The following is a 140,825-nucleotide window of genomic DNA, read 5'->3' on the forward strand; positions in this document are numbered from 1 at the left end:
CGTATATTTTACAATTTCACAGCCAAATCACTCTAAAATACTAAAGCAAAAAGCTCTTTAAAAACGAAGTGAGTTGTGCAGATTTCAAAGTAAAAAGTTAAGAAGTTGATAGATAAAGAATGGGAAACTACACGCAAAAAAATAAGTGCGTTACTAAAATTAACTAGAGACAGTATTAAAGTATAGTTATAACTATAATAACTATTAATTCATTACTTAATAATATAACCCATATACTTTTTATTTTCAGTTCTTTAACGAAGAGTTCAAAGCTGTAGTCTTATTTTTTAATTTTATTTAATATTATATTTGATGTTTTATTTTAACGCTACAAGCGTGTACTTATACAATAATTAAAAAACACAATCATTATAAAATGCACATTCAATATAAACATCATTGTCTTAAGACTAACATCTATATACTATAGATGAATTGAAGAATTTGTATCTATTATTTTTTTCCTATGATTTTGTAATATAATATATATAATGATTTTTTAAATTGGTTTTTAAATAGAGTTGCGCTTCTAATTGTTTTGATGTTTTGAGGTTCTGTGTTAGACTGTCTAATAATCGAATATCATTGACGTATAACTGCCTTTTCGAGCAGAGTGATAGACTGCGAGGTCATACATATATAGTTCTTGGTACATTGAGATATGGCAGGAATGAGTTTGCTGTTTAAATGCATTGGTTCGTGGCTGGTCACAATTTCATAGTTTTATAAATAATCCATTATTTTAAATTAAAATGATGCCTGGCCAAATATATTTAAATTAGACACATAGCGAACTATTGAGATAAATGCTTATGTAAATTTACTTAAATCTCGCGACCAAGTATTTAAACACCATAGAATAGTGTAAAAACGATTAGCTGGAATAATTTAGTATCGGAAAGTTTATCCTTTGTTTTTGATACTTTCTTGGTGTTAACTTAATACTCATCTTATTGAAAGTACAATAATTTAAAATTCATGCCAGAATAGTTTAGTTTCTAAAGCAAATGGAAAATAAGTGAGCGCATATGTAACTCCTTGCTCCACAGTTCATCCCCGATTGGTGGACATCAGAGGACCATTACTGAAGCATTATCCACCAAACGACGGCCATTATTATGGCAACTCTAGGGGGAACCCAGCTGGAGAATCCATTTCATCGATGGCCCTGTGGCGTTCGCTTCGCCTGGGCAACCGCTACATCAGTCGGCACGTGCTCCTGCTGCGCTTTTACCTGGCGCAGTTCTACTACCTGGGCCTGATGCACCTCCGCTACGAGGAGTCCCACAACGAGGTGCACTTGGCCTCTGGTTCGGCTTCTTCTTCACGCTGGCCCTCCGGGATCCCAATGCCCTGATGCTGCACCTCCAACTGGTGGGCTTCACCTGCTGCCTGCTCATCCAGCCCAGAGGAGTGCTCGAGGAGCGGGAGCGACTGGCGAACCGAATGCTGCGGATAATGCCGCAACTGTGTCGCCTCTGCAGGCGGAAGCTGCACTTGTCCTGGATCCTGGTGCTCCAGTTGCTCCTTAAACTGCTCACCCTTCGCATGTTCTACGAGGAACTGCTGGGTCCAATAGCCACCAGCTGGAAGGTGCTCTTCATTGTGCTCTTCGTGGTGCCCGTTTCGCTGGCCATTTGGGTGATGGACATCACCTCACACCTGATCATCATCGTCCTCTCGCTGCTGCTCAAGTCCTTTGAGATGGTGAACGCCGAGATGGCAGCCATCGACGAAGCGCTTTGTTTGGAGATCCTGCCATCGGACTTTCCAGCGGTACGGAGGTTACAGAGGCGTCTGTCTTCCCTGCAGCGCCTGCATCGATCTTATGAGAGGATCACCCGCGAATTGATCGATTGCCTGAGTCCCCAGTTGCTGTTGATTGTCCTCTACTACCTGAGCACCATCTACACCTTTTCGAGTGGCAGGTGGGGGCGTGTTTTCCAGTTTGCCATCATCGTCAACAGTCTGCGATCGCTGCTGTGCATCCTCGACGAGCTGGTGGCCACCATTGCTGCTCCGCAGGACAGAACCTTCAGTTCGAGCAGGTCCTGGCCACCCATGGATGGTTGGAGCACAAGAGATTGCGATGGGGACTCCAGCAGGCCGACTCCTTTGGCCAGAGCTCGAGGCGCTGTTGCCTCCAAAGGACGCCACTCGTTCTCGGATTGGTCACGCCCAACAGACGACTCTTGTTCCGCATTCTCTTCGCCTTTTGGAGCCTTCTGCATCTGCACTACATGTGGAAAAAAACTGCTTTGGTGGCCGAAAAGGAAATCTTTATCGGTTCGGAACTTAGTTTAAAACCCAAGCATTAAGGATAAAGTGAACACTAAGAGGATTATTTAAACGAAAACAGCTTAATAATGATTTATGTTTGTTAAAAGCATTGAATACAAAATTCTACAAATAAATACAAACAGTAGGTAGTTGAAAAACATTTATTTATTATAAAAATAAACAATTATTAATAGAATTCTTTTAAAAGCAAGAAGGGAAGCAAACTTTGGCAAGCCGAAGTTTATGCACCCTTGCAGCTGTGGCAAAAATGAGATATTCTTTAAATCATCTCAATTTCGATTTGTATGCGTATATGCTTAAAAACATTAAAGCCATGATAGTTTTCTGCTCAATTATTCGATCGTTCCTATGGCAGCTACGTATTTCTCAATTATTAAGCCATTGGTATTTCCAAAACAACTAAAAAAAAATTAAAAATTGGTAAAGTTACAATTCGTTTTACTTATTTTTTTTTAATATTCCCATGGGAGCTTTATTATAAACTCGTCTGATTTTAATCAAATTTAAACTGTAATACTGAAATAATAAACAATAACTACACCTCGAAGAACTAAAAAAAATTAAAAACAGCAAAGTAATAATTTGTTACCCTTATTTTCTATTGTTCCTATGGAAGCTATATGCTATAGTCTTCCGATTCGGCTCGTTTCCACTTATGCCGGAATATGTCTGCTTGAAAACTGTGTGACTATATAGACTAACAGGGAATGTGCCATTGAAAATACACAGAAACTCGTTAAGTCTAGAAGTGAAGGGAAATATTTGCTGTAATGATTAATGAACACCAAAGCCTTTTGTTTATTAAACGCTTACAAAAGTTGCTCCCTGCAAGACAGTAAACCCTTCCAACTATGCAGTTCCTCTGCCAGGATATGCCCATTTCTCAAACGCTTTGATTAACTTTCTCCAGGAACTCTTGGGTCGGCTAAAAGACATTTATCATCTATTTATTGCACTCCAAATATTATTTGTTCAATGTAACACGCACTTTACAAGCTTGAGTTTGCCTCCACGGGAACTGAAGAGTCTTCTACTGGTGTGCCGGGTAATTTTAAATAATTTATGCATTCGCCCCTGCTGTAACATGCACAAAAATAACAACGGAAGCTTCCTTATTTTGCGGGCCACCCCGCAGTGAGTTCCCGTTCCCATTCGCTGATATATGTAATTGCATGGCTGGTCGAGCACTTGAGGTGCCGGGTCCTGAGCTCCCCGAGCGCCCCTCCGATCCTCACACATGGCCGTCCTTCCTTCCATCCGCTCTGTTTTCGCCTGCTGCCTTGCGAGATGGGGGGTGCGGATCCATAAATCATTTTTAAAACATTACCTCAACGAATGCGAATCCGTAGAAGTATTTTATGTATACAATTTTGCACCTCCTAAAGCGGCACAAGATTTATAGGAAAGTGGCTCCAGGGAGCCGCCTCCAAAAATACTCTCCAAGATTGTCACAGTAAGGTTGATTAAATTTTTGAACTGAATCTGGCACAGTCATGCCCCTCCGATTTATGGCCACTGTTTGCTCTTGTTTTTACCCATTGCCATTGGTTTCTTTATGTGCCATTGCTAAACAAACATGGAAAATCAATTAAACTTTTATGCGCGCAAGGACAAAGAGATAGTACAACAAAGGAATAATAAAGCCATTTTAATTGAATTGAGTGGGGTGATAAAATGAAACAATTTATTGGAGCATTGACTTTGGTTTAAGTTTAAAGATTCGGTTGTTCAGGAAAAACCTTAAACTTCTTATCCGATAGCTTTTATCTGCTCTGCGTTTCGTGGGTTCATTCGCAACAAAAGACAATGGGGTGTGACAAGTGGCAGGGAAAAGCGGAAAAGTTTTCCCTATCGCAATTGTTGTTATTCAAAGAATTTACACTCTGCTGAAAACCCGATAATTTGCCTTCGTCCAGCCTAAACATAATGTAAGTTATGCCAACCACGAAATAAGGTGCTGGCCGGGAAGGGAAGCGGATAAATATATTTTAGGGGGGGGCTGCAGAGCCATGGGCAAAAAGCTTTTGTATAAATCTCTCTAATTTATTGGATTTCATTAGACATTTTGGCGTTGAGTCTGGCCGCGGGCGGTGCCAGAATTCGGTGGTTCCACCGCAATTTTTATATTAACAAGCCCGAAACATGACTTTCCCTTGTGCCGTCATAAAAAGTAATAATGTGGCCGTAAAATCGTTAGCCAGGGGGCAAGAAAATGGCGAAGATAAAAAGGACAACGTAATAAAGGTGGAAAGCACCGACAAATGTAGCATACTTTTCTGGGCTTGTCCCTTTTGGTTTTTGCGGTCTTATTAAATCAAAGTCTTTTGAATAACAAAATGCAAAATTCATTTATTTTGCTATGTGATTTATATTTACCAAATCAATTAACTAATATTATTTTTATTTAAATTTAATTTGATTGAATAATATTCTTTTTAAGAGTTAACTTTTGTTTAAATCTGGAGTTTTTTAAATAAAAAATGTCAAATCAGGTCAAGTTGCCTCCAAATATGAACCCAAACTTTAATTACAATTTAAAGACAGCCAGAGCCATATCCTTGCAGTTACGCCACGCACATGCATGTATAATTCAGGATCACTCCAAATAAATTACACACTCAACGATGTCATGCCCACACAGAAAGGGAAAGGAGAAAGGAGAAAGGCAACAACGTTGTAATCAACAAAATTACACTAAAATACAAAGCAAAAAAAAAGAGGGGGAGAAGAAATAAATTTGACACGAATGCGTCGACGAGGATGACACAAAGGCGACACCTACCCAAAAACCCCCCCTTTTACCCGTTCTCACCTACCCCCATGTCTCCATGAAAGCCAAAGTAAAAATGGCACAACGCTCGAAGCCAAACAATGTAAAAGTTGCTGCCAGGACATGACGAGGCGAGCAAGTGGCAGGCTCCCGTAGGTGTGCAACTGAGTCAGTGCACGGAAAAAAACAAATAACAAAACCACAATTTAAAAAAAACTGTAAAGTTCCTAAACTTTGTATAGTTTATTTAATGTCCTTTTTTGACAACAGAAAATCATATTTCGGACAAAGTTATGAACTTTCTGCAACAGGAAATGAAGAAAGAACTAGGCAATAACTTGTTTCTGTTTATTTACTAATTTGTATTTAAAAACATAAAATCTAGTCGGTATTATTTTTAAAATGTTTTTACCTAAATAATTTGAAGTTCGTGCTTATCTAAACATATCTCTTTTGATGTATTTTATTTTCGGCCAAACAATTATAATGGTATATTTTTGGGCTAATAAAATTGAATCGGATATTTTGGGAGGGATTTAATTTAAAATGACACAGTTTCTATTTATTTTCTACATGTTAGTCTATTTAAATATTTTTAAAAGTATTCATGTATATTATTAAATAAGCAAACACTTGATAATTTTTTTACACAAAACTTTTTTTAAAACAAAACAAGAAAGCCGAAGTTTATATTCCCTTGCAGTTATAACAATTATTTAATTATTTATTTTCTCAAAGAATTTGTACTTAATGCAGACTTACCAAATCAATTGTAGAATAAATCACTTAATTACTTCCACGCTCTTATGGCGATAATTTGCTTACTGTTTCTATACTCACAATAAAAGTAATACTGTTTTTATACTAACAAAATAAATATATAGAAACAAATTTTTGGTTGGTATATATAATATTTATTTGTTCAACATCTGTCCATCAAAAATGACAGATTTTTGAGGAGTTAAAATTAATATTTTTAATATTCCGGTTTTTGTGCGTGGGAGCTATATGACATAGTCGTCCGATTTAAATCTAAGCGGTAATTCTTAAAAAAAAAACTTACTAAAAAATTGTAAAAACAGCTAAGTTATATTTTTTTTCTTTTTTTTCCGATTGTTTCTATGGGAGTTATATATAGTCGTCCAAACCGGCTCGTTCCGACTTATGTACTACCTGCAAAAGAAAGACAACTTTTGGAAAAGCTTTATTCAGATAGCTTGAAAACTGAGAGACTAGTTTGCGTAGAAACGGACGGATAGACAGACGGACGGGCAGACGGACGGACAGACATACTGACGGACATGGCTAGATAGACTCTCCTAGTGATGCTGATCAAGAAAATATATACTTTATGTGGTCGGAAATGTCTCCTTCACTGCGTTGCAAACTTCCGACTAAAATTAAAATACCCTCTGCAAGGGTATAAAAAACAAGGACTTTGCATATGGACGAGAGTGTTTGCGTGTGTGGGTGCGAGTGAGTGTGTGTCATGTGCGACACTTTGTAACATATTTTTTCTCATTTGTTTTCACGTGCGTCTGCCTGCGTGCGAGTGTTTGCCTCTTTTTCGGCGTCACTCGTCAGTGTCACCCATTCCCTTTCCCCTCGCGTCCCCTTAATGGTGCTTCACGTGTGTGTGTGTGTGTGTGTGCCACACAAACCCAACACAAACACTTGCAGGCCCACTTATATGACCTCCAACCCCCACCCCTCGAGTATCAATCAGTTAAAAATATTTTACGCTGCCAGAGGTTGCAAGCCAACCTCCGGAGTGGGTTGGCCCCATTCTTGTTGTAATTTTTATGGCTACATTTATAACATTTATTTTGTATTTTTACGACCTGAATTGTCTTTTGTTGCTTTATTATTATGTCTCACTTCAGCTTTTTATGGAAGTTTTCCCGCCCCTAACCAACACAAAAAGAGACAAAAAGGAAACCTTTCCCAACCGTAAGCGAAAACCAAATTGCCAGGCAGGGTAACGACATTTTAAGTGTGGCCCCGCGGGGAAAAGGGGTCTTGAGCATCAGGAAGACCCTTCATAAAGGCCAAACCATAATTTGGTAATAACTTGTTTCACCTGCCTCAGCAAAGATTTTTTAGGAAATTTTATATGCAAAATTCGATATAAATTTAAAATGCGTTAATGATTCGCAAATTTTTAGATAGTTTTCTTGTTGAAAAAATGTATATGATCCACCAACACAAGTAAAAAAACATTCTAAGGTTTCAAGTTTATAAAAAAATTACATTTAAGGAAATGTAAATTATTTAAAAAATTTGTTTGTTAAAAATATAAGTTTAATTTATTAACTACCTGAACATAGTCATAACAGTACTTCTTAAAGATAATTCGGTTTTAAGTAGAGCAATTTTTTTTCGGAAGTTTACTTATGCATAAGTAGTGTTCACTTCAAAAAGTATTTTTTATGTCAACGCTGCCATTTCTCACGGCAGTACCCTATTTCCGGCTATAACTGCTTTATTCAAGCCCGCTTAGACAATAGTTGTCAGCAGTTAGAGCTCCTCAATTACCCTGCTCTATTTTTTTTCGCACCCCCCGAGGTACTTTAGAAAATGAACCAAGCCAAGAAAAAATCCCTTACAAAGCAAAGCATTTTATAATAACTTTTCAACAATGGAATGCTTTGTTTTCACTTTGATTAAAATATTTTTTTTACTTTGCTCGTGTATAGTATGCACAATATATAGGATAGATAAAATGACGACGGGGGAAGCCGAACCTAGTTATAAAACAAATTATGCATTATTAAAAACACAAGAGTCCCAGGAAGGGAATGGACAAGGAATGTAGTGCAATGGCAGTGGGAAGAAATGGAGAAGGAGCAGGAGCAGGACATGGAAGGACTGACAATGAAGCCGCAAAAACTTGGCACAGCCAAGAGCAAAAAAAGAATATATAAAATATAAAAAAAGCACAGGCAACCAAGAACGGAATGTTAAATTTTATAAATAGAGCTTTGAACAACACAGTGAAGGGAAAAGAAGGCACAAGAGATTGAAGTGCCAGCAAATTTATGGAATACGAACATTTCCCATTTTTCCTATTTTCCTCTTCATTTTTGTTGATTTACTTTTGCTCTGCGCAAATTGAATCAAATGCAATGCAAAAGGGGCGACCAAAGGAAGGGGTGAGGGGCTGGCGCAAGCCTGTCAAGGATTTGGTTGCCGAGTTGAAAGGCAAACGAAGTTTTGTTCCTGCGACAATTTGTCGTCTAGTTCCTGCAGTCAAAGCTAAAGCTAAAGCTAAAGCTGAACCTGAATCTGAACCTGACAAGCTGCGAAATATTTTATTATATATAGGTGAGACACAACCCAGCTGACAATGAACAAAGCAAATACAAACAGAGCTGAGAATCCGAATCAGAATCAGTGAATGTCAAGCATACTTTAATAAGTTTAGTTAACAGAAAGTCAACTGAAAAAAGGAAGAGCAAGAACAGAGTGAACACTGAACAGGAACAGGAACAGGAAACGGATGAGGGGGTTAGGTGGATAACTAAATCAACTAGAAAGAGGACATAACAATAATACAGGTAATGTGCATTAAAGTGATTACAGATTTAAAAGATATCAGAAATGAATTTATAGTTTCGTGTTTATCATAACAGTTATTATAACTAGTCGAATAATATTTTTAAAAACCATTTTTTTTTACCCAAGTTTATCATGTTTAATTATCCAAAAACATCCATATATTTCGTTTGATATTATAAAAAAAACAAATATTCCAGTGCTTTTCTGTTCTGATTTAATAATCAATATTTCTTGTGAATTGAGAGAACAAACAATTGCTTACAACGAAAAGATAAATAATTAAATATACAAACACATGCTTTGTTTATTCTTTGTGTTTCATGAATTTTTGAATGCATGAAATCAAAATAGCCCCTGTTTATGCGATTTAGACGAATGCCCGAAATATTAGCATGTCTGGCAGCTGTGCTAGTTTTATTATTTTATCTGATTATTAGTACTTTTACCCTCGTCAAACCGAACAGAAAAACTAAAAACTATAAAGCGGAGTGAAGACAAAAATATTAATTGACTCAAAGGTCGAGAAGAATTCAATTTCAATTTGCATTTATTCTGATTTCATATACAGTGTTTATGCTATGAATTTCATGAATTCTAGAATACATGAAATCAAAGTAGCCCCTGTTTAAACGATATAGACGATTGAATGAAATAATAATTGCAGAGATACCAGACATTTCAAATTAAGCCCCAACTTTATTTTTATGTCTGGCGCTCTGCTGGTTTATTATTTTAGCTGATAATTAGTACTTTTACCATCGCCAAAGCGAGCATAAAAACTAATTAACAATAAAGCCGAGTGAAGGCAAAAAGGTCGATAAATATTTAATTTCAATTGTTTTCTTTAACGTCCGGCGGTGCCACCTTCATTTACCGAGTTAAGTTAGTTGGTCTGAATTCATAGTCAATTTTCCCATTTCATGAAATGATTGCATGAATTGGCCATCGTATAAACACAGTAACGAATGTTAAGCCTTTTGTTCTCAAGCCCCAAAACGATTCACTCGGAGTCCCTTTAATTATTCCATATTTATTTATGTTGTGTGCTGTTGCTAATTTTCCACAGTTGTTTCGCTGCGGTGCAGCCCGTATAAAACCTGTAAATTTTGCCACGAACACAAACTTTTATATTACAATTCCCTGTCTTTTCTATTGGGCAAACAAAAACCTGTAACGATATAGATGCGGCATTTAAATGTTAATTCTCGTTTAGCGTTGAATGTGTCGTATACGTAATATTGCACAAACTGATTTTTACTTTTGTCCTGTTGCAGTTGATGCACCACACACCATACACCCACGCACATACACATGTACAAATGTACATATATATATATATATATATATATAAACACACTGCTGAGCGACCACATTTTGAAGCGAGTTGATTTTGCAGTTCATTCAGCATGTTGACCAAAATTGGCGCGGTTTTAATGTCCTCCCCCACCCTCAGTTTCCCTCATTCAACACACTTTGATATGAAATAAGTTTTAGCTGCTATTTTGGTTTTTTTCTTTCTTCTTCAGTTGGCAATTTTCGTTTTAGTCCATAGTCCACAGCTCGAAACAATGCGCGGACTATTAGCCAAAATGTTAAATGACACGTGGAATGGTATGGATGTGGGTGGTTGGGTGGTTGAATTGGTGGTGAACTAGTTTAGTTTTCGGGGTTTTGTTAGTACATGATTGGGGTTTTAACTGTTTTAGTGGATTGCTGTGGGTGCTTAACTGGTAAATAAAACAGGGTACAGTTGTGCCTGGCAAAACAGTCAATTAATTTTAAAGGTTTGTGGACAATGAAGAGAGAGAGAGAGAGGGAGAGATTGAGACCCAGAAATATCCTTCACATGCCCCCAAATCATTCGCTTTCCCAATCAAATCCGAAATCCGCCTGGAATTCCTTTTCAATCTCTCGCCCAGAAATTAAATACAATTTATCATCGCGTTGCCGGGAAGCGTCGTCGAGGAGATGCAGCTGCTGTAGGTCCTGGCTGCAGGACATCGCCTGCAACCGGGCCAAATGGATTATTAAATTTTCATGCTTCAGCTTGGCTGATAATCCGGCGAAACAAACGAAAATTGAAGTGCAACTGGCATCAGCAGAAGCAGGAGAATAGAAAGATTTCGGCGAAGAAAAAGGGTCGATTCCCCAGCCAATCTCCAGCACATGTCCTCAGGGACAACAGATTTTCTGCTGCTTATAATGATCTGTATCTGTGTGTTACTTTGAACGTACACTGAAAATACAAAACAGTAATGGTAAAGAAAATGTTACAAAGACAAAATTTATACAGAAATAAAAATGTTATACTTATTATTGACTGATTACAATTCTGCTACAACCTTGCTGTTATTTTTTAGAATTTTTGAGAAAATATGTTTGTTTCAAGGAGATCTTCTAGAGTTTCTCAAAATTGGCGTTGTTAATTAACAGAATTAAGTTTGTGGCTCTATATTAAAAATAAAATTTTATAAATACTTCAGAAGAAACATTGAGCTTATGTTTGAAATTGAAAAACTATCATTGAGCTTTTTCGCCCACAACTTTTTCCGAGTGAAAATACACACATTTAGTTGTGTGTGAGGCGACAAACCCTGCAAGGATTGCAACTCATTTGAGCCCAGCTCACGGGGCATGTTGCCAAGGATCTGGTGTAAATTTCAATTTGACTGCCGTGGCGAGACTCGCCGCATAAATCATACTTAGTGTCCTAGCTGCTGCTGGTGTTTCTCTGGCTGTTGCTATTTATCCCTTAGCCCTGGCTGCTAGCTCATTTGTTGGCAACAGTTTTTGGCCCTTTTGCATTGTGTTCATTGCATTTCTCGTTTAGTCACGCGCCAAAGTCAAAGTTTTCCCATTTCACCCCATGAATTATGCAGCCCGTGCTGTAGGTGTTGCTCTGCTCATAAGCTCGGCGTTTTATTTTCATCTCCGCCGTTAAACGATGATTGATGACGATGGCAATTGCGATTGCCTGGCGAGAAGTACACGGAGATAAGTTAATTGCTTCAAACGGAACGTAACCAAATCACCGAAGGTTGGGGACCTGCCATTTTCATATCCGTACACTCGTATCGGTGACCCGAGTAACAGAGCGGTCACAGGTCGCAGGTCACAGGACACACGGCACCACTTCCCCCTCGCATTCTAAGCTGGAATTGAAGTGTCTCTGACTGAGTTCTGGTTATGGGAGCCAGGGTTTTGACCATGGCCATTAACAGCAGCCAAATGATGTTGCCAGGGCAATTGGCCATTAGCTGGGGCAATTTTTCCTATCTCTGCAGCATATGGCAATTAAAGAATGAGCACTTGAGGGGGAAAACTGTGTGAAAGGTTATCCACAGCTTATAAAATGTAGTGCTGGAATTACGCAGATTCTTTGGTTAACATATATTCAACATTGCCACATGTGCCAAAAGAAAACTTTCTTGTATCTTTAGTAAACTTTAAAACTGTTTTCCAAATTGTATGACTTTTAACTTACAAAAATGTTTAAAAATATTTTTTATTTTTCTGATTAAAAAATCTTGAAAGCAGTTGCTAAGATACTAAGAAGAACATTTCCGTAAGCTCAGTATTGTTAAGGAATCCTCTTTTTGAAAAAAGGTCTAAAAATCCATGGTGATTCATTACATTTAACTGAGTACTTTCATTAAAGCCTCCCAGTGAAGACACCAAAATTGAAAATATCTCTTAGCCATTTGGTCAAAACAAGCATGTTTTCATCTTCACAAGTAAGTAGACTTACAACACAGCTGTTTCCCTGTGCCAGTATGCGTATCTCTTTTTTTCGCTGGGTAAATTAAGTAAGTGAGACAATAGAAAAGCCGCTTATGTAATATATGTGGACGTGGGTACTGGGTTTTCATTCCATGCCTTTATTTTTTTTCGCGCTGCGACTAGAACAGCTGGTAGCTGTTACTAAGGCTATTTAAGCGGTGTAATGTATTTGTGACTCGTGCTCCGTCTCTTTCTAACGCACTCTCCTTGTCTTCTTCTAAGCTTTCTTCTCACACTTTCTTTGTCTGGAGTGGTGAATTATACTAGCGTTTTTAGCAAACGTTTAGATGCTTTTAATAGCCTCCACACACATTATAGAGCATAAAGAGCCAGGGGAGACCTCCTGTTTGTTTCTGTCCCTTTCTTGTCTTCTCTCTCTCTCGCTGTCTTAATTTCGCTGTCTGTCTCTTTCGCCCTGCCCCTGTCTTTATCGTTTTTTTCTCTCTCTTTCCGCTTTGTGGCCCAGACATTTCTTTAATTATCCAATTACAATGGCACAAACGAGATAGGCTAAAACAAAAGTAAGGATGCTGTCAACCTCCTAGTTTTTCTCTATTTCTCACACCCCCACCACCCCACATTTTCCTTCCCTTTGCCCACATTTTTACTTAAGTTTCCACTTTGTGTTATCCTCTTGGATTTTTATAAGCTTATTTAGTCTGGCTATTTGCGCTACTTGCACCTCAAGTGCTTTCAATTTCTTGGCCTCCATTCCGCGGCTTCTGCTACTTATTATCAGCTAACGTTAAGTTAAGACACTTTCAATAACTGTTAAGTCCGGGGAGTTTTCCCGGGGGAAATTCAGAACTCGGCCACCGCCTGCCAGTGTTTTCAGGCTAATCAAAATCGAATTAGTTTTGTAAAATCATCATCATCAACGGGCTTAGATGGGGCCTGGTCCGGGTATTCTGGGTATCCTGGGTATCCCGACAGCTCGTTAAATCCTTACGCCATTGCCATGCTCCGGAGCAGAGTAGATCCGGCCAGACGAGAATTTAATGCCGTAAATTGACTGCGTGAAATGAGGTTAATGCTCAATAATGCATGCGAGTAAATGCAGAAAGCCGACGGAGCTCGTTTTCCGACTCCGGCTGCAGTCGCTTCTCCCCTCAAGCCCTCCACCCATCCTGATGTTCCCGCATCCTGCCGCCCTCGGATCCTTTGACGACCCCTGGTGTTGCTGTTGTTTTCGTACTTGTTCTCGGGTTATCGATGCATTGACACAAATGCTTGCCCGGACATATATACACCCGTATATACTTGTATACGTACGCAAAAAAGCTCTAGCGCTCAGGATTTTTGCACCAGTAACTTTTGCTTTATGACAAGCCCCACCAGCACACTGGTTAAAGATTTATTGGCCAGGATAATAGTTGAATTACAAATACTTTAATTTGAACTAAATTACATATTCACATTACAACATTGGTCCTTATTAATTATTGCTTAATTAAAATTCGACTGCACCACAATGATTCGACTCACACTATGAGTGATGATCCTTATACAAATACATTATTTTTTACTCCCCTTGCCCATCCTAATTTAGAATAATGCGCATTTGGTAGTAGTTCACAATATTGATCGTATTTAGCGGTACAAAAAAAAAAATATTTTTTTTGCCCTTAGTGGTTTGAAAGCGAAGGTTACCTCCTTACTTTAGTAGACTACTATTGTTTAAAATCATGTACTTCTATCCACAATCTTGTCTTTTAATCAAATATAATTTAATTTTGTACTTCAACCTTTATCCCAGTTTTGAAGACTTCAATTTGAACATAATTGCAAAATGATTAGTTATATCTCTATATTAAGTTATTTGTGTTTTTCTAGCGGACTAGATTAATTGCTCGTGCTTGTTTTCTTTAGGCCACTTGTTTTTACTGTTAATAGTACATCAACGTTCAACAATAATATTAATATTAATAGTTTCTTAATTGCATATATCTTAGTTGCATATGTATATTGCATATATTGCAAGGGAAGTTATGATAAAATCAATAAAAAAATTTGTAAAAGTTGTAATGTAAAGATAACCTTAAACCGCATATTGCATAAATAACGTGGTTCTTTGCTATGTGGTTATATCAGATACTAATTTATATATTTGATAAATATATTTTGACAATGATATCGGCAGTTGTTTACGTGTTCTATCCAACTGTACCACTGCAGCAATCGGAAGTGAAAGCTGAAAGGTAAACCAAAGAGAAAATCATTAATAAAGCAGCTTAAAATTGCATTAACACTGCAAATTTATACATTTACACATCCGTATAGATTGAGCTCGTTCGAACCAAAAAAGATTTAAAAGTCGAAAAGTTAAACAATTTGTAGGGTCGGAAAGAGACAGGAAGGGGGACATGGACCGCTTGGACTACTTTTCGAAGGGCATGCATTAGTCCCGGACATAATGTCCTGCAAATTGTAGACATTTATCAGTTTAATGAGGTGCTTTACTCCGAATTTTTCACATGCATAAGGCACAAAAAGGAGTGGTGGTAAAGAGGACAGCCAGCGAAGGCTGGGCTAAGTGCATCAGCAATGGCCTGCCCGCTGGTTCGTCCGTCTGCCAAGGCCATTAAAATGGTAAATTGTGGCCTGAAAATTGCATCATTCTTTCTGGCAAAAAAAACGGAGAGATTTTGCTTTCGCATAGCCTGCCAAGTAGCCAAGCAGCCAAGCAGCCAACCTAACTAACTAACTAACATGGCACATTACTCATACGCCGCGTGCTCAATGACTGTCGACTGTCAGTGGACTGCAGCTCCAGTACATCATTATCCGCTCGCTTATCGCTCCCAGCCCGAAATCATCCTCCTCAACTGACACTCAGCCCACTCCACGTTTTCCCTGAGCTTGGGGCATCTTATCCACAGGCTCGTCAACGTCAAGTGCCTGGCACTCGGTGTCTTTAATGCCTTCGCTCCGTTTCGTTTTTGCCGGCTAAAAGAGGATATCACACGGAGGACTCACTGTCTATGTTGCCTGGTGTGTCTGTTACTGTTTGTGTGTGTGTGTGTGTGTCTTTGCATGTGTCAGGCAACTGCTAAATGTCAGCCACAACGAGCGAGGCCGAAAAGTAGGCAAGACTTTTCGAAGGGAAACTACAGGCGAAATTCTATTAGTTGAAACAGAAACTACATATTCGAAGAACCTAATTAAATCTAAGGAAAAATTGTATTTTGTGTGGTGTTTAACTAAATAGTTTTTAGGAATTACTTGTTCAATATTTTCAATGCATGGCTTTAAATATCGATTTTAATTTTCCATGCAGATCCCACGGCTACGCCGTCAATTGATATATTCATTTTGGCTTTTTATTGGCATGAAAATAAGATTCTGGAATCCATGATCAAAAGGAAGTCTGCAGGTTTTGCAAGTATTATGGTCTCGACATGGTATACCCTTGCAGAGGGTACTTTAATTTCAGTCATAAGTTTACAACGCAGTGAAGGAAACATTTCCAACCCTTTAAAGTATATATATTCTTCATCAGAATTTAAAGCTATCTGCATGAAACTTTTTCAAAACTTGTCTACCTTTTGTAGGTAGTGTATAAGTCGGAACGAGCCGGATCGGACGACTATATCAAATAGCTCCCATAGAAAAAATCGGGGGAAAAAATGAAAAAGAAATAACTTTGCTGTTTTTAAATTTTTTGTTTAATTCATTCAGTTTTTCGATATTTAGTAATGGTTTATTATTATGGAATTACGGTTTAAATTTGATCAAAATAGAGTTTTTTTTTTTAGTTTTAACTTCTTTAATTTTTTGTACTTATAAATGACTGACGTTGATGTTACAGAAAAAAAGTCACTGTTGTTAGACTATATATCATCTGATCGGAATTCGGGATGGAGTAGAGTGTATTTTATGGCACAGCAACAGACATCGGACAGTGAAGCATTAAAGATCGACTTAAGTATTAATATTATCATGTTTTATTATCAATTCAATACTTCAATTCAATATTTAATTGTCAAATGTAAATCAACGTTTATGCCTTTTGCTAACTATAAATTTTAGTCTTTGGATCACTTTGCTGAGGTCGACCTGTAGTTTTAGGCAGCAGGCGCAAAGTGTAAGAAAAGTGATAGAGGGAAAAATGGTGAAGGGACTATAGCTATGTCTTACTTAATCTTTGTGGAATTTATTTTGCCAGCTATTTTCAGTGATTTACTCTTTGCACACACTCACACACACACTGCTTTCCCTGGCGGTTTGAGCTCATCTTTTACGCCGTATTCTCCACTCCAAACAAACTTGAAGTTGGGGCCACACCACTCGACAAAGTGTTAATGAGCACCCACACACACACAGACACCCAAACCCGAAAACACACACGCAGACACTTCAATATATTGCGCCCTGTTTGCTTTAATTATACGTGTTATTTCGCAGCCGGGCCACAGTGCCCATGCGTAATTCTTGTCACTTATGAAGTTTGCAGTTTGACAACGAAACCCCTCGACTCCACCCAAGTGTCAAGTGTTTGCTGCAGATTTTAATTTCGGCTGATGTCTGGCTGGCCCTCGCCACGTTCCCCATCGCGTTTGATGTGTGCGAAATAAAAAGCGGAAGGAATTAAATTAAAATTTTAATTAAAACAAGCTCCTGTCTCCTCCGAAGTCTTATGCGCGTTCAGAGCACTCTGTATAAGCAGCTTAAAGTTTCGGGGCTACTTAATGAGTGTCCGAGTGCGGCTCGCAGGTATTTCACTGGGGCTGTCAGCGAGCTGCTGGAATGCGGCTCAATCGACAGCTTTACGAGATCTTCTTAATGTTTACCGAAGTTAAAAGTCGTTATTCCTCAAGTGCTAGTCATCTGTTTTATGGTGATCAGACCAGATCATATTGTGCAAGTGCTTAAAAATGCTAATTATATTGAAACTCAATTAACATTGAAATTACAAATAATAATGAAAAACTATAGGGCTGCACATTTGCAGCTTAAATTATCATAAATTTAAAATAATTAAATAAATTTAAATTAATATAAAAATGGTTATTTTGTTTTTACAAATCCAATTACTGCTGTGTGCCACAGAAATAAGCATGGCTTTGAAATAATTTACAATAATTTATAAGCGTTTAATAGAAGGGTCGTCTTTTGAAGTCCACCTATCAGACTTAAAAATTTAAAATCTATTGATAATACTTTTAAAACTCAACTGCTTTTAATATTTTCCCAACAGTTCAAATGTTCCATTTTAGAGTATAAGCTTAGAATGAACATGATATAAATTAGCTGGTCGCTGAAGAGTTTTCATTATAAAATAGTCTTTATATTGTAAAATTGTTCAAAAAACCAATTTCGTTGCGATGTGTGAGACTCAGCTGGAGATGCCACCTCTAAGGTCTTTGATGCGCACATAGCCAAAAGTTGTCGGCTCCAGCATCGCCATCATCATTGCCGTCAGCTAATGACCCTGGAAATTGGCCAAAACAAACGCTAACCGAAGCAATCCCAGCAGGGGCCTTGACTGGTAAGTAACGAGGATTAAAGGCGGCTTCCAGCAATTTTCAACGTCATAAATAATATTTCAATAAATTTATATATTTGCCCTGGCTCCCGTTGAGCGCTTAATTGTGTTAAGATGACAATGGCTGCCCTGGTCAGCTTAACTTTTGTGTCTGTATTGTGGCTGCAACTGGGCTTAGTTGTATTGCTGGAAGTCATGCTGCACGTTTCATCAGGATTACGTTGCCCTGACAGCAACTTCGCAAAGCACCTTCATAATTCCGTACAATACAATCCGGGGAAAAAGGGGAAATGTCTAAAAAACGACATTATTGATTTGATTTCATTCCTTCTGCATTGTTTTTGCTTTTCCCCCTCCGTATGCGCTTAGCAGATTTTCTCGCTCTGCTCTCCGTTCACGTCCTTTGTTTTCGCTTGCCAATTTTTGCTGGCCAGCGAAATGAAAATTGAAAATTGAATATTTCCGGCGACACAATGGGATGGCCGCAACAAAAGCAGCGACAGCAGCAGCAGCAGCAGCAGCAGCTGAAAAGTAGTTTTGCTGACCTAACCACACAGCTCTCCCCCCAAAATTCCCCTCCAAAATCTAACGTGCGATTTTTGCTCCACTTCTTTTTTCGAACCGAAAATTGCATTGCTGAGGTAAAAATGGTGAGCTGCTTTGCTGGGGAGTCTGAAAATATGGCAGCCAGCGGAAACGGAAATAAGCCAAGCGCCTTTAGCTGCTTCAGATTTCGAGAGACGGTTGAAAGCTGTTCGACTCTGCGTCCCCAGTGAGGCGATTGAGTGCGATTCCATGAAAATTGGTATTTAGAGTAGGTCGGAAAAACAGTTCTTGGGGGAAAGAAGAAGAAATCGATACAATATTTATTATAACATTTATATTTTAGGTATTGTTAATGTGCATTGAAAATAAAGAAATTTGCATATCAGAGAAATTTGAATGGAAATCAAATGGAATTAATCAATAATAATAATAATAGTTAATTTTTATTTATTTTTTAGTTGTTTTTTGCTGAAAAGGCTTAAGCATTTTATTATAATATCTTTAAAACTTTGTTAAAATACAATAAATACGTAATGCAAACAATAGCTATGTCCAATTTTGCCCTAATTTGAACCTTTTGCATGGCCCGTACAATAAATAATCAACCAATTAAATTACGCATATCTCCAACCCATTTTTTTAAGCATTCCGTTTATATTTTTTGATCACATCCACTTTGATACCACTTCGACAACTGACAATGAAAATTTAAATCAGCTTTGTTAAAAAAAATATTTATTGTATTAATAGCTGATTAATGTGTGTGAGGGTAAGCTTTTTATAAAAAAAGCTTAAAAATTTTTAATACAATGTTTTTTTTTTTGATTGAACTTACCAACTTAGGACAGTGAATTTTGCATTGCGGAAATTTTATCCCTGCCCGAGCACATATGTCCTAAGTACCGATATCGAAAAGAACGAAGGGGATTATCCCACTCTGGCCACAATTTAATTACATTTGCCGCACAAGGGAACCCCTCTAAGCTCCCACAGCGCATTAGAGAACCGCTGGGGCATTGAATTAAACTGACATTAAAATAGATTCCGAATGGAAGTCGGGAAAAAAAATGCAAACAACCTCCAAAGTGGGTGGAGATGGGTTTTGGCCAGGGTCGTGCATTAAATCCACCGCAGAAAACAATGCACAAATCCTATTTGAGCGCCGCTTGCAATTAAATACATTGTGGGCGGGGCAAATGGGCGGGGGGCTTCAAAGTTGCCAGTGGTTTTGGTTGCAAGAGTGGTAAAACACACATGAGTCCCGGGCAGAGCCACTACAGCCGGAAGTACACAAATCGCATAAAACCCGAGGGGGCGCAGGCACAAGAAGCTGGGCCCAAAGTGAGTTGGGTCCCAAAAAGGGTGACATAAAAAGTAAACAGCGTCGACACTGATTCAAAAATGTATTCAAAATGCGCTCCAAAATCCGGAGCGAGACGGGCTGTTGGGGATAAAGGATTTTTTCGAGTGAGAATATAAAACCCTAGATGGCCCAGAATGGTATCATAAAAGCCTGCCCCCTCGCTCACTCTTTTAAGCCGCATTACAAGTGCAGGAAGCTCTCTGAATCGGGATTACGAGTAGCCAAAATGCAGCTGGGTTCGCCATTCGTGACCAACAAAAAAAAATATGCGATGTGGGGGTGGTTCCCCCAGCGCGGTTCAAGGGTCAACAGCGAGTAAACAAGCGACTTTGCGGCGCTTTTTCCCTGTTATCGAGAGCGTCCATTTGAATGCTTTTTGTTTTTGCCAAATTTATGCCAAGTGTCTGATAATTGAAATGGTCAAGGGGCCAGAGATAATGCCAAAAGGGAAACGAAGGGACCAAGAAAGAAATGTTGCAGCAAACGGAGTAAAAAGTCTTAGCAATTGAGGGTTGAAGTGCACATTAAAACCAAGTGAACCGCAGTCATCCAAGTTAACTACTTAAGCTCATCAATGAAATGATAATCAAAACATTGCTTGATTTTTAAATGCTTAAGTGAAAACTAGAAGCCCAAGCTTGAATACACATTTTTATGGCTTAAGTTTCACAAAACTCTACATTCAGCAACTTATGTCCACGTGAAGATTAGTCAAGGTATCAGGATGTGGGTAGAGGGTAAATACTTCTTAGACTTCGATGTTGGTTAACTACATAGTTAGGTATTGCAAGAAAATAATCGTTCCGTTTATATTTTTTTTTGAATATTTTTTTTTTCTATTTCCTATACGTCTGGCCAAAGTACACCGTTAAACAATTTTTATTCTTTTTGATCGCCTGATCATGACAATTAATGTTTATTCCAGTGAGTTTTGTTTAAAATTTCAATAAGAAACCCTATTAAGTCGTAGTCATTACAGATATTATTACACATCGGACTTATATTTTTTTGTGGTTTAAAAAGACCAATAAAAATAGCCGTAATTAATGCTTATTCCACTGAATTTGGTTTTGAATTTTAAAATTTCAGTAAGAAACCCTATTAAGGCGTAGTTATTACAGATATTGTTAGACATCGGATTTATATTTTTTTAAATATACCAACAAAAATTCCAGTACTAAGAAAACCCCGGGGTATCAGAAATATATTTATTTAAGTTGAACAAATTTATCAAAGTTTAGTATATATTATTTGCTTTAGTTTTTTTTTTTTATTTTCTTTTCAATATACTGGGGTCTTTTATCACCAGAATACAAAGAGGTCGAATACGCATAAAAATAAGCGGCGCTTAAAATAATCTACTTTATAGAAATACAATTATGTACAAATCCAATATAATCATGGCTCATTTTAAAACAGCTTTTACCTAGAATTCATGTTCAAACACAAGATTGTTAGGTAATTGGGTATGTCTTGACTTTTAAGTTGCTTAACGAAAGCAAACATTTTTTTTCTTTTACAGAGATGAACATTTTTAAACTCCACACTCCACAAATAATTTAAAAGTAAGGAATCGATGTCCCGCCGCGCGGCAAGCGTGGATTCCGCCAAGAGCAGTGCGGACAAGGACGAAAAGAATCGACTGGCCCACCTGGACGCGATCATCAATCAGCTGAAGAACCAGACCCTTGGGAATCGCAGAGCCGGAAATCTTTCGGAGTCCACCTTGGTGTATATATGCAGTACGTGTCGGGAGTTGTTCCTGAACCAGCCGATGCTCCTGGAACTGAGTGCTCCGGTGAAGATCTGCGGCGACCTGCACGGGCAGTTCAAGGACCTCCTCAGGATTTTCCAGCAGTGCGGTGTTCCTCCGGTCTCCAACTACCTCTTCCTCGGGGACTACGTGGATCGGGGTCAGTACTCCCTGGAAACATTGACACTGCTGCTGACCTACAAGCTGCGCTATCCGGAGACTTTCTTCCTGCTGCGCGGAAATCACGAGTCGTCGGATGTGAATCGGGTGTACGGATTCTTCGATGAATGCAAACGGCGGTACAGTGTGAAATTGTGGCGCTCCTTTGTGGACTGCTATGACTGCATGCCAGTGGCTGCCATCGTGGCGGACCGCATTTTCTGCGTTCACGGCGGTCTGAGTCCGGATCTGAAGCAGCTGGACGACATTCGGCGGCTGCATCGGCCCACCGAGGTGCCCGCCGACGGTCTGCTCTGCGACCTGCTCTGGTCGGATCCGGACGAGACGACCGGAACGTGGGCGGCCAACGATCGCGGTGTCAGCTTCACCTTCGGCACCGGCGTGGTGGAAGGCTTCCTGCTGCAGTACAAGTTCAACCTGATTGTGCGTGCCCATCAGGTGGTCGAGGATGGCTACGAGTTCTTCGCCGATCGCCAGTTGGTCACCATCTTCTCGGCTCCGAACTACTGCAACATCTTCGACAATAGCGGAGCGGTTCTGGTGGTCGACCCCAATCTCGTCTGCCACTTCATCATCATCCGTCCCAAGCCTTCGATCCGGCCGTTGCCCTTTGAGTCGGACAGTGGATCGCCAACTCCGTCCGCTGCAGCAGGACCACCGCCTTCGGCCAAGGAGAAGAAAGTGTTTTAAAACGTATTTGCCCAATATAATTTTAATTACACTGTGACATTACTTTAAAGCTTATTTACTGGGGATATATGTATTATTTTCTGGGGAGTATAGGAAATATCGAATAATTTTGGATCAGTTTAAAAATGTTACTGCACATAAAAAAAAAAAAGTATAAGTATTAATTCTTCTTAATACTTTTTAGTTTCATTGCAACAACAAAGAGTTTAAGACTGAAGTCCATTTTCTAAGCTACATAAGTTTTATTTTAACAGTTTCGTGGTATAAATTTAATAATACCCAAAATTTAAAAATTCATGTAACAATAGTCTAGTTTCTATTACAATTTTATTTTCGGTGTGTAAATGAATTATTTTTTACAGCTTAGTTACATTAAATAAACTCATAATATTTATCTCTGCATAGAAGTTAAAATGGAAAAAACTTTTAGACATCTAAATATTAAAAAAAGAAATATTTGCTTATCTAGTAAAGTGAAAGTAGACCAAAATATGAAAAATATGCATGTACCGTCACTTCAATTACAGAATTTCAATTTCTTTTTATACGTTTACAAAATTATGCAATTCAAACGGTACTATGCAGATACATAGAGCGGCTGGTTAAAGCATAACCACTTTTAAATAAAATAAAAATGTTATTCTCTATATATAATCATTAAAACCATTTCCCTCTGTTTCCCTTGGAATCGATATAATTGCTTTCAATTGTGGTTTAATCGGAGGACAATTGAAGGTCACCGGAACCGGGCAGCCAGTAATGAAATATGTAATAAATCTTCATTTAAATTTAATTAAAATTCCCAATGCCCGAGTGGGAGGGGAAACGAAAGTCAACCGTAGGAAGGGGAAAGGCGGGGTGCTAGAAATGGGGACAGAAAACAAGCGCCCATCCACAAGGCCAGGTATACGAAGAGGGGGTCAGAGGTTAACGGCTTGGCAGGTGACTGAGGTGGCGGTGGCAGCTTTTGTTTGACTTTGTAAAATGTCTACCTGGCCACACTTTATGCCAGGGAAAATAATTCCATGCGCAAATATTTAAATGTGGCCGAGGAGAAGGAGCTTGCCCAAAGGCGGAGGTTTCGAGGGCTGTGTGGGCAGAATCGGGATGCCGGCCCGCAGGCAAACTCATTTTGTTTACAAAAACCAAGCATCGTAATTTATACATTCATGTGTGTAAACAAAAACAAAAGGTTCCAAGGCAAGGCAAAACGCCACCAGGTGAGGGGGTGTGGGAAGACCAAAGAAAATAACTTTAATAATCTGGGCAAACACAAATGCCGCCCAAGTGTGGCTGCGTTCCTGTAATTACACTGTGTGTGTAGAAAAACAAGCAACTGTCTGCGTAAATATTTATTATGTGTTCAATTGCAGTGGCCAAAGGCATTGGTAAAAGGGTGGCGAGAGTATACGTGATTTCTGATGCACAGCGGGCACATAAATCACACATTTGCGGCTGCCCGCGCCATTTTGAATTGTAATTAATTTGTAATTTTTTGTACATACTTATCGAACAATTTTATCCCATTTAAATCAATTGTGTAACGATTTTGTTTAACATTTTAGGGCAGGGGTAAATTATGAATTACATATGCAACCCGAAAGTATGCAACACAGTCGATGGAATTCCTTTGATATTGATTCCTTTGATGTTGATTAAATATTGATCAAAGTGTGGACCATCTCTTCACACTTTCCAGATTTGTCTTCAACACTACCCGCGCTTATATGATACCAATAAAAATAAAAACGAAAGCCGAACGAATCCAAGACACTTGCCTTTATGGGCAACAAAAACTTTATGGCGGCATTCAGCACAACAAAAAAAGTCTGAAATTAAATATAAATGTAAGAAGCCCCGAAATGATATGGGGGCACTTAAAGGTGCCACACGTCGCAGGGCAGGAGGGCGAAATAGCTTGCAACAGGACAGATGATGTATAAAGATGTCAACGGCAACAAGAGGCAAACTTGTAAGTGTCAGGACGAGATGTTGAAAACTTTACCAAACGGTGTCAAAACATAAAACGAAAATTAAGCAAAAGAAAAAAGGCACACTCGGGTTTTTTAGTGGCCTTACCTCTGGTCCTGACACCTGCGCACATCCTTGAGGATGGCCAGGAAATGAGAAAATAAAGAGAGTAGCGGCATGAGAAGGCAGCACTACTGCAGCTGAATCTGATGGTTGATAGCTATAAAAAATACCTCCATTTTCCTTCGCGCCATCTTAAAACTCGGCCGTTACCGTAATACTTAAAGGTTATAGTGACGTGGTAGTGGGGTGGCAGTGGGGTGGCAGTTGGGTGGTATTGAGGTTCAAATCCGCAGTGGAGCGCAGCGTTCCGTGTCCCAGTTGCTCATTTTTCGGCGATCCCCAACCTAATTGGCATGCAGAGGTCGTCGCCAGCTGTCCACGCAAAGAGTCGCCCTTGATGATGACCACTTTTGGGTTGGAGTGGGCGGTAGTCAGGTAGTCGTTGTGAGGCGCATATTACAATACTTTTTTTAAGCAATTTTAAGTATTTAAATTAAAATTAAAATGAGATTTAGACTACAACGACTTTGTATAGTAAACAAAATTAGCTAAACTGGTTAAGAGATGTTTGATAATTATATTAATTTAATAACAAACCTTTAATTATTTTCTTAAATCTGCTATTTAAAACAGTAAAATTGTATTTACATAAATACTCGTTAAAGTCCCATAAATCTCGAACCCAACTTAAAAATCGATTGATTGAAACAAATTTTCGAGGTATATGAATTTTTCTGCAACAGATTATTAAATGGTATTAATAAAATGTAAACTTATGTTTAAAGTAATATTTAATTAAACAAGAAAGAAAGCAAACTTCGGCAAGCCGAAGTTCATATACCCTTGCAGCTATTGCATGAATTAAATACTTTTGAAAACATTTAAATTATGATTTACTTCAGTATATACTGAAAAACAGTGAAGCTATGATGATTTGCAGCTCAATTATTAGATAGTTATTTTATATATTTTTATTAGTTCTATGGGAGCTATATGATATAGACGTCCGATTTTGATAAAATTTAAACCATAATTCTGAAATAATTAAACATTGCCATATGTCGAAGAACTAAACAAAAAATTAAAAAACAGAAAAGTTATAATTTTTTTCATTTATTTTTCCGATTGTTCCTATGGGAGCTATATGATATAGTCGTCCGACTTTGATGAAATTTAAACCGTAAATCGAAAATATTTAACCATTACTAAATGTCGAAGAACTAAACAAAAAATTAAAAAACAGAAAAGTTATAATTTTTTTCATTTATTTTTCCGATTGTTCCTATGGGAGCTATATGCTATAGTCGTCCGATTTTGATGAAATTTAAACCGTAAATCGGAAATATTTAACCATTACTAAATGTCGAAGAACTAAACAAAAAATTAAAAAACAGCAAAGTTATAATTTTTTTTCCTTTATTTTTCCGATTGTTCCTATGGGAGCTATATGCTATAGTCGTCCGATCCGGCTCGTTCCGACTTATATACTACCTGCAATAGAAAGACAACTTTTGGGAAAGTTTCATGCAGATAGCTTTAAAACTGAGAGACTAGTTTGCATATAAACGGACGGACAGACGGACAGACGGACAGACGGACGGACAGACGGACATGGCTAGATCGACTCGCCTAGTGATGCTGATCAAGAATATATATACTTTATAGGGTCGGAGATGTCTCCTTCACTGCGTTGCAAACTTCTGACTGAAATTATAATACCCTCTGCAAGGGTATAATAAATATTAAATTTTTTTTTTAATTGGGTCTAAATAGGATTTTAAAATATAGCAATTCAAAGTATTGGATGCCAATTAATTAGTCATGAAAACATATTATGCCTTTATATAACTTATTGATTGTTTTATTTTACCCTGCACCTCAAATACCCTTAACGCCATTTTTCCGCTAACCGATTCAGTGACTTACGTAATGCAGTATCAAAATACTGCCGTTGTTTTTGTTGTTGTCTCGGCCACGTGCGAGCCAAAGTGAAAACAGCTGTTTAGGCGTAAACAAAAGTCAGATGATTGGGGAGAGCCGGAAAATACAGGGGAGCGTAACGCAAAAATCAGAGCTTTCACGCTCCCCCGAAAAAGGGCTTAACCGATTCGCTCACTTGGTGTCGGAAAATCAGCTTCACTTTCATTCGGAGCTTCGTTTGGTTCGACTCGGTTCGTTGTTGCCAGAAATCTCTGAAAAATCGCCAGTTTGCCGTGGCAAGCCGAAGCCTGAGGTTGTGTCGTCGTGGTGGCTTAAGCTTTGATTTATCTTCACATTTATTCATCGGGTTTGTCTACAGCAGCTCCGTAATTTCGCGCTCAGTTCGTCTGCAGAAGTCAGCAGAAGCGGTTCAGAATCGCAGTTTCTGTTTCGGCCTGAAAAGTGCTGTGCCTGTGGTGCGTGATGTTCAATAGTGTAGTTGTTTGTAATGGATGTCCTTCGTTAAGATAAAATATTAAATTTTCAATGCTTGGTGGGTGGTGGCACCGCTCACCGCTTTATCCGTCCCTGACTCCATGGCGGCTACGTGATTTTTTATAAAGTGCCTCCGCAAATATAAAATAAGAATAAAACAAATATAAAAGGAGGAACGCGTGCCACATCCGTCAATGGCCATCAGGATGCTTCCCTCTCCATTTATTTTTGTGTGCGTTTCACTCGGTTGCCTTTTGTTTTTGTCCTTGTGTTGTTTTCTTTCCAGTTTCTGTTCCTTTTTCGCCATATGCCACAACTGAGTTTGCCCCGATTTTGATTTTTATTGCCACCGCCTTTCGCCTTTTTGTTGCTCCCTTTTGAAGCGTTTGCATAAATAATTGAATGCGCCTAGAGGTGCAATAAAAACCCGTGCGACCCATTGAAATATTGAACCAGCTGAACCCACAAAAAGAACCCGCCAGGAATGCTTGGGATGTGCGCCCGAATTGGCCAAGCAAGCATTCATCATTCATCATTGAAATAACAGCGGAAAGGATTTATATATGTATTTTCAATGAAATATAAAACTCGATTGCCCGCGACACAGAGAAATCTATCAAGCAATTAAAAAAGGACACATAAAAGTTAAATTGTCATTGTTTTGCTGTAGATAAATTGCATCGTAAATCATTTCATTTGATAGGAGAAAATAACATTATAAATATTAATGACCGATGACGACAGTCATTGACATAAATGCAATAATTAAACAATGCTTGCAAAACACTAGTACTGAAAACAAAGACCAAACAATGAAATCTTCAACTGCCATTTTGTGCTTAATCCCAAATCTTTGTCACCAATTCGCCACAAGTTTTATTTCAATCTCTCGAAAAGGTCCCACTTTAAAGGTCCCATTTCAAAGCAAAACGAAACAAAAAACGCAACCAAAATATTTCAGCCACATATTTCTTGGCTGGCTCACGTCGCCAGGTTGCATGAACAGATCCTGGCCGTGTGCTGGTGTGGGACCGTGTCCTTTTTGGCTCGTTGGTTGGTTGACCTCCAGGCACCACTAATTGCTGCAATTTTTCAAGCTCCACAGAGCGTCGCCAGCCCCTTAGTTGGCTGTTGGAAAAAATATTTTTGCTTTGCATTTGCTTTTTTGCCTCTGCCAATTTCCATGGAAATGCAACTGTGAATTTTTGATATTTATCAACCAAAAAATGTAAAAAAAACATAGGGTCGAGGAGACGGTGGAGAAAACTGCGCAATTTCTGCGGTCGTCCTCGAAAAGTCCTTGACATGTTGGCCCCATCTAATGAAGAATGATTGCCAGCAACTCGCCTCCTGGGATTTTCCTCACTGTTCAGGTCCCCTCTGGATTTCCACGTGACTAATGATGACCAAACAATGGACCATTAAATAATGGCAAAACAATATTGTACCAAAAAAATCAATTATTGAGTAAATCAGTTTTTAATTAATAGCAAATGGGGCCCACTATAAAATGCGCAAAATTTAAAGCGAGATTAAAATGCAAATATTTGCAGACATGAAACACAGAAAAGCTTAACGATAATTTTTCAAACAATTTCTTATACAAATATTTTTTTAACAGGAGCATATGAAATGAACGAGTCAAAAAAATAAGTGCAAAAAGATATATAAACGGGAATTGTGAAAGTGAAGTGCGAAAATCGAAATGCGCCAAAGCAAACGCTCCAACGAATTGTGGAATCAATACCAGTACCAGTACCAGAACCGAAACCGAAACCAAAACCGAGACCAAAGTCAAGGATCCAGCGAAGCAGTCCGTCGTGCGACGATGGGGCGGAACAAAGGAGTCGCCGCCGGATCAGGAGCAGTCAACTGTGGCCTGTTGATGCTCCTGCTCCTCCTCCAGCTGGTGGGTGAGCGCCTGGCGACGCCATCGCCGTCCTCCATGCAGGCGCCACAGAAACGAGGTAAGTGCTGCTGCATCTCTCTATTTACACGGAGAACAAAATCAAGAGATCCAAATTCTTGATTCCTGTTTAAATACAATACATATTGATATTTATTTAAGGTGTAACTTAATTCATATTATATAATAAAGGACAAACATTTGTGTGTATAAATTATTATAGTTATGCTAAGAAATCCATTCAAGTGAGCCAAATTAAAAATACATTCGACAACAAAAATCAATTTATTTAAAAAAAAAAATATCCCTGGGCATAAAATTCAAAAAACCTTAGTTATGGCATTACCAGTCAAATAAAAGGAATTGATTTAAAGTAATAATCATTAGGTCGAAGTATGTTTTCAAATGATAAATTTTTTCGGCGCAACCACCGTGGTTCAAGGCAGGGCAGAGCGGCTAGTGCAGGGAAATGGCAAATAAATGTCAAATAACATAGCTCTAACCGCCTGAGTTGCCCCTCTCATATGGCTTGTGTGTTTGCTGTGTTGCGGGTAAATACTCGTAGGCAGGACAAAAGGCGCACCACGTTGCGTATACGCTATGTTGCCATGGCAGCCGAGCCGCGTCTAAGGCTGCCATTGTTGCTCTAGTCCTGATGCCGCAGCCGAGACCGAGGCTGGGGCTGGTGGAAGTATTTTATTAACATTACATTGCTTTCAACTCGGCCTGACATAATAGAAAATTGAATTGCCACGCTGGCAGTGGGAGAACGAAGTTGGTAAAATGAAAGTGGGAGGACATTTGAACCCAGAGCCGTCACAACTCAAAGGAACACAAGGCTAACCACTGCCTTCAACCCCTGGCAGCTCTGCAAGTGATGCAATTAAGTGAACAGCTCTGAAGGATGCAAAACATAATTGAAGCCAGAGTGCCATGAGGTTCTGGCATGCGATAATGATGAGAGATGATGGGTCATCGGAATGTTGAGTGGATATTGGTGGATAAATCGAAATGGGAAATAGGGAGGGACCTTCTGCAGATAGTGTTTAGTGTTTATGCCATATAGTTTTAGATAAAATTGTAAACTAACAAACAGTTTAAGCTTCAATATTTTTACTGTATTTCTTCATTAACTTCAAGTTGAATAATGATAAAACTTTTAACGTACTTTCCATCAAAACAGAATCCACGAGCAAAGAAACCGTAGAATGTAAATTCGAAATAAAATTCTTGGAAAATATCCATCAGGGAGCTGAATTTTCCCCCGGCCAGCCAGCTTTTTGCTAGCCTCCACTGCCTTTCCTGTTTTGTCTTGTGAACTTTATTTGTGCGCTGCTCCATTGGCTGCTGGTATACTTGGACCACATTGCCCCCGTCTCATTCCGTTCCCTGAACTTTTGCTTTCATTTGACGCTGGGGAACAATATTGTACCAAGTCGGGTGTCCTTTATTCATTCTCCTTGCGCTGCCAGATGCCGCGACTGGAGAGCTCCTACAACATGCTTCATTTTATTATGTAACAACCAACGCAAAAAATAGGGAAAACTTGCTACTTTATAGGCAATACATATACCCATGGCACGAGCATAGAAAAATAAAAACAGGAGCGGGAAAAAAACTTGACGCGACATTGTCGTAAATAAGAGGCAAAAACTTTGGCATTGTTTCGCCAAGGAGCGGAGAAAGCAGTGGGAGAAAGTTGTGAATGAATATGATAAGTTTCCGCCACGACTGGTGTATTGGCCATGTGTGGACAGACGTCATAAATTTCCAGTGCTAATCCAATGTGGGGCCACACTTTATATAGGTGAAGTGAACTTTATGGATACTTGAACCAGTCCCCCGAACGTGGAAAAGTTTTATGGTTTGTGAAGCGTGAAATATGAAGCAAATTGAGGGGAAAGAAATGCCACAAGGATGGGCCAACCAGGAAAAGATCGTTCTTTTCAAGCAACACAATAAAACACAAACCAATCAGGAGAAAAGCTATTCAGTTAATTTAGGCAATTTAAAATAAATTTCTTTATTCTTTCAAATACTTTATGATTTTATTACTTTTGCATTGAATACATTACTACCACCTTTTATAAATTTATTGTTTTATAATACTCAGAAAAAAATAAACTGAAATAAAATCTAATCTAACCATATTCATATTTCAAATAATGAAAGGTGAAGGATAGCTTAAATATTTTATTTCAGGAAATGTAGTCTATAGTTCCTTATAGACTCATTTCCATGAGTTGGAAGCTTAGTCTATTTTTGAAATGTACAATACGTGATAAAAAATCAAGCGTTAAGTTCCAAAAGTTATATCTTTGAACATGCAGTAAATCACTTATTAGGTCCAAATCAGTCTTAGAAATAGTATTCCGAGGAGCCAGCGGTTAAACCACTTGCTTGACCTCAAAGAACTGCTTCAAGTAGTACACCTCCAGGATGGCCATAATGAGAAGCATCATGGGTCCAAATACAGACCAGGCCGTGACCCGAAAGTGCACCATGTCACTGACATCCAAGTGCCCGCGATAGCGAAAGTGCATGTATTCCTGTTCCATCTTCACGGCTCCCAGTTTGGCGGACAGTGCGTTGATCATGGACTGAACTCTGGCCTGCTCGACGACATCGTCCCTCCTTTTCGAGGGATCCGAGTAGTATCCGAGGGCCCTGGCCACATGGAACTGGAACATTATGACCTTGGGAGTCAGCGTGGAGATTTTGTTGTCGAAGCACAGCATGTACTGGCCATCTTTCATGGCCGTGAAGGTGAAACTGCCCGTGGTGTCCTGCTCCGAATGGTGCAGAGGGTCGTCCCCGGGGCCCCAGATCTCCACGCCCACGTCCTTGAAGCCACCATCCATGACCTCAAAGGACAGGGTGACCTTATCGCTGACATGGGCGTGATCATAGAAGCACATCGCCTCATGGGCGTCCACTGTGATGATAAAGCCCCAAGTCGACTCCAAAAACAGCAGGATAATCACAATCACAGACAGCATTTTCGAACGGCTTCGATTTTGTTCGGGCTGCGTTATAAGCTAATGTGTGTTTGTTTTGCGATGGGAGAAGTGGGGAGCTGACGTTATTCCCCCGGCCACTCCCATCGGAGATGAATAATTGAATGCCGTGCTAATTTAACCAGCTTCTCTTCATTATCGAACTGCTTTTCCACCTCCGTCCGGCCCCATTTGACTGCCTCTGCAAACACCCTTCAAATCAAATCAAATTAAGATGATAAAAGCAAATTGCAAATTGTCAGACGCCGGCCCCAAAGCCGCCCCCTTGGCAATGCATATTTGATGTTATCGATTCCTTGGCCCATCAATTGTCAAAATGTCATGCATTTTTAATGCCATCTGGGCGGGCGGACACACATTTGGATTTTCCGCAAATCATTCTTCTTGCTCAGCCATTCTGCCAATCTCCCATCGAATTGCGATTTATAACTTTTTGTGCAATAAATTAAAATGCAAAATGCTGCAAATATTTCAATTGTTCTTTTTGCTTTAAAAATGGATAAATTTATATAGTTATAATTATTTTCGTTTGTAATTCGAGGACTTTGTCTGTGTGCATAATGCTGAAGTGAACAAATTCGAGTAATAATTTCCGAAAATTGTTTGCATCAGTAAAATCAAAACTTTTGTTAATATAATTCCGCTAATTGCTGCGTAATTTCCCAGCAAATATTTTGCCCTAGCCGCTGTAATAACTGTTATTAAAAGTTATTTGTGAAGCTTTTGGTAATGTTTTTTGCAGTTTTATGACGCGGAATTAAATTGCCTGGAAATTCATTCTATTTTCAGCTGTGTGCGGTCATGTGAAGCCACAAAAATTATCGCCGCTTCAGGAAGAAGCCAGCAAACTGAATCAATTGCGATAAAAATGTACTCCCCTTAACAATTTGTTTGTCGCTTGAAAACGCCATCCCTTCGCCCATCTCCCACAGTTTATGTCGCACCTTAAAACAAATTTACGAGTCAATTCAACAGCAACGGAGCTCCTTCAACTCCAAACGGACCCTCAACTATTTGCAAAATGTTCGCACACCCTCCAACACTCTCGCCCTCTCTTTCTCGCTCCGCATTCCTATCTCGCTCTATAGAAACATTTTACAACTATTTGCTGTTTGTTCTACTTAAACAATTTTTTTCGCTCTGCTTCGCTTGTTCTTCAGTTGGTTTTTCTTTATTTTTTCCCGAGTTCGTTTGCAGCCCGCTTTTTTGCATATCCTTTATGATATTCAATTTCAAATTCTAATGCTTTAAGCGATTAAGTACACGCTTTACGCCACTTAACTCCATGTCGCCCGCTCTAGACGGTGTCAGCTGCCCTGCTGTCCTTCGCTCCTCCCATCCTCACATCCTCACATCCTCCCATCCTCCAGATCCTATCCAGTTTCGTCCCTTGCCATCCGTTTCGCGGTATTTGCCGACTTCAGTTACTTTAGGCGCCTTGAACACTTGATGCCTGCCTATCCTACACTGAAAAAAATACTATTTCCCCAGACACTTGGATCATTCATTGTCATTTCATATATTTGTGTCTGGTTTATGGTTTCTACCTACCTACGGAAAATAAAAAGCGGTCAATCTGTTGTCCTTTGACTTGCCTTTTGAATGTAATTTATACGTTGAAAATACAATAACATTTGTTCGCCCAAAAGTTACAAGAAATGCTTTGCTTATTTCTTTAAAAAGCAATCACTGAGATTCTGAAATAAAGAGGCAAGCCCAATAAGGCATTTGTCCTCTGCTTTTAGTTTTTAAAGGTTTTGACTTGGAGCTCAAGCTGTACAAATAGTAGTAGTAAAAACCAATTTATAAGCCTCAACATAGTTTGCTTTACTTCCTTAATTTTAACTCTGTATTGCACAGTAACTGATATTTAAATAAATCAATTTTATATTATAACATTAATTATCATTTTATATATTTACTTTCCAATGTAAAATATAGAATAATTTCTTGATACAATATGCCATTTTTGTTGCCAGTGTGTTTCTGCTCCTCTCCCAGTTTTTTTTTCTATCCCACCCGCCGTGTCGACATGACATCGACGCTCTTAAGTGCCAGTTCGAGTTGGCCCCGCCACTGAATTTGCCTTTCTTTTATTTTTTGTGTGCCGTGCTCAAGGACTTTTTGCTGGATGTTTCATGTGCGTGCAGCAGCTTAGGAGCAGATGTGCGTGTAGGTGTGGCTCTGGGTGGAGTTTGTTCTGATCCCCGCTAGGAATGGATGAGGGGACAGATTTCGCTACGGGTCTCCGTTGCCAACGATTCTGCCCGACTTAAAGCGGCTTAAATTACGTATACGCCCAGTCGGTCAGTCAGCCGACAGCCTGTGGATAATAGCCAGGCGATTCTCGCCGCCATTCCTTTCCGATTCGCAGTGATGCTCCCTTTGTCACGCTCTGTCCCCTTACTTTGCATTTTCTGCAACTATTTTTTGTATACCTTTTCGGAGTAGTTTCGGCATCTACTCAATTATAATGCCGCTTGGGGGAAAAGTTGCCATAGCCCCACGTGCCTCTGGCTTTGATCTCCTTGTCTATTTTTTTGTTTTGTACCCACTTCCTCTATCCCTATTTTCCTTCATCAAATCACTTTTGTGGCCAGGCCATTCGTGCGTGCTCTAATTTGTTTGCAACTCTACGTGTGTGTCTCTTGTTGATTGCCACTCATGACCGCTCCATTCCAGCCCCCAAAGTCACATATTCGCCTCCGCCTCTAGTCCACTTTTAATGCCCTTTTAAAGGTGCAAATGATTTTATTTCAGTGCTTTACTTTTTTATATCTCTGCCACATTAGCCTAATTTTTTACATCGTTAAACGTGACGAAATTGACTTATTTTGGGCATGGCATTCGGTAATTAAAGCAATTAAAAACGTATGCAGGGTATACATTCAGCTCTAATAAAACACTAATTGCGAAAATTGTATTTGTTCCCTAAAACGCATTTACGCATTGTTAGTTTAAGAAACACCAAATTTTATCGTGAGCAAAAATTAAAATGTTAAAATAGTTTGTACACGTTGACCAAAAGATAAAAGCAAACATTTTAGATTTTATCTTAAGTTATAAAATGCTCTAGCATATTTTATTTATTTTGTGCTTATATACATTTCTTTGGCATCAAATCTTTAATTTAGCTTTGTGCATTTAATTTAGTTTATTTTTGTGTCCCACTTCCTTTGAATATTGTGTACGAAACACCATTTCCTGCCTTATTGTGAACGGATCAAATCTTTATTTGGCAAACAACTCAAAGAAATCGGGGCAAAAGGAAAACAGTTGAACAAGCAAATCAATCGAACTGATAAAAGGGGGCCGCATCCTTGCCATAAGCTGCACAGGAATCGTGCTAATCTCCACTTGAAAAACACTTGACGGAGGGGGGATAGGTAAGGAAAATCCAAGGGAAATGGAAAAGCCATGAGAAATGAGCCGAAGGCAGCCTGTGAATGAGCTGTAAAAAGGCTCAAGTATTGACAATGCCTTTGGTCTGCCATGAGCTATCTCATCCCGCCCACTTGCTGGTCCCCCGTTTCCCCCGTATGTGTATATAATGGGCTAATGGGCGTGGCAAAAGTGGGACATGACAACAAATTGGCAAATTTCGTATTTTTTCAGCTCCTTTTCTGAATGTGTGTGCGTGAGCCAGTGAGGATTTATTTCAATTGAAAGTGCCGCCATGAGCTGTCAACATGAATCCCTTAGCCAGACTCTAGCAATAAGTCAGCTAACGAGCTTCAATGAGGCATGCCAAGTATTTCCGGTACACATACACACACTCACAGACACACACACACACACACACACAGAGGGATGGAGAAGGGTGGAGAGATCAAATAGCTTGGCTGCTGCATTTTCTTGTCTCCAAATTTTTGCTATGTGTTGGCATGAAATTTACATTAGAATTTCCTTAGCTTTCTGGCTACAATTTTCATGCACAAACAAGAAAGTTGGAAAGAGATGCCTGCTCTAAGGACATTTTGCATAATTTTGTACAATTTTCTGAGCCGTAATTTCAACAACGTTTCGCAGCCAAATTAAATTGCCTGCCAAAACGTTTCTGTTAATGTCTGCATTGCTATTTGCATTTGACATTTGTCAGTTAATTTAATGTTTGTTTTTACTGCGAGAAAGTGTATGTCAAATATCTCCCTTTGCTAATTGGCATTGGTTTTCTCCGGTTAAGCCCACTCAATTAGTCCAAGTTTTTGGGCAAAGAAGTTTCTGACGGTTGTGGCTTTTCCTGGGAATCCAAAACGCTTTTTCCCCCGCTCCAATCAAGCGAACGCAGAATATCAGTGAAAGATTTAGCAAGACAAGGTTAATTTAAAAATTTTTCTTACTAATTTTATAGATCACTAAAAGAATATGTAAGTTTTCATTATTTTTATTAACATAACATAACATAACATATCCCACCGAAAAAGTATTACATTTTAATGTTGTTAAACGTTTTGAGCCCTAAAAGGAAAGCATTGTATTCAAAATCGACCAATATAATAAATTAAACTATTTAAGATGGATCGATAATATCTCAAGACAAATGAACCAAACATTGTTTCCGGTGCACCCACATTCTGGCGACTAACCGTATCCTTGCGAAGCATTTGACATTTGCAATTTTGCGTCACGCTTGGCCGACAGGCAAAAAGGTTTCTGTGGCTTTTGTGGCTGTCACTTGGCGACCGATTCAATGGCACTTGTACACTGGACGTTGGCGTCCATATTGAACGGCTTTTGGCTTTGATTGAACTTAAATGAAGCTTGATGCGGTTAATGGGGAAGAAATGCCATAGGGAGTGTGCGTGTATCAATTATGTAAAGTGCGGTGCCAAAGAATTAATGGAATCAAAAGGAGATTGGTTTCGCCCCAGCATAGTCCCCCATAAATCTTAAATTCCTTAGCATTATACTTGATTTGAATTGCTTCACACACACCACGCTTAACTTAAAGCATCTCGTCGTTTGGTGTAGCAATTTTATGCCCTACAGTCATCACATAAATCAAATGACAAACTCAATGATAATCACTTTTGCAACGGCGCATTCAATTAACAAATGTCGCCTGGCAACAATAACAACAGCCGGGCGAAATTTAATTAAATATTCCTTAAACAGCAAACAGCAGCAGCTTGACGAGGAGCAAAGGGAGGATATGCAGATTGAATTAAGTTTTATTCTTCACGCCCTTTTCTGGGCGTCGAAGGGGGGAGCGAAGGGTGCTGGAAATGTTTAGCACAAAATCGCATACGTGTATGTGATTCATACAGACACACACACACACGGACGGGGAACGCATACATACGCAGACAGACCGACACTTTTGTGGGAGCCACGAAAAATTTAATTTTCTCACATTACTTGTGCATACTTGGAAAAGCCGGAGGCGAAAAACCGAAACCAAAAACCGAACAGAGAGCACCGACAAACCGAAACGAGCACCTACCCCATAAGCCACCGCACCCACACTTCAACGTATGCGTGATATTGAAACAATGTGAAAATTGCGCATACGCACAGTTGTGCCACTTCGCACGCAATGTTCTCTGGCTGGGCAAGGAAAACCCTTAACCCCTGAAAGCAGCAGGACAGGTGGCCGACCCCAACAAATACTTTATTTGATAAGCAAGTCATTTGCATATGGCAAGTTGACAACCTCACTGCGGGGAGATCCGGGCGAAAGGATGCCAAGTTGTCAGGAGGGCGTGAAATTAGAAACTTTCGCTGAAATCAGCGTCGTGTCAAATATGTTACTCTTGCAGAGCCAACAATAAGGTGAATTGACTGCTCCCAGCATGTACAGTTGCGCACCTCAATGTGCTTTGCTTAAAAGTTTGCGAAGCTAAGAATCATTTTGACAGGATTAATCCTGCAAGCAATTAAATTGAATTTGTACATGACAGAAACACACCTTTTAGTGGGCGCCACAAAAATCACTCTGGTGACGTAAAATCTAAATGAAACGCACGGACTTGTTGACTAAAAATAAGTCAGTACTACTTACTTTTAATCGACATTAATATATATCTTATATATGCAATCTTTTTTAAAAAATTATAAATTTGAGTCATCCAACTTAACAATATTTAATATTTTCATGTAATATTTAAATTAACCATTAAATATAAAATTGTATATTCGGTTGTCATTTGTTCAGTGTATTGGCAGGCGATACACAGGAAGAACAAGCTATTTGAGAAAAATCGTTCAGACACTTCTTGTTAACATTTCCCAAAAAAGTTATCGTATCTAAAATACTTTAAATAGGTGGGTCGAATCGAATATAAATAGAAATAAAAGCAGCTCCAATTTATTGCTTAGTCTCTGACTACAAACGTATTATCCGAGGTTTGTCATTTATTTGGAATTTAGCCCTGAACCAGAAATTATTTATTGAGGATATTCTATAAAGTGTTTTCGCATTTATCAATAACTTATCGATTACGGCAGCTTAGACGTACATACATACGTCTAAAATGCCATTTATCTACTTCTTTCAAGGGCCCATTGTTGCAGCAAACGCATTTTTTACGAGCATTGTTCGATAAAACAAAGCTTCAATAAACTGATTTCCATCATCAAGCAACCATGCTGCTATTTCTTCTACCAAAAAAAACACATTCATATTTTTCCAAACAATTTCTCGAAAGATTCACTGTCAACACAGGGTCTAAAACCAACAAGGACGTACATCATCGGCCATTATATAGTTCCCAGTTAGCCAGGCCAAGCAGGCAGCTTAACCAGATATTCCCCGAACTCCACCACCCCTCACCCACACCACACCACCTGAACGCTCCGTTTTCAGTCCAGAATTTTTGGTAGAGGCGACAATATTTTTGCACAATTTCCATTTTATTATTGCACATAACCCAAAATGCCATTTATTTTTACAAGTGCTTGTTGAAGTTTTCTCCATTTCTCTACACTTGCTGGCAGTAACAGTAAGTGGGAAAGAGCGAGATGGGGGAAGGGCGAAAAGGGTAACAACAACAATTGCGATGCCAAACACAGAAATTTATGGTCATTTGGGGAATTTTACGCTTTTTCAGCTTTGGAGCGCCGCATTAAATGCTTACATGTTGATTTAACATCCTGAAGCATGCACAGTTCCCTGGCCCAGCCCATGGATTTCTTGGGAAAGCCCACCCCTTTCCGCCCTTTCCGCCTTTTCCGCCTTTTTCGCTTTTCCGGGCAACTTAAAATGCTACTTTGCATGCACTCGTACTGGCCTCGTTCCTGCTTCCACATCCTTTAGCCTCCCAATTCCTTCTGTTTTGTTTTAGCGCGCTCAGACTTCGTTTTCGGCGCTGCAAATCTTTGTTTATTTGCAGCTAAAATGCAAGGATTTATTGTAATTTTATACACAAGCCAGGCCATGGCAAGCCCTCGGCCCGAGCTCAACAAATTGTTGGAAATTATGGCTCAAAAGCCAAGCGCTTTCATAAACATATGGTGGCAACGACCAGATTTGTTTAAAGTTTGCCCGTAAAGTACGGTAGCTTATTCAAAACGAAGAATGCTGAGACTGTTTTAAGTTTCCACGGTTCACTTCATTTATAAATGCTTAAAATGGAGTGCTGGCGCTGATTGCAGGGGTTTTAATTAAAAGCAGAATTTTAGTTACATTTTCAAAGTTCTTTGTATTGGGCTTGCGAGAAAAAGTTATAATTTCAAGAAATGTTTTGTTTTATATATATGTTGAACTTTGATTAACTTTTTAACTTGCAATTGTAAAAATATTTCATCAAATGTTTGTTTAAAAACTCAACTACCATACACATTTTAGCTAACCATTCCTATAAGTCTTTACCTAATTGAGCATAGTCAGTACATTGAACCAGTTTCGATATGGTTTCCATTAAGCATTCTCCACAAAACACACTCTCTGCCGAAGGCTTCACTAAGTCCTTTGTTCTGCCTTCCATTCCTGGCAATCCATCTTCATTGGAGGGCCACAAATCAAAGTTCTCACCGAAATGGTTTACACTGTATGGCTAGTACAGAGTTAGGGAAACCGAGAGGTATTGAATGGGAAGAGGGTACAAAGAGGCAGCGGAGATTTCAAGAGGAAATTGCGCTTTTACCACTCGCACTTTTACTTGGCTGCGTATTTGAATGTTGATTTTTTGAAAGGAATTTCTGCTCTCAAAAGAAATGCCAATGCAGCTAGGAAGTGTGGGAGCGAGTGCATGCACTAAAAAAAAATATGGGGGGAAACAAAAAATACAAAGTATAATTTTATAATTTTATAAAGGAAAAGTTCATAAATATTGTTCATATTTATTTATTTTATTAGCTACAACGAATTTTATTGTTTAATTTAAACGGACACTTCAATGACACTTTAATAAAATAAATTAAATTATTAATAAATATTGAGTCGACCCAAACCTTAAGTTAGCAATTAAATATAGCGCTCGAAACACTGCAAAGGCGTAATCTGTAAATGGGCTAAGTTTAGTTTTGCGAAATACATAAGTATTTTATTTTACGATTACTATCATTTTGTCAACGAAAGAAAGTATAGAATATATAGAATAGCAACGTGTTTTTCCAGTGCACGCGCTGCAAAAGCCAAAGTGAGCGTGCAATGAGAACCGCGATTCTCCTATGTGTGTGAGCAAAAGTTTGTTGTGTGTTTAGTTGCGCGTACTGCAGCCATTTTTTGTGGTTAAAAAGCGAACACACCCCGGAGAGAGACAAATAAAAATGGAAAACTGTATTGGAGGGGGGAATGGAAAAATGGGGTTATACAAAAGAAGGCGGGCCCATATGCATTTCGAGTGCCCGACGGCGGTCAAAGTAAAAAGCATCAGGCTTTCGCTTTGCTTTTGTGTCTCGTTTTGAATATTCACATGGGTGTATGCGAGTTTGTGATATGTCAAAGAAAAAGTTTGCCCCAAACCTTCGGGCGCTAGACTGTAATCTCTGTTCGCTGTTCGCTGCTTGCCGTTTTCCATTTTCATGACGCTCGCGTCCGTTTTGGGGCTCCAAGCCATATTGTTGGCCAGCCCAGAAGTCACCGAACCCGCCCCCGCCCACACCCATACCCACATGAATATATAAATATTTACATACATTACTCGTATATTTGTCCCAAAAGTGCGCTGTTTTTTTGGTTAACAAAAAATTAAAAGCGGGCTGGCGAGGCAATCTCGTATATTTTTGATGAGTCTCGCGGGGACGAGTAAGTCCATGCGATATGCAATATGCTTTGTGTTTTTTTAACCTCACTATTTAGTTTGGTGTTTTTTTTGTAGTTGTTTATGGATTTTAAACTGGTAAAGAATGTATGGTTAAGAACATTAAAGTTCTCTTTGTATTTAAATGTATCGAAAAACAAACTCAAACTTATTAAAATTACACATTTACACTACTTCCGCATTTAATCTGAGAAGTTTGAAAGACGGCATTAATGTAAATAAATAAAATAATATTATATTTGTCTTCAAAGTGTGATTTTGAAATAAACTAATTTGAGAAGAACATAAACGTCGCTTAAGCCCTTTAATTCCAAAAGCTTATTTTAAATGTTTATCAGCCCGAATAAAGCTGGACTCATCTTCACACAAGATCTGCATTAATAATCCACAAAATATCCACCTGCTAAAATGAAGCTAAAAACTATCAAGATAATTTGCTACATTTTGCGGCTGCCACAGGCACCTGAAAAACCCAAAAACTCATGTACGAGCAAAACAAACTTCAAGCATTTTGGCAGCAGCACCTGGTTATGGGAAAACTTTAAGCAAATTATGACGTTTATTAAAAAGCTTTAAAGCGGCTGCCAAGCTGGAAGCTGGTAATGGCTGACACACGTTTTAGCTAGAATTTTTGGCCAGTGAAAGGCGAAACTTTAATGGCACACGCATGCAGACAGACAAAAGTTTGCTCGAGCAAGAAGAGCTTGAAGTAATTTGCACTGTAATTGGGTATTAACCTAGCCCAGGACGGCGAATAAATGGACGTAGTTTAAGACACGTTCTCCAGCTCTGTTCGTTTAAGTGCCGGCCACTCACATTGCTCATACGCCATGTGAGACGGGCTGCGGTCAGTTTGATGGATTTCTTCGCCCTCAGGGGCTTTTTGCGATCCGTAGTCAGTCTTTTATTCAAAACTTGGTTATCCATTTTCAGTTCAGTTTCAATTCCATCGCTGGCGGCAGTTTTTGCACCATTCTGGGGCTTTTATTTGATATTAAATATTAACAAAATGGCCTCAATGTACAGCACAATGTTCAGCAGGGGCGCGCCATAGGGGAAATCGGACCATGAATTGGGGGGTCCCTTTACCGCGATCCTTTTAATTTTTGCTACCTACGCCCCTGTTTGCTTTCTGTGTGTCGGTAAACTTTGCGCTTTATCCTTAAACACATACCCACGTTGCTGCATGTGTTTCGTTTATAAATTTATATAGACGTTGGCTGCTGTTTGCTCGGCAAATTTTGCTATCCATTTTTCCCCTCGCCTCAGCCCCCTTCGAGCCCAGTTGGTGTTGTTTATTTGCCCAACTGACGCATTGCTGTTGTTGGCCGAGTTGGTGGTGCAATTGCAGCACGCGAGGTTGGCAATCTTCTGGCGGCTACTTTGCATGTGTGCAGGCAATTTCCAGGCATCTGTAAAAGGCTTTTCCCGTATATTCTGCCGCGAGTTGTTTAACTTGATTTCGCCTGTGAGCGAGTGATAAAAGCAGCGGAAAATTCATGCATGGGTGTAGCTTCATACGCGCCAATTGGATAGTCATCAACTTTGAAAGCAATGAGCAGTTTATGTATGTTAGAAAATTTTATTCAAGCTGAATAAAGGCCTATTAGAGATTACAATATATAAGAACAAGAATTTAAATTTTATAAACTGCCAGATGGATAATATTACTCCGATGTTATAAAAATAGTTTTTAGCATACAATTTGGATACAAAATTTGTAAAAAGAAAAAAATTCTTAAAGCATAACTGATTAAAATAAGGTTGATAAATTTTAAATTATATACTGGTTACTATTTTCCTCATTTACACTCACTTTTTAGTGACTGCATAGTTTGGAGGTTCTCGACTTAAACTTGGCTTACTCGCGCACCAAAATCGCCACCGCACTGATGCGTTTGCCCAAGTTAAAGAAGCTCCGACTGCATCAGTTCAGGCATTTGGAGGATCTGCTGATGGAAATTGGGATAATCAAATATTCCGACGAGGACAATGTTCTCACAAGTGCCCATAAATGCATTAAATATAGAGCTGATATTGTTACTCAACTAGTGATAACTGCCACATTATTGATTTTAAATTGTACGCTGCTCTTAAAGGTGGCACTTTTAAAGCTCGTATTTCCAAAATAAAACACCCAACGGTATTAAATAATTTTTATTAACTCGTTGGCTCTTATTGCATTGCTTTTGCTTTTTTTTATGTACATTTCGAGTACACACATGGCAAGCCATTGTCCTGTGGAAACTCTGGTATTTTGAAACTCCCCCAAATTTCCACCCACGCTGTATACAGTCGGCTGTATTAAGCAGCTGTTGGCAGCTGTTGGCCCAGCACTGATAATCACATTTCGCGAAAGCTTTTTGTTTCGGCCCCAACTCTTCTCTCTGGCCTCGTACATATGGAAATTAAGTTAATGTTTGCTTATGAATAAGCAAATAAGCGTCTGCAGTTGACTGGCTTTGGGGACGGGGATGGAATGGGGGAGCAGCCTGCCCGTGATGGACTCGCTGACGTTTACATTTTTGAAATGGCCAACACGTGTTCCTCCCTCCAGTCACTTTGCACAGCCCACCCACTTCCACCCCTTTCGAGTCCTTGAGGGCCCCGCTCATTTCAATTTGCTTGCATTTCAATGCAAAACTTTTTCCATTTCGGCCTCGGCTTTCACTCCTCCGAGTTCTCGCTCACGTTTTGTGTGCAAAATACTTTGTGTTTTGCTTTCTCCTTTCCCCGGCGAGAGTGTGAGTGCGTGTGTATCTGTGTGCCGGCATAATTAGCATTCTCCATGCATTAATATTAATTAGTTAGTTATGCTGCGGAGCCTGGATCCGGATCAGTACCGGTTCCGTGGATGGTCAAACAATGTTGGATATACATATATATGTGCATGCTAATAAGAGTGGAGCATTTTCTGAGGCAGCTCTGTGAACTATTCTCATTGTTATATGGTGGTATATTCCGCTGGATTTTTTACAAATATTATCTTTAAAAAATAATTAATAAGAGCTAAAATGAAAGCCAATAAATATTCAACATGTCGGATTAATGCAAAGGCTTTTTGTATTAATCTGCTTATTACATGTAATAGAGAGTTATTATAAAACAAAAACCATTCAATAGCTTAACGAGTTTAAAAACAGAAAGCTCAAAGTGCTTTACATTTATCCTTTTTTTCCTTTTCTCTTTTTTTAAATAAGGCAGTCAGATTTTAATCCACTTTATGATTTTAAACTCTTATATATTGGTAGCATAATAAACTATGTTAACTTATCAAGCCTATTTACCAGTGTGTATAAATAAGACTTTGCTGTATAAGCTTGTAGCAAGCAAAAGTTTCATTTTAAAGACAGCCCTCCACACACCTTCCAACCTGTGCATCTGCCTCAGTCTCTCACAAAAACCAAGATAATTTAGTGCCCATGTGCAAATCCTGTAGTCTAAAGATACCGAACTGCAGTCGGTAAAGTGCAGCAGGTCATTAGGCTCCGGCTCCACCTCTAGCTCCCCTTTCGGCCCGTAAAGTCTGGGCAGGCGAAACTTGGACCAGCCAGAAGACAAAACTTAAAGCAACCAAAGCCGCTTTGGCATGTACACAGCTTCCGGTGCCTGAAAAAGTTCGGAGCTCGTTGCTATTGCTCGAAAATCCCGTTGATGCCCTGGATACTATGACAAACAAATAGAAATGTGAATGTAAATTTTATGGCTTCGCAAATAAAATCATTTGCTGCGACAATTTTCACAAATGAGAGAGGAAGGGAAAGCATTTAAATAAATAACAAGAAAAAGTATAAATAATAATGGCAAAGTGGAAAGCAAACCGAGTGGACTGGCGGACGGATGGGAGAGTCGGGCAAACAGGATACACAAATAAGTGGACAAACAAACCAAACCAACAAGGTGCCATGCCAAATGGTCTCCGGCTCACGCTGCGTATGAGTGATATGCCTTGGGGGCGTTAAGCTTTGGGCCTGGGTCTGGGCCTGGTTTTTGGGATCGGAATTGGATTCGGAATCGGTACGCTTTTAATTTATGCCATTGTTGGCTGAATTGAATCCAGGCCAATCAAGTGCAATTTATATAGACATTTGCCAATGAAACGGCTTCATAGTTACAGTTTGCAGATGTCAATTTATTATTTACACGCACATGGAGATGGAGTGGGGAAATGGATGATGTTGGTAGTCCGAGGTTCGTTTACTAACAGACAGATAATCTTGCTCATTACAATTAAGTAAATTACTTAAAAAGCGAGAAATCTTTGTAAATTTTCGTATTCTGTTTTCTTTAATTCTGGTAAATTTGATCTCTGATAAAACACTTTAAAAAGGGGAATTTTTCAACTTAATTTCATTATAAGAATGTTGCTTAATTGCTTTCTGTTCACATGTCAATTTGCCATGTTATTAAGTGGAAACCGTAACATTCCTTATCGAGGGAGTTTTTCCATCTTCTTTCGCTCAGACTCATCTCAGCTCCGAATGTCCTTCTATCTGTCTGCTTTTAATGCATTCCGACATGAAGCTGCCAAACAAATATGCAAATTCTGGCAAACATCTGCAGTGCCTTTGAATGTATTTGAAGCTGCTGCTGTCGATGAACATTCAATGGCATATTGTACCGACAAGCAGGCTAATGGCAACTTTGTCCGTTTTTGGCTTTAGTATCTTCTAAAAGGAATTGATGCACTGTGAAAAAAATGTAATAAACAATAAATAAATTTGAATACATTTTAATATTTCTAACATAAGGTATCTAGTTCTTTATGTTATTATGATATTATTTACCTTATTTACAAAATTTAATTTATTAAACTTTTTTTTTTGCAAAATAATGATTTACAAAATATTAATTTGCCCTAATTTTGAAAGAAAATGAATTTGTTTTTTCCAGTATTTCAAGATGATAGTCAAAATCATTAAATTAATTGTCTTAACTGTAGCCTTAGTGGCTTACTCTTTAAAGAAATACAATTTACATTCGATTTTGATTTTATGTTTAAAATGGGTATTTTAGTGGCTTACCGAATAGTACATTCAATTTAGCTAGACGACTTTGGCCTAAAATTGACAACTTTTTTTTCTGATTTTTTCTCTTGTGTACCAATCACATTTGAGAAGCCAACAATCCGAGTACCAGACAGCAGCTAGAGCAACAATATCTAATCAAGTTGCCAAGTTTGAATGGGCAGCGTGGCAGATACGCTCCTCCACAGTTATTCCAGGGAAACTAGTTGTGTTTGCAGTGACATTTGGTTGTCGGAGGCCATTGGCACGTTGCCTTTGCATTCAAATTAACAGGTATTTTCGGCACCCTGGTCGAAGCTGTGTTTCTCTCCACTTGGCTTTATCCAACTCTTCTGAGTGGCGGTGATTTCTACTCTGCTGCTTTTGGCTCCAGCTAATCGCAGCACATTGCAATTTGGCCAGGAATGCTCAATGCTGATTGCAATTGCCCAGGATTTGAGAGAAAGGTAAAGCAGAAAAGATATCGCCTAAAACAATCATTTAGTGAACACTTTTGGGCAAACATTGATTCCGTAGCCACACAAGCAATATCCATAAACTCTTGCCTTGAAAAGAATTTCATGTTTGTAGACAAACTACACAGAAAACATGGGTCGATTTTATTATTCTGGGTAATATTTGTAGACTTTGTAGTATTATAGAAGAAGAAGAAATAAAAAGCCTTAAAATGTTCTAGATAAATTTGTTAACATTATTGTACTAGTAATATATTTTCGGTGCAAGACCAAAATTCTATTTCACAAACACAAGTATAAAATAACCTGATCTGATGAGCTCAGGAATAACAAACATATCGAGTACTAAAATCAAATTCAGACAACCAGGGTATAGGATGGAAAAACGATTTCAACAAAATTTTAATTAACTAACCAATTAGTTTTGTGTTATTTCGAATAAAAAATTGGGATAGGAGAAAGGCAAACTCAACTCGTTGCCAAAGTTATAAAAACAAGACAGCAAAGGAAAACAATGGCAAACAAACAGCATTGACCCAAATCAACTTGAAAAGGAAGCATGTAAAAAGCAAATACGTAACGAAGGCGTAGATACTGATTCAGATACGGATACGTATACGTATACGTATGTATATAGATGGAAGATGAGGAGCTCGGGAGAAGTTCAAGCTTAACCGCAGGCCACAAGCTTTGGATCCGTTTTCCACATTGCAGCAGTCTATACGGCAATTTAGATAAACTTGTTCTTGCCGTATTTGCTGTTTTTGTCGTTGTTGTTGTCGTTGTTGTTATCCCGGCATTGACCAGGCCAAGAGCAGCAGCAGATGCTCACCGCAAAAAGGCAAAAGTCAAGCCCCGAATGCAGGTCCTTGCGAGTTCATAAAACGACAATCTACTCGCATGGCAAAATAAAAGAAAAACTCGGCAAATTTGAGCAGTAATCGACAGAGGTTGAGAAAGAGGAGGGGTTAGCCAAAGGGATCGGGATTGCAGGTTAGACCACAGGACTTTGATTAGACCTTTGACCTGTGCTCGGGTTTTGCTTGCTTCTGGCAAAAATTGAAAGTGAGTTTTTGTTGAGTTTTCTCAACTATGTGGAATTTTATTTCGGTTTTAAAATAAAATTGATTTTATGTAATTGAGAAGGTTGTTGAATCAATTATAAAATGGAACAGGCTTACCAAGAACTACCATTTAAAATACTTTAGCTAAGTTATTAATTAAATTCAAAATTATTAAGAATTTTATTTGTAACATTTAACGTTTTAACATTTTCATTAGAGTATTACCTACAGAAATCCATTTACTAAATGTAAAAACGTATTCTTTATCTTTTGCAGGTAAATTTCTTTCTGGAAAATTAATCAATCCTGATGAAATTATTAAAAGCTGACGAAACTGCCTCATCACGGGCTAATGAGACTGCCAGCCCAGCTCCTCGCCCCACCGTTCACATCATCAACGGCCTGAAATCACCGTCTTTTCCCCTGGTTTTCCCCTTCACCGCAAGCCACCACTGATTGCACGTGAAATTCGCAAATTATGCAATTAACCCATTTCCAGCGAAATGGCCACATAAAAGGTAACTGCAAGGCAGTTCCAAGGCAAATGAAGTGTGCTCGTGTGTGTGGCGCGGGTATTGTGCGCCTTTTTACTTTAAATAGCCGCAGGCAGGCAAATCTTTTTCATAAATTCGCACGGCAACTTTTGGCCAAGGCCCAGGAAAAAACCACCGCAGAAACAATGGAGGCGGAAGCCGAAAGCCAAAGGAGAGGGAATCTCGGTTAAATTCAAACTGACGCTGCAATTAAGCATAATGTCCTTGCAGGGATAACGTTAAGTGGCGCGTGAAATTACATTAATCATTGAAGGGATTTTTACATGCAACGACGAAGGAGCCAACCGCAAAGGCTGTTGCACTTGAAGGTCCTTTCTCGCTCCCCTCCCCGCACTCCCTGCACCTTTATCCTACTTTTTTATTCCTTTCTGTTCGAGCGGTGGGCGGTTCGGGTGGCTGTGAGTCCTGGTCAAACAGAAGCTTATTTTGTGGGCATTTCTCCGTCCTTTTTCTCGTGTTTGTTTTTGGCAACCAGGGAAAGCAATGAGTTGGCAACGGAAAAAAGGTAATTTTTAAGGACTACAAAGGTCGGAGGTGGTGTGTAAAGCTGACCAAAACGAATGTGTTCGAAATGTTACTTAAACTAATGAAATTAAATTTTTTCCTGCCAATAGATGGGTCAATAAAAAGGAAAATATTGGCAATTACTCGTTTAATTTGATTGTACTTAAAAGTACAAACAACGAATAAGCTGACAAAACTAACTAGCTAAATAACAATCACTAAAGATTTAAGAATAAACGTAATTCTCTAAATTAAAGAACAAAAATACGAGAAACCCCATGCAGGTTACGGGAATTTTCTGGCTCTGAATTTCAACAAAATGTTCCCTTGTGTTTGAACTGTTTGCTTTGCATGCGGATATGGAGTTATTGATGTTTGCAATTTGGATTTCGTGCATTCAAAAACACATTTCCACAGTTGAGATTCCAATTGTAAACATTTTTGCAATCATTCATTCTTCAATTTCACAAATTGGCCCTCAAAATGTAGGCAGAAAATTTCACTCCCCGTCGCCGTTTTCCACAGACATGCTGCACACACACACTACTCTGGCGGCATAATCAAATTTTGCAGGCAAGCAACAATTTCATTTTTTGGGCCACGCCTTTTCACGACCCTCCATTTCGTTCAGCTGGCCTTACTTCATATTTTTTGCGAGGCCTTTTCGGGCCATGAATCCGGGTAATAGAGAGCTGGGCGGCGGTGGGAAAAATGGCAAACGGGTGGGCGTCACTCTAGCTCCCAAACTCAGTTAGGAACGAAGCCCTTGAACTATGCAAATTTCTGAAATGAAACTGGGGAGAAATTGGTGGGTGGCCGTGGAACACAACGCATGATGCAAACTTTAATTGCCGCGAATTCTGCTGCGGGAATGGATTTTTTGGCGGCTGTAACTTGATAATTGATTGCTCAAAGTAAGCCAAGACACGAGGGGTGGCTCACCCCAAAGGGTTCAAAAGGGGGAGGGGCCTTTGATAAAAGCATCTCGTTCTGCCCGTCAAGCAGAATTTCATTTTGCACTTCGCTCCAAAGGAAAGGCAAACACATTTCAATTAGCGCTTTCCCCACTCTAATGAAAGTGCAACCCCAAAACAAATGCGCGGGGGCTTTTTCTGTTTTGCCACCAGATTTGCTGGCATTTGCAGGTTTTAAGCTGTGGAAATCTGCATTTTTCGGAATTACATGAGCGGATAAAAAACTGACAACTGATACTGAAGGAAGCAAAGAAACCCCTACAAATATTAAATAAATATTAACGTTTCAACAAAGCCATGTACCAGAGTTATTATTGATATCACTGACAGTCAACACCTGTACAAGTTATTAAAAAAAAACTTTAGATATAGGGGAGCGGAATTCCCGAAATTATTTTAGTTTACAACTTGGATTTTATCAATCGGATTATGAAACATTTTTACCCTGTTTGTCGATTAATAAAATTTCTTAAATTAAACGTTAAATGCAACTAAATACTGGTATAAAGTTAAGCAAGTTCCTATACCAAAACATTGTTATTAAAAAATGCAAGCAATGATTAAGCCAAACTTTTACACAAGTTTACTTATTAAAGTATTAAAAATGTTAATATTCAATATATTTTTTGTTGTATTATATTTTTTCAGAAAAAACTTTTCCTTTAAGTGAATTAAAATTTATTACTTTGAAAAAGCTAATGTTATTTGATTAGTTGCTTTTTAGTCAATTTATATTATTTTTTGTAGTTAAATTGTTTTTACTGAAAAAACATTCAAAAGCAATTTATACTGTTTTTAATCAAATTCCAACTTTTTTTGAAGCGAATCGAAATGCAAGTGCATCCACTACAGGCTGAAATTCCATCCATTCGCTGAAGGGGCTTTTAAATGCAGTTTACCTCTTTTTTTACCCATTTCTCTGCTCTTGGGAGGCCTCTGGAATATATGTACTTATACCCATATGTGAACTTCATTTGTAGTTGCTGCTGACTTTGGCTTAGGAAAGAAAACATTTGCGGGGTTCGCTTGATGATGACGTTGATGTCGTTGCTGTTGTTGTTGACAAAGCATAACGTGCAGCATGTTATAGAAAGGACCACCTGGTCCACACACATAAAAAAGCATAGAGTTTTTATTATGCCACACAAGTGCTTCCTATGACACACAACTTCCTGGTTAAGGTGCAGTACGAAAACACAAAAAAGAGTGCAGTAAAAGCAAAGCTGAAACAAGGACATCTCCTAGTTTGTTTGCCAGCGTGAAAGTGCACTGAACATAAAGTCTACTTGTTAAGAAACTATTTTATTAATGTTAACAAGAAAGCTTTAAAATAAAGCAATGAAACATATCGCAAAAAATATTACTTATTATAAGAATTTAATGAGTCCAATATCTAATACTTTATTTTAATAAAATTATAAACTTTAAATGTCAAAAATGTTATGTTAAATCTGCAATCAAATATGAATTTAGTTTATTTTACACTTTTATACTTCCATGGAATTGAAAGAAATGTTTTGTTGCTTGTCTGAACAACTGCCTGGAAATAAAAGAGTCTATTATGAGAGGTACGCCTTCTGGGCTACAAAGTTTTTGGCTCCCTTCGCCCTTTGGGAACTCAAAGCTGATATGAATTTTGCGGCTGAGTCCGGGGGAAAGTTGCTAGAAAACTTGAAATTTCTTGCCGGCAAGTTATCAATTGCCAACGCACGAGCTCTTGAGGCGGGCTCGAGCCGTTCCGCATGGCGTATACTTAATGCTCGACTCGGGCGAGTACAAGAAGCTTTTCCACACTCACTTAACCCATTCCCCACCGAACCGCTCCCCCAATCAGCGACCACACGAAATTCGAAACATTCTCAACTGCTACTTACATAATTGCCAAGGCCCCAAAATCCTTTCGTCCTTCTTCGACCTAAACTGTTGCCAAATTCCCGCCGAACTTCATCAAAATTCCAATTAGCGCTTACACTCAATTACAAGGCGCAAGGCAGCTGCCACGCCCACTCGCCAGGGCAGGCGAAAGCAAATACAAAATACAAATACATAAAACACAGCACAGCACCACAAAACACAGTGCGAGTACATTAAAAACTTTTCCACGAAAATTGCCAAAGATTTTCGGGTGGAAAGAGTTTTGGCAAATAGAAATAGGAAATGGAAAGTTATTTGGTGGCTGGGCAATGGCTTGGGGGAACCAAATGGGAAACCTCCTTTGTTGCGCCTTGTCAAAATCGTTTGGCAACCTTTTAAAGTCAAGCCAAATATAGCAAATGTCATTAAGCTGGGGAAGTAGCGGCGGGCAAATATTGACAGCGAGCGAAAGGATGTGGTAAAGGGCTTTTCAAGAGGAAAGCCAAGGCAGCCGCAGGATATTGAAATTCATGTGTAATTATGAGCACAAGCCCACGCACTCGCACAAGGGCTCTTCCCTGTCCTTTTGTAATTGTCGAGCCTGCCGCACAATATTAAACAATTCTAGCAGCAAATGTGACTTACACACAGCCCGCCCACCAAAGTCTGCGCAGCGCGCACATATAGATTCAGCAGCCAATTGGGAAATTAAGCGAAACGGCGACGGAGCCTGCTGCTGCCTCTTGTAAGACATTTGCCACAACCTCTTCATGTCATTTCATCAACGTAATACGATAAATTTCATAATGAAACGATGTGTAATTGCCCCAAAGCACTTGGCTGGTTATATGTGAATGTTGGTGGGCGTTCACATACGGGGTGTTTTGGGGAAGTTTAATTGGGTTTGGAGTTCCTACGAAACAATAAATTAAAACAAAACATTTGAAAGGTTGTTTTGGGTTCTATATCTACATCGGTTCTACCATTCAGTTATTTGTTGTATCAAATTTTTTATTTAACTCGCACTTGCAATCCAATTACCTACTCTTTAGAGCCACGTTTCCTTTCCGTTTATGTCAGAGGGAAAGAGCTTAGCAAATTTGAGCATTTGTAATTTGTGTAATGATTTTTTGTGTCCATATAAAATTGCTGCTTTGTACTTGAAACATTTACACTTAAAAAGAGATGCAATTTACCAACTTCCAATTTCTGGAATGTTTACAAGCAATCTAGTTTTCAAGATTTGAACCATTTTATTTGAACTATTTTATATTAGCTAATGTCGGTTGCAAAATGTTTTTCGATCTGAGGTCCGGCTTTATCGTAGTTGGTCAAACTATTTTTAATGCTCATTACTCGCAGAATAAAAGGATATTTTGTATCCGTTCAAAAGTAAAAATGTGAGTGGTGACAATCTAGATAGGTTTGTGTGCTTGTTCGATTAAAATAATATATGTGTACAATTTATTTGGATAATATGTTGTATTGGTTAAATAAACTACAGAGTTGCGGCAATCGGAAATAGCGTTAGCTTGGCTTTTTTACTACATTCTTATAAAAACTATAAAAGACACGTTCATACTTAACCATTTCGGTTACAATTTACATTTTAAAAACACAATTTGCATTGACATTGAAGATGTTTCTTATTAAAGGTTTACTCACTCAAGGTATAAATATTCATTAAATATCGATTTTCAATTTTAATTCGTTGTATTTTCCATAAGCAAAAAGTTATTTAAATATGATCAGCACATCTGTTCTCACCTATTTAAAAAGTATTCAACGTTTGGTCTGCCTATATTAAGATTTATTTTTGTTGATTGCATTTTCGCTCCATTAAAAACAATTCAATTAAGCTTCATACCGTTTTTTCTCACCCGCCAGTTTTTTTTTGTTTTTAAATTCCTTGAACAAACTTTCAAATAATTCAAATAAACCGATGAAAAATATATGAAACACCTTGAGCACTTTTAATACATTTGCATGCACAATATGCAGAATGTGTATATATTTTTAAAATTTTCCAGGTGAAAAAATGTCCAGCGGCTTTTTGTGGAACAAACTTTACAAACCATATTTTGTTTTTATTTTGCTTTTCGGCGTGTTACATTTTTTATGCGTTCGCGTAAAATTTGTTTTCGTTTCATTTACAATAAAAATATTTTGTTGTTCCCATTTTGTTGGTGCCTCTGTAATTGTTTTATGCTCGCTCAACGAAAACGGGGGACAAATTCAAATGCAATAAATTTTTATTAATTTCTTTGTGTGCTTGCGTGTGTGCGGTGAGTTTGTTTGCTCTGTGATTTTGAGCAATTTGTTAAAGCAAATATTGAAATAAATTTGTATCCGTGTCAGCTTTGTGCAGCTCTCACAATGTTTATTTGCTCTTGCGATTATGCAGCCTTTGATTTGATTTATTTATATGCACGAATAGCTTTGATTTATGGAAATTTCTGTCACTCGTATTTTCCCGTGACGTGGATTATGTGCCAAATAATGTCGTTAGTTTTTTTTTTGTTTCAAAGGTAATTGCAGACAAAGATATGTATAATATCAACATTATATTTGGTTTTGGACAATCCAAGGATTTGAAGTCTTTATTAAGTATTCGAGTTAACCGGGTCGCTATGGTGTGCGATTTTCGCGAGCTAAAAAAGCTTTACGAAAACACTCGCAACTTTGCCATACAGTAATTTCCTGTCAAACTTTCTGCATTGTAATTGAGTGTAAAAGCAAAACTTTGCCTATTGCAGGAAAGGGGGAAAAATGGAGGAAAACCATCCTGTCTTGGCTCTTGTATCTTAACTATGTTGCCAAAGCCAAAAGCCGCAATTGAGGAAGCTACTCAAAAAAAAAAATAAACAAAAATAAGGAAAAACTTCCATAAACTGTAGCCAACTCCACAATGGTTTGAAGAAGGGGTGTGGGCCACATATGCTGCGGCTTCAATTTATGAAGCTTTTGTTTTCTTGTTTACTTGCAGCCAGGGAAAAAAAATAAACCAAATTATGGTTAGAGTTTTAACTTGTTTATTACACGAAGCTCCCTTCTCCACCCTCCCTTTTTTCACCCTCCTCTTATTTCACTGCCACTTGAAACAAGTTTTTTAATTTAATTTTCATGAAAATTTATGAACGCTTCTTTCGCACGTATCAGAAATCTTTTATTAGTCTCAAAAGTTTTCTTTCGGCAATCAAGTCTGAGTTAAGCTTTCAGTCAACACATCTGCGGAGAGTCTGTGCAAAATTTGCAATTAAAATGCAGGAAAAGAAGTGGGAACTCAAAGTTAAACGTGGGAGTGGGAAGTGGATAGGTCTGTGATGCCCTTAATTGTCGGCTTGGTTTATGGTGTATGAATACGAAATATTTATCGAATAATTAATGGTTTCGAATTCGTAAAATTTACTGAGATGCTTGATGAGATTAGGTGATTAATTAGTAATTTATACCTTGTCGTTATTATATTCCTAAGGATTAAGTAGGTAGCTACTTTAAACATTTACAAGCTGGAATTACTTTAAGCAGAATGTGAACAATAATGAAATTCGCAAAACGTGTTGAGTTCATTTTGGCCATTGTTCAAGTAAACACATAATTCAAATTTGTGTTCAGCTAATTTAATGTTCTAAGGCATCATAACAAAGTCAGGTTTCTCATTTAAGTTTTTTACAAATTAATCAGTATTGATTGTACATAGATAACTCAAAAGCCAACTTAATTGTCTGTAAAGCCAAACAAATTAAACAGATGCTCACATCAAATGGCAACTAAGATTTTAAACTGAGGAGGTATTTTACTTTTTGAAACAAAGTACCTATCCGTTTTGGTTGTAATAGTACAAAAAAACTAAATTTAATATTCGGTTACTTACGGTTACTTATCAATAAGTAATTGTCGCATAAAGACAAACTCAAATTGTTCACCCCTTAAACATACAGTTCGCATTAAACTTATAGTTTATGTTATAATTGAGGAAAGTTGGAGCGATTTTGAACGTATGCCTTCAAGATTTTGTGTTTCACCGAAGCCACAGACAAGCTAAAGTCAAACTGGCAGGCTATTTAGCTCGCAGCGCGATAGATGGCGAGCCAAATCAACATCAACATTGCTCATACGCCCCATTGTTCCGTCCGCAAATTAAACGCCTCGCACTAATCGGCTGCGGCTGCTATAGCTGTCTGCTTTCGGAGAGCCGTATAAATATTAATAACCTTTCGCATGGCAAACTCTGGCCTCCGCCTCCCTGGAGAGCTTGTCAAACACATCAAAGATGGCAGACTGCTCGGCCGCCTGAAGGGTTTTTGGATTTCGAGGGGTAGTGCGCTGTACAATTGCTACAAATTGCATTCGCTTGGCTTTGCTTTGTCCGCGGAAAGTGGAATTCATGTGAAGTGGGTTGGGCAAACGGGGACGTCTATGCCAAAACATCAGCCTAAACAACATTACTACATGCGTCATCAACATAATCAGCAACAAGCGCGCCAACAACAACGAATGAATGAGGATGAGGATGAGTCGCTTGTTCGGGGGGTGGTGGGAAAATGGAGCTAAGCATCGCTATATGTCGTGTCATTCAACCGATATCGCTCGATCTGCGGGCGCGCTGGAGATGTGGGGCTACCTAGTTTGTGGATAAATTTAGTCATGTGCGTGCCGTGCTCGACTTCATCATGCGCCTTAGTTCTCTTAGCTTCCTCTACTGCAACACTGACAGAAAGGGCTATCAATTTATTTAAATGTTCCCAAGAGGCACAGAAATGCACCAAAATAGGTGTCTTACATAAGAAGTAAATTACAAAAAGTGATGTCCTATTTTTGGATACTTTCTAACCTCTAGGGATTTGTAAATATATAAAAAAGTTTAAATAGATATTCTATAAAAAAATTAGATAATTTTTCATTTAATCAGCGATTTTTCCCAGTGAGTGTTTCCCACTCCCCCACTTGACTGTTTTCTTTGTGTGTGTTTATCTGCGTATTAAATTGCAAGCTCGTGCCTTTCCTTGTATTTGTTCTTCGCATCCATTGTTGTTGCTCTCTGCTTTCTCCCTCTCAACTTTCCACTTTCTATCTCTCCATTTCTCCACGTGGCTTCTCATGCTGCCTTTGTCATTTTCCTGCCGTTATTTTTATCTGCACGTGAGTCTTGCGAGTCCATTTCAGTTTACTTAGCCCCCGCTTTTGCCGTTGCTCCCATTTTTTTCGCCTGAGCCTTAAATTGTCTGCTATAAGTTTTATTATCTCAGCATGTCCCGATGGAGGGAAGATAGCTGAAATACCCGTAAAAATAGTCTATCCATGCCGGGGCGATTGATGGGCGGGAATAAAGTTGATTTATAAAAGATATCAACTTGAAAACATCGTCCATGTGCGTGAGAATTAGGTGCATCCATCTTTATAAATCAATCCTATCGACGTCAATTAATCGGAAGTTTAACATTAGGCTTAAAGCATAGACATATAAATCGCGTTGATGTTAAGTACAATATTTATTTTTTGCGTTTTTGAGGAAAAATAAGTTTCCAGCCAAAACAACCAACCCATAATAAATTACCACTCGATTTACTTTCAAGTCTTACAATTTAGCTACAAAATATGAATATATCAAAAAAATTTAATGGTTAATTTATCTTCGACCTTAAATAAATATGTATTTAATTTAAGTTTAGTTAACTGTGCGTTTATACAGGAAAATTCATATAAAACAAAGTTTTTAATTACAATATATTCATAATTTCATTAAAGAAAATATTTATTTTAAACACCTAAGACTCTTTATTGCGTTTTGGGATACCTCTTTCCGGCTAGAAATCCACTCTGTTTCGACATGAAGACAACTCAATCTTGCCGCCTGGCTACATCTTCACCCAAGTGATCTGAACCCAGTGTTTTCCTGCTTGAGTTCGTGTGTCAGGAATAGGGCCAACAACAGGATGTGGCCAGGACACCGACGCACACACGCACACACATAAAGGAGCAAATGCCACGAACAGAGGAGCAAATGTGTGTGTGTCGCCTGCGACTGACTTGATTGTCTTTTGCCATTCGGACTCGAGGCCTAGAAATTTGTTGCTCCTCCAGTTTCCATTTTACTGGGGAGTCGAGTCGAGTTGAGTCGAGTTGTTCATGCCATGCATGACAATTTTCCGGGGGTTATCCGGGGGGCTTCCCCCACATGTACACACACACAGACACACTTGCGCACACACGTAAATTTCATGCAATTTGTTATGTTTTATGTGAGGGGCTGTGATGTTACGCCTGGGAATCTCAAAATGACAGACTTCAATTTATACAATTTATTTTATTAAGTCAAACGTTTGTCTCTGCCTCTGTCCCACATTTATCTGTTTCTTTTACTCTTTTCCTCTTTGGCCGCCCGTATGTGCGTTTTATTAACAAATTGATGAAACAATTTCCGCAGCGTTTAATATACGGAGCCAATTTTTATCGCTCTTTTTGTGCTTTATCCATCAACTTTTTGGATTTCCGGTCTGAAAAGTCCACAAAAAAAAAAATGGGTAGGCATGGAAAAATGGGGGCCATTTTCATTGTGAAGAGGATGGAGTTTAATTTTAAATTCGATGAAATATATATAATTCTACAACAAAACTTAAAGTTATAAATTAACACATTGTTAAGTAATATACTCTATTTAGGCAAATTAAAGACATTTCGAGAAAAACAAAAAGACATCATAACATAAAAGACAAGTAATTCCCTAAAGTATGCAAAGTGCTGTTTTATATGTTGCTAAAAGAAACTATTTATAATCATTACTCAAAATACTTTCATTGTCCTTTTAAATTAAAAGTAATGAAATGAAAAAGACAAAGAAAACTAACGGAACTGCCTGTTACTCATTTTCAAAAGTATCGATTTTTTGTTCAAGCAAACGAAGTTTCGTCGAAATAGTATACCCTCATCAAAGATAATTACAGAGCACACCAATAGACATAACATTTCGTCCCTTAATAGGCACGTTAAATTTTCACTTTTAGTGCATGCACATAAAAATCTACGAAATTGGCAAATTTCAATTGCTCCAGGACCATGAGCGATATCAGGATGAGGGCCAAGACCGGCGAGAAGGGCCATGGACCAGGCCATGATGGCCACCTAAGCGCCCATATAAATCTCAATTTATGTTGGCTATTTAGAAATTTTGGGCACGCAGCAGCCATTCCGACTTAGGGCTCTCCGGATAGCCGGGCTGTGCGGCATTTCTATGCTTTAGGCCTCAAAATTATTGAATCTAATTAACTTAAATGAAATGAATGAAGAGCGGTAGGAGCCAGGACTCGTTTAATTTATGGATGTGTATATAAATTCATTTGAAGCTCTTTAATTGCTGCCAAATGGGAAAACGTTTTCATGCCTGACTAAGTTCGGTATAGAGTATGTATGGCAGGGGTTTTGTGTATGTGTAAGCCATTCTGGGTTGAAGGTCAACAGATTGATTGGGGGGATTAGGCTACGACTTTGGCTGGAAGCAAGATGCGGTTTTTGTTCTCCGTTGTTGCTGCTTATTGAAAATTGTTCGTTACTTTTCTGGGAAAGAGGGAGCCTCGGAAAGGGCAGGGTTTTTGCGGGAAAACGTTGCCAAAGTTGCCTGAAATTGATGGGATAACAAAATTGTACTGATACCTTGTAATTAATCATGGCAAATGGGTCTGGCACAAACGAAAGGGGGAAGGGAATGTTTTTAATATTTATAATGCGATTTAAGGCAGATTAGGGAATTGTGTACAGAGTTGAAGGCAGGGAGCTTGCCAACACAGGAGGATTCGCACCCTTTGCTTACAGATTTGTGTAGATAGCTAAGGGAAGCGGCTTACAGCTTGTTTTTAGGGTTGTAAATATTTCAAGAGGAAAGTTTAAAAGATTTTCATTAAAAATCTATATGATAAATGGTCTTTCAGGTTACAAGCTTATTATTTTACAACAGCCTTTTTTGTTAAAACACTAAGGATGATGTGTTGCCTACATTTTGTGTTCTTTGTCCTTGATTTAAGCATTACAGACATTTGTTCTACCTTGAATTTCATTTTATTTCGAATTACTTCCTGCATTAGCAACCAGTTCTGATCAACTTGTCAAGGGGAACTTAAGTTCCGTCGTCACTTTTCACCCCCAATTCCAACCAGAATTGTGAAGTTTCCTGCTTCTGACTCTTTTCCATAAGATTGACGTTCGGGTTGTTCTGCTCTTGACACATTCGATACAATGAATGAATTCGTACAAATTCGCCTCAGGTACAATTTTTGTGTGCTCACTCTGATGAGAGTTTGCCAACCTTTCCTGTATTCAAAATTTAAATCAATGCTGAAAATTCCAACTGAACCCTTCATTGGCCCAGAAAGTTGAATAAATAGCCCCCGGCAGTCTGTTGGCCTAGACCATGGCTATTTAACTAATGAAGGAAAACACCAAGTCTCAATCTGAGATTTTTTTTCCCAGTTGTCACCCACCAAAAAAACGTACAAAAATCATGAAATGTCAAAAAATGGTTTCCCCGCCCAAGGAGAAAAACAGGGAAATTCTGCAGAAATCAGCATAAAAAGTGTAAAAGGTCGTCGCACAAATATGGCCCTCAAGTCTGGCAAATAAAATCTGTATAAAAAACGGAGAGAAACTTTTACGCATCGCAGCACAAAGTGACCCCGGCAAGGAAGTCTTTGGGCAAAGGACACCCAAAAAAAAAAAAGAAACGGAAGAGAAACGATGGAAAGAGGATCTAAAGAGCAAAGTAAGCCGATACACAGACTTTGCCTGCGAAAATATTTCAACCAAAAACTGCCCAAAAACTGAAATGCGAACGAGAAAACTTTTTAATGGATTTTCATGTTGATAAAATTATCACAAAACAGATGAAAAGCGTGCTAGTAGAAAACGTACTTAGACGAAATAAATACTCCTAAAAAGGACTATAGACATTTTTTTGTCAAGATTTTCAAAATATATATTTGAATTTAAAGGTTTTTTTCACAAAAAAGTTATGTAGTAATTGTCAGACAAACAATTTAATTAAAAAAGTTTCAAAAAAAGGGAGAATGTTTTCATATTTTTATCATATTGTTGTTTATATATAAAAGACAATAAATTAAACAAATTCAATAAGTTAAGAAATACAATAACTTTCGCAATTATTTACAAATTCATTTCTTTTGTTTTTTACTAAGCTTTAACCAATTTTATTTTAAGGCTGGGATACAACCTCTTTACCCCTTTTCAAAAGAGTATAGTGACATTGAGCTCTCGAAAAGTATTTTCGGCTATATTTTATTTTGTTATCGCTTGAGTTCGAGTTTTGTTTTTGCAGTTATTTGGTTCTGACAGATTTGCTCGGCTTAGGATGCGAATTTACCTCAAAGTGTGCCCTTTTTCCCCCCTGAAATTCCCTGCTCCCGTCAACCCATCATTGGGCATTCAATCAGTCTGTCAGCGTGTCTGTGAATCATTCACCGACTGGTGTAGGGAATAACTTTACTCTCCATTTGGGTGTGAAATTTGAGTAGGCAATTTTAATAATTTAAGTAAATGATCCATCACCGTTACAGTTAATCTATCAACGACAGTCGGAGCATCCGCAGGGGATCTGGGGAGTTTTTTCCTTAGCTTTTCTTTTTAACAAATTGTCTTGTTCAAAAGTTTTTTCTTTGCCCACAAAAGAATGCAAAAAAAAGAACAAGAACATCCATTGAGATAAAAAGTGACGGGAAAAATGTTGAGAAATGTTTTTGCTCTGATAAGAGAGAATTTGCTGGCTATTAGTATTTAAAGCGTCAGGTCATTTATATTCATTTGACTGCAAAAATTTAAGGAGCCAAGGGAAGGAGGCATTGTAGCTAAGTGTTGATGGATAATCGTATATCCTTGAAGTGGACAAGCCAACAAAAAGAACCAAAGAACAGATAAATGCTTCAAAAGAATTTTGTTTAACTTTCATAAAAAGGAAAATCGGTCAAGGCAATAGAAACGGATTCAATATTAATATATGTATCTTTTCTGTGAGCATGAAGTAAAGATTTACTTTATATATAAACCTTAAGGGTCCTTACCAGTGTTACTTTTGTGTTTAATCAAATTTTTGTTGCCTTATCGATGGCTTACCGGACCGGAGTCATGTCATTAGTTTGTCTTGTTACTTCTCAATGTTTTTGCAAAACCAAAACCTTAAATTGAAGTTGAAAACTTACCTTGCTATGCACAAAAAATTTAAAAACATTCTATTATGCAACTTTATTAGAAAAAAATCAAAAAATTAGCTAAACTTCTCACATATCCCATGAAATCAAATGTAATACATTTCTAGATATTTTATTTAAGCCAAACATTGTAAGAAAACAACAATATTTTAAAGCATAATATTAATTTAATTAATATTTTAATATTATTAAAAATATAAGCCAGTCAGCAATTTTAATTTAAGGCAAGAACTACTTTCTCTAAACATATTTCATCTTTTGAGTGATGAAGGTCAATCGGTTATTACCCGAATAGGATTCCACGTGACCCTTGACCCTTAAACATTCGTATTAATTTAATATGTCAATAGATAGATTTCCCCACACATTTCGTCCAATCAAACCTTGGCATTTATTTCCCTGAGAAGACCCACTTCAATTTTTGATGGCCAAAACGTAAGCTTCCGAACCATTTTTGAGTGCTGCTGTTTGGCAGTTCCTTTTCCAATTTAATGCAAATTCCTTGTTGTTGCCGTATTTTACGAGTTTTTGGGTTCCTCGTTGTCGTCAAGTGGTAAATCACTTATTTGAATAAGTCAATTTCATTTCATTCCTTTCGTCCCTTTTTTCAGGTCCCCGCATTAAACATCAATCTTTATGACCGACAGGGGATGGGTGGGAGTAGTCTCAGCTGCAAAATAGTGAAAGCCGCTTTAGGAACGAAAATTCTATTAAAATATTTATGCAAATGCAAAAATGAGAAATCTACGAGGCGGCAGCGACAACTGAAAAGCTCTCGATCTGTCCGCCGCACTTTCCCCATTTTTCCCATCCGCTTTTCTCCTTTGCTGCTGCGTATCTGCGTGAAAAATGTTGAACAAACGATTTTCATAATCGATTTTCATGTCTGCCACGGCACGGCCTCAATGGCGGTGGAAGGAGGGACTGTGACTGTGACTGGGACTACGACTGGGTGTAGCGCTTGTCAACCTTTATCAAAAAAGGGCATACAGGAGTCGGGGGCGAGCCAGGCCGGGCCCCACCCACATAGGAAAAGCCAAGGGAAGACGGAGACAAATGCGATGTGCGTCTGTTGACAATATATCAACATGTGGCCAAGGACAGCGACAATCAGGCAAGGAAGTGGCGGGAGTATGCAAAGAACCAGCGATTTTCAGCGTTTTCCCCAGCTTTCCTTTAAGCTGCACCAGGAGCCGGCAGAGACAAACAGAAAAGGAGATTGAGTCCACTAGCGTTTCAAACTCCGCAAAATCGCCCGAGCGCATCTAATCGATAAGCCAGAATCCGCCTGAAGGCTAAAAAGCGTTAAAGGGGTCTAAAAGGAAAAGCCAAACTCTAGTTTACACGCAGAGCAAAAGTCACCGAAAACGGAAAATACTTTAAGACTAGGGAATTTGATCCCTGAAAACAAATTTCCAAGTAAATGGATCAAACTTCTTAATCTCATTCTATCTGAATGCTAGTATAGTTTAACATGATAAACACGAGTGAAACAAATTAAAACAATTAAATTAGTTATATACTACAATTTGTAATAACTTACGTGGTTAATTTCATTTTACCAATTTTTATGCTAGAGTTTTTCTCTGTGTACTCTGACTACTAGATATTGTTTTCTAGCCGTTGTTGCTTTTCTGTCCCCAACTTCAACTACTCAATGGGCTTGTAACCCATTGAGTGGGTGTATCGCATGTGACAATAGTTGTGTGAACTTTACAGGACGAAGATTAAGGACCAAAGACCGAAGGATCCAAGCACCAGCGGAGCACGAGGGCAAGGGTGAAGTCAAGTGAGGAGCAGCAGGATGAGGAGGAGCAGAGCGGCTAGGGACTGGGGACTGGGGCTGTGAGCCGACTTAAGGCTTAACAAGTGAGTGAGTGCCACCAGTTGGACTTTGCCGTCTGGCACTTGGCGAGTGTTTAAATCATGGTTCTCAGTCTGCTTGCTTCTTGAGCTGCAACTGCTGACGAGGCCAAAGGCCTCCGCTGACTGATGGTTTGTTTGTTTTTTTTTTTTGCCAAAGACCGTAAAAACTTTAAAAGATCTTTCATCAACGTTTTCATCGGACATTTGGGAATGCGATGCACGGCAATGAAACTGGAGTTATTTATGAGATGCCAAGGAACATTAGACTTGGAGATTGAAAGGGGATTTATTCTTCGAGAAAAACGTAAAGTTTAAAGAATTTTGTCATTTATTATTATAAATAAAATGTTAATAGCATTAAGAACTTAAAAACATATTTTATTAGATGAAATAAAGGTTAGACTTATACACTTTAAACATCATTATAAATGTGTATCTTAAATTTCACTTTCGAATACTAAATAAGGAAGCGTCAAAGTTTCTCCAATTTAACATGCCATTCGCCCCAAACTTTCTCTGTCCACCGCTAATTACCAAAAGCTAAATTTGAAGCTACAATTTTCGCGTTTATCTTCGACAAGACAGCAAGGCGCAAAGGCGAAATTGAGGCAGCACAGTGGGGGGGTATTTCCATAGAATGTGTATTACATAATGAAACGCCGCTGATAAATTAAACAGATTTGTTAGACGCCATCTCGCCTGTCGCCTTCGGCGATTCCCATCAGCCAGGCAGCCCCCCAAAGTGTTGCCTCCCAGTCGACCCCCGTAATCCTTCTTGATTTCAGCTTAAGAAACCCACAGGACAGGATGGGGATCCTTGTTAAGCTCCGGACCACATGCCGCGCGGGCGGTGGCGATATTGGCTGGCGGTTCCAGTGGTTCCGGATGGGTGGTTCCGTGGGTTTGCCTGCAGCTAAGCTGATTGCGTTTCGTCAAAATTCTGATGTACGCTCGCGTGTATCGATTTGCACACAAGCGACCCTTTGAAGCGATATCCTTGGCCCAACTCCCCTTGTGGTTCCCCCTCCCCCTCTGCTTAGCTTAAAGCCAAACGAAGTGTATGATATTTCATTTAATTAAATCCTTTTTGATGTCGTTGCGGGGGGCCTGGGCATGAAAAGCAAAAAGCCTTACTCATATTAATTAAGTCTCCGATTCAATTAGAGGGACCTGCTGAGTATATCCTTGAAGTGGATATTCCTTCGGTTGACTATAATTACGCTAAGCACTCAATGAAACTGAGGCTGTAAATGCGGTTGTAAACCGCATTTGCCAACACTCTTTGTGCCCAACTGTACCCAAATAAAATCCTGTATTCCGCTCACATTTATCATTCATAATTTAACTAAGGAACCGCGGCAGAAAGTTAAGCAAATAATAAGAAAAATAGCAAAACAATCAGAGAAATGCAAACTGAGGGAAAAGTGGAGAAACAAAAAATGTTGGTCACGTAACCTCCTTGTTTGCCAACTCCCACGAACCCAACAAGTTCGCTTCTCTGATTAAAAAGTTGAGCACAAGAATATTTTTGCATTATAGGCGAAAAGATCCTTGGCAAGGACTTGCACTCGCCTTTTCGGGTAATTTATAAGGCAGACCACACAAACACTCGACGCGAAAACTCGGCTCTCGACACGAATCCCCCCCCACATCTTTTCAGTTTTCAGTTCTCAGTGCCCTCCTCTTCTCTCAGTGTTCTCCTCAAAATTTTACGCGCCTTGACTACTAAAGTGGGCGCTGGCGACAGGGGGGGCGTGGCAGGACCTTCTCTCTCTCTTTTTGGTCTTTGTCACAGTCAGGAACAACGCCGTCTGCGTCTTTTGCATGTGGGGGTGGGGGGAGTCCCCGTCCCCTAGAATTGAAGACCGTGAGGGGGTGGCATTGTTAACAGCCAGACTTGAATTACAAATTCAGCACAATGTCCTTTTGTCATTTATGCATTTCGCTGTATAAATTAAGCACAATGAATAGAAACGGCCGCAGGAGCTCTGAGCTAGTTTTTTTTTGCTCCTCCAGATAAAAGTAGAGGTAAGCGGTGGCTGGAGCTTAATAAGCCCAGTTTTGCGGTCTAGCATGCCCACATGATAGTAACTTAAGATGCGCTGCTGAGATTGGCAAAAAGCACAACACATGATATCTAAACTTAGATCAAGAGCACGACTCTAGGTCGCCACAAGCCGAAAATGGCAGATAAAAGTCCAAGAGAGTGTCCCATTGTTAGCCAATATGCGAGTTCATCAACAAGATTCATATCAGTCTGAATGTGGGTGACTCTGTTTTTACATTGTCTAAACCATGTAATTGCAGTTGGTCGAAAAATTTGAGTTAAAAACAAATAAATTAATTGAATAGTTTGAATCACACGTTTTGACCTTAACTAGCCAATTTTGGTTGTTTAAATCAATTAAAAGTGCAAAGTGTTTTTGGAATTCGCATGACAAGTGGAGTGGAGGGTAAAGGGGTTTTTAATTTAATTATTAAAAAACGATTTAAGTCTAGTCGCATTACTCTTCTGTTACCAAAAAAATATTTTGTTTAAGTAGTTAATTTATTGCCCCCTAAACTAGTACGACTTATATGTTCTTCGAATTAAAAAATGTATAGTTTTGGATGTTCTTAACATAATTGGAATATTTCTGTTTGTTCAGAATAATATCGTTGTTATATTTTTATAAACATTGACTATTTAATATATGTTAAACGAAAGGAGTACAATATAGTAATATGCCTATTTCAACAAGGCTTTGGTAACCATCTTTACTTTGACTCACCACTTTGGTTATATATTCGAATAAACAAGAAAGAAAGCAAACTTCGGCAAGCCGAAGTTCATATACCCTTGCAGCTATTGCATGAATTAAATACTTTTGAAAACATTTAAATTATGATTTACTTGAGTATATACTGAAAAACAGTGAAGCTATGATGATTTGCAGCTCAATTATTAGATAGTTATTTTATATATTTTTATTAGTTCTATGGGAGCTATATGATATAGACGTCCGATTTTGATAAAATTTAAACCATAATTCTGAAATAATTAAACATTGCCATATGTCGAAGAACTAAACAAAAAATTAAGAAACAGAAAAGTTATAATTTTTTTTCATTTATTTCTCCGATTGTTCCTATGGGACCTATATGATATAGTCGTCCGACTTTGATGAAATTTAAACCGTAAATCGAAAATATTTAACCATTACTAAATGTCGAAGAACTAAACAAAAAATTAAAAAACAGAAAAGTAATAATTTTTTTCATTTATTTTTCCGATTGTTCCTATGGGAGCTATATGCTATAGTCGTCCGATCCGGCTCGTTCCGACTTATATACTACCTGCAATAGAAAGACAGCTTTTGGGAAAGTTTCATGCAGATAGCTTTAAAACTGAGAGACTAGTTTGCATATAAACGGTCGGACAGACGGACAGACGGACAGACGGACATGGCTAGATCGACTCGCCTAGTGATGCTGATCAAGAATATATATACTTTATAGGGTCGGAGATGTCTCCTTCACTGCGTTGCAAACTTCTGACTGAAATTATAATACCCTCTGCAAGGGTATAAAAATGTATTTGAATGGCACCAAAGTGTTATTCCATTGACTTCTGTGTTTTAAATACCTCTAACTCATTAACTTTATTTCTGTTTTGTTTCAGGTGGCAGTGGCAGCGGTGGAGGCAGTGGCGGCGGAGGAGGCGGCGGCGGGGGCGGTGGGAGTGGCAGCTCGTCGGACGCGTCGCGGGACCACTGCAACAAGACGGTGGACATTTTCGAGGACATCAGCTCGCCGGAGGTCAGCAACCAGAACGTGGGCCGCCCGCTGACCTGCTGGTACCGCTTTAGAACGCTGAAGGGGGCGCCTCGGGACTTTGTGCTGCGCCTGCGGTTCAAAAAGTTCAAAGTGGGTCAGCTGCTGAATGCCACCCACTGCGAGGGCGGTTATTTGCAGGTGGGTGTGGCCACTTGCCACCAGCTCTTGATTTATCTCCGCCCCATGTCGCAGCTAATTTATATCGCCGGCTAAGCGATGACATATGCCACACAAGACACACACAAGACACACACAAGACACACACACGACACACACACACACATCGCCAACTGAATTGAGTTTGCCTGCTCTCCATTGTTGCAGATTGTTGATGGCAACGCCAAGACGGATGTCTCCAATCGCAGGGAGCCCGGAATGTTCTGCGGGGAGGCGGAGCAGCCTCAGACATTCATCAGCGAGACCAGCTACGTGAAGGTGCTCTTCCACACGGACAACTTTACGGATCAGGTGAGCCTTCCCGGACACTTTCTTTCACTTGTCATCTTAGGCGGGATCTCTCGGTGGGACTTTTCATTTTTGTGCCCCAGCCAGAAGAGAATTCCAATTACTGACGGAGCAACAAAGCCAGGCATCCTTGAACTCCTGCCGTCTGTTGTCTTCTGTCGCCAGAGTCTTGCCACTTACACTAATAAACAAAAGTCCCCTTGTCCTGGTTCCTTGCATATTTCTAGGGCTCTAGATACAAATCTGCACGAAGAAAAAATATGTATCAAGACTAATTTTTGCTTACTTTATATTTAAATGCATATTTCTTCTTCTATATACTCATTTCTGCTTTGTTTGAATTTATTTTTTAAAAATCATATATATAGTATAAAATATTAATTAATTATCAATTATTTCAGTATGCAAATATTGAAATATTAATTGCATATGTTACACATGTTTCAAGCGAGTATGTTCAGAAGAAAGTGAAAATATTTGTTGTGCTGGACTGGTTGTTTTAAATCGCGAAACAAAATGATCACAATACAATTATCAAACCATACTAAAACCATATTTTCTCCCTAATGAGCAACAAAAATCTTTAATAAATACCTTTATCTAAGTTATAAATACTTTAAAAATGTTAGAGGGCTCTCATTATTTTTAAAAAAAACTTGAATTGGTTGTTTATTAAGTAAGTTTAGCTAGCCAGTTTCAATATTTCAAGTACCTGCCAAGAATTCGTCCAGTGTGCGTATATAAATGTCTGTATATTTATATTTATCACATAATTTAGGGAAAATATTACAGCACACCAGTCTTGACTGCCTGTCTTCGCCCTTTTCACTCCGACAGCCCCGAACCCCTCCGCTTTTGCCTGGGCACCCCATTTGGCTCCCTGTTGGCTTGGCTGCTGCCATGTCCTGACCCATGTTGCTCTATCTGCTCGGCTGCATCTATGCAACTCACTTTCGCACTTAGCGAGAGTTATACACACAGATACTGGTGGATGGTGGGCCAGAGTGTGTGCTTATTTTTTCGCCCATATTTATTTTTCCCTTTTTTGTATTTTTGCATGCATTATTCAGGAGTGGGTCGAGCGTCGAGCGTCTATGGCGTGGGTGGACTGCACCGTTGTCTGGCCTCCGTCTGTCGGCGTGTCCTGTCTCCTGCATCCTTTTTGGCTGGCTGGCGCCGTCAGTCTCCTTCTGCTGATATATATTCACACAGCAGATTATATATAGAGACGCATATCTATGTGAATTTTCAGTTCACAACTTGAATTCTATTTAGCTTTGCCCCCGTTCCCTTTTCGTTGCTATTTTCCCTCTGATTTTCCTCACTATTTTTTGTTTTTCTTTTTCGTCAACTGCTTGGCTGCAACGTTTTTGATGCGGTATTTTCATTTATAAAATGAAAGATAACTTCTTTATGTCACATAAAGAATTTCAATATTTATAATGCAGTTTTTTTTTTTTTTTTTTTTTTTTGGGACGGCGGAAGGAAGATCTTGAAAAATCATACCCTGCAAATGGTAACAGATGGAGGGGAATTATCCCCAAAAGAAATAAGACAATAAAGCGTATTATTAGACGGAAAATTTGCAGAATAGTTATTTTTGACGAATTTTTTTAAAGGATGAAGAAAGGCAACTCTTGCATCTCAGAAATAATAAATTAAAAATTGTTGAACTTGCTCTAACTACTTTTCGCCATGACCCTATTTATCCAGAGATCTGAAAAGCTTTTTGGAAATTTCTTTATGGCAGCCCAGATGGGATTTGCACATGCCAATCGTCAAACCAATTTCCAATCTCCTTCGTTCCATCATAATGATATAACCTTCAAAATCACGTCCTCTGTACATGAATCCATAGCTCCATTCAAGCCTTCCTGTTTCATTCAATCCCAAAGCCAAATAGTTGCCCCGATCCCTCTTTTCGCAGTGCGTAGTCAATGCAGGCGATTGGCTTTATGGCCCGGCTTACAACAAGTTGCAGGGATGTGCAAACACAAACAACACAACCGACTAAAGCCATGAATGAGTGCTCCGAGCACCGGGGCAGACAAGCTGGCGGGGGCGGGGGTGGGAGAGGGTCCTCCGGCAGGACACCCTCCAGAGTGTGTCTTATGCACACCTTAATGGAGTCATAAATATTTATGAAAACTCTCCAAGCTCGCTGAAAGTTGCAAGTTGAAAGTTGGCGGATGCTGCGCTTTGTATTCTTTCTCGCTTTTTGTTTTTCGCCAAGCAGACGGCAACTTTTTGCCACTTATTCGGCGCGAGTGCGTCGGTTCGGCGAGGGGTCAGGGGTCAGGGGTCTGGGGGCATCCCATTCGGTAATAAATAAAAATAAGCGACAGCTCTGGCAATGTAATAACACGATTTAATGAGGGACAGCATCGGCCAGAGGCGGCGAGGAAACGAAATAATTTCGCATTCGCATTAACATAAATTCCACGCGAAATAAATCAAAAATAATTTCACAAAAACGGGACGCCAAAGAGCAGGCGGCAACAAATCAGTTTGAAATTTTAATTTATTCGAGCGCAAATTTGTCAGGACATTAACGGTAGGGCGACCGGGGACATCATCTCCAATGCCATCGTTATTATCCTCGTCATCATGCGAATCGGAATCAGCGGAGCTCCACTTTTGAAAACGTTCGTGCATTCCAAATCTCCACAGTGATAAGTTGATTATTTATGAAAAAGGTTTGCTTTTTTTCACTTTATTTTTTTTTTATGTAACATGAATAATTAAAATCAAATTGGTTTTAATTTCCTTACACCAATAGTGAATTTATACAACCAAATTTTCTAATTTCACTTTTGAAAATATTCTATGCATTTAAATTTGGTATCAACTGTATAATTTATCATTGCATAAACATTTTTTAATGATAAAAACACTATATATAAACAAATATTGGATTTCTTTTTTTTAGCTCGAAACTTCTGTATTTATTGAAAATATTTTGAATAACTCCACTTATAGTATTTGAGAATTATATATGTAGATCAAATATTTTCAGTTCAAATTAAGCTGTGAACAGATAGTACGGGTAACAGAATAAACTTGTTTCTATGATAATATAGGTAAGATGAGACCATCTTAAATGATAAATCTTTTAATGTAGTTTCTGTGAGGAAGTCCCTTAACGTTTTTTCCCTGTGTAAACTCCAATATATCCGTATCTATAGATACGAGCAGGGGGCCGCCGCCATGGGAGATATTTTCAGGGTGGCTGAACGGATAGGTATCCACGTGAGCAGCATCTGGATAAATCGAAACGAGCCTGCCTCTGCCATTGTTCACATCGTTAAGTGGCGCTAACGTCATTGACGCCGGTAACGCATTTAATATTGACATGTGCATTACGCCACTCCTTGCCCCCAAACCAATCCTGTTCCCGTTCCCTTTCCCGATCCCGATCCCCCGGCAAAATCCCCCTGAAAGACCCCCGATGGAGAATGGCCAATGAGGTTTATGTGGCCATCAAGGCCGGTGGAGCTATTTGGGAACGGGGTGAATTGATAACCATGACGTTGATTTTGCGGCAGGTGGAAATGGGGGACGAATTCGGAAATCGCTTTTGCGGCTGTCTTTCGATAATTTCGACTTCGATATCAGTAATTGAAATGAATGTTATTTTTTGGGGATGGATATTCGAAAGCAGGCAAATTAAATCAAAGCTCACAAATGGGCAATCATCATTGTTTTTGTTTAGCTTATCGAGTTGGTAAATGATGTTGAACAAATCTCATTTGACTGTTTGAATAACTAGTGTACTCTAAAGTTAAGTAAGCACTAATTGAAAATTGTGCAATTTTAGGAATTGTAAACACAGTGCACATTTTGATTTCTCCTCGGTGCCAAAAGTTGAAAATTTACCAAAATTAAGATAATTTACATTTAATTTAACAAAATAAAATAAAAAATATTTTTATGGTAAAAAATTCCATAGAAAAGTGAAAAAACGCGACTTGCTTTAATTGGGTAACAATAAAATAAAATAGATAAAACTATTCTTCATCTGTAAATAAAAAAAATTTAATTAATAAATTGATTAAAGCAAAGGGGTTGATAAATAATAACCACCACTGAATATTTTAAAGCAGTACTCTTCTGAAATATATTTCTTTCAGCCATCTTGGTTCGTTACCCTTTTGTAACCCCTTTATTTTCTGCCGTTCTGCCTTCATTTCTTTTGGTCATTTCCAGCTGGGCGTATGGATGCGGTCTGGGGCGAACGGGGGCGTGGCTACTGCCTACGTCACTGCAGCACGTCATTAGCGCTGATGAGGCAACCGTTGCAAGGGAACAACAGGCAAACAGGATGGCAGAGGCTCAGGGAAAACTCACAGTCTTGTGTGGGCGTGGGCGTGGGTGGCAGGGAAAATGACATTGCACATTTTCATGTGGCAGGCCATGGAATGAAAAGCGGGCAGAAAAGGGAGGGGCGGCAGGACGAAACACGCAATTGTCTGATGTCGAGCCGAGCAGGAGGGAAATTGACAAAATTCATCAGTAACAATGGTCGTCGGAGGGGTTAAGAGGGATCACACTGCGTATACGTGATTTTTTGCCATTGTCCACTCATCCCGCACTTTTCTCTATCAACCCGTTGCAGACCTACTTCACATTCGATTCACGCGCCGAACAACAAACCGAAGTCTATCTGCGATACGGCCAACATCCGGAATTATATCCAAATCGTCGCGGCGAAGTTGTCCAAGGGTGAGTAAATGGCTTACCGAAAACGGGTAATCGAATGGGTTTCCAAAGAGGCTCTTTTCTTTTTGGGGGCTTTTGGGATTTCGCTCTTTTATAACCCGGGCGTTAATTCAATTTTATTACAGAAATATTGAGCTAAGGGGCATATTTTTGACGGGGCACTTCAGACGCGGCCCTTGTCTTCGATTCGCTGGCGCATTTCATAATCATATACGAGTCGGAAAACAGCAGAGAAAATCCGGCAACAGAAGGTCGCATTAAATTGAATTACTTGTGCTTTCTGCACTGCGGCAACATAAAATTCGCGGGAGGAGAATCGAGCGGGCTTTACGCCTGAAGGATGGCTGAAAAAGTCGGCAATTGAAACCGAAAAGAAGAATTCATTTCGCAGGGCACCACCCACCCACCCGAAACCCTGACAAAAATAAAACTTTGCAGACATTAAATTTTATTTGATTCTCTTCTCTTGGAGTTTCCATTTTTTCTTTGGCTCTGCCCGTCTAACTTTTATCTTAATAAAATAAGTTGCAAGTTTTAAGCAAAGATTTGGCAGCAAGTAACGAAGCGGGGCGGAATATGCTAGATTTACTCGAATGATATTTGTGCATATGCATACAGATGGTTGGCAAGGAAAAAGTCGGCGAATATAAAGTTTCCAAGTAGGCTTTTTGCTCAAATAAATTGCAATGGCAGATAATACTTTCGAAATGAACGAAATTCAACGAGAAATAAAATCGTAAAAGCTGTTTTTAAATTCTTTTTAATTGTTTTCTTTTGCATAAAGCCAAAGTAACATAAATTTTCAAAGCAAATTGTAGGTTTACTGAAAAGGGAATAAAACAAAATACTCATCGAGAAGTTGATTCGTAGTAGAGGTTGCTAAATCATTTTAATGCGTCTCTAAAAAGTAAATTACCACTAGAATTTATTGAATTGCTTTATCTTTGTGAGGCATTCAAACTCGCATTCAAACGAATTCAATAGCCAATATTTTTCTTCTTTAAGTGGCATCAAGAGATGCTCTTTAAGATCATATCAAAAGCGACCACCGGGACCTCCCCTTTGGGTATGGTGGAAATCCCGCTCCCCATCACCCACATGGCCAATATGATTTTTATGCTAATTTTGCGGTCACGCGCGCATCGACACCAAAGCAAACCCAAACGCAATTGAGGAGCCAAACCAAAGCAAATTGCCAAAGACAAAGAGTCGAGGGACAGGGAAAAAGGACGGGATTTGGGAAGAAAACGAATAAAAATGGTAATCATATTTACGCTAGCCTCGCCTTTGAATGATTTTCCGTTTGTTTTACTTAAACAAATTGAAAATTATACGCGCCAAACTCAGAAGGAATAAAAATTTTACACAATCTTTTGTTGTAATTTAACAACAATTTTACAAGCTCCAAGAATAACGCACATTTGAGGGAAGAGAAAAACGAGAAGCGAGTGGAACAGGAATTTCCAAATCAGTGAACACAATTTTCTGGCTTCCTTGACGCAGTTAAAGGACTGGGCAGACGAACCCGAAAAGTTCTATGGATCATTTGGGATGCCTTCTGGGAGCCAAACATTTATGGGGGGGCTGAGTGACTTAACCAATTTGAAACAAATTAAATTAAATATTTCCATTCCTGTAATTCAATGATTTCATACACATATATATTCCAGATCCTACTGCGAACGGGAGTATCGGGATTGTCGCCTCCAGACCTGCTATGTTCAATCGCCCGCATATCCTGGCCTTTATCCTCGGGCCCTGAATTGTCGCTATAAGTTGCACACCCGCCAGCCATACATTAAATTGTATCTGCAGAACGAACAGTTTGCAGTGGATGGACAGAGGTAATTTGAAATGCAATATATTCAATATTGTTTGTTATAAATGCTGCACATCACTAATAGTTTTTTATCGCAAATAAAGTGATTAATGATAATGCGTTTATGTTAATTTATGTTAAAGCTAAATACATTACAATCAGTTATGCATTAGAAACAACCTGAATCAAAAAGCTATCGTTTAAGTAATGGCCAACCTTTCTGCCTTTCTATCAATTTTATAAAACAATCAGTTACAAAAAAGTTTATTTTATTTATGCAAATTTATTTCATCTCAATTTATCCCCGTTTTTTTTTTTTGAAACAAAATTAGTGTTAAATGCAACACCCTGTAATTTGTCATTTTGGCACGGCGATTGCACAATCCATACAATTCAGCGACATTTGGCCCAAAAACTTTGTTGTTGCCACCGGTTGTGTTGTTGCAATGCATTTGGCATGCTGACAATGACAATTTGACATAGCGCTCGTCGCAAAAATTGGCACCAATTTGCTGGAAAACGTTGGCGACATGTCCTCGCCTTCCATTCGCCGTATCTGTATGCGTCACTTTCTGAACCAGAACCAGAATCTGAATCAGAACCTGTTTCTGTGACTCGCTCTGTGTTTGTGCCATGGAAAATTGGCTAAAGGATTACGTTTTGAGTGAGGTTGCCCTCGATTGTGACGAAGAAGGGCGGAGAAAATGATAGAAGTCATGGCTGTCTTGTTTTATTAATGCCAAAATGATGAAATTGTCTGAGGAGACCAATTTCAGCCACCCTTGAATACATTCTTTCTTCAGCTTCTTGAATTTGTAAGTCTCAGAGATCTTTAATGCTACTTAATAACAATACTAAATACGGCCAAATTATATAAAATACTCAACCTGAAAAGCCTGTCGAAAAAATGTAAAAATAAAATTTTGAAGATGCAGAAAAACTTTTTTTTTCTAAATTATAAATTTGGTTTTAGGACTTTAGCTTGCTATATATTTTTTAGAGAATCTTCTTCCTAAGGATTTTTAAGAAAGTATTTGACTTAAGTAGTTTTTTAGCAACTGCCGAAACTTTTAACTTCGAACAAAATGTATTGACTCAGGAATTCTCCTCTGGCCATTTATGCAAACTCATTTGCAGGCTTGTCTGTAAACCTTTTTGGCTTAAATCAGAACTTTAATATTTAATGACCATTCCCGCCTTCACCCAGGTGGGCATAAATACCTCTTGAAATAATGCCCACTTCTACCTTGCCGCGACAAGTACACTTTACATTTGCCTAACCGAAATGACCTTTCACAAAATATTTGCTTTATCATGAACTCGGGGTAATGAGGATGGGTCAAAGCTCCTTACTTGCCCTTGTCCCGATGGGGATTTAATGGTTGGGTGGGAAAAACCTTCAGCTTTTAACACTTTGCACATTCCCAGCACAAATGGCCGGCAGAAGTGGCCGAGTATCTTAAAGCTTGTTTGATGTGCAAATTCTGGAGTCAGCATATTTCCCCTGGACCGTCGATTCCGAGCACCCCAGCCCAAAACGTGCACATCAAGCAACAGCAAGCTGGAATTAGATAATCAACATTCAATTTATTTTTATAGATTCAATTTGAATATTTACCTTTTGAAAAGTCCAAAGGCAGGGAAACTAAAAGGGGAAAACGACAGACGCATGTCAAAGTTGCCAACTTTGAGTTAGGTTCCCAACTGAGTAAGAGGATGGGGGTGAAAAGTGGAGGCAACCTGGGGTACAATCCCCCTTAAGTGTGTATTAATTTGCAAGTCTAAGTTGCTTTCGGTCTGCAGGAAAGGATTAGACAAACAGACCTTTGCCAAGGAGCTAATCATACTTCTCCAGAGAAAAGTGAGCGTATTTACTGCTGATGTGTCTGTAGGTTAGCAGTAGGTTTTTAAAAGCCAAAATCCAATTTTCATCCAAGAAAAATAAACCACACTTAAATGGTTTGGTTACCTCTTTTAAAACTTCAAATAAATTTTAATATTTGGCTTTCATTAAATTGTAATATGAAATGCAAAGAATATCTAACCAGGAGATAGCAGCGTAAGGTAAAATAATTCCAATACCAATTATCAAATTTAGCCAAAATCGAATTTTGATTTAAGGAAAATAAACCACAATGAATCGGTATGACTACCACTTTAAACTATAAGTAAATAATTTTATTTGGCTGTTGGAAGAAACATTTAATGTTCATTAAATTGTAATAACAAATATTCAAGAATATCTCTCCTGGACTTAGCTGCACAAAGTATTCAGTTCCAATATTAATAATCAAATATAACCAAATCCAATATCTAATCGCAAAGTGCTCAGTTCCAATATCAATAATAAAATAATTGGGTTTCTGCAAGCATACACCTCTCCACTTCTAAACAATCATCATAATCCGCCTAAGCCTTGTATAGATATGCCATAAATCCAGTTCATAAAACCCGACCTGTTCCGCAGCTCCAGTTACAGCTCCAAATCGGATGCCAAGTCAGCAGAAAGTTCCCTCTCGTGCTGCCGCTGTTTTATAAATCACTTCAGTTTATTGCACAGCTCCTTGGGCTGTCAAAAAATACAGCCCACAACAACATTCCTAATTTCTTTGGGCTATACCAAAAATATTTCTGCCATCACAGCAAAAAAATTCAGTCGGCAAAACTTCGACGGCCGGATGCCAAACAAATGCAAAAGTCATCGAGTAAAAAAGTTTTTTAATATGCCAAAATTATTACCAGTCAGTTGATGTTTTTTTTTCGCTCCGCTTTTCCTCTTTTTTTGATATGTGTGCTGTGTTTGCGGAGGAGGCAAAAGCTTTTCCCAGACTAAACAGTCATTTTCTCTGTCCCCTTCTTTGTAATCAACTTTCTGGCCAACAACGCATTTATTATCAATAAGTTGGATTAGCTCTTCGCCGACTCGGAGAAAAACTTGCTGACAAAGTGATTAAATTGACTGAAACGAACCGACTAGCTAATAGAAATCTATCTATCTGCTGCGTATAGATGGATATAGATACAGAAGTTGGTCAAAAGTTTGTTGCCAAACTTTCTGGCGAATTGATCAAAAAAAAAGGGAGTGCAGGATAAGGAACTGTCAATTAAATTGCTATTTTTGTTTCACTGGCCAAATCACATTCAACTGCCTTTGGCTTTGACTCACTGGTCGGGTCTCCATTTGATTAAAGTTCAGCTGGTAATTGCCAAAGTTGGCTTTCAATTAGAAAGTTCACACACACATACACATAGCGGGCCAGGTGAGAGGCATTTCATTTGCCTTTTGGGCTGGCCACCAATCAGTCTGCTCCGCCAGGGGGAAGTAAAATTCTGAATCGAAAAGGACGGCCGAGCGGCTCGATGGCATCCCACCGACATCGCATCTCCCGTCATCGTGGCCATCATCAATGGCCGGGCACAAAGGTCACTTTGTCTGGGCCCGGAGTCGAGGTTATGTGCCATTCGACCAGACGGCCAGCAAAAAATTAAAAGCATCCTCGACCGTCTGACGCAAGAAATTAGAAAAGGCTTCAAAACAGACGCTTTAGATTTTCCCTTGGCTTTTTTCTTCGTTTTCTGTGTGAACTTTGTTTTTTTGCCCAGTTTCCTCGGGCTGGCAAAGTGCAAATGAATGTCAAGTCCATGGGCGTCGGTCGCTTAAGTTATGAAGCACTAAAATCATTTATTCAAGTCCATTTAAAAAGCATTTGAAAAACGAGGAGTACACTAATCCCTCTAAGTTCGTTTTGAAGCAAACATCTTTTTTCCCAGGCAAGTTTTACAGCGCAAATACATTGAGTAGACATTTTATCATTAACAATATAATACTAATCTGTTATATTAAAACGTTGCTTAAATTTATTAAACATCATTGTAGCATTTAATCAGAAGTTAAAACAATAAATTGATTTTAAGTTTAAGGGACAAAACGTTTGTGTTAAAGCCAAGTTTGCTTATATTCTCACATAAAAATCAGTTAACGCCAGACATTTTTTCACACATATTCTCCCCTTTTACCCACGCCCCTGTTTCACCAGCATTTTTTCACGGATTTCCGCCAGGCACTAAAAGCATCAGCACTCAGTCAGTTATTCAATTGCCAGCCTTACTCTTTATTCCGTTGTTTTTGCCTTTTATTTTCTTCGTTATTTGTGGAACGTGAGTTTTTTAATTGTTCACTTTTCCACAATTTTTTCATTGAACCGGCGGCGCCGGATAAATTAAATTTACCCTTTCAGCGCTCCCATAAATGTAACAAAGCGGGCGGTAATCAAAGTGCCTCTTCGTATTGCAGGTGTGAGAACGTGATGACCTGTCCGATCAGGCCGATTGGATCTGGTAACGAGCACTGTCCCTACGACTGGCTGGCGGTCTACGATGGCCGCGACGAGCACTCGCCGCTGATAGGAAAGTTCTGCGGCCTGGGCAAGTTCCCGTTCAGCATTATTGGTGAGTACCGCCCACTCGGCATGCCCACCGCACAGGGAATGCACGCTCTAAACAATTTGCATAACCGACAGGCACCTCGCAATACATGTATGTGGAGTTTGTGACCTCGCCGGCGGGTCCGCTGCTCAACACGGGCTTCCATTTCAACGTTGGCAACTGGCCAGGACATGTGGAGACGGCCGGGATCAAGCACGGCGTCTGCGACTGGCTACTGAGCTCCGACTCGCTCAAGGACAGCAGCGCCAGCGAGGGCATCTTCCTCAGCATCGCCCACTGGTATCCGCCGAACACGTCCTGCAGCTACCACATCAAAGGACATGTCGGCGAAATTGTGCGCCTTTATTTCCCCAGGTAGGCATTACGAATTCCATGCATTTCATTGCTCATTCGTCACAAATTGTCGACGAATGTGTGCCGCATTAGCCGGCGAAGAACATCCTTGTTTCCGCCCTGATGCGCTCTAGTTCTGAATTGAAATTAAGGATATACTCAAGGCATTGTGTGACACTTTTAGTCACATAGGAAACTAAACATTTTTAATCAAGATATTTTAGCCTAGTTTAGATTTGAAGTTAAGCTTAAAGGCTATTTTATTACAAAATTTTTAAAAATTCAAATGTTGAATCTAATACTTAGCCATGTTTTTAAATATTTATGTAGTGCCATAAATTACCATAACTTTTTTTAATGAAACATTCTCTCGTAAACTAACTTTTATTAGACAGTTAACGAACAGAATATTTGATTTCTATGCTTACAACTTTCACTGTAACCCATTTTCTCGTAGACAGACATCTTTGATTTTAAGTGTCCAGATCGTGGGCAAACCTGGCATACAAAGTTTCTGAGAAAGTTTTACTTTTAATCAAAAATCAAATAAGTTTCAAGTGGCTTTTTTAAATTATCCTGCCTGAGAAAACATTCACTACCTCAGCTCAAGATCGGTTCACCACTTGCCATTTTGCATTTGCAAGTTTTTCCATTAAAATTTCCATTTTGGAACCAGTTATCCCGACAAGGACTATCCAAGTTAATCCCTCTCCACAGTCCGAAATCCGATGGACGTCCTTTTCGCTACAAGTGCAAAGTTTTGCGGCTATGTGGGCGGTTTGTACTTCGGTTTGCTCCTCAGGACTTCATCCCTTCTTTTCTGGGACAATCCTCGGCCTTTCCTCATTGCGTTCTATGCTGTAAGCGTATTTTAATGAAATTTCCCGCAAAGATTTATGTGACATTTTAATTTAACGTGTCGAGTTGGAGTTGTTCTTTGTGTGCATACCCGTACATAAATCCAAATATATATGTATTTTTACTTTGTCGCCGTTGTCGGCATTGTTTGTGTCTGGAATGCTGGCGAAATGTCTGAACTTTTTGGCCAAGTGTCGCATTGATTGTGCATTTCATTTTGAGAATTTTCCACTGCATTTCCCATGCGCTGCGAAATATTTTATTGTGCTGCGGTTTTTGGCTTTGCATGGCGCAACGAGTGGTAAAGACTATGGCGAAGTTTTCCGGCTCACTGACACTTTGAGGGCACATCAATGGATGAGAGGAAAACAGGATAAAGATGAAAGTTTTTCAACCGAAATCGTAAAATGCGAGGTCATATTGCACTCATAATTTAGGAACTTAAGTCAGTAGTATTGAGGTATAAATCTGCATTTTTCTACTGAACTGTTATTTTAAGCGCATAGAGATTTTTAGGGAAATTTGTGGTGGTCGGGGTTTTAAAATAACTAATAAAGGTTTCAAGGGATATGCAATATATTTTCAATCCGGAATTCTGTTAAAGACCACGTTCCAATTTTTCAGCCTTCATATACTTTGACAAGAAAGTAAAACTGAAACAATAATAATTTAGGAATATTATAAATAAGAAAACTATTAACAATTATATCTGTTCGATTTATAAGTCGAGTAACGTTTTCTTTAAACATAAGTTACAATCTTGAAACGCCTTTTGGAAGAGTGATAAGTTGTCTAATATCCTATAAAGTGAATTGCTTTTCTTTTTAGTATCATCGTTTGACTGTTTTTTACCGCCCGTTTGTGTAATTCTGTTTTCCGAATCACACCCATTTATGCCCTTCCTTTCTGTAATCTCAAGTCTGCCATTTACACAAGTTCGCTTCGAGTAATCCAGCTGCAATTGCAACGATTCTGGAGCATCTCATCCGCCTGAAGAAGCCAAACAACCGCTTGATGTTGCAGCTCTGTAATTTATGCAGAATTTGTTACTGAACATTGCCAAGTTTTTGCTGGAAACGGCCAAAGAAAACTATGTGTACAGGGCAAACATCACAACAGCACATGCGGCAGATGAAAAGATCGGACGAAAGGTGCGACGAACGGGGGTTTAAAATATCAGGCAAGTTTTTGCCAAAAGATAAATATTTATGTCCACCTACAGGACGAGGAGGACCGGAGAAGTTCCAGTTCCAGTAAGCATAGCAAACCCATTGTTGGTGGATAACAGGGAAGAGGGCGGAGGAAAGAATGGGTGGTCCAGGGGGTGGAGAGGGGGGTGCTGGAAAAGTTGTGCGCACGTTTACACCGATTGCCATTAAGAGTTCAGAAGTGGGCAACATGATTGCGTGATTACAGTGCACAAAATGCAACCGAACAGGGTAAGCAATCGAAAGAGATGGCGATAAGCTGGGCGAAAGAGATGGCCAGAGGAACGTGGTTTTTGTTTTTCCTCGTTTTTCGGCAAAAGTTCAAAGTAGACGAAAAATGCAATGGGAGACTGCGTTCGGCACACACCCACAACATTTCTCCTCCTTTTCTGGCCAAGTTGTTGTCCTTGTTGTTTTTTTCTATCGTCTTTGTTGTTGTGGTTATTTGGGTAGTTGTTGGGCTTGTTGTTTCTGCCAACTTCACTCAAGTTGCAGCTCGCAACGCAACAACTACAGAAGCAATACGAAAGCAGGGCAACTATAAAGATCGGAGCTTAACATACCCTTCTAGATAACTTGATCCTATGACCCCCTTAAGTTTAAAGTGGGTAACTATTATAATGATATTTTATATGTAATTAACTATTAAACATATTCTTTTCTAAGTCAACTAATAGTCTAAACAATTTTATAGATTAATTCTAGCTTGTCGAACATGTCCAACACAGCCTTACATCTGTAAAATAAGATACAAAATGTGCATTGCTTAGGGCATTTTAATAATAGAAAACGAATAATATTTATTAAAAACAAAGTAACCTAAATTAAGTTGATAAAATGTATAATATTGACGAAAATTGATAATTGTTTACAGGATATTAATAATAGAAGCATTCCATATTTATTTTAAAAATAAAAGAGTTAAAATGTATTGAAAAGGATAGAGCGTTAAGCTGTGGTTGAAGCACAATCACTCACATTTTATAATATCCTTTTGTTCTTTCACTACCATTCCGCTGAAGTTCATCAATAATATATTTACTTTATATGCAGTTTCGAACAAATTGTAATATTCCCGGCTAGGGTATGCCCCAAAAGGCAGCCCATTAGAGAGGTTTTTCTCGAGCTCCCCTGCGTAGCCGTCAGTTTGCATTTACCTCGCACACCTTCTTCCCACGGCTCCACATCCACCCAAAATCCACCGTAGTGGACTGTCGTAGGAGCTGTTGTCCTGCTGGCTGTCGCAGGAGTCGAGCCGAGTCCCGAGTCCCGAGTCTAGACGCTGTCGACATTGTTTCCAACAAAGTTGCTCATTTAAGTAACATGTCATGGCTTTGCTTTCGCCTGCTCCCGCCTTCCGCCTCCAGACCCTTGGTTTTTTGTTTGCTCGCTCTTTGTCTACTACCTATCCAATACGATTTTTTCCAAGTGAGCTGACCAGATGTTGAACTACTCCTTGAGTATATTGCACTTAAGTTTTCCTCTTGCTTGTGGGGGCGGGAGCGGGGGCGGCGTCGGATAAGCAATCCATTTGCTTGTACAGAGCACACACTTTTCCCAATAATGTTGTGAATGGGCGAGCGAAGTTGCCCGTGTTTCACCAGCTTTACTAGCTACTAACAACTCATCAACGTCTGCTTTAGTTGGGCCATTATCCGATAGATTGTGTTACTATTGTGTATTTAATGTCCTCTATCATTTGCGATTTCCTATCACAGTTTGTTGTAATCTTGCACCTGCAAAGTCGCAACCATTATTTTCCTAAATAAATATTTATGAGCGACCTTTTTGCTCTCCAGCTTTCGGCGGAAAACGTACTATTAACTATATGTATTTGACTTATTTTGACTACTCTGCTCTTTTGCTAGACACAAATGACTAATAAAATCAACTTCAATGCTAAAGTTTTTTCCCACCCATCAGACATGTCGAAAATAAAATCAATTGCAGCTATCTACTACCGTTTTTTACCCTATTGGTACCCAAAAAAACGTAACGAAAATCCGCTTGAAATGCCCAAGACATGTCGCATACTTGGGCTATTTATAAGCCTTATGGCCACATAAACTGACGCTCTGGGCTTTTGGCCACGGCACCAATCGACTCCCATATGCACATAACATGGCTAACCAGTTCACAACAATCCCCCGTGACCCCGCGACCCCTGCTCCACCTCCACCTCCACGGAAAAGCCCGCCCACTGAGTCAGCATAACGGGAAACTCGGACTAGGAGCTCGGAACTCGAAGTTGCACTAGGAGAAAATAGCACTTTTACTGGCACCCGAGCAATAAATGCTTTCTGAATCAAGGATTCTGCGCCTATCAGAGCACCATTGCTGAGAAGAATTTACTTTGGCTTAAAAGCTGTTATTAACTAGGAATTTTGTATTTAATAAGTTTGTATTTATTCTTATGGGCATTTTCTCTAAAAGTTCAGCCAGGGCAAATCAAGGTCAATCATAACTAATCTAAGCGACTACTTTACAATTTTATTAGTTTTAAGAATAAAACTGATTAAAATCAGTATTTTGATGAGCTTTGAATGATTAACTTTAATTTGTTTAACTTGCATGTTATTTTATCTCGGATAAAAATAAAAAAACGGCTAAGTGTTCTTGTTGTTTGGTTTTTCCATAAGTATCCGGATGAAAAAAATGTACTCTCGTACGTAGGTTCACATTCCCGAACAACTTCATAAGAAAAGAACAAAAAGGAACGCTTTTATTTTATTTTTACAGTCGAGTGCTTCGACTATTAGGTACCCTTTTCACACATTTGAACAGACGGACAGACATACGGACTTGGCTTGATCGACTAGAGTTTTGATCCTGATCAAGAAAATATGTATAACATACTTTATAGGATCGGAACCGCTTTCTTCTACTTGTTACATACTTTACAACGATGACAGTTAAAAATTTTACACTCGAATTAGATGGTATAAAAATTCTTAATATATATAATACATTTGCATATATTTTCAGTCAATTTATTTTTAAAATTTGTTATTTTTTATAAAGTTAGTTAAACTCGACTTCAATTTGGCTAAAAAAAATTAGAAACCGATAAATAATTGTTTGATTACAAGTTCAATGGTTTTTCAAGCCATTTTAAATTTAAGACACAACACTAGGATTTGTTCACAGTGTAAAAACTGGAATTGGGCTAGGCTGCAAACGGATTACGAGGACATGCCGCAGGGTGTCGGGGCTTACTTTTCGACGACGCGTACGTGAATAACGGCATGGGCACGTCGAAAAGAGTCGACGAGGGACTGCGGGTTTGGGGGATATACATAGTTGGGTAAAAAATAGTAACTCTGCTCCATTATGAATAGCGAGGGGCCAGACACACGGGCATAAAAAAAACAAGAGCGAAACCAAATGAAATTTGTGCCACACTGCTGCCTGCCAGCGACGTAGATTAGGGGGCGTGGCAGTCGCCCCTCGCGCTCCCCTTCAAACTGCTGATGATGGTGATTTTTCTCGGCCCACCGCAACCCGCCCCCCTCCTCATTTGGCCAACTTGGCGTGAGTTAATAAAATGTTGTATTATGTCATATTTTCGGATAGGGCCAAATGTAATTGCATAGAATATATTCACCGCACTCTGAATGGCAGTTATATAAAAGGATATGCACAAAAACCTAAACAGGGTCGAGTTATATAACCATTTGCGGATTTTGTGGGTTAAGTAACTGAGAACGATGACTGTCGTTTGTAGATCTCTGGTGTGTGGTGTGTGCTCGGATTTTTTAACTTTCAAGGTTGAACGTGGACCGTTTTGTGGATTAAACAATAACTTTAACTTTTCCATTATAGTCTAGCTACCTTCAGTCTTCAAGAAAAATCCTAGGCGCAATAAACGAATAATGTTGCCTTGATCTTTTCATTTCCGCTGACCCCACTTGAAATTCTCCCCAGAGAACTGCAGTCACATCAACTACTAGGGTAATGCTGGAAAACTGCAGAAAATTGGCCTTCCACATCAACTCCTTTCAAATATCCTTGGCGCTCGCCCATCGTTTTCGCCAGCCTGCCACAAATAGTTTTGGAATGCAATTTGATGCGGGCAAAAATTCAACTCACATCGCGACCCCAAAAACCCTTAACGAGACTACGTGTGTGCGACAGAGAAGGAAGGGGAGTGAGAAAGAGAGAGAGAGAGGGAGCTAGATTTACCTGTTGGCAGGTGGAATTTATATTAAATTGTAGGACGTTAAGACGAGGCCAGAATTGCGGCCTGGCAATGAGCCAGCATCCAAGTGAGGTGTTTACCAGACGCGACTTACGATTATGGTTGACACTGTAGCACAAACAGATATATCAGAGAAATGCGTGCCATTTCTTCCACAAAGGCATAGCAGGCTTTTATTGTGGTTATTTAAGTTTATATAGGTTATACATTTCTTTCAAATCGGTCATAACTCAATTCAGTTTATAATATATTATTAAAATAAATTGTATTAAAAGAAGTATATCTTTTTAGTGAGATTACAAATAATTAAGAGTGCTTTTTAGATGTGGTTTCATATATTAACGAATTATCTAATTCTTTTATTTTAGCTATCTTTGATGGGAAATAAGTTATTTTTATAAAATCATAATAAGATCAAAATTCGTTCTAGTTTTGATTTTACGTCAAAAACTTATGTTTCCTTATGGTTGGCTTGGAACCGAATGTTTCAAATATATTTTCAGATATAATTCGATGCCAATTGATTTAATTATTTGGCTGAATAAAAATTTAGTCCCAATATACAGCAATAATAAATAATATTCCACTTTAAACTAAATTACCAATTTATTTGCTTTCAAAAGAAAAAAGTTCCAATTTATTATCTGTTAATTATTCATTTATTAGTACGAATGCCTAACCATTTAAATAAAACATAATTTTAATTATTTTTATTTCCAGTTTCCGCATCAATCGCATTGAATCTCCGATCTTGAAGTACGAAGGCGACTGCGGGGAGTCCCTGACGATCTACGACTCAGATCACGCCGATCCCGCGCGTATCATAAAGACCTTCTGCGATACCTTCTCGCGACCCATGGAGAAAGTGGACTTTGTGAGCACCAGTCCCTCGCTGTACGTTCAGTTCGACTCGAAGACGGGCAGTTACAGTGGCAGCTCACTGTACTACTGGGCGCACTATGATTTCTTCAACAACACCCGTTTCGGGGATCCAGTGCCAAACACTCTGTGCGACGAGGTGATGTACGCCTGGAAGCATCCAGGTGGTCGTCTTCGATCGCCCCTGAATTCGCTGATTTTCAAGCGAACCGGCGGCAGTGATGTCCGCTGCCAGTATAAGTTTGTGACCGATCGACGGCTGTATGCCAGAGCTATAATCGAGGTGAATGCGGTGTCCTTCAAGGAACTGCCCTACAACAGTAATGCCTGCACTCGGTGCCACGAGGAGCGCGTGGATAAGCTGGTGATTTGGGAGGAGCGGGATAAGTACCAGAACAACCTGGCCTGCTTCTGCGACAATATCCCGAGGGCCGTGAGAGTCATTTCGTCGGCGGACCAGATGAACCTCGAGATGATTGTGCAGGGCCAGCATGCCATTACGTCCTATTTCAAGAACCCGAATCCCCTGTTCGAGGCCACCTATGAGTTTGCCCACGGTCCGTTGTGTGGGCCCATCACCCTGGGACCCTCGCCGGACGGTGAACTGGTCTTTCCGTACAAGAAGGCTTTGGCCATGGTGTCGGGACCCATGGCCCCGCCTGAGCATCATTACCGCCGGGAGAAGTGCATCTGGGAACTGAAGGTGGCCGCCCAGCGGGACTTGTGGCTGAATCTGGAGAAAGCCCGATTTGCGGACCGCAGCTGTGAGAGTGCCAAGATCGAGGTCTATTTGGCCGGACGCCTGGAACCCCGCTTTGTGGTCTGCCCGGAGAACATATCGCTGGCCAGGGACTTGCCCATACTGACCACAGCGGAACTGGGAGCCACGGGCGCCGATCAGGAACCCCTGCCCGTGCTCATCCAATACACGGGAGATGGCCAGCCGGGCCGCAACCTCTTCCGGCTGGTTTGGACGGAACTCTTCCACCTGCCCCGCAATCCCGACGGCAGCTTGGCTGCCTCACTCCTCCAGGATGGCGGCTGCGACTTCCGATGTCCCGGCGACACCGACGTCTGCATTCCAAAGCATTTGATCTGCAATGGCATAGCCAACTGTCCGAATGTGACGCACACCTCGACCTTGTCGCAACTTACGCGACATATCGAGTGGAATCTGGAGCAGCTGGGACTACTCCATCACGCTGGCGAGTACCAGCAGTTGGTGTTGCATGACGAGTCACCCGAGATCTGTCTCAAGCACGATCTCAGCGAGCTGCCATACGGGAAGTTGGCTTTGATTACCCTGGGACTGTGTCTCATGTTCGCCCTGCTTTTCGCGATTCTAAGACGGATGTGCAGGAGTTCGTCTAAGCAGCAGGGAAGGCATCACCTGCAGGAGGACTACTAAGAATCACTAAGAGACCATTTCAGGATGGTTTCTTTTTGGCACATTTTTTACTCCAAGAAGAGTTTTGTGTGACTTTATTTAACCAGCTTTGAGATATTCTCAATTAAAACTATTAGTTTATTCTTTTAAATGTCTTTTTATGTTTCATTTCATAACTTTTTTAGAGTAAAATATATGGATTTATTCCAATAATTTTATTTGGTGAAAAAATCTCATTTTGAAAAGATCCCCATTACTGAAATATTAGGTTTTTTCTAATTTCAAGTAGCTCGAAGAATTTTAAAATACATTTGGGTGCACTGCCAAAAGCCTTTAGTTTGACGCAAAAATATTGAAAAATGATTATGATCCCCCCCAATAACTATGTAAGTAGCTCTGCCCAGTCGAGTCTATAACTTTCGCTCTACGTGACATCTAATGAATATTAATTGAAAATAATTGTACGATAAAAACTAAAAAGAGCCCCTCAAACATATAAATGTTTAAAAAACACACTCACACAAGGGAAAGAAATTTAAACTGCCCTGAATAAATTAATTAAAGCATGAAAAATTGTCACGTGATAATTGTTGAAATGAAAAAACGGAATACTTTAAAAGGCATAAAGAAACTAGATTTTAATTAAGGTAGACAGGTAAAATGACAAAACCAAAATAAAGCCAAAATGAAAATTACGATTTAATTCAAATTAATAGGAGTAATAATAATAAACAATTGTTGGTGGTTTTTATTAGTTAATATATCAATAAAATACAATACGAATATATTGTACTATTGTTGGCAAATTGTCAAGCAAAACCAGTCGTATATAGATACATACATACATGCATATGTATATAATGTACGATATACAATATATAGGGTATATTTTTTGCACATAGATTTACCTAGACCATAATTGATAACGAACTCCCCCATAAATTCCACAAATTGTGGCAGGAATTTTAAAAAGCGATAATCCCCTGAGAAATTGTAAATTGAAACCTAAAAATGGTTCTAGTATTTAAGTCTATATAGAAATGGATTCGTAAGAATTAAAGCGGCATTGTGGGAAAATGAATTGAATTTACTCCTCCGCAAATATTGTTGACAGTAAACTCCTCACTGAAACTGAAAAACTCCTTAAGACTCTGCCCCTTAAAGGTACAGTTGGCCCCCAACACACAATAAGTATGTAAAAACCCCAATGAAAGGTATAAACAGGAAAGCCACAAAAATAAATGGAAGTTCACACCCACAAAGAAATTAAAAACTTGAAAATTAGGACACATATTTTAGTGTACGTCAGAATTAAATGTATAAATAAAAGTACGAAAATAAATAAAATGAGCAAAGGAATAAAACGGTTGGTTGTGATTGAGGGCTCCAAACGCGCAAGTTGGCAGCCCCACGGAGCGACAAAATGCAGCCCTGTGTGAAAGGGGTTCCCTGAAGAAAGAGAAAGCGGAGCAAAAGAAAGAGCAAAATGTCATCCTCATCGCCGATTTAAATGTCAGCTGACCCAAACGCTACGGGCCCGAACCTCTCAAGTCCTGTCAAAAAAATCGTGTCGAGCTGAGCAGAACGTCTGGAATACGGCAACGCGAGTGAAATCGACTAAATCTCTAGACCTGAAACCCTGTAGAAAGTTCTTCACTGCCATTCTTTTCGCTTCTTCGCGTGGTTAAGATCCGTGATTTTTGATTCCTGAGAGCATGGAAGTATTTGGAGTGCCACGTGGCAAGCGTCCCCGGGTGCAAGTCTCGATGGATGACAAGGAGCGGGCCATAGCCCGAATTCGCGGGGGGGAAACCAAGGCCGGAATATCCCGTGAACTGGGTGTTCCGGAGTCCACGGTGCGCGGTTGGGTCAAACGAGCCGAACAGCGGATGGCTCGCGAGGCAGTTGCTGGCCAACAGGGTGAGTATTGAGCTCGGGCCTTCCAAACTATGACCCCCTACATCATCGCTACACAACAGGTTCCTCCAGCTATCCCTCCATCCTGACCATGGCCGTGACCAAGCCGCAGGCTGCCATTACCACAAGGCCGTCGGTTTCATCAGTCACTTTAAAATCGTCTTCGTCATCGTCTCCGCTGGCCTTGAACTCACTGAAGCTGCCTCAGAAGCGGAATTTTAATGGTCATCCGGTGCCACGCCCTCAGGTTTTCCTGCAGAATCCAGCAGATGCGCCCATTCCCAATCCAGTGCCCGTTCCCGTGCCGATTCCCATGCCTTTCCCAGTGCCCCCAATCACTTCCACTGACAGTCAGCAGCAGATGAATGCCTGGTTGCATATTTTTAATGCCGGACTGCTGAACTTCACACTGATTGCCACCGCTGCAGTGCACCAGGCTCGATCTCGTGGCCTGGCGGACCGCCTGCCGTTGTGGCAGATTATCACGGACTTCGTTGACGACGCCGGACGCAATGTGGCCGCCAATGGGGGTCGGTACATCGAGCCACTAGTGCCCGCTTCACACATCCCAGTCACCAGCCAGATGCCAGGACGAACGAGTCCCACGCAACGAATGGCCCAAACGCCAGTGCAAGTGCATATGCATCGCGGCAACTTGAAGGCTCCACCGGTCCACATCACCGCCGAGGATGACGAAGAGAGCTCCACAGACTGATTACACCAATGATTATGATGAGACATCACTTTACAAACCAAGCTTATTGGGAGGGGGATTATTAAATATTTATATTCAAAATGATAAATTTGATTTATCTTTATAAATGAACTTTACAGTTGTTGAATAAAGACAAATATTTACAGAAAAAAATGAATTCCGTTTAAAATATATTGCATTATTTTAACATTACTATATTTACAATGATAAAGGTTTAAACATAAAATTCGCCAAGAAACAAAAATCTATTTCACCCATTAAGCTCAAAGTAAAGGTAAAGGGAAAATTTCTTAGTTGGTCTTTTTAGCCTTTTTATTGGTGTTTAAGCGATTTAAAGTATACAAGTGACTATATATATTCCGAACTTAGATTTGATTGTCAATTTATCAATTTTGATCTGTATCTAAGCTTTGAAGCAAAGCATACACATATTAAGTTAGAACTCGAAAGAGAAAACATAAAGAGGCCTTAAGTTTCTAATCGTATGATACATAAGCATTTGCATGAAAGCTGCATAGACTAATAACCTACCTATTTGTGACCTACATTAACCAGGAATCAAGAACCAATCAGATCAATGGTTATATCCCTTAAGCGTTTTCCCACATCACCGCATAGAGAAATGCCCATCGGAGAGTGTTACCTCGATAGCCTTACCGATATGCAAATAAAACGAAATGCCTGTCCCTGTCAATGGGATTATGTTGTTTAAAGCAAATAATTGCATTTTAATTAGCAGCGAAATAAGTGCGATAATTGGACCCGAACCGGAGTCCGGATTCCGGACTCGGAATTCTGGCCGGGATATAATGTGAAGTGAGTTGGGCGGAGCGATGTGGGCGAACATCTGGGCTGGTTGTGGCGGCGTAGTGAATGAATCAGATGCGGCTGGCTTTATTAACCATATTATTATTTCATTTCGATGCGTGTCATGCAAATTTCTGCAGCCGCGATTGCCTTTGTTGGTGCCCGGCTCGCCTGCCCTTTGGCCGTGTCACGTAATTAAGCGGTTTTATTTGCGGCTTTGCCACACATTAATTGGTCATGTTAAATGTAAAATTTCATTTGCGCAAAAAACGAAACGTTTCCATAAGTGAAATATATTTAATTTTTTTCCACCGTGTTCCCATAAATCCCCACTTATGAAATCATTTTGTACTGGATTATAGATGAACTCGACTGCGAACTGTTAGTTGTGTTTTGTCAGTTTGACTTGTATTTCTGCATTTGATGTTTTGGCCTCTTTGTGCATTTATCCTTGAGCGCACCAATTAGCGTGTTGTGACAAAAGCAATTGCAAAAGTTGTCCACGCAGGGAATGTATATTCAGTTAGGCAGGACATTTTTTGTTTTTTTTTTGTTCAGCACTCGGCACTGATTGCGCTTTATTAAATGGGCTAACGCGGATACTTTGTATCCATGAATTATTGGAAAATAGCATATGGCGAGAAATATAAAATTTGATAATGGCAATTAAAGTCTTATTATGGGTTCGAATATCAATTGTACAAATTTATTATATATTGGTAAAAATTTAGTCGGTTTCATGGTATGTGTCCGTTACCCTATGAGTAAAAGGCTATATTGTTAAAAAGTTTTGATTGGAATAATATTTTTCTATATATTTTGAACCAAATATCATACGCTGTTTCGGTTCAGCCATGTTCGCCCTCGAAAACTAAAAGAGCTGGGATATTTTTAGGATGATAACGTATTGATTTATTAAAAAATTGGACTCACTCAAAAATCGCAAGAATCTGTGGCACCTTAATTTGGATAAGTTCACAGAGTTTAAGAAATTATTCGGTTTAGGAAAGTGCGCATGTAAAATTAAGACACAAGCTTTAATTTTTGTTCAACTCAAACAAGTCTCTGTCACACTGTTAAAATAAAAAGTAGTTAATCCAAATATTTTGAACTCAGTTTAAATATTTTTCCATTCATTTTCATCCATTGCAGTTTTTAGTTATTTATAACTTTTTTAAATTTTTCATTTGACTATTTTCGGAGTTTAATTTAACATCTGAATATTTAGTTTAAAATCATATCAATCAAAAAAACCTCTTAACGAGGTAATAAAGTTGTAACGAGCGCACCTACATATAAAATATCTGATATATGAATGATGAATGAGCATTCGACTAAATAAATACACTATTTAAGTGCTTCCATTCGGACCGCTTTGCCTACACAGGCATTTTTTATCTCAGCGTGAAGCAAATTTGGTGTCATTCGACGCGTATTTTAAATAAAATTTCAACTGTGTTAAGAATGTGTAATATTTTACTAAGCCAGGCTCAGGAACTCCACTTAAAAAAATGTTTAGTATGTCAGTTTCACTGCTCTTTCTCCTCAGCCAATCAATTTTCCTAAGGTCTCCTAACTCTTATTCATTTAGCGATACCTTAATAGCAATATTAAGTATGAAATTTAGAATCCAATAGTCAGATATATACATTTACTAGTAAGTTGTAAAAGTGTAGTATTCAGTTAAATACGAGTTCTATGTTCGATCTAGTTGCAACCCAATCACAGGTCAGGCACTTCCATTTACCTTTCACCCAGCTCCTGGGACCGCATTAACTCGGCCAACATCTTGGCAACACCAAATACCAAATACCACCCACAAACACAACCGCAGCAAAAGGGCCAGACTAAGCCAGTGGAAATGGGCAGGAACAGGCCTCGCGATTATCCACACAGTTCATCGACGAGGGCGAGAGTGGCTTTAACATAAACTTTTTCCATTTTCCTCCCTGGTCATAAAAAATATGGATAAGGGACAGCGGGACTTTCGCCATCGCCTTGGCCCCGATGCTAGGCGGAGATTTGTGCGTCTGCCTTTTCCGGATTTCTTTTGCGATTTTCCCAATCATTTTCGGCATTTTAATGCATGGCAGGGCATTGCAGGGCGGAAAAGCCTACAAGGCAAAAACGAAGGCTGTGGCTCTGTGGCACTGGCTCTACAAACGTGTATCAAAGTTGATTATCGTGGAATATTTTTCAGCATGGATTGAGCCAGAGATTTGTGCTTGTGGCCTGACCTGATTTGCGGCCCCAAAATCCTAAGCCCAGGGATTTGCGCCTAGATTGGCCTTCGCCTTCGTCTATGCCTCGTACCTGCTGTTTGGGACACAAATTTGATGATGAACTTGTTGGAGTTCTCGTGCGAAAATGCAACTTTAATGGCCACGAAAACAATAAACGCTTAATGGAACGCGGCCAAAGATGCGGCGTTTGCAAGGTGCTAGAAATTGTGTGTTGAAACGGAAGCGGAAACGGAAATCATATGGCACACGGCAGTCTAACACCCGCACACAGCTGCAGATGCCATAAAGGTGCTTGGCTTTTATGTCCAGCGTGGGAAAGCGCAGAAAATCAAGGAAAAGCGTGGAAAAGCGTGGAGGAGAGGCAAACTTTCGCCCCGGCGAACCGACCCAAAATAAACGCATTAGGTTTTCCGAATTGGAATTGCGGTTGCAGCTGCCGTCAGAAGCCGAATGCCCAACAAGTCATAAATCAAACACGTTTAATTAAACTTTACGCACGGAGGTGCCCCTCTGCCATTTTCCACCCCCTCCCCCCTTCCCGCGCTTTCCCCAAGAAGCGGAAACTTTTTGACTCCGAACTAAGTAAAAATGCAATTAGAATTGCCAGACCATAGGACTCGACTGGGAAAGCACCGATCTGTGGAAATGGCCACGCCCACCGCCCACCGACCATCATCGCCACCCGCCACCCTCCACCCTCCACCCTTGAGTTCTGGTCACGCGGCGGTACGTGCATAACGGTTACTTGCATTGGCGGAATTGTGAACTTGCCTCAAGCACTCTTAAAGTTGAAGTGCAGTCGAAGGTGGTGCCATTACCCAAATGCGTGCAATTGCAACCAGCTGCTGTTCGGTTTGTTTGGGGCTGAAAAAAATCACCAAAAATCTTGCAATTCAGCTTAGTATTTGATTACCATTTTAGTTTTGATTACCGATTTAAAGCAGACAAGGTAGTTGTGATTCTAACATTTAAAGTTAAATCGACAATGTAAATTACTTTTACTTATTTTGCTTGCAAGTTTTTAAGATTTTTTACACATAATTCCTTCTCAGCTGATTTAATTGTTCTACATTTAAAGATATAATTACAAATATTCAACTTGCTGGTACAAACTTCTAAATCCAAGAACTTCAGAAGTCAGAGATAATCAAAAAAACAATTTCAAATGTTATCCCACTCCAATTATTTCCTTTCAACACAATCAAGGTTTTCCTCAATTTTTCGAAATCCGCTTATATAATGAGTGTTCCGCAGCCTTCTCCGGTTTTCAGTTTTCAGTTTTCTGTTTCCATTTCATTTTGTATTTCCCAAAAGAAAGCCACAACTTGTTAAAAGCCGCACAAATGCACTGCCAGAAACTGTGAATTATGTGGCAAAACGTTTTCTCGCCACCTTCGCCTTGCAGTTATCACCGGGCGCTCAGACCGCACCACCCACCATCCGAAACCATTCAAAACCATCCAAAACCACCCAACCACCCAACTGCCCACCGCCTGTCATTGCGAAGGAAATCACGCAATAAACTAGCGGCGAAAACAAAACTTTAACTACTTTTTCCGCTGGCCGCAGAAACTCAGTGGGAAAACTTTTTTGAAACAATACAATTTATATTTATGCGCAGAGGCGACGGCGATGACAAAGAGGGTTGGGTGGAAAATGTTTTGTGAGGAAGGGGGAGGGGGGTGGGCTGAGGCTGACTGAGGCTGACTGACCCAGAAAATGGGCGGCAAAAGAAAATGCTGCCCAACATTTTGGCATAGAGCAAGGAGCCAAGGCAGGAGAGTTTATTTTAAGTGTTGAAAATAACTTGACCCACATTTGTGTGGTTCCCCACCCTCGACTGCCCCGCTATTCCCGGTGTTGATAACTGTTTTTCCGACCCCCAAATCCCCGGCAACCCTTCGAAAACTTGTCCATGTCCATTTGGAGGACTCAATGTTGAGCGGGCGCTTAGTCCGAAACTATTGCCAAAACTTTATAACAAATTAATTGCATTTTAAGGGCATGCAAAAACTAGGGATGCACGAAATATTCAAATTTTCATCCGACTCACTGGACTGCAATGGAGTTTTCTAAATTCAAATGGGGGTCCTGTCTGACCGTAACTAATTTTCGCTTTAAAGGCACTCAAATGACATCGTTAAAATCTAATTACAGTTGTACATCTATAGCTTTTTGCTTTCCAAAAAAATGTACTATTTGTATGTTACTAATTTAAGTTGAGATATCTAGTTAACCAAATTGATTGAAAGCAAAGCAAACACAAACATTGAACTACTCTTTAGCTTTAGGTTATCAAACATTCTTTTGGCAAATGAAAATTTACTTAAGGAAATTCCACTGTGGGTCTTTCCGCGTTGCAAAGTTGCAAGTAAATTGCAATTATACCGACCATATTTTTGGCCATTTTAATAATTTTCATCTCTGTTTATTGCCGTCAAAGGGTTAATTAAAGCGGCCCAAAGGAGGAGGAAAAGCGGAGTGTTTGCAGAATAAACCAACCCAGTTTGCTAATTAGTTACCAAAAGAAATCTTGTTTGCTCTCGATTTGTGGTTTCGGCCATGTCACAATCGCAATCGCAAGCATAGTTTGCAATCGATACACAAGGCCTTGGCCAATTAACCCCATCCCGCCCCATCTTCCCCGGGGGCGGGCCTTAACTAGTTCAGAGCCAAAAACAATACAGTCAGAGGATGAAGGAGTGGCAGGAGTGGCAGATGTGAAGGAAGAATAATGAAGTAGGAGCTCATAATGACCCGAAATCCTTTCAGTCCAAATGAAAATTCCCCAGTCGTGCGTATAATTGGAATTAATACAAAAAGCTGCCGAGGCATATCGAACTGCAAGAGGGGGTTAAAGGCAAACCAAGGCGGCGAGAGTGGGTTAAGCAATCGGGTAATTTGTTCCCCGCAGCCAGATTTAATGGCCAAATCCTGCTCGAGGGGCCTGACTTCCTAAGAGCTTGATTAAATTTGATTTGTTGGCCGACAAAGAGGCTTCACTACATGGAGTCTCTAAACAGAAAGAATTGCCTAACCACATTTTAATCCGTTTCTGAATATCAAAATATGAACACTGTTAGGCTTGAGCTTTAATTAAAGTGTGACTCTCAAATATTAACAATATTATTTTAAAATTTTAAATGAAAAATTCTATGAAATTATGTACATTCAAAATGTTTAATTAACTTTAAGTTTTTAAATGGATGTTGTCCAATTAAAAATTGTATAAACATAAAACAATATTTTTGTTTTTTGTCAGTGATGTGATTTTCATATTTATAAAGAAAAAATGTCTTTTTTATGTCATGAAACTACTTAGTGGTGTTATGTATGTAGTCTTGTGGTTAAAAACAATTTTTTTCTTATTCAATACAGTAATCATTACCCAGTGATCTTTCCGTTTTTGTTATCTACTTTATTTATAGTGCTGACCCTTGTTGTTTATTTATTTAATAAAACTTTTTTTCAAAAAATATGTCGAGTCATTGTTGAGCTTAAGGGATAATTATATATCAATCAATAACTTTGTAAAGTAATTTATGTTGCAAATATAGCTGGAATATATTATACATATATGACAAAATCTTAACACAAATGCCGACCAGAGCTATTAATATTTTTTCTCAGTGCGCGCGTGTGCTGTGACTTTGTGTATATTTGTAGGGAGTTGATGGACTTATTGAAATTATCTAGGTTGCATAATTGGTTAGTGCTTGAGGGCGGGTAAATATACTATTATTTTTGGCAACCCAAAGATGCACATATGTATTGATTTATGTACATACGTTCGTTTGTATAATCAACGTGCCACCTTGCCTTCCCTTATAATCATTTTCTTCTTCTTATTCTTCACCTGCTCCCTGCGAAACGCTTTTGTTGGTTTTGTTGTTGCAACACAGCGGCGGAAAACACATTTGATTAATGGATTTTAATATTTAATAACAGTTATGGTATGTTGTGAGCAATTAAAGACGCCAAAGTCAGACATTCCTAGGCTCGATAGTAAAATTATTCTTTATATTTATCAACATCGCATGTGTATCCTTTTTTTTACCAGGTAAAGTGGAGACTTTCTGACTAACTGACGATTGAGAAATTTATATTTATAGAACTTTTTAAAGCTTCTTCTTGAAATTATAGGAAGTATTTGAAAGCGAATTAAGTCTGTAAAATAGGGAAAAAAGAAGAAAGCAAATCAATAACTTAAGGAATAACCTAATAAATCAAGTTAAAACAAAAAAGTCTTAATATCGATTAAAATATCTGTATAATTTAATATGTTTTTAATGTAGTCAACATTTTACACACATTTTGTTAGTGTCGCTTTTTAAATGTTTATTGTTAAACACTTTTTAATTTGTAATCCAAATAAACTGCTCTTGCCTTTAATGTGTATCTTCAACTTTATTCTTTAAATCAAATTGCACAAGCACTAAAACTTGAACCAGGACGTAGAAAAAATAAACCAAACTCGTTTGTCTATTGATAATAAATAGACCGCAAACCTTATAGGCTGCAGGATGACAACGCAAGTGATCGGAAAAGATTTCCAGCTGTAAAGAAACATAGTCAACTTGAAGTATATTAATATTGTAAAGTACTACCTGCACTTGAAAGTCTCTTTTCACCAGTTCCAGATGACTAAATTCTCGCAAGAGGCTTCCCATTTTGAGAATACTTCCACGGGTCACATCATCCACAACATTCATCAGCAGAATTGCATACCAATAATGGGAAATTACAACAAATTGTCCCAGTATTTTCGTGTATCTAGAGGTTTCTATGGATGCATTTCCAAATTGCACGCCATGGTAAACCAGATTTATATTTGTAACAAACATTTTAAGCAACATAAAGGCAATTGGAATGTCAAAGGTTCCAAAAACTTCACGAATGAGTCGCCGATTTTCGGCATAAAGCTGACGTAGGTTATGCAGGATGGCCAGAGACTTTTTCGCTTTAGTTTCCGCCAGCACCAAGGAGTTCCGCTCTTCGTGGTTGAGAAGCACACAGAGATCTTTTAGAGCAACATAAACCAGTTCACTTTGCCAGTGGAGGACTAAGAGGATCACATATACCCCGGCCATCATGATGACCACGTATATAAATTGGGTGACGTGCACCACAATCATTGATACATTGATAAAAGAGTGATATGTATCGATTTTCTGCAAAATTAAGGCAGCCACAGAAATGGTGAGAAACACGACAATCAATGTCTGGGTAAGTAGTCCTCGAATTTTCTTCCACAAGGTGGTGTACTTGGTGGTACGATCATCAAGCATTCTGCACTTTAGGCAGTGATTTAAAAGGTTTTCACTTAATCTCAGGAGCTTTTTCCTTCTTAGCCACATCATTAGACCACCCGATAACATGGCCAGTACGCGGGTGATACTGGTTAAGGTAAAGGTCCATTGAAGAACCATATTGTTGCCTATGTTGCTTTCTTTGTGCAGGAACTGGGGGAAGGTGAAGGGCAGCAGGATCAGGAGGACTCCGTGCAGGCAGGCCGTGTATAGGAGGTACCATCTCTGCGAACATCCCCGAAGAAACCTCACTTTTCCCAGGGGCGCAGGCACAAGACCGCAAACTAATCCAAATGCGTAGAAGGATTTCAGCAGCATGACCGACAGCCACTGGTATCGGCGAAGGACGACTGTCAACTGTCCAACTGTCAACAGTCAACGGACCGCAATCGATGGAAGCTCCGCTATCCCGTGGAAATCGGATAGCCGGCCAACTCATCGCTTTTGCGTTAAACTTTCACCTAATTACTGCCTTTCCGAGTTCGGCACTTGGCCAGTTACCTAGTGACCTTAACTCCAACATGTTGCATCCGAAACTGGGTCGCGTGCTGAGCTTGGTCTACTACCATTCCTTAGTCTTTGCCCTGATGGGCACTACTTTGGGGATGCGCTCCCACGGGAAAATCATTCGTTTGCATAAGATTTCTTCGATTTACCTGATTTACAGTGCATTCATAAGCATCGGCTTGTTTCTCAACATTTACTTCATCATACCTAAGGGCGTACTAGATGGGTATATAAAATACAACATAGTACTGCAGTGGAATTTTTTTGCCATGGTCGGCTTGCGAGTGTTGGCTATTTTGGGCTGCTATGGAACCATGTGGTTGAAACGCCGCCAAATCATTCAGCTCTACAAGGATTCGCTGATTTATTGGAAGAGGTTTAGCAGCATAATGAAGGCCATAGTGAGTGGACAAGAGCTCAAAGAGCTACAACTTTCGCTGGCCAGGAAGCTGTGGCAGAAGATAATGGTGCTCTATGTGGGATTTATGTTCTCCACCGCGGTACAGTATCAATTGCTGGGTGTGATCAACAAACATTCCGTACTGGTTCTCAGTACCAGGCTCACGCAGTTTCTGCAATTCATAGCGGTCAAAATGGGTTTCTATGCCTTGCTCATACTGCTGGATCATCAATTTAGGGTAATCCATCTGGCCCTAAGCGTTCTTCATGAGGGAAGAGGCGGTAGGAAAGGCGGTAGGAAATGGAAGTCACTGCGCTCCATTGCTCTTATGCACAGGGAAACCCTTCAGTTGGCCAGGAGAGTCTTTAGCCTGTTCGATATTGCCAATGCCACAGTGTTTGTTAACATGTTCATGTCCACATTGAACATATTTTATCATGCTGTCCAGTACAGCAATAACACCATCAAATCCGATGGTTGGGGCAAGACTTTTGGCAACGGATTGATTGTTTTCAACCTCTGGGGCACCATGATGCTGATGAATATGCTGGATGGAGTGATCAGCTCCTGCAACAACACTGGTCAGCAGCTGAAGCAGTTCAGCGATCTTCCAAGTGTGAGCAAAAAGCTTAAAAGGGAGGTGAGTCAGTTAATTTAATAAAATGTCATCTAAACAACTTGAACGATTTGCATTGCAGTTGGATGCTTTTAGCGTGCAGACAAGGCGCAATCACTTGGAATATAAAATCTGCGGACTTGTGCAGCTAGACAAACCCGCTGGCCTCGGCTATTTTGGATCCATCCTGAGCAACGTCATTATCCTTATGCAATTCGATTTAAGGCGGCAACAACAGCCAAACAGCCATGGTTAGTACCTGACTCATTTGATCGGGAGCAAAACGCAGGTGTAAGGGGATAATCCATTTTAATCGAATTTGAACTTCAATCAATGTTACCTAAATATTCCGAAGGGATTAAATTACATTTTAACTACATTTCTACATGGTGTGATATCAAAATAAAGTTTTTAAATTCATTTTTCACCACCTTTCAGGACTTTAGCTTATTCCTTCAAAATGTATGGCACATCAGAGCTTTCAGGACTTGAAGCTTTATAACAAGTAAAATTCGAAAAAAAGCTTTTTTGGTCTTGCAGCTTTGTTTGCCAGCGGATAACTTCTGAAAAATCTCCAAAACGGAGCTTTTACTGATTCTAAGCCATTTCAGCAGGAAACGCTATAAAAACTATTACAAATGTGTACCATTTTACAATTCATGTAATATATATATATATATATGTAATATAGTAGGTAATTTTACAGTTCATGTAATATTATAATATTTAAATTTTAAATTCTACATTTATAACTTACTAATGCACACACAAAATAGGTTTCGTTTCGAAATGTAGGTATAGGTACAAATTTACAGAAAGTCAAAGTCATATTCGTTCTCAGCCATATATCTTATAGGCAATCTGACAGAGGACCAAAACATGGGTTATTATAGATCTGGACATCTCAAAAACGGATGAGTTACTCAGGTCGAACAATCCAGCGATGTGAAGATGTCTTACACGTTTGGGATGGAGATGCAGTTTCCGGTTCAGGAACAAAATGGAAATCTCCAACTACATTAAAAACATGTTAGGATTTAATCAAAGAAAACTTAGATAATTACCTGTCTTGACAGGATAATTCCATAGCTGTTTTTGTATTTGCTTCCCGAAAAATTCGCTAACCAAAGTTTTCCCACGCGGTCGAGGAGCTCCAACCACTTCGAACGATTAATCTCAAAAACCGAAAACTGCATTGTGATCTCAGCGTGGTGGGTAAGAAATAGAACAACATATACGATTCCCTTCCATATATTAAAATCGTTGTCGAAGGTCAGGTAAGTCCACAGTCGAAACAAGATTGCTATGTTGAAAATATAAATGGTAAGCAAATTGATAAGTATCTGCCATTGGAAGACCTCCACGGTCTGCTTGAGAAGCCCATCCAAATGGAGGCAGCGTCTCCAAAGTTTTCGCCATGCGGGCAGAATTTGCCTTTGGCACATCTCTCGAGGAACACCCCTTCTGTTGGGCAAGGCCTTCAGGTCCTGGAGCATTTCCTGAACCTCCTGGGAAATGTTTGCCAGCAGCCAGTTCCCGGCCACCTGCATCATGTAGACCGTCAAGTCCACATAGCTCGCCAGTAGGAGCAGGATTAAAGCGTAAACAATGGCAGCCAGGTGATAGGGAAGCATGGCTCTCCTAAAACTAGAGTCCGCCTCACATCGAACAAGGGAATCCCGGAACACGAGCTGCTGGGTGAGGAGCACAAACCGGGAACTCGTCAGCAAAACCTTCCACAGACATCTTTTCCTGCAATCGTTTCCCAGGGCAAAGCGGAATTTATGCAGCATTTCCAAGATATCATTTCCCAGCATCTGCAACCGACGTCGCTGTGTCCAAACATGGATGACCAGGAGCAACATGGCCAGGAGTTTGGTCAGAGCCACCACATTGTAGACCACTCCGAACATTCCCACATTTGGGCACTCGTAAATATCGCCGGTCAGCAGGGCAAGGGCAAACGGCAGGATCAAAAGGTAGGCCACATTCAGGACGATGCAGTAGATCACGGTGGGCACATGGTTCAGGATGAATCTCTGGCTCCGGGCATCGAAGTGCAGATTGCACAGGCCTATCAGGCGACTCACTTCAAAATAAATCCGGAGAAGGTTGACTTGAACCATGTTGATTGGGAATTAAACTGAAACTAAGGCCGGAAACAGACATTAAATACGTGCGTTTAGTAAACGGAAAACTAACAAGTCCCTGGAGAGAGTTTTAGGTAGGGAAAATTATAATAGGACATGCAACAGGGCCTTCAGTTATATATAGTTAGTTACTCTCGAACGAGTGAAGTCTTTAAAGCACATGACTTCATTACAACTCAATGGGTTTTTATGACACATTCATAAATTGTTAAGGATTTTAGAGAAATCTGAAAAGTTGAACAAGAAGTAAACCATATTTTACTGACTTCAAAAAGAAAGGAAACTTGAACCGTGTTGAAATAGATATGGCACTAAATTCAGCATACATACGTTTGGTTAATGGGAAAACAATGCCTCCAGGGGTTTAAGGTAGAGAAAAGTATAGTGAGACATGCAACAGGTCCTTCGGCTTGACCAAGTTAAAACTTTCAAAAAATCGTCTTCTGCATATTCCAAAGGTTTTTATAACACCATCTGAAAAATGCATAATCCGTTAAATAATTACTCAAACTTAAGAACAATAGCTTAATGCTATGGAGGTTTCTTTGAAAAAGAAAATCAATATTTAAATACAAAAAAATAAACAATATATATTTATTAATATTGACAAATTATTTCCATAGTTTCCGTTTTCATAATTTATAGTAACTATGCATGCAATTCAATTATTTTAAGGTAAATAAATTCGTACTCAAAATATGAAATCGATTGGAGGTGGATAATAAACAAAATACAAAATAATAAATGCAACTTTTGAAGAGTATTTAAGGTTCCAATTCAAATGGGGAAATCCATATCAGAAGAACTACACAAATCAAAGGCGTCTCCTTTAGTACTTATCTAAAAATTATTCATTTATTTTACTATCTTTCGTTTTGCAATTTCAAGTTTTCTCTAGACGTTGGCTCGTGTGTTTGGTTTGTTCTTATCAAAATACCGATTGGTTGTATGGGTGTCTATGCTTATCTTTATAGGTAGTCGGTAGTTCGTTAAAATGTAAGCTTATGCAATAACTACCGCAACGAAATGATGATGCTGAAGCGTATCGTATTGAATCCAATCGTTCTCCTATGCGTAAACTAGAAACTAAATTTAAATTCAAGCATATTACATAAAATCACACAACAATCTCTGATGCATTTTTTGCACTCGCTCTGACTTCGTTGTAAATGGATACACACTATATGGAATATACACGCAGATAAGTTTATATCTAGCTTATGGTGGGTTGACTTTTCTCAATAAGAATCTTAAGTGGCGGGAAATAGATAGTTGATTTAAATGTTCCTCACTCTTTAAGACAAATATTTCTGATATAGAAATATATTTGTACTACTGATTTTTGATTTGAATCTCGAAAACATGCTTAAGATTGTATTAATATGGTAGTTGATAATTCGAAAGGATTTTGTTTATTATAATAAAACCACTTTTTCTTTAACCTGACAAAAATGAATTTTCTCTCATTTGTCAAAAAAAAAAAAAAATCAACCCACCTTAATCTAGCTATATCTATGGATAATTGCTAGGATGATTAACATTCCGTGTTTCATTTAGCACAATTGACTTCTACAGCTACTAATTAACCCGTTGCATCTACGCCACAATATGGCTGTTTTTGTTAAGATCGGTGAGCAGCTCGGCGTCGAGATCTTCCGCCTCCAGAAGATCGTTGCAGGCATCACCGTTCAGCGAGTGTGGAATGCTAGTAGATAGCACCATCCCCCGACCACCACCGCTCCCCGTGCCGATGGAAATGTCATCGGGCGGGGAATTGCGACGCCTCTCACGCTCTCTGACGATGTGCGGCGCTTCGTTAAACTCGTCCAACTCATCCATGCCTGCAGTGAGATCAATGGTGTGTCAAACCAAGAAGTTCCGCAACGGATCAAGCAATCTCACCCGCATATTTGGTACCCGCTAAGAGCAGATATTGACCCGCTCGATGCGGCCACAAAAGACCCGTCATCACACAATAGGCCATGCAGTCCGCCGAGTTTGTGATGCCCTGCAGCAACTTGTAGCGCCACATGGGACTGACCTGCAGCGCCACAATGGCCACGATGGGCAGGTAGATGAACCACACCAAACTGGAGGCGCCCAGGTGAAGCAGGAAGTCTAGCTTCTTAGTGGAGTGCTCGTACTTCATTGTGTTGCGCAGCTCGTACAGGAACCACATCATAAAGGAGGTGCTATAGATGAACAAAGCGTACATTAGCTAGATTTGAATTTGGGTCAAACTCTATGAAGTTACCGTAGTATCAAAACGATCCAGCCGGGCCAGGTCTGATATTCGTCGATGTCGGATACCACATCGACTTCCGTCTGTAAATTGTCGATTTAAATTGATTATTTGATTGATTCAAATTCAGTTTGAACTACTAACCCTATCCCAGATATAGAGGAACACGTGAAACGCGCAGTATGGCACCCAGATGGACATGAGCATGATCCACCCCGTCCTGCTTATTTGTTGCCTGGTGACAGCCCATCCCTTGGCCAGCAGCAGCAGGATGAGCATGAAGGTCGTGCGGCTCAAGATGTCCAGCACATCGCCCGCCGCCTGCAACCTCGGCTCACCCACTCCATTGGCCGCATAGCGAATCAGGTGGGCGGTGATCAGAGCCAAGCTAACGAACTCGCTGAGCAGGCTCAAAGTGAACAACTTGGTCACTGGATGCTTCTGCCTGCGCACCGCGTAAATCTGCATGGGCAGCAGCACAACGTAGACGAGCAGGAATATCAGATACATCTCCAGCAGATTCTGCTGATCGTACGAGTACTCGTAGGTCAGCGGATGTGCGGCCGAGTTGTTTGGGTGCAAGTTAACCAGGTGGATGTCGTAGTGCAGGGTGTTCAGCAGGTTGCTGCTCAGTTTAGACCACCTGGGCAGGCTCTCGTGGGCGTGCCACTGGCAGGTGCTCTGGTTTTGATAGCAGGCCACCAGGGAGAGGTACCAGAATCTGCGGGAGAAGAGTTTCAGTTCAGTTAACGACAGAATATGAAACAGATTTTTATGATTTAATGGCATACAAGACTAGTTTTTTTATCTCTTTAAATCACTCAACTCTATGAATAAGAAATGAAAGAAAATAATCATTTAAAAATTAAATCAAAGGGTTGGTTATGTTTACAAAATATCATTAATTTTGTGCTGAATATGAGTTTTTAGAAAAATCTATGATATCTTGTAAATATTCAAAATCATGCACAGAGCAGCAGTTTATCTGTTGTTTTGCATACAAGTAACTATTTAAAAGCAAATACTCTCTGCGCCTTTTGTTTAGTAAAAAAAGTTGAGTCTCTAGCGGGTAAGCGCAATAAATAAACAAAGGTACTTGCACATTGGGTTATCATTTATCTGGTTTCCTGTGTCAGCATGTGCTCTTATATGTACATTATGAAAAATATATACATATAAATTTAATATAAACATGGAAATGGAAATTGTGCTAAAAGCTAAGAGTAAGGCAATTCAAATGTATATCTTTTTGTGTTTTTTAAGCCGTTCCAGGTTTTACATTTGTATGTGTACTTTTGAACTCAATCGTTCAGATGTAAATTAAAATGGGTGTTCAAAAAACTTTTCCAACTAATTCATAAACTAATTTTATTTCTGGGATCTAAAAAAACCTTATAAAGTATGGGTAAGGGGTTTGGAAATTACTTCTTTATTAAGTAGACTGGCTATAAGGAATTGATATAGTAAGCACCAAAAACAGTTTGTGTTTGTGATTAGGAAAAATAAATCATTTAAAAGCAATATTAATGTGTATTTTGTGTGATTCTTAAAGCTAGGTAATTTTAAATGTGGTTTTCTCCACATTTGAGTTTAAATGAATAACAAAAAAAAGGGCATCGGCCTGAACTCACCTCGGTTCCGCTTCCAGGTTGATTACATAGGTGAACTGTGATCCCGGCACGACGTTTTCTGGTGCATCCTCATCGCTGCAGAGCTGGCCAGCCGGACAGGGAACGTGTCGCAGGAAATCCCGCTTGGCCCGGGGATTGCATGTGGATTCGTAGGCGATCCGCTTTAGACGGGAGAACATACCCGTGCAGGCGGCTTCCCGGCTCCTCTGGCTGCGGTTGCCGTAGAACTCGAGGAAGGTGCTCCTGTCCAGGACGACGAGGGTCAATGGAACCGCGTACTTGTCCGGCGACGTGACATTGCCGTAGATATACCCGAAGGCATTCCGCCGTGTGGGATCCGCCTTGTTGAAGCCGAATTTGGCCAGGAACTGGAAGAAGTCCTCCGTCTGGAATTGGCCACGGATGTGGGTTGCGTTGACGGGGGGCAGGAGAGTCGGGATTAGGGCCAGGATGAGTCCTAGGAAGAGCATCCTGCGACTGGTGGACCACTTGCTCCTTATCAGTTGTTGTTTGGGGGCAGCCCCCGCCACTTCTGCGTCGGAAATTCTCCGCCCCCTGGTCAGCTGCTCATCCACTTCGGATGCCTCGTTGGCACCGCCCACTTGCCAAGGTGGCGCCCCTTTGTGCATCGCTCTGCAGGTTGGCAATGTCTATTTTTATTTTGGTTTTGTGGAAATTTCCACAAATCCGCAGTTGTTGTTTTTGTTGCCGTTTCACTCCACCTTCAGTGTGACCGCGCTAAGGCAGCGTAAATATACCAAAATGCCTTTCTATTTTAACAAACAAAAATACCGAAAATAAAGCTAAAACAATTATTGTGTGTAAAAAGCTAGTAAATTAGTTACTTTTTAGCATTCAGTGTAAGGTGTTAAGAAAGTGTTTCCAAACAAATAAAAATAATTAGAATAGTTAGACTTAATTCTGGCACTCTTTAGCAATTGAACTTGGATTTAATTAAAAACAATAAAAAGCCGAATTACATCTTTATTTTTAGGCCTAAGGCAGTACTAGAAATTTTTAAGCTAAGAAAATTCGTATTACTTTTTAGTTTTAGCCAAAACTCAAAAAATAGCTTAAGCCGAATTATTTAGAACAACATTATTTTGCCATTTTGAATGTTTTTATACTTTTATCTTAAACCTAAAATTTTATTGTTAATCTTTTTTCTGAAACCATTTTTTTAATATATATATATATTAATTTTTTTATTATTTCCTAATATTGTATTACGTTGACGGCAGAATCCTTAAGCGGAGACACCCTCCCTAGCACGGACACATACCCAATCAAAGGACTAAAAGCAAGGACTCTAACCGACCGCTTACCGAGTTTATTTTGACAAATAATCTCCGATCTTTTCTAATATTCATACAGAAAATATAGTTTCAGTTTAAAGTTTGCACCGCAGTAGTGATTTCCAACCCTTTATACTTAATATGTATATATTTTTGATCAGAATCACTTGGAGTGTCGATCTAGCTAAGCCCCTCTGTCCGTCCATCTGTCTGTATGTCCCTCCGTCCGTGCGTGAGCAACTGAACTGAACTGAGTGAGTTTGTTCACACAATAAAAAGTGAGAAACTGAGCTGGTTCACCAAAGTGAGCGAGTTTAACCCAACACTACTTTACCATATAGAAATCGGGAGCTTTATTAATAGTTATTTATTAAAATAATTAACCTAAATAGATAAAATATTCGGTATTACAGAATTTTACTAGTTTAACCCTTTCGGAATCAGCTTATGGTAATAATTTATCAACATTTTTGACAAAATTTGAAGTTGCCGCGCTTATTGGTTAGGGCGCTACCAAATGTTGCCTTTGGGAACGTTGTTGTGGTTGCATATAAAACATTTCTTTTTTCTTTAATGTTGTTGTTCATTTAATTTTTGAATATTTTTATTTATTCATTGTAAATCAATTATTTGAATAACTTTGCTATCTTAAAAAACACAATTTTTACCAAAGCAAGTGCAGTTTTTTCCAAATAACTTCTCCAAATGATTAAGGTACTATTTTCGGTAGACACATTTAGCCTTTGTTATCAGAAAGAGTGAGCAGAATAAGTTGCCACTAGACAACGAAAGGTTCCAAAAGGGTTAAATAAATTTGAAATAATTGTTACATTCAATTTGTATTCATACATATTTTTAATAAAGGTTACACTTATAATCCGAAGAGATGTCTCGCTGCAATTTTCGTTGATCGATAATTACAGTTTGAAAATTAAAGTTTAAGATTATGAAAAAAAAGTATTGTTTTTGTCCCAATTTCATTGGTTAATGTTCGAACGGTTCAAAACTTTTATATTTTTATTTTAATTTAGTAAGGCCCATTTCAAGGATTAACGAACAATGGAACTCTTCATCAGAAACCATAATGCCCCTTTTACAATATTTTAAGCCCTCCCACTTATGCCCAAGCCAATTTACAACAATAAATTTCAATAATGCTCAAATTTATGCTGTAAAAAGTGGTGCTACCCTTTTGGCCAAAAACTTCAAAGTGCAAAGTTGGGTAGTACGTATTAGCTCCCAAAACGCACCCTGAGCTCAGTGGGCATCCCATTCGCTTCTTCATTTAAAATGCAGCCGGCGGTGGCGAGAATATTCTCGTGTGGATTGTGGTTTTCCACGCCCCCATTTTCCATTTCCTCCGGCAGAGGTGAAAAAATCCACACACTTTGACAATTCCTTTGAGATTTGATTGCGGGAGGGAGGCAGCTAGAGAGTGTGTGAAGGGGAGAGTGCGGTTTTGCATAAAAAATTTGAAGCCATTGAAATGTAGATTTTCCCATTGTGACGCTTGGAGATGAATACTTTGATTCTTGGAGCAGATCAACCGAAGCTTACAGCAAGTAATATTTCCCCCTATTCCAATGACCCAGTTTTTCGACCATTTCTCACTCATTTATTGATGACGACGCAAAAACCAAAAGGAACAGCATAAATTCATGAGCTTTCTTAACTATAGTTTTTGGCATTTGTTGACAGTCACAGTTCACTCAGTTGTGCAAAAGTCAAGACAAATACCAAACACTAGATTGCTGGGGGAGAATACAGTCAAACTTCCCAAACTTTTACTAGAATTGACCAACAAAGTTTGTGTTAAATTTAATTTTCTTTATTTATATTTATTAAAGCTGTTGATGTTCCCAATTTTGTCTATCAATGAATTTCTATTAAAATAAGTGGATTCTATAAAACAAAATGAATAAAAATAGATGGTGATAAAAAAATATTTTTATTTTATTTTTAAGTCATATTTGAAGCAAGTTGTAAATAAACAAAGGTTATAAAAAGATTTAAAAATAATATAGTTTTCTGCACTTACCTTATAAGCATTGTACAATTTCTTTCAACCAAATGAATAAAATATCTGTAGATAAGAACTCTACTTACTTATAGAAGTTTGACTGTACATACTTACTTCCAAACAAACAATGGCTTGAAAAAATAACTTGCCACTACAAATAATTCGGCAAATATTAAGCACACATAACATGTGAACAAGACGGAAAGTTAATTTCAATGTCTGCCGACGACCCCAATAATAAAATCCGACAAGGTTGGCAAAAATACAAAAGGAGCGCAATTTGTCGTCCTTTTCTGACAGGATTCCACCCTCTCTTTCTCTTCGTCTGAAGAAGCAAACAGTTCATTGAAATGCCAGCGACGAAACATGGACAATGAAGGTTCAATGATGATGAGGTGGAAAAATTGGGGAGTCTCGGTATGATTTTCGCCAACGTTGCACAAAGTGTATTTTATTTTTGATTAGGCCGGCGCGACTGTTTATGTTTGGCCAATAAAAAGATGTTGTAGCTATTGGAGTGATAGGGCAGATACAAGTGTGGGAATCTCTCCTCCAGATCAACCAGATTAGCCCAGAACAATTATAATTGATAAATTTAGCTTTAAAACCAGGTGACAGTTCAAAGGTATACTAGTCAAGTTACTCACCAAAGAGGGTATCTAGAAACCGGAGTACTTTGGTTTTATAGATGTTTTCTTTTAATTGTGAATTCTCGCTATTTTTATTATTTTTCACAGAAGTGTGCAATTATGGTACTAACTCTTTCTATTTACCTTTAACCTCTTTTACCTGTAATTCGACTATTGTTGTCATTGACATTTTTACTCCTATATAGTAGTCTTTGCTTTTTCCCAAGTCAGTTCTCAATACTTTAAACGGCATTAAAAAGCAAACTGCTTGTTCAGGTCTGTTTTTTCCTTTAATCTGTGGACTTTAGCCTTGACATTTCGCTTCTTAGACATGGATTTACGTGACGAAAAGCTGTACATGTGCACCCTGTGCCTTAAGAGATGTCTATGGAAGGATCTCTCCAAGAGAGAGCTCCGATGTCCTCGATGCAGTCTGCCGCCCAAAAGCTGTGCCATTTGCGATAAAATGTTTGAGCCGCGTGAAAAGTCCAATTCTTACTGCAAGCGCTGCGATTTCTACATTCTCCGACACGCTGCCGTCAAGCCACCTCCAATTCCAACACAGGACTGCTCCGTGAATGTGAAGCAGAACAGGAATGGATCCTCGATTACAGATCGCTGGAAGGAGATCAAGGCAGCTTCTGGGATTGTGGACGATTTTTGTACGAGCGACTAAGGATGAGATCCCAAGTTTTGTTGCTTACCTTTTCGAAACTTAATATATTCGATTACGAAGTTATCAACTGCTACAAGTCTAATGAATTTTATTTAAAAATTGTACATCAATTATTGAACGTTCGTAAAGTGCTTGCTTTTATAATTGTCATTTTACTCTTAAATTTAATACCGACACAACGTAAAGGAAACAAAAATGTACATTTAAATAATTATATATTAGCTTGGTTATTTTTTCCCTCTTATATATATGTTTATATACGATTTTTGTTTAAGTATTGATATTTAGGTAAGCAATAATATTTCTACAAAGTACACTGATATAAAAATGGAATAGTAAAAATAAAAATATCTAACTAATTTAAATAAAACGTTTTATTTTATATATAAATTCAATAATAATTACAATGCATTTTAAATTTAGAATTACATTTTTTTCTATTTTAATTAATGTGGAAAATATTAGATATAAAAAAGTTAGTATTTTGTTTAAATTTAAATTATATTTTCAGATACTAAAATTAAATATTTCTTTATTTTGTTATTTTATTTAACTAAATACGCAATTTATCTTTACTTAATCAAAGCGAATAATATTAAAATTGATTACAGAATAATTGTTTTCTTTTATTGCATACATTGTACGAGAATGGTATTGAGAGTTAATTAAAAAACATGCGTCGCACAAATCGAGCCGTAAAGTAATAGATTATTTCCGTAAAGCTCAAGGCGCTGCAGCCCAAGAAAAATCCGACCAGGCCGCCGATGTAAACTGAAATAAATAGGGACGTGAAAAGTGAAAAGTAAGTGGTTCAAGTGGGTCTTAAAAGTTTGCCCGAAGAGAAAACTCACCCAAAACATCGGCGAAGGAGAAGAGGACGTCTCGGCGGAGTTGCATTTTGGGATATGCCCCACTCGATATGCCCCATTGCAGATTAGCGCCCAGGAACCAGACACGCGAGCGCTGAGGAAAAGCCGGAAAATAGAGAAATCGGACGAAACATATACAGATAAGCAGATAACAGAAAACAAAAACAAAGGCGAAATGAGAACAACATCATCATAATCATCATCAGTATTCTGGTAACAAGGCAAGTAAGCAAAAATTATTATTAAATGTAAAAACTTTCGCCGCACACAGCGCGAAAAAAGTTAAAGAAAACTTTTGGTTGGCCGCCCCTTTTCGTACACCTCATCCCCAAAATAATTGCATATTTCAAGGCGCCCAGTTCCTGCAACTTCTGCGCTTATTATTTTTTATAGCTCCGGACTACAATTTTGATGTTTGTTTAAGGCAAATGCCCCCGAATGTTCGGCGCTCCGCTTTGCTCCGATTCTCCAGCGGATTTTCCCCAGTTTTCCGGGCATTTTTCCACTTGAAATGCGCGACGCAGCGGCGTCTGCAGTTTCCACTTAACGAGCACTAGATGATGGCGCTTCTGTTCTCCATAAACATTTTTACAGTTAAAGTTTACTTTATATTTTTTAATAGGGGATTTGCCATTTTTTCATTTATTTTTATTATTATGTGCGACGTTGTACTTACGTAGGATTGCACAAAGAAGTTCGAATCATCACAGTTGGCCAAACAATTGCAATTGATTTTGTATTTGTCCGATTTCAAAGAGATTATCTCGCCTGTGTGGTAAAGTAATTTTATTTATTAAAAATAATTTTGTTCATCTTTTTTTTATATTTTTAAATTAATTTTACGCTAGCTAAAATGTATTGACATAGTATCATTGCCCTTTTTAAAAAACAAAATGGAAATTTGTTGTCTACTTTTTTTTCAGGAATGTGCAATTAACTTTGGTAAACTAGTATTCTAATAACACAATAAATTAAATATGAATTGATAGAATCGCTAATAGTGCGGATGTTGCTAGTATTAATCCAACAAGGCCTATTAATTTCTGATCTCTGCAAAAAGAAATCGACAACAAACGATTGAAAAACGATGCATAAATATGCTAAAAAAACAAATGTTTGCCCTTGGAACCTTATGTTGTATTCTCTTTACCAGTAAACTTAATATACTTTACTCTAACAAAACATAAGCTTTTTCGTTAAAAATATTTATCCAGCTTATCAATGTTAACCTGTCCGGTAATCTTCCCTCCCTCAGCCAATTACTTCCAGTATTACAATTACGCAACAGGTTCTCTTCTATATTCCAACCTTGACTTTTGACCACCCCTGAAAAAATTAAATTATGGTCACGTTCTGGGAAATTTCTACTCATTTTTTTCGACAGAAAAATTAAAATCGAATTTCCGGGGCAGGTTAAATATTTGCATGTTCTCGGACGGGGCAAATTACTCACGTTTAATTTTGACCAGGCATCCGATGCCCTCCAGCCCGCAAACAGGCAACCTTCGTCCATTTCGCACTGGAAAACATAAAAGAAAGAGACGGATAGACGGAGCGCATTGGAGCGAGACAGATAATCGTGCCAAAGTTGCCACTTAAACTACGAGTATTTAAACATTTTACGACCGAATTTGCGCCATAAAACTGGGCAGCTTTGATGCATCCCCGTCCGGCGCATAAAAGTTAACTTTAATGGGGGCCAATTAAGTGCAACTCTGTGTCCCGAAAATATGAATATACCCACGGAGGTTCCGGTAGAAGTGCGGAATGCAGCCGCAGACCTGCAGAGCGAAAAACATTCGGCACTCGGACAGGCAGAGGCCAAAGCTGTAGATGGGCACGGTCAGCATCTCCTCGGCTTCGTAGTTGAAGCGACAACTCCTTTGTTTGGTGCTGAAACTACCAGAAGAGTTAACAATACATCAAAAAAAGAAAACAACCCAAAAGGATCATAAAATTATGACGTGAAAATTGGCCCTGCAAATAAAAGTCAAGATTTTACACTGGAACTCGGGCATAACAAAAATGTAAGCTTGAACATTATTGTACACACGGCATATGTGTTTCTTTTTTACGTTTTTTTTAGGGGTTTTAATATTGTAATATGTTTTTTATATTTATGTTATTTTCTCTTAATATATCAACATATTGAAATTGAAAGTATTATTTTGTAGTTGTTAACATTGTTTGATTTGCCAACCTTATTTGGATTAATTCTTTCAGTCTCAAGAAAAACAATGAAGAACAACCAATTAATTATTTCAACTTCACTAAGATAAATATTTTATTTCAAGTTTTTATTTTAATTTTTTAAGGATAGAATTTTTTTTCAACTCACGCTCTGGCCTCTTCATTGGTAAATATCTCTAAGGCGATTAGTTCAACTGTAGTATAATCGCTCTCTGGAAAGGTATATCTCTGCTTCGATATGCTTGGGACATCTCCGGCCCCGTGGAAATAAACATCGTAGGCTGTCGAAAGGTTTATAATCTGGGCGTAGATCTCGCCATCCAGTGGATGAACTGTGACCCGATCCCCATGGTCCAAAAGGCTCCAGTCGCCAGATCGCCAGTAGCTGCCAAAAAGCCAGAAAGCCATCAAATCAGAGCCACTTCCTGGCCAACAATTACTCACTCGAAGGAATTGTAGCGGGCCACCAGCGAGTTGACTGAATGGCAAATGCCAAACTCCGTTTGCGTCTCGTAGATGAACATTTTGACGGCGGCGCCGCTGCTGATTTCCGGTTCAAAGGGCCATTTCAACTCGTAGAGCAGGTCCAAGTACTTGACACTCGGAATCCCATACGACTTGTTCAGAGGCAGCGTCTCCAAGTTGTCGTAAGTGAGGCTGGCAAGTTTTACAATAAAATCGCGGAAGTCCTCTTGATCCTCCTCGGACAAAAATTGCTCGGGATGGGCACTATGTGTAATGAAAGTGCAGAAGAAGGAATAAAACTAAACGTTTATTTGTACTAATATTTTGAAAAATATGTATAAGAAATATATATATGATTTAATTATATATTTTAATGTCCTGACGCTACAAGTATAATACTTTTACATAAATGCACCAGTCACAATTATATTTATATATATATAAGATATGTAAATATTCTGAAATTATATAATTATTCGGTAAACGCTTTTACTAAACATTTTGTAATATAAACATTAAAATTAATTTGTATAACGTATCCTTGAAAAGATATTTTTAAAAATTGTATTGGCTGTTCCTATTTTGTTGTTTAACTTGTCTCGGACTTATGCGTATAAAAGAAAAGAACCATATATTGCTGACGTTATGTAAACTTGTATCTGCCAAATAAAGGGATTTTGATTTCTAAACTTATCGATCGAATCGATGCCTTCTGCTGCTCGATTAGTAAAATATGATAGTAGTTTAGTTTTTAGTTTAAAATATATACAAATTCAAAAAATAAGAACTATTTAACGAATGTCCCATAAAATTATCTTCGTTTTTTTTTATACAAACACTTACAGTATATACTCCTCCACTTTCAACTCGTCGATGCGCTTATGGGGGCAGACTGTCAATGATGGAAAGCTCGTGTTCCAGAATAGCTTATTTCGATCCATGGATATGACCATCGGCGAGGTCTGAAAGCGATGCCAGGTCCGCTTGCTCAGCGAGATGATGCTGAATAATGCCACGCAGATGAATGCAAACCAGAGCATGCTGAAAAAGTACATGAAATCGGTGGAAAAAATAGCCAAAAATGCGGCTGAGTCAAAAATGATATATGGAACTGGGGGATAATTCGCACTGCTGTTGAGTGTGCATTCTGGTGGAGGACATAAAAATCTATTGCGTGTAAATTTTTTCTGTAAGCATTATGCGAAATATTCGCGACGAAAGAATTATGGCCAACTCGAAGGAGGAGTCAATGAACGCATCAACGCTTTTGCAACCCTTTACTGGCTTTTCTTCAATTTTCTTCCGTTTTGTTTGAACCGCCACAAACAAACTGGCAAAGACACAGACAGAAGTCGCCAAAAATCCTCTGCTGAGTTCCCATTTCAGGCGAATGTCGTCTGCAATGACATTTTGATGCCAGCAATGGCTCATAAAGCTTTCAACGCTCGCACACAAACAAACATTCTGCTACTTATTTTTAATTTTCCCAAACATTTTCCAACTCTTTATTATTTTCGTGCGAAGCCTTCCTTCCGCCCCGCTCCTTGGTTTTTTGGAATTTTCTTCTCCGACAGCTGAGTGCTGTACTTTGTCTAACACCACAAAATTCCTTCGGACATCGCATTTGACATACTCATTGTCATTTCCATTGCCATTCCCCACACCCATTTTCACATTTTCACATTTTCCCCTTAACACTGTCATTTTCCATCTCGTGTCAGTCTGGCCAGCAATTTATGTATTTGCTTTGTTTCATCACGAGCTCGGCACTCATATGCATAAAATTTGTGCGTGAATGAGGCTCAGTGATGCATGTTTGATGCCACAAATTTCTCGTTGCAAAGCTCTGCACCAAGGGGTTGCTTTTGCTTTTTTTTTGGGTATTGGTGGACTCTTTAATTCCCACATAGTTTCTAGTTGAGTTGTGTGGTTTAAGGATGTATAATAGAAGATTGACAGTCTAAGAATGCCGAAATGAAAATCCCCAAACTCCTGCCAGACAAGAAGCTTCCAGAAATGTGTCCCTTTAAAAAAACATATCTTAATAAATAAATTCAAAATGAATTATAAGTATCAATAAAATAGAAGAAAACTAAAGAAGGTAGAAAAAGTGAAATGAATTACAATCTGGAATATAATTTTAAAATCGCAAAGATAATACAAAATTAAAAGGAATAAATGAAAACGACTATCAGCACCAATATGAATACATGCGCAGCTTTAGAATTACATATGTGCCGACAAAAATTTTTAGTTTTAAAAAGCACTGCATTTTTTTTACTATTATACTAATTTTCCAGACTTGGAATTATAAATATTATATATAAATCTTAAAAAAATTAAAAATATACAACCATTTAACGCTTAATAATTTTTTGGTAATACAAAACTTTTTACTGATAAAACGTAAATTTAAATTTAAATTTTTCTTAAGATCTGCCATTCAATTTGTAACTTTAGTCAATTCAATTAAGATTTTTTTTGTTATCATCCAGTTTTATAAAATTATAAGATAACTCTTCCCAACTAATTTGAGCAAAGATTTCTATATGTTTGCTGTAGTGTGCTAATAGTATATAAATTTAAATGTTTTAATGGTATTTCTTTTAACCGCTTTATTTCATTCCGTTTATGGAATTTCGAGTAGCCCTCAATAAAATCGTTTCAGTTGTGGGGGAGTTCAGGGCACTCGAAAGCCCGATGCCCCGTTATAGATTTCAGATCGCCCCCTTTAAACATCGTCCTAATCCTGTGCGTCCTACGGCGCTGCGTGTTTTGCATTTGCACTGCAGTTTTCGGTTGTGGATTATGCAATCGTGCACCTGTCGCTGCCACCCAAAACGAGGAGGTTGGCAAAGCCCTCATAGTTACCATATCAACGCTTGTGAAATTGAGGTTATCACATGTCAGCGACACAGACTCTTTCTCTTAGGTTTATGCATTTTCACTTCCCTTCTCCCCAGCTTGTTTTGTATGCGACTGGGTTCTTTCATACATTTTTTTGTGGAAATGCTTTAGTTTTGAGGGAGAGGCGGGAAGGGCTTAAGTCGGATTTTGGATGGAGTTGTGCATAATCCAGAAATTTGTGCGTCACAAGCTGATTTTTTGCCATGGCAAAGCATATTTTTCCCTTCTCTTTCTGGCTTGCCGGGCGAAATAAATCCGAATTGTGCCAAGTGGAATTGGCCAAAGAAATAAATTTTCCGAGAAAAATGTTTTACAAACGCCCAACAAATCATTTTCATGAAAGCCTCGGGGGAAGTGTATTAATTAAAGCTAAGCTTTGCGTGACCTCCTTCCTTTTATCCCGATTTCACCTTTGCTCCCACTAGCCCTTCCTGGGGGCAACACCTGTCAGTTGGCATTGAGCTCTGGCGGAAAACTAACAATAATTGTAATTGAGCTTCATGATTTGGGGGAAAAATTCATAGGTTACACTAGGAGAAAAGAGCTGAAGATGCACTGCAGCTTTAAGACTTCATGGTAATACAATACAAGCTGAAATCTGCTTCAGAAATCATTGTAAAACCAAATCGAAAAACAAAAACTGCAAACAATTTTTTTTAAAATATATATTTTAAATGTTGGGATATTTTCAGCACTTCTAAATTGTACACAATTGTAAGGGTTAAAAATTTATAAATATTTTATGCATATTTGTGTTTAAAAAAGTTGTAATAATAATAAACTCTAATTATTAAAGAGTTCTTATATAGACCTAATGTCTATAAGGTTTAGATTGAGCTTTAAATATTTTAAAGGTATTAAAATAATACCGAACAATAAATACATTTTTTAAGCCCTAATCATTTTCTTCATATTTAAGCTAAACTAAAAGAAAGCTAAACTAAAAGAAAAAATTCTAATTTTAAGTCTTGCTCTCAGTGTCTGCTCGGCCCTGTCCTTGGCCTGGCTGTTATCCACTAATTAACCCTCAGTCGGCCGCCCTGACAGATTTCCCACCAGCCACCGCATCCGGATGCTCTCTCCCTTCCTCTTGGCCACTTTGGTGGAGTGTTGCCAATTCAGGCTTGGCCATGGCCAACACGGAAAGAGAAAGGGGAGCGAAAGAGTCGGGGAATTCCCCCGTCCCGGTGTGTGTGTGTGTAATCCTGTTTGTCATGTCATGTCAGTTTTAAGGATTTATTGCACCGCACAAAAATACAAATTCCAGCAACAAAATATTACTCCAGCGCCCAAGATCCACCTTCCTCCGTCGACCACATAAAACGGAAGATATGTAGAAAAATGTATTTCGCTTGGAGAAGTTTAACGTGGTGGTTCAGCACGCACTTCCCCTTCAGGACTTTTCTGCCACGAATCCGAATCGGAATCTCTACACGTGGCCGCGGTTGCAGCATAGTCTTTTATAACTCCCCGACTTATAGTTTTGTATCGTTTTAGTTTTCACTTTATGGTTTCCAAGGGGCAAACTGTAGTAATCCTTTATAAAAGTTAAGCCAGCTGTTTCTGGCCGTAATGAGGCTTAGCTTTAACTTCCCTTGCAAATTAATTGGGCGGAAATGTTGACTGAGTTCTTGCGGCCGCTTAAACAAACATTTGCCTAATAAGATCGAGGTTAAGAGACCACTGAATTTAGGGTTTTTGGGATAGGGTGGAAGGACTTTCCAGGGTTTTGCTTTTCAACCAAAAAAAAAACTATGTTTAGTCGTAGTAAAATTATAAGGGTAACTAAAGACCTTTCTGATGCCCCAATAATAGCATTTTTGAGTTTACCCTTCAGGAGTGATTTTTCACCAATCATGCCTTGGCAAGAACAATACTGGTCTTTTGAATTTTTGGTTAGCTTTGCTTTGGGACATTTTCACATTTCTGTGATTCCTTTCTGCCCAATTCCATTACCCATTATCCGTTTGTGCGCCCAAATCAATGCCATTGAAAGTACCACACAGACCACAACTCACCGTTCGACAAAGTTCAGGCCGAGCTTGGCCAAATAAATGAAGCCGTGCATGGAGGAGCCCTGCAGGAACTCGATTACGAAGGCCTGCGCTTTGGCCAGGCAGGCACTGCGGCTATGCCCCGGATTTTCGCGATCCAGGACCCGCTTTTCCTGCCCTTCCCCGGAATCCATGGGCGGCCGTTGCCATAGTGGCGGTCGTCGAAAGGAGCGAATGCTCCTGGCTGGTCCCTGCTGATTAATGGCCACGTTCCCGTCATTAGCTGTTGCAACTGTTTTGCTGCCCGAGCTGCCATTTGGATTATGCTGATGTCCTTGCGCTTGGCCCGGAAAAATCAACAGTCCAGGTCCCGACCTCCGGAGCTTTTCCTGCGGCGGTTGCAGCGAAGCTGTCGACGAAGTCAGCAGCGAGTCGCTGCCGCATGCGGATCCATCGTTTTCGCCCCAGCTGCTTCTTTGCGACGTCCACGTTGTAGTCCTTGCTGCCGCTGATGGCGAGCTGTCGACAATTTTCGGCTGCATATCCTTGGGCGGCGCTGAAAGACAGGATTTATTGGTGCATTGTTAGAAATGAAATGGAAAAGTAAATCAATGAAAAGCAGGGTGTTCGGTGATTTCTTTTTTAAAATTTGTTCTTTTTAAAAAGAATCGTTATTCTTTGCCATGAAACAATTTTTAACATGTTTTTCTTATTGTAAATGAAAATGCCTGAAAAAATACTTATCAGTTTAAGAAAAAATAATGATGACTATGTGTTAATGTTTATATAAAAACACTTGGCGGTTATAAGTAAGCATTTTGCAATAAATGCTACAGTTTTTTAATTAACCTTTAGTCCCATTTTGTAATTACATGTTATAGTTTTTATCAATATAAAATATACAATTTATTTTAATTAGGGAAGCCCGATACGGTAATAACGAAAGTAGATTTTCAATGCATACTGCCAAGACACCTTTATAAGCAATTTCAAAACCCTAGTGCTTTTATTTATTTTTTCCTGACTAGCATTTTTTGTAATAAGCAAGTGTTAATTTTGCATTTAAATTAACCTTTGGTATTCCGGGTCCGCTTGTCCACATGATACCACAAAAATCCCACTTCAGGGGAAACTGTTCAGTAATCGTCTGTCGATGGCACTTGCTGAACACTGCACTGCATTACGGCATTACACATCTGGCACCAACCCACCCGCACACTGATTGCAGGACAAACTTCATAATTTGTACGACCCACGTGCATTGTAGCATGGTTAAGCTCTGATTTTTTATCACCGCTCGCTGTTCATTAAAATATAAATACGTAGCCTTAAATATGTTTTTGCGGTGCGGCAGCAGGTCGCAGGACATGGACAACAAGGACAACAATAAATCATCATCGGAGGTTTTAATGCGCTGTAAATTATGCCTGATGGTGGACGCTGCTCCGCGAAAGTAAATCCATTGGATGACACGAAATGCAATCAATGCGCGAGAGTGTAGCCAAGTTGAATGGGGATCGGTTGTATTTGCGTCCCTCGGCTGCAGCCTCATCAACATCATCATGGAATTGTGGCTGGGCATTAACTTAGTTAAGGATTTTCATTCATGAGCGGCCGTCGGTGAAGAGATTGCGATTAAATGGTAATTGGATGGTCCAGATATTACGAAGATTTTCGCTCCGATCAGGACGGCTTTTGTTTCGTTTATTTCTGAAGTAATCAGTAATCAGCATTTAATATTAAACTTACATATTATTTTAACGGAGTCATACGGTTTAATGTTTGCATTTTTTTATAAATTATGAAATATTTTATCTATCATTATTTATCTGATTACGAAGTTTTAAATAAATTGTCTATTTTTCCGCACTAAATCGGTCTTTGGTTTCGAGGGAGTCTATAGTGCTTATTTCATATTTTAAGTTTAATTAAGTAGTTTGGTTTTAGTTATTTTGCTCCAAATTAAGTCCAAATAGTATTTTGACCGATTAAAATTGCATATTGCTATCTTTTTCTGAACTTTAAGATTTACAGCCTTTATTTAGTCAACTAAAGCTGAACAGACGTAGAATGATATTTTTTGAGTTTCTTTCGATTTCTGGAGCCCGTAATAGAGTTCCAGAATCGAACTGACAACCAATAAGGACCCCGGGGGTAATCAGCAAGATGAGATGGAACATCAAAGGATTTCCCAGAATGTCCAACTGCGTCCTTAAAACTGGATTAAAATTTCATTTAAATTTGCATTTAAATGAGCGTCGAACACTCAAAGTAAATGACCCCATTCAGGCCCAGTCCGCTCGGTTCGCAACTGGAATCCACTCCACATTTTTGCCGGGGACAAAGGTCCAGACGCGAACTTGTGTTTTCCAGACCCAGACATGGGCGGACTGCCCCCCCCTCACACCGCGCACATGGGCCACATTAAAAGGATTTTTCTTTATTTTTCCACATTTCATTGCGAATGCGACTTTTCCCAGCAGTTGATTACCTTTGGCAATTGATATCGGGGGGTTTGCAGCAGGGGGGTTTATTTATACGCACTGCAGCTTAAGCAGCCAAGTCTGCCACTGCCACATTTAATGGATATTGTTTAAAAATGTAATATTTTGCAATTAAATAAAGGCGTTTGCTTGACCCTTGACCCATCACCCGTGGCGACCTCGATTCGAGTCGATTGCCAAACATTGTACATCTCTTTTTTTTTTTTTTTTTTTTATCAAGGAATACATGCACGATGTACTTGCTGCCTTTTCCATGTTAATTAATATTGCAGAAACGCTTAAAGGACATTTTAATTGGCCTTTACTTTGAGGGCCAAACGAATTGTTATTGAGAAAAAGAGAAAAAGACAAAAGAGTGGAGATCTGCCGGCCATTGAAACTGGCTTAACTTTCTCTGGAGATTGCGAGGGAAATTGAAAGGTAAGGAAAGAGAAAATCGAATATGTGTAACGATTTAATTTTAGAAATACTGAAGCTGAAGGGTTATTTATATAATTTTGAGAATATTTCCTGATAACGATGAAGAGGTAAAATAAGGAGACATTATATCCAAAAAGCTATAAGTAACCGGTCGTATTTCTACACAACTCTCGATTCCGGTCAATTTATTCACAAACAAACCGATTTTATTTAGCATGGTCTCAACACAAGTTGGCTGAACCAACATTTGCCTCGCAACTATTGCTGTTCAGTCGTTGAACGTTGAAATAACAAATTTTCCAATTTATTTCTTGATTTATTTTCACGCCAATTTCTTGGCTTTCGTGTCCGCCCTCAGGAACATGGCTTGACATTTGTTTATTTATTTGGCTTCATGTTTTGTCTTGTGCCATTCCTCTTCATTGTTTTCCACAGCTTCTTCGCATTTCCCCTTTTGCGTGAAATCACGAATGAATGAATGACTGCCCCGGCAAACGCCATGAATATTCATGGGCCATGCCACCAGACACAACAGGAGGAACAACAGGACCTCAACAGCAACAACATCAGCAGGATCAGAAGCAGGAACCTCGGCAGGGACAACAACTACAACACACAGCTAGCTCAGCTTGCATTTCCGCTGAATGCGGCAACAATTCGCAGAACCATTTTGCTGTCCACGAGCAGCAGTTTCTCCCAATACCCTAACCAATCGACAGGAGTTTCAGGGCATATGTTTTGTTATCAAAACTATTAATTGAAAATAAACTTACACAACCCCCAACCTCAGCACTTTGTTTAATACTACAAGAAGTTAGAAACTTTATGAAATAATATATGTATAATAAATATTGGCTCAACAACAGAGCAGAAATAAAAGCTGAAATAAATGAGTTATACTATAATTCAAACAAAACTGAGTGGCAGTAGCGTTTAGCAATTCATTTTTATACAAATTTGTCTTCATAAGTCTACCATATTCAATTAAATTTCTCTTTAACTTGTAAGGTACAAATCTATTTTGAAATATGAACAATCAAAAGCTTTTTGCTCAATTATTTTTAACAACACATATTTTGAAAGGACTTTCCTTTAGAGTCGCTTAGAGTCTACCCAGTTCGTTTGGATTTCCCCAATAATTTCTTACTCGTTTGTAGACGCTTCTGCTCGGCAGCAATGTGTTTGTGTGTTCGCAGATGTTTCTTGGCAAGATGCTGCAAATTGTTTGGGTTTAGTTGCTGCTCTGGATGTAGCCCGTGTTATTGTTATTTGCGCTATTTGTGCAGCAGTGGCTCCGGGTGGCTCGGTGGTGCCTCGGTTGGTGGTTGGTGGTCGAGGGCTGCTGGTTGGCGGTGTCATGAGCAGCCAACATTTTGCGGCTGCATGTGCAACAGTTTCTTGCCCGCCCGCAGAAGTAGGCAATGCTTTTTGCACTCGCCCCGGACAACAGGAAATTTAATTAAATGCACTTTCTCGCTGGCAATGCGAAAATGTTGCGGAAACTTTTCGGAAATACCGCAGATTTACCTTTACCTTTACCGCCACTGCTGACTGTTCACCGTTCCCTGGTCACTGCTCCCAGCTAACTGTTCACTGCTGGCCAACGAAGCGTTTTGGGTTAAATGCAATCAGTCGACCACCTGCACTTGACTTTTGTTAATAAGCCCTTGACACAGAGAGAAAAAATTGATGGAAATTTCCAGTTATACCATGCTGAATACAAAATAAAATATATAATATAAATGATAAATTAAAAAAAAAAATTGTGTTATTTTTTCAAAGCCGGCTAACAATTAATATACTTTGGAAAGGTCGCCAAAACCAACTAGATATATAATCCTTTTGTTATTGAGGGTTCATGTGATTTTCATCGGACAGAATAAATTTAGCCAATTTCGTAATCGTCAAGGTAGTTTAATAAAAAAAATCTAACAGTGTAAATTTTTTTTAAAATTTATTATTTTTTCCTTTGTTAATAGTTTACAATGTTAAAATTATAACTTGAAAGCGGCACGGTCGTATTTAAAATAGTTTTTGACTGGCAGCGTTCTGAAGAGCGGTTGCTAAACGCGTTTATATCGAAATTACATTTTTGAAAACTGCTGACATCATAACTCGACTACAAGTTGACAGATTGGTTTTAAATTAACATTTAATCTTCATGAGTGGGTCCTACCTACAATGACCTACGAACTTTTGTAATGGTTGGAAGCTGTCCATTTGGCAGAATTTAAAAAGTCATTTTTTCACTGCAAAAAGAAATGTGTTATCAGTCAAATTGGAATTTTGAAATGCCACAATTCATTCAACAATATCAAATGTAATGAAAAATATTTATATTTCTCTGTGTGCACTCCTCATGAGAAACTTGGCAGCTGCTAGGCGATTTCGGATTTGGTCACTCGTTCTCGCTTTGATTACCCTTTGGACAATTTGGCGTTTGTGGCCCGAAACACGTAACTTTAGTTCCGATTTTGATTCGGTACTGCATGCTATTGCTGATTGTGTTGTTACGGCTCCAATTCTATTGATTTTCCTCGAACGCTAATTACTCGCACAGACTGAAAGGGGAAAAGCCGAAAGAGTCGCTTGTAGGTGGCAGCTTGTTGGGAATTGTGGTCAGATAACATTTCAAACTGGAAATAAAACAGGTTTTTATTTTCCAACTTTTGCCATCGACAAAAAAAAGTAAGACCTTTCTTTTAAGGCCATTTATGAGTATCGGAAAGTTTTATTTGAAGTCGATTAGTTACTGTAATGAATTAGTCCGAAAAATTTAAAAATCCGGACTATTTGCATACTAAAACGTTTAACTAAATTTAAATGTAAATCAATAACAACTAGTATATATAACTGCAAAGACTTATACCATTTCTAAGCTCCAAAACAAATACCATTTATTTGTTATTTATGACACTCCCATGAATCACAACCCAAGTTCGTATTCGCCCAGCAATAATCCAATCAATTTGATAACGCTAAATTAATCATATCCCTGCAGTCGATGGAAGCTGCTTCCCCTTCCACAATTTTGAACCGAAAAGCACAACCACCCACTCCATTCAGCGATGTTTGAACATTTGGGTTCGATAATGGGGCAAACACACAGAGCTAGACCATTAGGGTGATCCATCCCCTTTCCCCTTTCCACGTCCCTGCTCTTTGATTTTGCATTCAAGTTACTTTCCATGGGATGAATCAAAGCTTCTCTGGGCACTGCAGCTGTATAAATTTTACATTTGTTTCCTTTCAATTTAACAATGTGTACTTTTGGTATTGTTTTGCTTTTTAGCGTGTAAAAAACTGGAGTGGTTCGGGGGTTCTCTTGTTGGCTATTTCTCTTTTCGTTTGGTTTTTTCGCCTGATTTCGCAATATTTATGATTAGCAATTTATTATTCATCATTTTCGAGTGTACAAACAGAGAAAAGGGGGCGGCGGGGCGAGTAGAGCACTGATGGGCTGTAATAACTCTTGTGAAAAAATGTCGGGAGTTGGAGGAAGGCTTTGCCCCACCATTAACTTGCACTTAATTTGATTAACAAAAGCCGATGTTTACATGCGCCGAAGGCGATTGAAATCTATCATAGCCGAACTCAATACGAATTCAGAGGATTTTGTGGGGAAGTATAAATCCATGCGAGCTGTGCTCGGCATTTCGTAGACGAGCTTAGTTTGCTTGATTTGTGTGCCTTAATTTGGGGGTCCTGAAATGAATTAAATTGTATTTAATAAGCTCAAAATTTATTTTCCATTAATATTAGCTCTTTTAGAACAGGTATGTATATTTATTTCGATTCTCGATATGAAATTATTTGTCTTATTACGCCTTTAGAAAAATAGTTAGATAATAAAACTTATGCAATTCTTTATTTTATGTTTTCATTTTCAGTTAAGGCCTTTACTTTACTTTTTCTTTCTGTGTTAATAGATTTTGTATTAAAAGTTTTTGGTCCAGGTTTGGTCACCAAGTTATGACCATATAAATTATTCCAATGATTTTGATTTTGTTTTTAAAATTTCACTTTAAAGAACTAACAATTAAAAGACTTAGATTTCAACTTTTTAACTTGCCTGTTATTATTTACTATATACATATTACAGACCTGTGTTCTTTTTTAAAAAGCATGATTAAAATATTTAGGGAAATATGTTGAAGTTTCTAAGCAACATTATATTAAAAGTTAATCTATATATACAAAAAACAAGCCATTCTTTAATAAATCAATTCAACGATTTCATTGCATACCTAAACTCTTTTCAGCTTTGATAAAAATAATACGATTATGAAATCTCTTTTTTTTCGCCCTTGTTCAATACCCCATTTTTCTCTGGCGGATTTCAACGAGAAGGTCTCTCATCTTCAGCCCCAAAGAAATTGCAAGCCGTCAGATGCAAATGAGTAATATGAAAACTGACTACAAGAGTTTCAAGGAGGGAAACTGAGTGACAGGAGTTGGAGTGGAACAAATCGAAACACATGCTGGCATTAGCTTCAAATTACGCACAAGTGCAGCAGCGGGACACCAGGATGTCAGGACATTTAGACACCAGAACAGCCAGGAAAAGAAGTCCAGTCAGGGGCGGACTCTGGCAAACAGAGGCAACATTTTATTGATGTTAATTTAATGCAGAAGAAATAAAAAAGTCAACGGCGGCGGCGGCGGCGGCCTGCAACGGAAATAAGAAGTGAAACGAAGGCAACAGCGAAATAAAAGATTTGCATATAAACAGTTACTCACACATACGAGTGCAGAGATATGCAGTGACAAAAATATTGGTTTCTTATACAAAAATACAAAGAATTCTGATATAACTAACATTGTTTTTAAAATGAGTTATTTGTACTTAATTTTTTAACTTTAACACGCATTAAAACAAATCCATTTATTACAACATTTACAAAGCTCCAAAAACCAAAAGTTTTAGTGACAAGATTTTCAACCAAGCACACAAAATAGTTTTTACGTTCAGCTTCTATCCTCAAAGTTAGCTAAGAGGTCTAAAGTCGAAAGTATCTAGTCCTATCATGTTCGAATTCACCATTCAGTTTGTCCAAGTGTGTTAAAAGTTCTTAAAAACAAGTTATTTTGATATAGACCATGACCTCGTGATAAGCAAGCAAATAATTTAAAATAGTTTAATGTAAAATAGGTTTGTAATCATTTACAGGTGACTAACACCAAAGAAAGACCAAATATATGGTTTTTTTCTCTTAAATTCAGAAAAAAATCATATAGAATATGATATTTTGCCAAAAAGGTAGTTAAAGTTAAAAAAGATTAGACAAAGATATAAAACAAATATACATTTTCGGTTGTTTCTAACAATTGGAGTAAAAACTTGTATTGTTTTGAAATCGAATTTCCTCTCACTGCACACATATTTATATATAAAGATATTTGCATAACAGACGTAGACCGGATCGGAGCCCAAAAACTGTCATTGCCAAGGTTTTTACATCCGCTTGCCGCAATCATCGTCTGTTGCTGTTGTTGTACCAAAGGGGAGGGCACTTGAGCAGCGAAATGGGGAAATACTGGGGGGCTGGAACAATTCAATAATATTTATAGCGTCGTCTCATTCTCGAAATGTCCGCGGCAACATATGCAAGTGGATATTGCTCTATTTTCAAGTGGGATTCCATTATAATATTGTTGTAAGTAGCGGAAAGAAAGGGCCTGCGAACCGGAGAAAAGGGGATATTCGAATATATGCAAATAGGAGGGCTCGGCCGCGTTGACACTTTGTGCCTCGAAATTTATTGGCATGTGCGAACAGACAGAGCCCGAGTGTAAGGATACTTTCGCAGACACCTCCCACTCAGCCGCTTGATCCGAAATAGCAATCCACACATGGCCAAACATTTAAATGTAATTGCAAATATTTAAATTCAATGGGACTCGTCCCAAAAAATATTGGACCGTTCAATTTATTACAGCCTTTGGTCGATTGGCAACGCGAAACGGAATGGGCGATTGATGGGCTTCTATGAGCGTCGTTTGGAATCCATTTAATAGCTCCTAAAAGGCGCTAATTATTTAGCCACATAAATCAGGGCGTATTTGTTGGCGAGAGTTGGTCGGGAAAAATCCAATCATTTCGCGTTAGCAAAGAGAAAATTAAATAAAATTGTTTACAGTCTTTCACTAGCACTTTCAAGCATAAACCAAACATGTTCTAAAACATACTTAGGATATACATTTTAAATAAATTTATTTATATCAGTTTTCGACGAGTTTTATTCAACTACGCTAAGGCGGGAAGCTTCGAGTTGATCTCTGCGAATAAAGAATTTTCATATAAAGTGAATACAAAAGAGAAAAATATCAGCTTATAATCACAGCGTCTTATCGATTCGAGCTAAGGAAAGTCCGAGTCCGTGTCTGGCCGGCAAACAAATAAAAATGGTCATGCAATATTAATATTTATGCACAAATATTGGACCAGGGAAAATAGGAACCAGGGAGAACAAGTTTGCTTTATCTAAGTGAAATGCTAAAAGATTGATGACTTTGGCGCTGGGGTTTCCCAGAGTGTGTGCTTGTGTGTGCTTGTGTGTGTTTTCCTGCCGCGCTTATAAGAATTTATGGCAATCGAGGGCACGGCAAACGCTGCGTATACGCAATATTTATATTTATGTATTATGAATCAATGCGAAAGGGCCAGCCAAGGCAAGGCAATAAGAACAGGAGAAAAATGAAACGAGTATAAAAGATGCGCACTAAAACAAAAGGATAACAATAACTTTTCGCAGCATGCGTGACGTGGTAAGCAGGGCAAAAATAAGGAAAAGCCAAGTTTCTGGCTGGTTGGCAAAGTAAATGGTTTTGCAGCCTTCACAGGGAAAGGTCCATTGGGGCGGATTATGAGTGAGATTCTCTTGACTCGCCCCCAAAAAATAAAGAACAGCACATAGAGCCAAGACATAAAAATTGCATGAAAATGGGGGCAGGAAATTCGGCCGCCTCCTTCACTGACTCATAAGTGCGGGGATTATCCGCCGGACGGGATGTGCCGAGGTCCCTAGTCCGTAGTCCTTGTTCTTCTTGTTTATTTGTTTGGCTTTTACGCCAAAAATTATACTATTACAATCAAGTTTACGATTGCAATTCGCTGCCTCCGTTGAGTGCCAATGAAAGCGATGATGGCAACATACGAACATGATCATTGCCACTGCGTTTATTCCTGATGATGATGGTGATTGGTTGGGAGAATACATAAATTTGACGGGGAACGATTACCATTGAGGATGAAAAGACCTGACCGTTGGGACTTTACTATTTGAAGCGGATATTGAAAGAAAATGTTTTAGTGTAAGAGACAACAATGCAATTGTTTTTAAGTTATTTTTTAATAAATATCTTTGCACCTCCTATCTCCTGTTAACAAAATGTATAAATATCTAAACGTTTTTCATTCAATTGAGGAATATTTGTAAATAGGTAAAACATTTAATTTAGTTGAGCCCAGTTCTTCTTCCTTAAAAATTAAGGTGTTTTTCTGCCTATCTTTCCTCGACTTCATCCCTCGCTGGACTCTAATGTGCAAGTTGACTTTGTGCACTCGCGTGCGCAAACCCTCAGCCCTTAACCCAATGAGGCCCTTCAACCATCTGAGGGATGCGGCAACTACAGCCACCGCAGCAACAACAAGGAAAACGGCAACGACAGGATATGCCAAGTGGGCAACTTTGGAGCAGGCGAGTTTAAATTGCCAGAGCTAAAAGGGTTGCCAACAACAACGTGACGGCGGGAAAAACGCAACTTTTTTCTCGATTTCTCCCCTTACGGTTTTATTTTTACTGAAAACATCGACAAGCGGCGCTTTTGACTGCCATTACCCCCCATTGCCACCCCCTGCAACTTGTTTTTTGTGGCACAAAACTTTGCACTTTGACATGCAGCCACGTGTGCCATGATGCTGTGTGTGTGGGTGTCAGTGTGATTGTGTGCGTGCGAGGCAGTGAATTGAATGAGCTTTCAATGCTGCCTGCCAATTGGCTGACAAACGTGTCTAATAGTTCCCAATTGCAATCAATGATTTGTGACTCAGGACTGAAATGGAGGAGAGCATTTCATAAAGTTTTATTTCAAGAAACTTGGGGAACCCATTTTTCGTTAAAGCTTTAGAAATAAAATTTAGCTGGATTATAAGGTTTCCCAAAACAAATTTATTAGTTTTAAAAAAAGTGTACTTTTTGCTTAAACATATATATGTACATACGACAAACAATGCTGTGTTATACAAGTATAGCCAACCATGGCCAAATATGTATAAATTTGAATTCTACATTATACTTAATTATAACTTATTTTAGACATTAATACTTTAAACTAATTAATATTGAGCTCAAGAAGTTCGAAGTTCTTCTGAAATTTATTTATAACCAAGGTTACGTTTCCAATTTATAAAGAAAAATCTATAATGAATCATTATTTAATCTCTAAAACGCATATAAATACTTGCAATTTATATCAGTGCTTCCCTTTGTTTTATTGCATTTAGTTGTTGACTCATTGTCTTAATTTCCTCTGCGGAGTAATCAGCACACAAAATACAGTCATTATAATCAACGACCACCCCTTAGTGCGAAATCCTCTTGATACAGTAAACACCCCCATATAAGAGTCCACGCGCACACGTGCGCTCACTTGAAAAAAATCTTTATACTCACATGAATATTTTAAAGCTCGCATCACATACAAATTATGATAATGAGAGAGTATATTTTTTGCATATGTGTTCGGGTGGGTGGGAGTGTGTGTGTGTATCAGAGTGGGTGTATGGAGCGCTAACGAGGGCAGGTACACTCCGATGCTCAGGGACAGGTCCCCAGATCCCCGTTCGAGGGCTACCCCTCATCCAGTTCCAATCCCATTTCCACTTTTCCCCTTCCCTTCCCCCGCAGAAACGCTTGCGTTAATGCATTTCATTAATTTTTATACAATTCGAATGGGCATTGTACGAGCGAGGGAGTGTGCGTGGGTTTAATGAGCACTTTTGTGCGGAGCACTTTCAAAGAAGAAGATCGTTAGAAATCACTTGATGCGTCGTCCCCCAGAGGAGTGACGAATGCACTTCTGGCCTTAAGCTCCTTAACTTTTTCTGCCTCAAATAAGGGGAACAGATGCCATTTCAACAAAGAACCCAAAAACGTAATATTCAAATTTCTTGCAATAGCAACGCATTTGAAAACCTTCTTCAGGTAATTTAAAAAAAAGAAAAACAGAAGGTTACCTATTTTTTTTAGAATAATTGAATACTGTTTTTATTTAGCAAATAATAATTTTCTTAACCGTTTTTGTCCCTAAAAACTCATGTATACATACTATATACATAATACATTGTAGGGCTGGTAAATCATTGATAGTGTGCACTAAAATATTTCTCAAATATTAGAGCGATTGTATCGACGGTATCGAGCCCAAGCCATAGATGTTTGCTAAATTGTTCGACCATCGATAGTTTCGATAGTGCTATCGACTGATATATAGTCACCGTTGATCATTAAATGATCATAAATATATAATGGTTGTTAATATTGATTCCCGTAGATTTTAAACGACATAGTTATTATGTAATTTAAAAAAAAAATGCGTATATAATAATGATTTCTTTAAGAATTACGTTACCAATACATCTACGTTAACTAAATTTAATTTTTTTCCTACCGTTACAATGGTTTAGTCGGCTTTGAATATAAGTTCACAATTGTTAAGTTGTTAAATATACATCTGTGTAAGCCCCCAAAGTTTTCTTTAAGTGAGCTATAATGGCGGATGAATTAACGGATGCAACGGAAGCAACGGTATCCGCAGTCTACATCACCCAGTGGGCAGCGGACACCACCATAGCCACCATCACCACCACGGAGAAGTCTTCGGGCGGGGGCGGCATTGGTGTCGCAATCATTGTGCTGATCGTGTTTTTTGTGCTCCTGCTCTGCCTCTGCATAATTTGCCTGCCGCTCCTCTGTCTGCTGGGCTGCTGCGGCCTGGCCTGCTCTCCATGTTTAGCCTGCGCCGGTGGATGTTGCGGCGAAGGAGGAGACGGATGTTGCGGTGGTGAAGACGACGGCGAGGATGGTTGCTGCGGGGGCGGCGGCTGCGGGGGCGACGACTGCTGCGGTGATGACGAATGATCGGTCAGAAATTCCACTTCCATATGTACGTAGTGCTGAATGCAATAAATCTTAAGTGAATAACATATACGGGTCATGGGGCAAAAACGACCGCTGGGATGAAACCGACCGGTGGTGTAAAACCCAATCATGAAAAGTCAAAAAATATCATAATCTTATTATTATATATTATGAGGTACCTCCGTTTTGAGTTTTTTCCACAAGATCTTGATTTTTTATCTAGAAGGTCAAAATAGGGAAGGGTCGGTTTCGAGCATGCCAAATTCGACTCCAGCAAGCTGCGACTATCCTCTTAGAAATTTAGTAAAATTTAAAAACTTCTGCTCGTGATACAAAATCTTTTCTAACAACGGTCTGCCCAAAAGTCCTTAATTGCTATGCGAAGAACCGTAAGACGACATGAACTGGAACTAGATTGCAGTAAGCTATGAATGTAGCTTTGATGTGGATTTCTCCTACGCATTTAATTTCTTTTTAGAGGTGTCAACTTAAAATCAGAATCAATATTCGCCTCTAAACATGGACGATGTCACGGAGACCACAGACGATGAGGTTTTAGACATTTTTTACAATGTAACAACCGCGGTCCACTTAACAACCACCCATGCACCTGAAACTAGCATGGGCCTCTGGGGCCTTCTGTTTATATTCGTCGTAATTATTCTCTTCGTTGCCCTGTGCTTTGCATGTATGGGTTTGCTTGTCCTCTTCGGATGTATGAGGTCTTTCCTGTGTATTCGTTGTCGGGGTCGTGAAGAACTTGTGGGAAGAATCCTGTGACCTAGACTGACTACTAATCATCGGAACTCAAATGTGTCCAAATAAAATTTCATTGTGTTTTATCCAAAAATTAAAGATTACAGGTAGTTTTTTTTTAACTTAAATTTTTTAAGTAAAAAATATATGAGCCCATGTTAAATTAATGGAATTTAAATGGAATAAAATTAAATCACTTCGGCCATGCCATATGCCCAATGAAATAAATGTGATTTGGATTTTTAACGGCGAAGATGAATGGAAAATTCGTCAAGAATTGTAAGGGCTCTTCGTTGCCATTTAACTCTGAAGCAAAGAATTATATAAAGCCGAGTAAATTGATTGACTGAAGGTTAACGTACTCAGTTCGAGAACCCCCTTCTCCGGATCCCGGTACAGAAGGATTAGCTTAGAGAGCTCTCTACCGTCGAAGGGCACTTCGATCACGTTCGCATCCAAAATATAATTTTCGTTCCAGAAGAAAGTACCATTCGCTTCCATGGTGTCCACAGAAATTTCAAATGTCAAAGCCATTGCTCTGGTGAAATGGGCGCTTTTTAATATCACAGGCCTAAAAGACCTTGGTCCACCTGGCATGGAAATGCCCCGCATTGGCCACCAACATCTTGTTGTCCTTGCCAATTCGCGTGGGACGGTTTGTCCATCTTGTGACCCGATGACTGGCGAATAAAGTCATAGATGGCATCGCTTGCTCCTTGGGGATCGCCGAAGTGCACCTGGTCCGCTTTCATTAAAAATGTAGAATGAAGTTTACCTTAATACAAAAAGTTTAAACAGCTAGTTTACTTTTAAAATTAAGACAAATATAGTATTTTAAGAAATAAAATACTTGTGTTTAAGCACAAATATCTTCCTAGATTGAAAATTAATTAACACTTGGTGCAATAAATTTCACTGTAATAATAAGGCATTAATTTGATATCTGGTTAGCTCAAGAGAAGTCGTCGGCTGCCTGGACAACTTGCATCTTTCTGAAGGTGATTTCGATTAGCTTCATTCGGAGAATCTTTGGCCGGAGTACCAGTGTGACAAGTGTAAGCCGGTTAGCCACAGCTGGGACCGATTATCAGATGGCACAAAGAAAATACCCCGGGCCACAGAGAAATTGCCCCAGGCCAGGCATTTTCACAGTTTCCTCTGTGGACTGAGTGCATAAATTCCTGGCAGCCCCTGCAGCTGCAGGAAAGACACAAAACACTCGTCCAAAACCAAGTCGTAAATGCACTCAGCACTTTGTCAGCTCCCAGACAGGAAATGCAGTTGCCATTTTTCTTTTATCCCTGCAAATACCGCTCATGTCCTCGCCCGGCAAGTCGCTCTCCAACTGTCTACATTTTTCACTTGCCATCCATAAAAAGTATCAGTTTTAGTTTCAGTTTTAGTTTTCACATGGCTAAAAGTCTCCTATGTCTTCTGCCTGTCTGTTGGGTCTGCTGTTTTGCTGTCTCAATTTCGCCAACGCTTCCATATTCAGTTTCATAATTTCTACCCAAGTTTATCATCCTTTTTGCAAGGCATAACAAAGTTTACAATGCCGTCGTCACTGGGGCTGGAAAAAAGTTTCCTCCAGCTGTGAAGTGCATTAAACAAAGCTCACATACATGATCTGAGTGATGTAAAAGGGAACGTGTTATGGAAAAATTGCATTTATCAGAGGAGAGTAAGGCGCTCCGCCCAAGAAGTTAACAGCTTCGATGCACTTACTTTTTAAGAGCCCTTTTTTTAAGTTTACTTAATCCTTCGGGTACAACTTTCATTTTATAGCAAAGCATATGTTTTTTTGTATTATAGTATATTACAATATTAAAAATGCAGATAGTGTATAAGTCGGAAATTCGGATGACTATATCATATAGCTAACATAGAAACACTCACTATTAAAAAAAAATCTAATTTCTCTACTTTTGAATTTTATTTTAAGTACTTTCGGCCATAGTAATAATTTGATAGTTCAGATTTACGCTTTTAATTTTATACAAATCGCAAAACGTTATATAATTGAGCTTAAAATCATCATAGCTTCAGTATTTTTAAGCATATACGCATAAAAATCGAAATTTGAATGCTTTTTGAATGCTGCAAGGGTATATAAACATCGGCTTGCCGAGGCAAAAATAGGCTGATTTTGTATATGAATACGCACCGCATGACAACTTTTTTTTAACGACTCCGAACGACCGCCGTCTGATAATTATTAATTGTTTTTTGACAAAAGATTCCTAGATACTACCTAAATATAGCCATTTATCATGTACAAAACTTGAACAATTATATTCACTCAGAAATGAGAAAAAAATTGCAAAAATGTCAAAAACCATACCGACCCCTTAAATTATATCTTTTTAGTGAATCAAGAAAATGTTCTTAATTTCAATTCGATTCCAACAAAATGGATGTGTCGTAACTAAAAGTAAAAAAAAAAGAATGTAGTCAAAAATAAATATTTCCAGGCGGCTTAATATTAAATTAGTAAATTATCGAAATTCCATGTTCTTACAAACAGACCGATGTGGGACTTATATTCTAATGTTCAAAATAATATAATTAACCGAGCGAAGAAAAATAGTACTTTTACTTTTTGTTAATAGGGTTTTTTGATTATATAAATAATTTTTATTACGATTTTATCTATAGCAAGCACATGTTTCGCAAACTCAAGGTCATGGTCGGTTATAATTAAACCACGAATAGTTTTTGAATGTTCCCACCCATACTGTTTATTCAGTTTATAGCTCTTCTTATCACTTTGTGTCATATCTTATAGCCCAAAAGGTGGTTAGCCCAGGCCTGTCTGTCGCTAATCTCTGAATTTGCCCAGCCATTTGACGAACTCCCTCAGCTTCTCCAGTCTTCGGGGTCCGCCACGAGTAAGAATCCGCTTCCACCTGCGCTCCACCGCCACCCGGTCCTCCCTGTCAATGGTTTCCAGGTGTTTTCTCAGCTTTCTGTATATCAACTTCTGCAGCTGGGCAGTTCTGGTCTGAACAGTTCGCTTCCATCGATCGAATCCGTTGCGCTGCAGGCAAAGGGCAATCAACTGGGTCTCAATGCTGGATGTTCTCAGAGGATCCCCTGTTGTGTCGGAATCGAGATAGTCCTCAACCACGCCGTAAAAAGAACTCAGCTTTTGCTCTGTACGATTTGCATTTACGGCTGTAAAGGCATCGAAGCGATCTAGGTAGCCCAAGACAATGGAGTTCTGGGAATCCAAGACGAGGAGATCTTCTACGACATTGTCCACCAGTTCAGTGGCCAGTAAAATTAGCTGATCGCTAATGGTTTGTAAGGCCTGATCTGATTGCAAAAACAATCGATAACGATTCAGATCCCCAGAGGATTTTATCAGCGACGGAGCAAGCTGGAATTAAAAATATAAAATGTTTGTAATTAAATTAGAATGATATATGTCAAAGCTAATAGGGAACTTTCTGCTCTAAATGGGTAATATCTAATAACGTTTTTTGGCTGTTTGTTTAAAGCTTAGTATCAAATTTTGCCTATTCTTTAATTAAAGTTATGCTTTAGATAAATATACATATATCCAGATCGTATAGCTTCCAACTTACCAATGCAAAGAGCAAGAAAACCAAGCAATTTCTATAGCTCATGATGATATTGCTCGCTCGAAAGTCGCTCGTCTACTGAAAGCTCTCTACTCAAGTCAAAGAACTCGGAAGCAGAGCAAATTGTAGATAGTCTTATCTCTCTGGAATTTCCATTTCGCATCGGCGCTTGTCCAAATGATAGAGTTTATTAATATAATTTTAAGTGATGACACATGACGCCATGAAGTCGATGACGTTGTGGGTGAAGAACCCGCAGATGTGCGATAGTCAAGGGTTTATTGGATTTAAATTTGTGAATGAACGCTGACAGGGGGTAGACAAAACTTATCAGCGAATAACAATGATTGTGATTCATGGAAAATGTCTGAAGAAGTTTCGTTCTATAAATTGCTCTCTTTGGCAGAGAGCAAGTAAACCATCAAAATCTGTGAGAAATGTGTCCCACTCTAAACCGCTTAGCAACTGAAGATGGCCAGCAGATGCGGCAGAAAAAGCCAAAAGCTCGACAGCGAAACTATTCATTGCGTATACGCCGCTTGGGCCGTAATAATAGTGAAATAAAAGTCCACTTAGTCAGCAGTCAGTCTGGGGGCAGAAGGGAAGAGGGGAAGGGACATGGGGAGGTCATTCATTGTGCTGGGGTTAGACCCTCAGGACAATCGCCTCTGTCTGTGTGTGCCGTTGTGATAAATGTCGGAACTGGGTCAGTGGCGTATGATGATGAAACTCGGCGGGCAAAAACGGCAAATAAAACGCCGATTGCTCGTATCAGAGTTTCAAATGAAATCCCTTATCCCGGCTCCACTTCAAATGCCTCGCATTCGGAGTTTTTGAGTGGCCAACAAATCCCCAATGCGCGCCGCAACGACGAGCTGCAATTTCAACTTTGATAAGCGAAGTTTAGTGGCAAAAGACCCAACAAAAAATCATCAACCCCCGCCATATGACAATGTTATTAGCGTGGTTTTTGCGATTTTCAGGGATTTGACCAGTTTTTTATGCCTTTTTTTTGTGCGGTTAGTGTTGCGATGGTAAATTTTGAATCCTGACGGATGTGGAAGCGTTCAACCAGGCTAAAGCTTAATTGGGTAAATGCGTTTAGGCAAAAATCACTGAAAATGTTGAAAATCCTGCAGCCAAAAAATCAAGGCAACATAATCAAACCCGAAGACTGCGAAACAATTACGTCTTTTGGGGCTGCGAAATCCCTGCCCTTTAATATGGCGAAACAATAACCGAGAAGTTTGCCTCAAGCAGAACACCCCTTCTGTTCACCGAACCCCCTAACACAAGTGCCATAAATTGCCTCAACAACGCCTGCTGTTTCTGCTTCCACTGCCCCTTTATCACCCGCCCCGTTGCATGCAAATTTCAATAACTTGTATTTGGTAACCCTTTCGAGCAACTGACACTGAATATCAAATATGAGTTGGAGCCAAAATTATTTGCATACTTTCGGGGATGCTTTCCGCCACACCAAAAAACACGAAGAGCGAAACAAAAAAAAGGACTGAAAAAATGGAAAAGTATTAGGATTGGGTTCTGCTTGAGTTTTAAATACCCTCACTGTTTGCTTTAAAATAATTTAATGTTGAAATTTATACGAATGTAAGTTAAAAACGATTAGTAGGATTTTGGGTTGGGTGAATATGATGTCATGTAGCAACTAGGATTTTTTTTTTAAAAAACAAGAACCTTTTAATATTTTAATTATATGACTTTAAATGCATATTAAAAGTTAGTTTTAAACTCTCGAAATTTATAATAACTTAATGTTTTATGCTAACCAAATAAACTATAGTTCTGATAGTCCTTTAAAATACTTTCGCATATAGCATTTGGAAAAAGGATACAACTATTACCAAAAAAGAAATTGTTTAAAACGAGTTTTCGTTTTATATATATTTGATGTGTTTTTGCTTATCCAGTAAAAAGTAAATTGCTTCCCCGTTTAATACAGTTGCGCTATGATTCTCTTCAGATACAACTTTTAACTGGTTATATTTCTGTGCACTTTTCCGGAATTTCTTTGTATCAGACAAGTTCCCTTGTTTATTTCGGCGGTCCTCCGATAGATATTTGCTTTATAACTAAAAAATAAGCTCTTGCTCTTGGTTAGCTCTTCTTGCACCTCCAAAAACCGTATAAAATATATTAATTTAAAACGTATTATATAGTAACTCACCATAAGTTGATAGAACCCTTTTTTGTAGAGTAGCCTAACCAACCCACAGGAACTACAAGCAGACTCGCACATGTGGCGCGCTTTTGGTTTTGTGGGGGGATGAATAACCTAAACAGGAGCTAAAAAGGAATACGGAAACGCAAAAAAAAAGAGGAAACGCTACATGCCTCTGTAAGGGGGTGTAAACAGCAAAAGCAAAACCCTTTCTTTTATTTTTAACACCGAAACGAGTTATTTATTGCATTTGCAAATTTTACACAACATTTTGCAGTTACCTCAGTGCCGTAAAATCCCCTGCTCGTCCCACTTCCCACCCTCCGCAAAAGGTGTAGCCGAAGTTTATCGCGGTAAAAATTGATTCAGTTTATACATATTTGCATGTGTACCGGGTAGCAGTCTGCTCCTCGGTCTTTGTGTAATACGAAGCTGCAAGTTCAATGAAGCCAAAAGGTGTTGGCCCCCATCCCTCAAGCAGTAAAATTGATGTGCAAATATTTTCATAAATTTGTATGCCAAAGTTTCAGGTGTCATGTTTGAAAATATCCATGAGAAAACCGAGTTTTCCATAAAAAGGAGAAAAATGTTCGACAAGCTCCACTTCGCACTTTGCGAGTTCTGGAAATTTGATTTTTGCGGTGGCAATGATATTTTGATTTTTTGGCATTTTCGTGTTGTTTGAAATATTGCTGCGATAATTTTTGATTGAGCTGTACATTTTGTGTGGTTTTGGAGGGGAAGATTATTAAATTGCAGATGTAATTTATTGAGTCGTATAAATTTCTTTGAATTATTTCTGACATTTGGATAAGTGGAAACGGAACTGGAATGGAATAAAATATAGATAAAACCATCTTTACACTTTAGATTTAAAATGGAATGCCACTGCTCTACCCTTTAGGATTCGCTTTCATTGCAGAGCAACTCTTACTTTCTGAACTCTTTTATGAACATTTTTGCCCAAAACCGTAACTAATTCGCATGTCCTTCCGTTTGCCACTTATCTCTGCTGATGTTATTTGGTGAAATATGGGGGATGTCAAGCCAAATAAAGGCGACCAATAAAAAGTGTGGCCAAGATAAGCAAAGTGGCGCAGACAAAGCCCGCAAAACGCAAAACGCAAAACGAACGGGGAAAAGGGCAACAGCAACCAGGTTGGAAAGCTGAACAAAAGCTGGCTATGATATAAGTTTCTTTTTTTCCTTTCGCTGGCCAAATTGATCAAGATATATAGGTGTATTTTGCGGGTAACCTGGTTAAGTGCACAGTCCGGCTGTCAAGATAAGTTCCTTGTTTTAGGTTTCTGGCTACACTTTAAGCCCCTTAATATGTATGTCCAACTTTTGTTTAACTTTATACGGATTTCTTTGACTATACCGGTTAGCATTTCTCCTTTTCCTTCGTTTTTCCCTAAGATGAATGCGTTTGCTTATCTGGTGGTCACTTTTCCTCTGTCTGGTATTCAATGTTTGGGGCTCCCGTTGCTGGACTCTTGGATCCCGGCTCTCGTTGCTGTCAAACGGTGTTTTAGTGCCGGCTACGAAATACTCCTGTCCGCCCGATTATCTCCACACAAGTCCCGTTTTATCCCCGTGTTGAAAGCGATATGTCTGCACTGTGGGGTGTCCCTTGCCCTCACGACTGGAATATCCTTCGGCCTGACAGCATCTTAACTAATATAATGCCCATTTTTCTGTGGTTTATGGCTTACAACTGTCAATGCCTCGTCCGACCATCCATCTAAGCATTTCCTCGGGTTCTGTTGAGCTTTTAAAGGGACTTTTCTATCCATTGTAAGGTCGTTATTTAAATTGATATAAATGACATGTCCTTGGGTTTTCCTCTTTTGTTTGGTCAGTGCTTTGACACTCTGCGGGGCCGTAAGTGAATTTCAAATCGACATAAACGCTAAGTGACTTTGATTTATCATAGTGCAGGAGCTATGTATTTACACACGCGTTTGTGTCTCGACCATTATTTCTCCTTGCCCAGAGTGCAAATAAAGTGACCTGT

The 140,825-nt window shown here is 39.0% G+C and overlaps 14 protein-coding genes across 17 annotated transcripts; 8 read left to right on the top strand and 6 right to left on the bottom strand.

The window, feature by feature from the left end:
- The first annotated feature begins 1,162 nt into the window (after window positions 1-1,162).
- Window positions 1,163-2,318, top strand: LOC108143642. Its single transcript, XM_041709950.1, is given in 3 exon segments — window positions 1,163-1,295; window positions 1,298-2,029; window positions 2,032-2,318. Coding segments are annotated over 3 exon segments (1,152 nt in total).
- Window positions 2,319-21,284: 18,966 nt separating this feature from the next.
- On the top strand, window positions 21,285-22,480 carry LOC108143658 (serine/threonine-protein phosphatase alpha-2 isoform). The gene has a single exon (XM_017268169.2). It carries the CDS (start codon window positions 21,380-21,382, stop codon window positions 22,424-22,426), a length of 1,047 nt encoding a protein of 348 aa, XP_017123658.1. The 5' UTR covers window positions 21,285-21,379; the 3' UTR covers window positions 22,427-22,480.
- A 4,173-nt stretch (window positions 22,481-26,653) lies between these two features.
- On the top strand, window positions 26,654-88,611 carry LOC108143702. Of its 3 annotated transcripts, none has more exons than XM_017268233.2 (9): window positions 26,654-26,856; window positions 28,497-28,842; window positions 67,172-67,464; window positions 67,651-67,794; window positions 72,407-72,513; window positions 74,181-74,354; window positions 78,624-78,778; window positions 78,850-79,129; window positions 86,093-88,611. In XM_017268233.2, the coding sequence occupies exons 2-9, from the start codon at window positions 28,581-28,583 to the stop codon at window positions 87,657-87,659; spliced, it is 2,982 nt and encodes a 993-aa protein (XP_017123722.1). In that variant the 5' UTR covers window positions 26,654-26,856; window positions 28,497-28,580; the 3' UTR covers window positions 87,660-88,611. The 3 variants fall into 3 exon arrangements, with proteins under 3 accessions (XP_017123722.1, XP_017123723.1, XP_041565826.1); XM_017268234.2 differs by having other exon boundaries at window positions 26,689-26,747; XM_041709892.1 differs by lacking the exons at window positions 26,654-26,856; window positions 28,497-28,842; window positions 67,172-67,464; ... (1 more) ...; window positions 72,407-72,513; window positions 74,181-74,354 and adding an exon at window positions 77,622-78,100.
- LOC108143704 (transmembrane emp24 domain-containing protein 2) lies at window positions 30,955-31,867 on the bottom strand. The gene has a single exon (XM_017268236.2). It carries the CDS (start codon window positions 31,778-31,780, stop codon window positions 31,169-31,171), a length of 612 nt encoding a protein of 203 aa, XP_017123725.1. The 5' UTR covers window positions 31,781-31,867; the 3' UTR covers window positions 30,955-31,168.
- A 482-nt stretch (window positions 88,612-89,093) lies between the features above and the next one.
- On the top strand, window positions 89,094-90,351 carry LOC108143703. The gene is made up of 2 exons (XM_017268235.2): window positions 89,094-89,558; window positions 89,618-90,351. The coding sequence occupies exons 1-2, from the start codon at window positions 89,354-89,356 to the stop codon at window positions 90,268-90,270; spliced, it is 858 nt and encodes a 285-aa protein (XP_017123724.1). The 5' UTR covers window positions 89,094-89,353; the 3' UTR covers window positions 90,271-90,351.
- Window positions 90,352-97,708: 7,357 nt separating this feature from the next.
- Window positions 97,709-98,947, bottom strand: LOC108143640 (putative gustatory receptor 58a). The gene is made up of 2 exons (XM_017268154.2): window positions 97,928-98,947; window positions 97,709-97,876 (listed from the first exon to the last, which is right to left on the bottom strand). Exons 1-2 carry the CDS (start codon window positions 98,945-98,947, stop codon window positions 97,709-97,711), a joined length of 1,188 nt encoding a protein of 395 aa, XP_017123643.2.
- A 203-nt stretch (window positions 98,948-99,150) lies between these two features.
- LOC108143673 (putative gustatory receptor 58b) lies at window positions 99,151-100,408 on the top strand. The gene is made up of 2 exons (XM_017268184.1): window positions 99,151-100,176; window positions 100,235-100,408. The coding sequence occupies exons 1-2, from the start codon at window positions 99,151-99,153 to the stop codon at window positions 100,406-100,408; spliced, it is 1,200 nt and encodes a 399-aa protein (XP_017123673.1).
- Window positions 100,409-100,795: 387 nt separating this feature from the next.
- Window positions 100,796-103,029, bottom strand: LOC108143710 (putative gustatory receptor 58c). Its single transcript, XM_017268242.2, has 3 exons — window positions 102,633-103,029; window positions 101,217-102,301; window positions 100,796-101,166 (listed from the first exon to the last, which is right to left on the bottom strand). Exons 2-3 carry the CDS (start codon window positions 102,276-102,278, stop codon window positions 100,990-100,992), a joined length of 1,239 nt encoding a protein of 412 aa, XP_017123731.1. The 5' UTR covers window positions 102,279-102,301; window positions 102,633-103,029; the 3' UTR covers window positions 100,796-100,989.
- A 101-nt stretch (window positions 103,030-103,130) lies between these two features.
- Window positions 103,131-106,908, bottom strand: LOC108143709. The gene is made up of 5 exons (XM_017268240.2): window positions 106,176-106,908; window positions 104,689-105,265; window positions 104,557-104,627; window positions 104,205-104,494; window positions 103,131-104,143 (listed from the first exon to the last, which is right to left on the bottom strand). Exons 1-5 carry the CDS (start codon window positions 106,802-106,804, stop codon window positions 103,899-103,901), a joined length of 1,812 nt encoding a protein of 603 aa, XP_017123729.2. The 5' UTR covers window positions 106,805-106,908; the 3' UTR covers window positions 103,131-103,898.
- Window positions 106,909-110,339: 3,431 nt separating this feature from the next.
- LOC108143670 lies at window positions 110,340-110,937 on the top strand. The gene is made up of 2 exons (XM_017268181.2): window positions 110,340-110,395; window positions 110,449-110,937. The coding sequence occupies exon 2, from the start codon at window positions 110,451-110,453 to the stop codon at window positions 110,793-110,795; it is 345 nt and encodes a 114-aa protein (XP_017123670.1). The 5' UTR covers window positions 110,340-110,395; window positions 110,449-110,450; the 3' UTR covers window positions 110,796-110,937.
- A 519-nt stretch (window positions 110,938-111,456) lies between these two features.
- Window positions 111,457-119,762, bottom strand: LOC108143669 (sodium channel protein Nach). Of its 2 annotated transcripts, none has more exons than XM_017268180.1 (9): window positions 119,245-119,762; window positions 115,163-115,360; window positions 114,299-114,583; window positions 114,003-114,239; window positions 113,379-113,557; window positions 113,118-113,183; window positions 112,341-112,432; window positions 111,647-111,758; window positions 111,457-111,566 (listed from the first exon to the last, which is right to left on the bottom strand). In XM_017268180.1, exons 1-9 carry the CDS (start codon window positions 119,760-119,762, stop codon window positions 111,457-111,459), a joined length of 1,797 nt encoding a protein of 598 aa, XP_017123669.1. The 2 variants fall into 2 exon arrangements, with proteins under 2 accessions (XP_017123669.1, XP_017123668.1); XM_017268179.1 differs by having other exon boundaries at window positions 113,409-113,563.
- Window positions 119,763-131,917: 12,155 nt separating this feature from the next.
- On the top strand, window positions 131,918-132,286 carry LOC121467695 (keratin-associated protein 5-6). Its single transcript, XM_041709877.1, has one exon. The coding sequence runs from the start codon at window positions 131,918-131,920 to the stop codon at window positions 132,284-132,286; it is 369 nt and encodes a 122-aa protein (XP_041565811.1).
- Window positions 132,287-132,548: 262 nt separating this feature from the next.
- On the top strand, window positions 132,549-133,136 carry LOC121467699. The gene is made up of 2 exons (XM_041709899.1): window positions 132,549-132,706; window positions 132,765-133,136. The coding sequence occupies exon 2, from the start codon at window positions 132,806-132,808 to the stop codon at window positions 133,064-133,066; it is 261 nt and encodes an 86-aa protein (XP_041565833.1). The 5' UTR covers window positions 132,549-132,706; window positions 132,765-132,805; the 3' UTR covers window positions 133,067-133,136.
- A 2,502-nt stretch (window positions 133,137-135,638) lies between these two features.
- LOC108143661 lies at window positions 135,639-136,693 on the bottom strand. The gene is made up of 2 exons (XM_017268173.2): window positions 136,630-136,693; window positions 135,639-136,421 (listed from the first exon to the last, which is right to left on the bottom strand). The coding sequence occupies exons 1-2, from the start codon at window positions 136,669-136,671 to the stop codon at window positions 135,861-135,863; spliced, it is 603 nt and encodes a 200-aa protein (XP_017123662.1). The 5' UTR covers window positions 136,672-136,693; the 3' UTR covers window positions 135,639-135,860.
- Between the last annotated feature and the right edge of the window lie 4,132 nt (window positions 136,694-140,825).

This window comes from Drosophila elegans, unplaced genomic scaffold, assembly GCF_018152505.1.
Source record: "Drosophila elegans isolate 14027-0461.03 unplaced genomic scaffold, ASM1815250v1 contig_520, whole genome shotgun sequence".
NCBI classification, from domain to species: domain Eukaryota; kingdom Metazoa; phylum Arthropoda; class Insecta; order Diptera; family Drosophilidae; genus Drosophila; species Drosophila elegans.

Bases quoted from the DNA above. Each gene is read 5' to 3' on its own strand.
- LOC108143658 (XM_017268169.2), top strand. From the start codon at position 21,380: ATGTCCCGCCGCGCGGCAAGCGTGGATTCCGCCAAGAGCAGTGCGGAC.
- LOC108143702 (XM_017268233.2), top strand. From the start codon at position 28,581: ATGCGCCAAAGCAAACGCTCCAACGAATTGTGGAATCAATACCAGTAC. The intron at 67,465-67,650 runs GTGGGTGTGGCC...CCATTGTTGCAG, and splicing joins GCGAGGGCGGTTATTTGCAG to ATTGTTGATGGCAACGCCAA. The intron at 78,779-78,849 runs GTGAGTACCGCC...CATAACCGACAG, and splicing joins GTTCCCGTTCAGCATTATTG to GCACCTCGCAATACATGTAT.
- LOC108143704 (XM_017268236.2), bottom strand. From the start codon at position 31,780: ATGCTGTCTGTGATTGTGATTATCCTGCTGTTTTTGGAGTCGACTTGG.
- LOC108143703 (XM_017268235.2), top strand. From the start codon at position 89,354: ATGGAAGTATTTGGAGTGCCACGTGGCAAGCGTCCCCGGGTGCAAGTC. The intron at 89,559-89,617 runs GTGAGTATTGAG...GCTACACAACAG, and splicing joins GGCAGTTGCTGGCCAACAGG to GTTCCTCCAGCTATCCCTCC.
- LOC108143640 (XM_017268154.2), bottom strand. From the start codon at position 98,947: ATGCTGCTGAAATCCTTCTACGCATTTGGATTAGTTTGCGGTCTTGTG. The intron at 97,877-97,927 runs GTAGTACTTTAC...GTTTCTTTACAG, and splicing joins AAAGAGACTTTCAAGTGCAG to CTGGAAATCTTTTCCGATCA.
- LOC108143673 (XM_017268184.1), top strand. From the start codon at position 99,151: ATGTTGCATCCGAAACTGGGTCGCGTGCTGAGCTTGGTCTACTACCAT. The intron at 100,177-100,234 runs GTGAGTCAGTTA...TTTGCATTGCAG, and splicing joins GCAAAAAGCTTAAAAGGGAG to TTGGATGCTTTTAGCGTGCA.
- LOC108143710 (XM_017268242.2), bottom strand. From the start codon at position 102,278: ATGGTTCAAGTCAACCTTCTCCGGATTTATTTTGAAGTGAGTCGCCTG. The intron at 101,167-101,216 runs GTAATTATCTAA...TTTTTAATGTAG, and splicing joins GAATTATCCTGTCAAGACAG to TTGGAGATTTCCATTTTGTT.
- LOC108143709 (XM_017268240.2), bottom strand. From the start codon at position 106,804: ATGCACAAAGGGGCGCCACCTTGGCAAGTGGGCGGTGCCAACGAGGCA. The intron at 104,628-104,688 runs GTTAGTAGTTCA...GACAATTTACAG, and splicing joins TCCTCTATATCTGGGATAGG to ACGGAAGTCGATGTGGTATC. The intron at 104,144-104,204 runs GTGAGATTGCTT...ATCTCACTGCAG, and splicing joins AGCGGGTACCAAATATGCGG to GCATGGATGAGTTGGACGAG.
- LOC108143670 (XM_017268181.2), top strand. From the start codon at position 110,451: ATGGATTTACGTGACGAAAAGCTGTACATGTGCACCCTGTGCCTTAAG.
- LOC108143669 (XM_017268180.1), bottom strand. From the start codon at position 119,762: ATGCAGCCGAAAATTGTCGACAGCTCGCCATCAGCGGCAGCAAGGACT. The intron at 113,558-114,002 runs GTGAGTTGAAAA...TGGTAGTTTCAG, and splicing joins ACCAATGAAGAGGCCAGAGC to CACCAAACAAAGGAGTTGTC. The intron at 111,567-111,646 runs GTGAGTTTTCTC...TATTTATTTCAG, and splicing joins CTCCTTCGCCGATGTTTTGG to TTTACATCGGCGGCCTGGTC.
- LOC121467695 (XM_041709877.1), top strand. From the start codon at position 131,918: ATGGCGGATGAATTAACGGATGCAACGGAAGCAACGGTATCCGCAGTC.
- LOC121467699 (XM_041709899.1), top strand. From the start codon at position 132,806: ATGGACGATGTCACGGAGACCACAGACGATGAGGTTTTAGACATTTTT.
- LOC108143661 (XM_017268173.2), bottom strand. From the start codon at position 136,671: ATGAGCTATAGAAATTGCTTGGTTTTCTTGCTCTTTGCATTG. The intron at 136,422-136,629 runs GTAAGTTGGAAG...TTTTAATTCCAG, and splicing joins TTTTCTTGCTCTTTGCATTG to CTTGCTCCGTCGCTGATAAA.